This window comes from Diorhabda sublineata, chromosome 10 (genome assembly GCF_026230105.1).
Source record: "Diorhabda sublineata isolate icDioSubl1.1 chromosome 10, icDioSubl1.1, whole genome shotgun sequence".
NCBI classification, from domain to species: domain Eukaryota; kingdom Metazoa; phylum Arthropoda; class Insecta; order Coleoptera; family Chrysomelidae; genus Diorhabda; species Diorhabda sublineata.
Genome location: NC_079483.1, coordinates 15,451,485 through 15,554,958, shown reverse-complemented (window position 1 = coordinate 15,554,958; position 103,474 = coordinate 15,451,485). Strand labels below are relative to the sequence as shown.

General features: G+C 32.6%; 3 protein-coding genes across 4 annotated transcripts; 1 reads left to right on the top strand and 2 right to left on the bottom strand.

Moving 5' to 3' along the window:
- The first annotated feature begins 4,225 nt into the window (after nt 1–4,225).
- Nucleotides 4,226–25,320, top strand: LOC130449997 (girdin). Of its 2 annotated transcripts, XM_056788158.1 has the most exons (16): nt 4,232–4,461; nt 4,517–4,933; nt 5,269–5,510; nt 5,575–5,656; nt 5,713–6,018; nt 7,098–7,532; nt 7,840–8,154; nt 9,636–9,966; nt 10,084–10,334; nt 11,922–11,948; nt 12,333–12,620; nt 12,699–12,899; nt 14,053–14,291; nt 15,377–15,452; nt 15,808–16,063; nt 16,944–25,320. In XM_056788158.1, exons 1-16 carry the CDS (start codon nt 4,405–4,407, stop codon nt 17,249–17,251), a joined length of 3,831 nt encoding a protein of 1,276 aa, XP_056644136.1. In that variant the 5' UTR covers nt 4,232–4,404; the 3' UTR covers nt 17,252–25,320. The 2 variants fall into 2 exon arrangements, with proteins under 2 accessions (XP_056644137.1, XP_056644136.1); XM_056788159.1 differs by lacking the exon at nt 11,922–11,948 and having other exon boundaries at nt 4,226–4,461.
- Nucleotides 25,321–25,469: 149 nt separating this feature from the next.
- On the bottom strand, nt 25,470–30,025 carry LOC130449998 (transaldolase). Its single transcript, XM_056788160.1, has 5 exons — nt 29,714–30,025; nt 27,682–27,913; nt 26,582–26,713; nt 26,053–26,315; nt 25,470–25,814 (listed from the first exon to the last, which is right to left on the bottom strand). The coding sequence occupies exons 1-5, from the start codon at nt 29,778–29,780 to the stop codon at nt 25,525–25,527; spliced, it is 984 nt and encodes a 327-aa protein (XP_056644138.1). The 5' UTR covers nt 29,781–30,025; the 3' UTR covers nt 25,470–25,524.
- Nucleotides 30,026–38,443: 8,418 nt separating this feature from the next.
- Nucleotides 38,444–102,356, bottom strand: LOC130449623 (ras-related and estrogen-regulated growth inhibitor). The gene is made up of 6 exons (XM_056787566.1): nt 102,337–102,356; nt 74,880–75,000; nt 67,188–67,324; nt 52,106–52,417; nt 39,924–40,107; nt 38,444–39,246 (listed from the first exon to the last, which is right to left on the bottom strand). Exons 2-6 carry the CDS (start codon nt 74,998–75,000, stop codon nt 39,002–39,004), a joined length of 999 nt encoding a protein of 332 aa, XP_056643544.1. The 5' UTR covers nt 102,337–102,356; the 3' UTR covers nt 38,444–39,001.
- Nucleotides 102,357–103,474: the final 1,118 nt, after the last annotated feature.

Genomic DNA, 103,474 nt, shown 5'->3' with positions numbered 1-103,474 from the left:
TATTGGAGAAAAAAAATGACTTCTTGTCCCTTTCTTCCATTACTCAACAAACTTCAATGCAATTTGAGATGCTTAATGCCTTTACCAAGTGTTAACTCTGTTAATTGAGTAATTAAACTTATATTTTTCGTGTTTGTTGTAGCCCTGTAACAACTAAACTTCTACAGACTAATATGACAACATATTTTTTGCTGTGTTTTTTATTTAGGTCTGTTAGCGGTTCTTGTCACAAATTGGAAAAGTGTCCCGATCAAATTGTGTACGAAATTGGGCGATTTGGCAACTGAAATTGAAACATTTGATCATGATGCGATGAGCCTTATACTAGTGTTTATTTCGGATAAAATATTCAAGGAAGATGTCATTGCGCATTGCGTCTTGAGACTGATGCATTTTTCCAGAAAGATTCTAGTATTGCCAAATCCACCCCTTTCGCCCCATATATCCTCAAAATAGACACGTCCTAAAAGAAAAGCATTTTGAGTCAATTGGGAACATCCAAATAACTGAGATAATGGTGATGTCGTAGGTTCAAGATATAGAAATGCTGCAAAGCCTCAAGCCGAATTTTGTCTAAATGGGAATGGAATTACTTTGAAGGGGATCGTAATATTATGGTATGTTTTTATAACAACTAATTTTTTCAGTATCAATCTTATTAAAGAGTGTGTTATAAATAAATATCCAAAGAAAATGTAGGAAACAATTTTTTGTATTTTGACTAAAAATATAAAAATATCCGAATAATCTGGATTAAATCGTCATTACTTAAGCTATTTTCTGTGTAAAATATTTACACATAATTGGGGATGACACTGTGAATTATTAAAAATATAAAATCAAACCTACATGAAATATTTTTTCATTAAAATACTCGACAAAAGCCGCACAAGAACCACACGTTAACGGATACTCTTTGTTTTTATACAACTTAAGTTAAACGACATAATTCAGTTCCAAAGTCCTTACAGAACAAAATTGGACCACGAATAAAATTACACTGACTGGAGAAATCATCATTCAGTATACCAACTATCGAAATTAATATTTACACAACATTCAAAACATGTTTGTTGTAAGAAATAACTTCATATATTGGTTTAGAAAAAGAGAGACGAGTTAAAAACAATTATCTAAGTACGTGCGATACGTCGATTTGGTGATAAGATAATATTCATTCAGTCGACAGAAACATAATCACTTTATCACACTTGTTGCATTACAGTGACTTGCAAAAAAATTGGAGAAATTGTGCCATAAATAACTAATATTCAAATTAATGTAGTACTACTTATATATATAAATTATACGATAGCTATTGAAAGTATCTGATGTTGCCAAACACGAGTGTGATAAAAAAATACGATTAATAAATTATTTACATCCGCAATTAAGGATATAGGGACAAAAATCCGTAAGAACTGTTTGTTTCAATCTAATTATTTGCACTTTATTCTCTAAAACAATGGTTACTTCAATATAATTTCACACATTTCACGAATATGTTTTGGAAGCTGATACATCCAATGAATTTGTTTTTATGCCTTACTCTCATAGAGGGCGCTAGTTACACGGTTCGTACCCGGTAGAATTGACCATAACTTCTTCAATATTAGATTTATTAAGCAAAATTTCAAGTGAACTTAAACATCATTTAATTTTACACAAAAAAGGTACTATTGTAGACCTGTAGACCTTTTTTCGAAACACTTTGTATTTTCTTCACAATTAAATGCAGTTAAGATTAAAGAAGGCATTTTTATTGGACCTCATATCCGAAAAGTGAATGAATGAAAGCTTACTTGAAATAAATTAGAAGCTTGAAAAATATTTATAAAAGTGATAAAATATTTTTAAGAAAATAAGAAGAAAAAATCATACAATTCTATTAGAGGATTTTCATTTATATTTGGATTTATCTAGGAGACATTGAGACTCTAGAAACTTGACATTGAAGTTATTGGAAAGCAGCAACGATGGGAAACTATTGACGGTTTGGTTTCTAAAGACAGAAGATTTTACGCCATAAAAGAATAGTGTGACTTCTTTTCATCGTATTTCATTAATATTTAATGATTAGATTCTCTACTAGTTGTAAAATATGTATATCATCTCAATTAAAATAACATTGCACGATAAATTGATAAAAGTGTCTTTAAAATTTTTTGCTACATCCTTTCAATATTAGAAAGTGACTTCTTGTCATCGTTTTTCATTAATATTTAATGGTTTGATCATGTACTAGCTGTAAAAAATGTACGTAGTGCGTCCACGAAATCTTAGCCTAACATAGAAAGAATAAACATAAATAAAATACTAATTATTTTTCAGTATATTATCATTTTTCAAAACGTCCAACCAAAGTTTCTATTCGTACATCGTCGCTGTTAAATCTTTTACCACTCAACTCGGCCTTCAGCTTTACGAAGAAAAAATAGTCAGACGGGGTCAAATCAGGGCTGTACGGTGGGTTTTAAATCTCTGAAAAGCCACGTGCGGGTACAGTAGCCTTAGAAATTAAAGCACTGAGGAATGGATAATTAATGAAGCAAATGCTCACTTCGGTTAATTTTTCTGCGCTTTTTTTTGCTTATTTTTTCGATGTAATTGTCAGTGAGTCAGAGTAATTACCCACGTTCACGGTTGTATTTGATTCCTTAAAGTCAATCAAAAGGCTACTCTCGTAGTCCCAAAATATTGTAGCCATCACTTTTTTGGTGTTTCTCGTGACCTTTGCTTGTTTGGTACCGGCTCTACTGTCCAATGCCATTCCACGGAATCTCATTTGGATGTTGGATCATCATCACTCGTTACAATTCGCACCAATAGTGTCATAACTCAAAAAATTAGAAAATATCTTTTATTATACTATTGGTCGCTCAAATTATGTCACGTAAATAGTTGCCATTGCCCTGTTAGTTTTTGAGTTATAATTCGAAAAGTGAAAAATAAAATTAGAATTAATTGCAACTGCTTTTAACTGTGCTACCATTGCTTTTGTTTTTAGAGGTTGGTCAATTACAACAATTTCTTCCACTAATTTAATATTTTCGGGAGTAGTCAACGTCACATGGCCTTCCGCGGGTAGTCATTTTCTAATTATTCTAGTCCCCAGCGAAACAAGTTGGATCGTTTTTGATTTGTGTTGTTGTTAATGCTTCTTCAGTCAAAAATGTTATAACATCGCGAAACTCAATTGACATTTGTCGTTCGACCTCTACTATAATAAAGTGGATTGAAGCAGCTAATTAAAACTTTGTGTAAAGCTTCTTGAGACTTGCCACTGACACGTGTATAAAGATTTCTGGAAACACACTCTATTTATTAAAATTGAGGCCAAGAACTCATAGAGCGCACTACATATATCATTTCAATTGAAATAACATTGCATGATAAATTAATAATATGAAAATTAAAAAACTTAGTACAGATTTATTACTTTCGGTGTTAAATTTTATAAGCAAAATTAGTTGGACAGCTAATTCCATTTTTGTTGGGCAGAAAAGTGAATTTTTGTCGATTATTTTAATCAGTTATGAACTACTCAAATCATAGCTAATTGCAATTTTTTTCTACACACTTATTTCCATTCAATAGGAGATATAAAAGAGAATTCGCAAGTAATACAATTCTTAATTATGCGTTGAAAGAATGTATCGTGAAATTAATCATTTATATGAGTAAATTATTTTAAAAAATACAAAAATAGAACAATGTAATGTAATTTGGATGACTAAAATATAATTTGTATTTCAATTAATTATTTCCTGAACTGGGTTATATGATTTTAGATTGCGAACATATCAATTAAAAAATATTACATATAAGTATATACAAACCTGGGATACTTCTTAAAATAGAAAATAATATTCGCACTAAATTGCAAAATGATGAATATTTGATAAACACTAGTTATTACAATTTGAGAGAAATCTAAATAGCTGTAGTGTACTAGTTCCAAAATAGTTTCCGTAGAGCTTAATTCATTGGATTTTCAGATTGTTTTTGTTCATTTACAATTATTTGTTGTATACATAGACATCTATCGAATAGAAGCTAAAACTAATAATAGTTCTAAGCTCATAGCTTTATTGAAAAATCAAAATTTATTAACATTTAACATTTAAAAAAGAAATCTTTAAAAAAGGGGAAAGGAAACTATAGAAATTATATACTACCACCATCTGTTAAACATAAAAGTAAGATGTGAAATCGTTCGAAAATAGATGTCACCACATAATAACGTATGACGAATGACAAGCATTGTTAAAAATCATTTAAGTTTTGTTGTTTAGTAATTTACATGAATTCCCTTTTATTTTATAAATCATGCGTAACAATGCTCAAAGCCGCAAACAATTTCTATAACCATCTAATCTCTAGATCTAGACTAGATTTCAAACTATGGCAGCAGCGGCATGTGATATAGAAGAGTTCCTGACTGGTCCTCTCGTAAAATGGGTACGAAATTGTTTTTGTAAATGAAATATTTAAGTAATCATTCATTTATTTGAAGATATCTACATGTGTAAAGAAACCTGAAAGCCTTCAAGTTTATGAAACTTTTTTTGACGGCTCACCAGTAAATGAAGTGCTTCTTCAAATCGACCCCGAACCATCTCAACCAGTGCCTTCAATATCGAATTTACAAGGACTTAGTATAACAGCAGCTAGGACGAAAATCTTCCACTGTATAATCAAAAATATAAGAGCAGTCTATGAAGATGAATTGGGACAAATCATTATCAAAGTACCTGATTGTGTGGTACTGGGTAGAGCCCCTGCATCACAAACCGCCCTAGAACAGTTAAAGTTACTAATATTACTGCTCTTAGGATGTGCAGTACAGGGACCAACAAAGGAACTTTTTATTTCTAAAATAAAAGAATTGTCTGTAGATGATCAGCATGATATTGTCGAATGTATTAAAAGAGTAAGTATGTTTGATTCCTATATTTTGATGTTTCCATTATACACTACTGGTCCAAAGTTTTTGCTCACACCATAATCCATTCATTAAATTTCAAAATAAAATATATTGAAAAATGGGTCATTTCATATGAAATCAACATGGGATGTAAACATGACCCTCTCAAAATTTAACGAAATTTGGTATAAATATCTCAAATGGTTTAAAAATATTTGGGATATCTGAAATTGTTTTTATTTGTTATGTATCAATCAAACTATAGGGTGGGCAAAAACTTTTGATCGGTAGTGTGAGTTAAAATAAATATTCTTGTATCTAAAATTTGACAATAATTTCAGGTTACTGAAGATCAAAGTATAGTTCTTACTCAAGATTGGATGGATCAGGAACCGCAGAAGCTGTATTTTCACATTAGAACCCTCACTGGTGAAAGGGATAAAATGGTTCAACAATGGGTTATTGATTTAGGACAGGAGACCAATCCCATACAAAGCTTGAGTGATCAAGGAGTTGAATCAAATCATTTGGCAGTTGAACTTGCAGATTGGAAAGCTCGTATGAGGAAACAAAGACAAGAGTTGTATGTTGATTAGAATACTTTTTTCCATTAAAATAATTTCTTCTCATTTTAATTTTATTCGCAGAGAGGAAAAGACTGAAATTTTAGCAGAATGTAGAGAAGAGTTAGAGCACGTGAAGAGTTTACTGGTAAAACTCAGGTTAGAAGTAAGTTAACACACAGTTATTCTTTCAATCATATAATAATCTTTATATAATTATAGAATACTGAATTACTAACAGAAGCTAGAAGAGTTAAGGCATATAGAGACGAAGTGGATTCTATGAGGGAAAAAATTGAAAGGGCGGACAGACTGGAAATTGAGGTACAAAGATATAGAGAAAGACTTGCAGACTCGGAATTTTATAAAGTTAGGGTAGATGAGTTAAGAGAAGATAATAAAGTACTCTTAGAAACTAGGGAAATGCTAGAAACACAATTAGCTCGAGCAAGACAAAGAAGTGATCATGTACTAGAATTGGAAGCTGAATTGTTGTCAGCTAAGCAAGCAATCAATGACGTTGTACTCGTAAGTAAAGAAATATTGTCAAACCTTTTATGACATGTATATGATGGTGTATGGTGGTTAACACTTATACCGCTATGTGTATTATTTTTTTTATGTAATTTTATACAATTAGGACCTCAAAACAGTTTTTTATAATATATAAAATATTTCTATTTCTAGTTCTAGCATAATGAGACTTAAAGCGTCGTTTGAAAATCAATGTATGTGTTTTTGTACTGCTATTCCCTTTTAATTTTCTTCTCTATATGTTTCTCCTATCGGAAATGTTTTGGTCAAAACAGTTTTTCTATTCTTTCTACACGTTCCCATGCAATGTGTATATCAGTTTAGTAAAGTTAGCGTTAAAGTTACACTTTTATAAAATACATATAAAAAGGTCCGACCATTACCTAGAAGCCCTTAATAAAGATTCATGACAACACTTTTTTCTAAACCAACTTGTTTCCTTCCTGCAATTCCCTGTGTATGCCTTTGAATATATTCCAAATTTTGCAACAGACCCATCCAAATTGATATGCCAGAAAACCTCTTTATCTGTTCTAAATTTTTGCTTCTACAATGATCAATTGAAAACTGCCTCGTTTACAAATAGCCGAAAAGCATCTCAAGGAGTCATTTAAGGATTTAAATTCATTTATGGACCATCATTTCCAATGAACTGCAGATGTTTTTGTTCACCAACATATGGTCTCCATAGATGTTTTTCTTTACTTTTGTCATCATTTTTTTTTCTTCGCTCTTCTTTGACTCCAATGTTGTTTATACAGAACACAAATGGCACGATGTCTAATCGTTCATTTAGGTACCAATAACGACTATGTTTTATGTAAAATACAGGATCTGTAAAATTGGCGCTAGCCTTAGCCTGCCACCAATAACGTTACTGGCAAAGTCAAGATGCTGGTGTCATGACAATGTGATAGTTAAAGATTGAATGTAAAAATAGGAATAAAAGTGTCTGATCTATAACCTAATTAATAATAAAAAAAACTTTAAGAATATCCAAATTTATGTCAAATGTTTTATATCTAAAATAATCTCTGATGTTATATTAAATTCCCACGTTTTCATCTTCCTAGGAAAGAGATGCAGCCAAAGATAAAATTCAAGAACTCCTGGACGAAAATATTCAACTACAGCAATTTCAGAAATCTGCTCTCCAAGATTCCGCATGTTTGAATGCTTCCTTAGATTCGGATTTGGAGGAAAGTAATTCTGGAGATAACAGTTTATCAGAACAATTAACAAGCAATGCGCAGGCGCGTGCTTTGAAATTGGAACTGGAAAATAAACGTTTATTAACATCTATTGAAGCGTTGAAAGAAAACAGTTTCTTAGAAAGTGCTAGTAAAATTTTAGAACTTGAAAAAGAGAAGAAAAAATTATCTGTACGATGTGAGCAATTGGAAGAAAATTGTGAACGGTTGACCCAACAAAAAGCAGAACTGGAAAATTTGTTCAAAAATGCTATTCAAGAGACTAGAAAGCTCCAGGATTCTTTGGATACACAAAAAGTAAGTAAACTACAATTATTTGTGATACAATTTGGTATTTATATCTACTTTTGAAAAATTCCTTAAAATGTGGTTATCGAATCCAAGTTGCATTCACTTAAAATGTATTGCAAACTTTAGAATGAAAATATTTCAATAATAATATTTCAAATAGTTTTCAAATACTCAGAGGCAAGATCTACTAGAAAGCTTTTTGAGCTGCAGGTCCGGGCCCCCAGCTCCGATTAAAAACAATTAAATGAAAGTTTAGGAAGGATGTAATGAAATTTATGTAGCTTTCTACTCGATATTTTTGTATATTATTCAGGTGATATCAGACAGACAAAATCAAGAACTCAACAACGAAAGGTTACGCATTGGTGAAATGGAAAACAACATTGACAATGTAACAAAAGAAAAACAAAGGATACAATTATTATGTGATACAATCAAAAAAAGGGCAGACGATGCTGAAAAATCCCTTACCGAAGTAACAGGACAACTGCTAACTTTACAAGCAGAATCTGAGAAATGGAAAGAATTTGAGAGAGCTACTAGTCAGATGAAAGAAAAAGTAGAAACCTTAGAAAAAGAGAATATGAATATGAATAAAGATATTGGAAAACTTAAGGAGGCTTTAGAGGTTAGTTTATACAGTTTATACAGTTTTCATATTATGATGTTCTTCTTATTTATTTAAACAGTTTTTAAACGATGGGGTGAATTTATACACATGATGTATCTTACTTATGGAATTTATCTACAAACTTACACTAAATACACTAAACTATCCATTAACACTTATTAATAAACATTTATATAATTTATTGGTTTAATTATTACTATCCTAATGTGTTCACAAAGACACTCAATTATTCACTGACTTTGGCTGCTAAACTCTCGTTTGTTTATATCTAATAGTTTTCTAGTTAATTCAGGCTCAGATCTCTAGAGTGTCCTAATAAAAAGGTATTCTTAGAAATTATCTCCATAAAAACAGTCATAACATAATGTAAACAGGTAACAAAGGTGAACAAATCTAACAAAAAGTACCCAGCACTTCCGTCAAACTTTCGCATATATCAACATATTAGAACAGGACCTGCCCCACGGTCTATATCATTGAGCGAGTTCGTAATAATATATTCCGTTTATTTTTGTATAAGTATTTCTGTAGTTGATCTGAATGTATCTTTCAGCTTGAAAGTATATAATACAAAACAATATACAAGTACAAGATACAGTCGATTGCTTGTTAGAAACGTATCTGAAATTTCATGCTTCAACTTTGAGTAGTTGAGTAGAGTAAATATGTATTTTTAGGCTTTCTTAAATTTTTATTTCAGTTTAACGTGCCTCAACAGCACTGGTCATTGACACATAAAAACAATCATATGATACATAAGTCGAATTAAGGACTGTTACAAAATCTATTATAATGCATAAATTAATTATATTTTCTTATATAGTTTGATAGCTTTAAAAAAACTCTAGGATTTTTTTATTTCTGTTAAGTGTCTCTTTTAGTATCAAACTAATGATATACGGTGGAGGTGTCTGCAGTCAGTGAGGATGTGCTTAACAGACACAGGAATGTGACAACTTTGGCAGACAGGAGGACTTTCTGACGATATCAAATAGCTGTGGTGTGTGTTCTATGTGGTTGATGCGGAAACTTCTTATTGTCACATCTTCTCTTCTATTCAAAATTTTTGAAGTTGGTCGGTGATTATAGTTATAATTGAGAGTTAGTACATATGGTAATATGTTTATGGGGAGAAAAGATGTGTTTGAAAGCTTGAAGGATACTGTATAATTCACCAGTGTAAACACTAGACGTCAAAGGTAACCAACACCCACCCAATTACACCATTTGGTTTTTCCAGCCTTTTATGGATCACTAGTTCATATTAAGTTAGAAAGACCAGTGTAATTTTGTAAATGTGATTGTTAGTGTAGGGGTAGAAGGCAGTATAACTATACATGTAATTAATTTCTCTCTGAAGAAATATTAAATCTTGTTTGAATAATAACCTTATGCTACTATTAATTTGTCCCATTTACCTCAAACTTCTCTTAATAAATTAATTTTATTCATTTTTTTCCATAATTTGAATTTTGTAGGTGAAAGATGTCATCGTTGATCAACACATGGAAAAAATAGAGAAACAAGAAAAAGACATCGAACGACTAACGAAAGATAATGAAGAATTAATTGCGCAAATAGATAAATTTTTAGAATTGGAAAAGAAAGCTCAAGAATTGCTATCCCAAGTGTCGGTGAATACAGAAACTATTTCGACATTGCAAAAAGATCTGATCAATGAAAAAGTTACTAGTGAAAAATTGAAAAATAATTTGGATAAACTAGGTCTCAATGCGGATATTTTGGATAATGATGTGTCTTTTGTAATCGAAAAGATGTTGAATAACAACGAATTATTGAAAATTATAGGTGAGGGATTCATACCATAATCAAAAATACTTATTTCATTAATAAATGAAAATATTTCAACTATTGAATCATCGAATAGAATCAATAATATCATTTTACTCATTTTTTCTTTAATAGGACCTATGGTCAAGGACATTTTGGGCGAAACTGAAATAGTTAGACAAACTGCTACAGAAGAACGAGATAATCAATGCGAAAAACTCTTAGCTGAAATATCAAATCTCCAGATATCTAACGATGTACTCCAAAATGAAAACGCTAAGTTGAAAGTTGATATCTCAACTCTAAAATCTCAGATTAATTCATTGCAAACTCAACAAACAGCTTTACAACTTGCCAATAGCCAGTTAGTAGCAGAAAAGGATGAAGTTAGTATTATTTATCAAATAGAACTAATTGTATTAATAAGAATAATTTGATACGTATTATTTGAAATACCAGATGGGAGGAAGCAACTGATAATATTTTTCTGAAAATTTGTTTACAGGTGTTGTGTACCAAGACTGTAACGTCATTATCTACAACAGGACAAATTTTTTTGCTTTTCAATAAATTTCCATATACATTGCAATTTGAATGAGTTAAGTAATGGTGTTATGAATAGATCTGGGTCTATCTGTAGTGTATGGTCAATAAAATCCATCACTCATTGAACTCTGTAAACTTGTGTATTTTTAATTGTTATTTTCATAATTCTCACTATCCCCTGACGACGTTCAACTAGTGTTAATAAAGCTTTAGTACTTGAAGTTAAAAGCTTGTTGAAGATCCTTTTAGGTAGACAGGCCATACACCCCGCTTTTAATGGGGTAGTCCCGTTATTTTAGGCTTTTGGGGTTGTCTCGTTGGTTTACGAAAAGTCCCGGTTTTTTGATAGTAATACGAAACTTTGAATTACCTATTTAAGTTTTATTAAGTAAGTAAAAACTGTTACTTGGTAATTTCTTTTTACACATTCGGTAAATATTTGGGTAATTTCCATGTTGATGGTTCGAGCGAATTTCGATCATTCTTGTGATTATTTTTACAAAATGCTCATAAAAAACAAAAGTGTATTGAAAAAAAATAGCAGTTCCCACAAGTATTTTTGAAACAAAGAAAAAGAAACACAAATCAATCAGGACATTCAAGTGAAACTGTTGATTGAACTGTCATTGGTATACATGTTGATAGAACATTTATACTAGTATTTAATTGTGAATTTGTTTTATTTTAGGGAAAAAAGTTTGTAAGAGGATATTTTAAAGTTATGTAAATAACTTGTTTTGTTGTTAGTGTTGTTAATTTCATAAACATAATGAGTGTTTTGTGTAGTGAATTAAACATCCCAAAAATATTTTACACATTTTGATGTTTTAAAGGGTTTGAAATTTAAATGCAAAATAAATGTTGAAATTTCCGGCAGATTTGAGCTCTTTCCTGTACCCTATACCTCAACCGCAAAAATAATCTGTCTGTCCCATTTTTGAACAAAGTTTTTATTTATGGCCAGCCTTCTTATAGGTTTTCTCTTCAAATAAGATAATTAATTTTCCCCCGAGTAAGCATGATTTATATCTTTTAAACGTTGAGCTAACCTGTATTGGAAGAGTTTTCTTTCTTAATTTTTTTTAAAATATGGAAAATTTATGTGACAATGGCATTGTCATTTTTTTGAATACCTGCAGTCATAAAATTAATTTTGATGCAACAAATTAGCATCAAATTTTGAAATATTCTAAGTTTGATTCCGCTATGTTGATGAATCATTGTAACCAGTGCTATAATTTTGTTTATCAAGACATTAGAGATTGATTTAAATTTTCTTTTATTCACATTTTTTTGTCATAAAGATTATTTCTAGTAATTATATACTATAATAAATTGAAGTATTTGCTTTTTCACATTTTCATCAAAATGTGAGAAATTTAGTGACATTTTTGATATACAACATCTTTGAGATACATTTTTTACAGAAAGTAAAGCAACTGCGCAAAATTTTAGTAAGTAATGAGTGCTATTATAATTTGTGTAATTGTACTGTGGACACATTGCATGGCTAACAACGTCTTGGTTTGTTTAACAATCGTTTTAAAGTTTTAAAATACTCATGTACAGTTAAGGTTCACGCCAGCATGGCGACATGCGACAATTGTCGCCAAATCATCATGATTTTCATAACATTTTCGGAAACCTAAAGTTTTTTTATATGTTTAAGATGTCTTAGAAGAGTTTTAAATGCCTTAGTTACATCAATGAAGCAGTCAGCAGCAATGTCAATTAATTTAACTTAATTATTTTGTTTTCGAACAGTAACAAACTAACTGATTGATTTGTACCATTTCAATATTTAATTAAACAATTTTATTTAAATTCTTGTCTTTTAGTTATGTAAGAAACAACAAATCCAAAGCAAACAGCACGACACTTTATTGTTAGATCAAGTCACTCTGAGAACCATACATGAACAACTCAGTTTAGAATATGAAGAAGCCAAAACCGAGCAAGAAAATCTTAAGAAGATTGGTAGAGATTTGAGGTCGGAAATGAGGACAGTAAAAGAGAAAAATAGTAACCTTGAAAGTAAAATTATTGATTTAGAAGCTGAAAAAGAAATATTGAAGAACGATGCAAAAAGTTTGGCAAATTTGAGAGCAGAACATTCTAAATTGAAGGTAAAGAATTTTTTAATTTTCACTTTGTTATATATTTTTGGGCTACAACTAATTCCTAATTTCATCTTCTTCTTTTAGGACGATTTTAGAAATCTCTTCACTGCAAGCGAACGTCTAAAACAAGAGTACAGGGCAGTACAAGAGGAATTGAAGAATCTTCGAACGGAATCGCGAAATTTGAGACTTGGTCGAACGGAAATGCAGGGAGAGCTCAACCTAAGATCGGACAGAATGGCCAGTCAGCAATTGGAAAATGCCAAACTTCAACAAAAATGTGATGTATGTTTTTTATAGGGTAGCACATTAAGTTTTTATTATTTATTAACATAAATCAAAAATTTTCTCTCAAACGTTTCTAAAATTTTCGTCTAGCCATTTCCCTTCCATCATGTGCTGCTCGTGTAGCCATTCTTATTATCTCTCGACTATTATATATTATAAACATAGAACACTTTTTCACAGAAGAAAGATAAGTAACTAGTAAACTATTCCTCATAAGATATACCACTTGTTGAACTCATCCATGTCGATCTGATCTTCTTTTCAACTGCTGATCGATTCCATCAGCATCTTCATTAAGCTGTCTTGCTTCCAAACAGCAAGTCATTTGGCACTACACAACAGCTGTCCGACTTAAAACCTCTTTGACTGCAGCTTTATTGGATTTCCGCAAAATAAAATCAAAGCTTCCTTTGTATGTCAAAGAAATGTAGTGATTATCACTCCTCTAGAATTTTTGTCACTATTGTAATTTACTAAATCGTTATTATGATATCTATACTTATACCTGGTACTCTTCTTGGAAACGTCATGACTATTCACGCATTCCTTACACTTTCTGCGTCTGAAGTCACTGTTGCCGACTGTTGAATCATCGATTCCATTACCATTATTGCCAAATCGCCTCTAAATTGATCTGAAGTAGTTACACTGTCTAAAAACAAGTTACATAGAGACATCCCACATTTTAAAACCAGCCCTTATCAATATGGGAGCCATCTCCCTATCTCCGTTGATACCTTTGGATTTCAATTCTGTGTTCCAGCTCTCTTCAGAGCTCTGCTATGAATACCAATTCATAATATACAAGAGTTTCAATATACTCATATCCCCCATCCCCTTAATATCCACCACCCAATCTGACAGGCTTGTCTAACCTTTGAGGGTTATGGCATGTCTCCAACCATATTACTCCACTTGAAATATTATTCTTCTTAATCCGTGAGTGAGGGATTTCCATTGTATGCTAGGATCTTATCAGCAGCTGTGTGTGTCTCCAAAATTGTCAGGTCAACGGTTAGTTCATTGTCCCTAAGTCCAGCGATCCAGCGCATTTCTATCGCCGTTTCGCCAGCCAGCTTATAAAGTGCCTTGTACCTTTCCACATATTTTGGTCTAACATAATATAAAAATTTACAATACAAATTTTTAGATGTTATTTGAAATGAACCAATCTTTGGATTCCGATAGACGGGCACTGATGGATCATGTATCTCAACTCCTTTCTCAATATCATTCTCTGTTGACACATTCTTTGGAAGACAAACAACATTACCACATAGAAGAGAAGTTGTATACGGATAAAGTTAACAATTTATGTAGACAAAAAGAGAAACTTGAAGAGAAAATAATGGAGCATTACAGGAAACTGGATAATGCTTCTTCAAAAAAGTAAGATGGCTTCTTTTCAATTTATTTTAGAATATTGTTGTAGTTGAACTTTGAAACATTACTTTCTATTTAACCCTAATATTTTTAAATACAGTTTGTACATACTTTTGCCTTGCGTAACACTGAAACCGTGTCATTCTGCTTTCTTTTTAAGGGTAGATTTTTTGTTTTTGATCGTCTTAGACCTATATTTCCACAACTGGCTCATCTTTCCCTAAAATATCTTCAATTTTCCTCTTCAGGTTGAGTTGCAAAGTTTGGATGCTTAGTCTCTGACCATACCAAAGTGTCATTAGATCCTCACATACTTTAATTGTGAAATCTCGCCTTGTAACTGCTTTTTCATTTACCCTTACGGTATTATGTACATATATGACATATGCATTCACAAGGCAAGCTCATACCTTACGGCTTTTAACTTAGGAACGCGGGGCACGACCTTTACCAACCTAATCCACGTTCATAATTAGTTAAGGGCTCAATATTTTACAATGCAAAAATATACCATTATACTCTGTAAACGGCTTCTATTCTAATAATAATATTTAATTTAGGGCATGATGCGTACTGGTTTAATTTTGCTATGGACTTATATACTAATTATTACCTATTACTATTACCAATAATTTTGTTACTCATTGTGGTTTTCTTCTGTTTATTGAAGTTTTATTTTATTTGTATCTTTATTTGGTTATTTTTATGTTTTTTAGTTTTTACAAGCTTTTGTCTACAAATTGTAACAATTTTTTAACAATAAAGTATTTATCTCTCTCTCTCTCTCTCTCTCTTAGTAAGTAGCAGGTTATACAATCCAGAAAAGTATTCACGTAACTTCGATGTTCATGGAAATCTTTTATTAATTTGTATGGAAAATTATACATAAAGGCTCCAATAAATCATTTATTTGAAAAAACTGACAATATTACTTTGTATTTGACAATAAAAAAACTTAATATTTTTTTCTAACAAGAGAATACAAAGTTCACTATAGTAGTGCTCTTCAAGAATTATTCAGCATTATACATAATCCTAAGCGCTCCAAATACCAAAAGAACTACACAAAATCTAATTATTTATTATTTCAGAAAAGGTTTTGGTGCTACCCTAGTCCGAAGAGTTAGAAAAGCTGGTTCAGACATTATTAATAAAGTCCCTAGTAGGGTGAGTAGAACTATTCAAGTTTAATTAACTATAGTTCATTTTGACATTAAATTAGTACGTTTCAATTATATAATAATAATTTATCCACAGTATAGAGTATATGTTCAGTTTATGGTTTACAAACATTTCGAATATTTTTACCACTTTTCTATATTGCTGTAGTTTTGAGACTAATAAAGACAGTGACATGCATCAATCATGGTATGATTACTATTTTGAACAAGTTTCTAGCTCAAGAAATACTAGAGAAGATGCATTTAAGTATAATTAATATATAGATATTTTTTTCAAAACTCTACTTCCAATAAAAAATTATTTTGTCAAACTAGTCAAAATAAAAATCAATTTTTTCTAGAATCGCCGGTCTTGGCACGAGGATACTGCAGCTAGATTGACTCAATCTCAATTGACATTATTAAATGATGGTTCGGGTGAATCGAATGGAAATAATTCCGACAATAGTAACGAAGAATCAACTGTTCAACGATCAGAACCATTTAAACGAAGTGTATCTGGAGGAGGAAGCCTACACGGACACAAACCAAGAGATGAAGTAGCTTTAAGAAGATCTTCCTATAGAGATTTGGCCTCCCATAGAAATAGTGTTGCTGGTAAGTTTATTCCTTCATTTTCTGTGTTAAATCTGTTGGTTATAGTGGGTTCAGAGGGAAAGAACCATTTTGTTAATAAATATATGGGTTATATTCTAATGAAGTTAAAGGAGGAATATGATAAAGTAGGATTTGAAATAAATTTTGAAAAACAGAATATATTGCACTATCGGATGAAACAGTTAATAACCTAGAAGTAGATGAAAACTTGATATTGGAAAAGGTAGTTAAACTCAAACATCTAGGATTTGTCATCGCAAAGGATCCAAGAACGAAAGAAAAAATAATCATGTGATAAATCTCAACCGATTTGACAATTTTAAGCTATAAATAAACCACTACAAGTGAACCCCTTATCCTTTAAAAAAAATCCCCGCTCCAGGACCCTGGGCAAAGATCGACAAAGAAAAGGCGGACATGCAAAACACCTAGCGGAAATTTTCACACCTAATGATAATATAGATGACCAAAAAATAATGAAATCCCTAGTTCACAACTTCGACACTATAGAGCTGACAGAGATGTTTACTCTTAAGCAAATTAAAAAAGAAATATTCCGTTCAAATAACAAAAAATCGCCAGGATCTGACTAAATAAGCAAAAAAATACAGAAAGAACTTTCCCAAAAAGGTATAATAATGCTAACCATAATAACCAAACCCCCCATAAAATATAATTTCATATCCATTTCCCATATAAATCTAATCTAGACTCTAATGTCTTTCATACTATTTTAGTTTTTTTCGTAATAATTTCTGAAAGTGATCCTTTCTATTTGGGTATGTATTTGTAGTTTATTTTCACCATTCTGATTACCTGAATATCTTTTTTAGTTTGCTGCGATATTTCTATTTAAATACGAATTCCAATTTTTTTTCAGGCGATCAGGTGTTTGTGCAGGATCCTAACTTAAGTTTGGGTTCGGTAGGTACTCGCCGTACCGTTTATCTTTCAGAAGAAGACAGTACCCCAGTACCACCTCTATCTCAAAATAATCGTACTTCCAATACTCCTCCTTTATTAGTGTACAATAGAATATCAACAGTGATTGGAGAACCTCAACGTGTATCCACGCCTCAACCTCAACTCTCCGATGATGTTAATAAAGAAACAACTAACGGTGAAAAAGAAAAAATCCCGAAAAATGCAAAGGAAACGGCTATCTGGTATGAGTACGGTTGTGTCTAAGGATAGTTAATTTATTTCGAAAAAATAACGTAAAACTGACTAATAAGCATAACTAGAAATTTATCTATAGAAAATGGTGATAACCTTTTTTTTTGTTTTGTTGTATAACTATGATGAGTGGTCTGAAGTCTGAAGCCACTACTAGGATAGATCAGGTACATAATGTGGGTGAAAAAATCCAAGTTACCACATTTTGGAAGATAGGAATGTCTGAAATAATACAAAACGCAATATTTTCATGTGTTCATGTTTTTTTAAATCTTGACCTGGTGCCACAAAATTTTCAGTTTAGAATATCCAAATTGTGACCAGATAAAAGAGAAGATAATAGCAAATTATTTGTTCAAGTAATTTGAGATTTTCTTATATCGTTCTATCTTTGTATGAAAGGTAATTAATTGTCATATATTAAGAGAATCATTTACAACGAAATTAATATAAAATTTAATTATACAAAATAACAATTTTTTTTGTTTGAATAACAAAGTTCACAATCATTGTGACAAGAATAGTTTCTAAATTTTTTTAACACTTAACCAAATTTGTGATGTTTTTTAATTAATACTACGATTGTGATATTGGAATTAAAACTGAATTAGTGAAAGGTATGGTTTCATTTTAAGCGACATTCATTGCATCTTTTAAGATATAAAACTGTTTATTTTTTCCATTCAACCTTTTCAGAGCTAGTAATCTATAATTTCTGAAATCCATTAGAATGCGCGTTTACTAGTCTATTTTAGTCAAATGTAGCAGTCAAATATGGAAAAGAGCCGGGACAGCTTCACTGGTCCGACTATAGGAGGATGTCATAGTAAAAAAGGTTTTAAACTGCATAAAGAAAATGTGTTGGTACTTTACTTTTTATTAATTCAGTAAATGGTGTGAATCTCAAGTCTTCCTTTCATTTTTGGATATCGATACTATATTTATGCAAGCAAAAATATACACTTCACTTCAAATATTGTGTATTAGGAGATTAAATTTGCTATTCAAAAGTTAAAGATAACTTAGATATACACTTTACAGACAATTTATTTCATGCATTTGTGTAATATTAACCATTTACATGTATAGGCATATATCAAATGTAGTATTTTATATTAAGACGATTTTTTCTACTTTATTATACAGAAATATGCAAATTAAACTAACATACAAATCATTTCATAATAGTCATTAATTTAATAGCTGCCCCTAAACTCATGCCGCCCTAGGCCCGGACCTCGCAAGCTCAGGCGTAAATCCTTCACTGGTTGCCCTTCGATTTTAAGTTTAAATTTTCTCTTATAAGTTATTCGTTCTTTTGTTGTATATTATTTTAATATCTATTTTTCTTAAAAATCTTATTTCTGTACTTCCTGTGTATTTTGGTCATTGATTCTGTGTCCATATGTTAATATGAGTATGGCTATTTTTTATGTATTTCTGTTTTTATTCGTTTTGGTGTTTTCTTTTTAGCTAGAAAGGGTAACTTGATGCGTTGAATTATCTTCCAGTTGCTCCAATCCTCTAGTTTATCTCTTGTATTCTTGTTTTATTTTCAAACTAAGGTACTTGAAGGTTTTATTCCTTGAAATTTGATCTTATGTGTCTTATCATTCCGGTTTATCATCATCTAAGTCTTGTATTCGTTTATTATCATCATTTATTATATTTTTAAGTGCAATCTATCAGAGGGGTCGATCGACGTTCGATGAAGAATAATTCTTCAATATTTATTACCTTATATGGCCAGAAAGATATTTGTTTCAATTATTATTATCGAAAAAAAAAACTGGCGGAGGTGATGGCATAAATTGAATGCACTTCACATATTCAAGTAGATATCTCCAAAAAGTTACCTAAGTCATATTTTCTGCACAGAATTTTACAATTACATTATTAACGGTCATGAAACACTCTGTGTAATGAAGAGGAAAAGATATTAGAATTGATTAGATTTAAGTGTGGAGAAAAAATATTTTATTAGAAAACTAAACATAGAGGTTTTCTACAAATAGTCATTACAGAGTATATCCAGTGATTATATATTTTTTTTACAGCGTTTCATTTTTGAAAATTGTCTGAAATCGCTAATATATACATAATGTACAACTAACATTTTTATAAAAAAAATATAAAAGAATATACTAAAAAAATTTGGAATGCCATTTTCAGAAAAAGATTAACTAACCTCAATTTGTAATCCACTTTAAACAGTCTCTTAATTAGGTGAATCTATTCAGTGCGACATTTTGTATTTGTCTTAAACTAGTGTCTATTTTCAACCCTATTTAAAAAAAATTAATTATAAATGCCTTTGAAACACTTCTCAGGCTAAAAGCCAGAAAAAATAAAATTTGCAATAATGGCAACTTCTGCATAGAATTAATTAGACTTCTCCTGATCTAGAGGCCAGAACTAAATATAACTTCCACTTTTTGCAGGTAATACAAAACCCTTACCTGGGCGTAGCTGCTAAGATACTTCTGCTATTAAAAATTTGCCAGAAACTAAATGTCAAAGGCAATATACCTTTAGTTTCAGTTTATTTAATAACAGAAAACGAGTCTCCTAGATTTACAACAAAATTTAGGATATCCAGACTCAGGAGGCAGCCCTGCGCACTCCGGATTCAATGTGTGTTGGTGCAAACCTGTTTGTGTTTATTCTCCAATACCAACGCGACGATGTTCCTTACATTCGTTGGCACTTGCAGGTAGTCTAATGATCAATGCATGAGGGAATGTGGTAGCCGAGTATAGCCACTTTACCATCGCGATTGTTATTCTTTTCTTGGATTTCTTGAAACCCGAAATTCTGATAAAAGCTTCCTTATCTTCAGGTGTCCCTCATGGAAATCGACCTCCACTTGTTGATGTCACCCGGTGTTTAGACTAGATATAAATATTTTTCATGAACATATAAGGTTATGAACAAGAGGTGGCAATGTGGTTTTTATTTTGCTAAGCTTTAGTGGTATAATTTTTAGTTATTATTGAAAGAGTAGACGGAGAGTCTACACAAAAATTATTTGGGTTTTATGTCTCCCGTTTGCAGTATTCAAGTATATCAATCTACGGGCAAATAATACTTTTAAACCAACGATTAAAAATCCAGCTTACTAACAAATTATTCAACAATTTTTTTTGCATACTCGTCATTCGCTGTTTCTCTCATCACACCTTTCCATACAAGCGCTTCATACAACATAATTGAGTGGCCTCCCACAGTTGGGGCTCTTACGTGGTCTGTAAACCCCAGCCTCTCATATGCCTAAATATTATATGGATCTGACTGGTACTATTTCGGTGCCGGTGTTATCAAATCTCACACGCTATCGCCTATCTCTGCTCCCATTCACTATGATTGTCTAAATCTTCTGTCTTGCAATCTCTAATCCATTTTTTATATACACCTATATAATATATTGATTACATTATTCATTTCATCCATTAAACCATACGGGTTCTCATTCTCCAGGTATATGAACATATCTTCTACAAATGCTATACACCTGGTTTGTCTTCTCATTCCGACCCTAAGTAATTCCTCTATTATCAAAGCCCATGATGCCGTGAATAAAGCATTCTTCACGTTTATTCCTATCGCAGCACCCACCTTTTTTTCGTTTTCTCAGTCTGTTCTTTCACCCAGCTCACATTTCCTTAACAACTGGATCACCTTATTGAAGAGTGGCGAGAAGGCACATGGATCTGTATTCCGAGGTTGGAATACATGATGCCGTCTGAGTTTCGGAGGTACGAAGAATATTTTTAGTTTCGTTATAATACATACTGTCAAAGATATTTCAATAAAAAACTTAAAATCTATACTTAATATTCGTGATATTTTTTCTTTAAAGAGTGGCATTCAAAATATTTTTTGGTACCCAATATCTTGCCAGAATATTATCTTGACTAACACATTACCCAAAAAAAATTATTTTTTACTAATAAAACATAGTGTTCATATGAAAAGAAATTAGGTTAAAAAATTTAACTTGCTCTTCCGATGTTATGGTTTTATAATTTTCCCTAAAACGCGAACAGTACAAAACATAATTGTAAGAGAATTGTTTCACATCTGCACATTGACTAATTCAAACTTCATTTTTTCCTTCAAATAGCAAATCTGCAAAAAAATATTTTGAACCACTGATATTCCTTATAAGTAACTATACGAAATATTTTCATTTATCTAACCAGAGGTTGTAACAAGTAAACAATGGAAGCATTCCATGTTTGACCATGTAAATTATAACAAAGTTCGAATTTCGGAACCCTTAGTGATATTCATACTGAACACACTGTTTACATTACCACTACACCAACACTCACAATTACACTGTCGGACAACTGAAGTTAAACTCAGTTAACTGAAAGTAAACCTTCAGAGACTGAAGGTGAACTCAGTTTACGGGAAGTAAAACTTCATAGACTGAAGGTAAACTCAGGTTACTGAAAGTAAACCTTCAGATACTGAAGGTGAACTCAGTTTACTGGAAGTAAAACTTCATAGATTCAAGGTAACTCAGTTTACTGAAAGTAAACCTTCAGTGACTGAAGGTAAACTCAAGTTACTGAAAGTAAACCTTCAAAGACTGAAAGTAAACCTTCAGAGACTGTAGGGGAACTCAGTTTACTGAAAGTAAACCTTCAGTGGCTGAAGGTAAATTCAAGTTACTGAAAGTACACCTTCAGAGACTGAAGGTAAACTCAGTTTGCTGAAAGTAAACCTTCAGAAACTGAAGGGATATTAACTGGTGTCTATTAATTTGAAAATTCATATAAATTTACTTCCAAGTAAAAATTTTTTTAATTTGGGAAGAATGTTTCTTAAAAATTATAAAACCTTCATACCAATATTATGTGATTTTATAATCTGCCAAGATTTAACCGACAACTTACTAATTTTAAGAGTGTTTTTATATACATTACTAGAATAGGTACTAATTATATACAATTATTAACTTATGGCCACTTGCACCGTAAGGTTAACAATGATTTAAATTCAAAAACTGGCTTAATTCTTTTTTTTAAATTGTACCGTGTGTTAAACAAAGATTTTAGTTGATTTTATGTAGTCAAAATCTTGTGGTGCAGAACCACAGCCGCAGCAGCAACTCTAGACGTACTACTAGTACTCTCCATAACGTTCCTAAATAATTGAATAAAATGAGCGTGTCGTTACGTGGCGTGTTACAAAAGTCTACTCAACAATGTATTACGTGAACCGAAGTCGCATGGCGTGGGGTGGCGTTTTGCTAGTGGGTTTTGACCTTAAATGTTGCGGAATGAGTACTTCAAAAGTTTTGGCTATACTATTCATCGTTAGCAAAATAATATATTGTTGAAGGGATTCCTAATGACTTGTAAGTGTGTATTACATATATGTATCGTCAAAAATATGTATTAGAAAGGCTTATTTTCGGTTTAGGTAACAAAAAATAGAATTTTTAATTTTTTTTAGTTGGGAGAGCCACTTCTGTGGTGGTATGTAGATATCAAATGTTTAAAAAGTGAAGTCTCCCATACAGAGTTGTTTTCTTGATTTTTATGTTTGTTTATTTCTTTGTTTTCGATAACGTTTTTGAATTTTGCGAATATATTAATTGGTTGTATTTTTTCATTAGAAAAAAACTTTATGATCTCACGCATCGAATTTCACAAGAAACTCATAAAATAGAAAAAACACGAAAAAATTGCTTGCATAACTTAAAATGTGTGATTTGAAGATAAGTGTTTGTGCCAATTCATTCAATTTCCCTAGATCGGTGATATAACTTTAACTTGAACCGCATAAAATACGGTGCAAGCTATTATGATTCAAACCGCTGTTTGAACTTTAACAGCCTGTTATTTTAAACAGTGGAATCAGAGATTACGGTGCAAGTGGGCATTATTCAATCAAATCATTTTCATGCACTATTTAATTATAAGATTTTTTACCACATTTTTATTTATTAACTCATTTATGTAGCATACGATGATTTCCAGTGATAAATGTATGTATTATTTTTTGCTCCTTTTTTTGTAATGCACGATGATAAATTTTTTCACCGTTTATTTTAATAAAAATACTAATTCAAAATTTATTATTTCATAGGGTAGACAAATTTGCAGGGAACAGGCTGTGTTTTAAAGAGAAAAAAAGTAATTGTTTTAATAAGTTTGAGCATTTAACAATTTTAACAATCTTGTGTTTCAAAAAGTTTAATCGTTTTTCCAACGGAATTTCGAATAAGTGTATTAAAATGATATAGTTGTGACAAGTTTCACTACCTCTGACATGGAAATGGATTTACAGTATTGTCAAAAGCTATAGAAGAATTACAGAATATAACAAAGGTCACATACGAATGCGAAACATGAATTATGACGGCGACAAGTGAGCGGATTTTGAACAGCTAGGCTGGGAACGGAAAATCTTACGAAATATTTTTGGCCCTGTTTGCGAGAACGATGCGTGGAAGATCCGAAGGAATGCTCAGCGCTACACGTGTAGAGGAGGCCTTGTGATTGATACCCGTGCAGAGCCATATATGAAGGATGGCAACTGAGGAAGATCGCGGTTGTATGACGTTGAGGATGACCTGATCAAGCTAGAGGTTCAACGTTGGAGGCATCATGTTCAGAACGGAAAGAATTGGCAGTCGATTGAGAAGGCCTTGGTTCTAAAAGAACCATAGCGCCGGTTAAAGAAAGAACAAATAGTTTTTGCACATCTTCAATTGTGTGATTTTTTAAGAAGTTTTCTCATGTATATCTGCAATGCCGGCCAAAAGTTTCAGACCACATTAAAACAATATAATTATCTATCAATTGTAACGAAACCCCTTAGGAGGTAGAAAAGTAGGGCATAATCGCCCACTATTTTTGTCATTTTTGTTGGAGTTTCAACTACACCCAAATGACTCAACCGATTCACCTCAAACAAACAAATTCAACTTAACTCCAACAACTGGGAATTCAGTTGAGGGCTGCAACTCTCTCGAATTCCCATAGACAAGTCCCTGTCTTATCTTTAATATATAGAAATTTAAGTTGTTTTTAATTTATAATAGACGGGGAGCTGGCTACAAAAAACAGGGTCGATAAGGTGCGCGCCATTTCAGCTTGTAAACTGGCGGTTCCCACTTAATACATCACCGAACGCCACTTCTTAAGGTCAGCACAGGTCGGATATGAAAATGCCAGCCGGTTACAATAAATTCGTATCCAGAAAATAACCGAAATTACTTTGGAATTAACAATCAACCAAATGAATGATTATAACAGCTGTCATGCAATGTCTACACCAAAAAATAGTAGAAAGAACATAAATCCAATAAATAGTGTTGTTTCTCGTATCTTGATATATCAGATAACTAAATTAAATGGAAAGAAAACTTTAGGTATCGTTCCTCTTCATGGTCCTTCGAGCCGGGTTGGATTTGTAACCGGTCAATATGCAAATGAACGGAAAACCCCATTATTAGAGCTAGAATATCGATGTCTTCGTGGTTACTTTCCAATTTTCCTAATAATCCTATTACCTATAAATAACTACTTACCTGAGTTAAGTAAAAGTATCATCTATTAGCATATATTTAACTCTTTTTTGGGCTGATCTAGATGTAACTTCTATTTAACTGTTTTTATGTCGACCCAGGCTCACCAACTTAGAGGAAAACTTCATTTGCGAAGTTGTATGGTTGTGACTTTTGTTAAATTCACAAAACAAGAAAAAACAGATGCAGTGGGCCATTGCCCATCGAAAAAGATTTTTAAAAAGTTCTTTGGACCAACGCATCCAAGTTTAAGCCTTTCGGGTTCAAAATGAAGAAAAGATGATGCCAGTCTGTATAGTCCCAACAATCAAGCATGGCTAAAATATGGTCTGGGGTTGCTTTTTTAGAGATTGCACTGGCGATTTGATCAAAATTGACGGAATTATGAAAAAGGAACAGTACAAAAAAAATTAAAATAAATTGTTTTATTGCATGATTTAACAGTTCAATTAAACATTTGATATTTTCTTGGTGTTTTATTTCATTTTCTACTTGAATTAAGGTGATTTTAAAGTTTTGGCCTCCAGTGTATGCTTATAAATATTAATTATTGTTAAATTCAAGGAAATCTGTTAACCAAATTATAAGGTAGAAATCAATCAAGCGAATTTGAAATCAATCCACAGAATCTGAAAGTAATGCCTGAGAAGTTATTTCAAATTAAGAAAGGTGAATAAAAGGGAGTTTTAAACAAATATATATTTTTATATTATCAATAACATATATACTTCTGTTTTTCTTATTTATTTGCAGCACAGTTCCACAACAAAGGTTTGAGCGTTTCTTCTAATTTAATAGAATCTGCTGCGAATTTTCTGATACCATCTGAAAGTTTATCAGTGGCCATTTGATCTTCATTCAACATCCATCTAAAAGTAGGTTCATCGATTTCGATTTTTTCCAAAGAAGATTTTAATGCATTTTCTACACTCAATTTGGTCTGAAGATTTTCGTTGCTGGCTTCCAATTCACCCAGCAATTTAGGACTTATGGTCAGCAAGTCGCAACCGGCTAATGCTTTTATTTCACCTAAAATATTGAGAAAACACTAAATTAGATTGCTCAGAACTATGAAGTACCAAAAAGTTGTAACCAAAATTTGTAATCAATTTTAGGAATTTATATTTCATTTTTGGTTTTAGAACAAAAAATAACATCAAATTTTTCTTGTGTTGAACTAACGTGAATTAATATTAACAAATTTTGAAAAAGCCATTTAATTTGACAAGACTACATAGAATATTGTCAATGATAATGTGATACTCACCTACATTACGAAATGATGCTCCCATAACAACTGTTTTGTATCCGAATTTTTTGTAATAATTATAAATTTTTGTAACAGAAATAACTCCGGGGTCTTCTTCTCCGGGAAAACTCTTAACGCCCGTATTAGCGATATACCAATCCAAAATTCTTCCCACAAAAGGTGATATCAAGGTGACTCCAGCTTCTGCGCATGCTACGGCCTGAGCGAAGTTGAAAAGCAAAGTTAAATTACAATGTATTCCATGATTAGCTTCTAGTTCCCTATAAAATAGAATTTAAACTAAAAGCAGTGACGAAAAATTATTTTCGACATGAAAAGTTGTCAAAATTATTTTTTTAAAAAACCAACAAACCGACTCAAACTTTTTTTTTGAAAATTATACAAAAAAAAATTAAAAATAAACTTCTAAACAGGACTGAGGCCAATTTTACCAAGAATAAAGAAAAGTATTGAAAAAATCTTTTAAATTAGTTTTGCTGATGTTGATTTAATTGTAATTAAATTTCTGATTGAATTAGATACTTACCTTGCTGCTTGTATTCCTTCCCAAGTCGAAGCTAATTTGATTAAAATTCTATCTTTAGAAATACCTTGGTCTTCATAAAGTTGAATTATTTTACGTGCTTTTGCTACACTAGCATTTTTATTAAAAGATAACCTAAAAAACATACAATTCAAGACTCAAAAACATAGGATGTTTCAATTTTTATAGCAGCAGTTTTGCTGTAACTATTTCAATTAGTTCCATTCTGGCTTGTCAGTTTACTTGTATAGTTGTTTTAGTGAGACCCTGTTTGTCAATATAGACCTTTAACAACAGATTGTAAAAGATAATTCTGAAATTTTGCAACCTGTCTATGGTGATTATGTAGTAACTTTCGAGACTGGTTTTAAGTGATATGAGCGAATTAAAAGTGAAATTGAGTGAATTAGGAAACCACCTCAAAAACGTGCAAAAAGTGGATAAACTTAAACTGGTGACTGGTGCATTTGAAATTTCCAAAACGATGTATGAAAAGACCTGAAAAATAAGTCAATGGTTTTCTCTTTCATCATGACAATGCACAGTGCTACAAGTTATTTTTGATTAGCTAGTTTTCGGTTGCTAAAAGTTTCCTTGTTTGTTCATATTCATCTTCATTTCTATTTAGCACCATGTGATAAACAGAACAAAATAAAAGCTGTTTCTATTGCAGAAATGGTTTCAGTCATGAATTAAAGTCATCCATTCATGGGATAATTTGTTTTGAATAAAATAATTCAACATATTTTCTGATCAAACCTAGTATGTAGTTAGTACTAAGTCTTAAGTATAAAGAAGTAAATATGAAAAAGAAACCACAATCTACATTAAAAAATCATTCTGGAATTCAAATGTAGGCCTATAATTTATTTTAAAGTTTTACAATATTCTCATTTTTAAAGTATTTCTGCACACTATATTTAATGTCGCTTTCAAGATTAAATTAACATCTTATGAGGCTCCAATAAAAAAAGGTATCATTCAAATTATGTTGCCAATTTAATTTATAAAATTGTGTGAAAGTTTTAGTGAACAGAAACTTATTCAGTTAATGTATATGAAATGTAACAAACCTTCCAAAATAATATATAAAATTATTTTACCTGGCATCTACTTCAGTCGAAACTCTTCCAGGGACAATTTTCAAAATTTCCACACCAAATAATACACAGAGCATATCCATAGTATTTTCCAGCTTTTCTGAAAGTTCTCCTCCCAATTTGTTTCCATATTGAATAGCTTTTTCAATTAAAGGTTTGTATTGAGGCAGAGAAGCTGCAGCCAGAATTAGTGAAGGATTTGTTGTAGCATCTGTGGGTTTGAAGGCTTTCATTGCTGGAAATAAGTGAAAAACAAACTATAAACCTTTTCAATTATTCTTATAGATGATTACTAGTAATAACTTCCAACCACAACTAGTTTTTCCATTGTTAGTTGTTTCATGTTTCATAAGAGAATAATTATTTTACACTTTATCTTGGTGAATCTATAGAGATAGAATGATTTTTCAAAATTCCAGATAGATACATTTTTGTATACTTTTTTGAAAGGAATTAAGCAGGTATCATTCTACCCCCTAACTGAAATTGAAAAGTTTCAAGGAGCCAATGTCTCAACTCCTTTGAAGTCAAATGTAACCTTTCTTATTCAAATAGTTTTGAATTTATTTTGTGACGTTTGTTTCAATATGAATAATAATCTATATAAATATTACATTACCATTCATAACTTCTTTATTTAAGAAAAGGAAAATAGGAATCCCCAGAAAAATATTAGGGAGAGTCTAGGATGGAAATGGGAGTAGAGTAAGTGCACTTCTATTTATAAGATTCATGGATAGGATGACAGAAATAAGAAAAGATAAACTGGAGACAATAATGACTACAAAATCCTAGAACCTGTGAAAATAGGCGGATTTGTATATGCAGATGAAACTGTATAATAGATAATAGAACATACATTTAGAAATGGAAAACTATGGATCAAGACAATAGTCTACCTGTAAATAAAAGCAAATATAAAAATGGAAAAGGATGGTAATGAACCAATGTTTGTACCTATTCAATATAAAAAAAGGTCGAAAATTATATGTGAGTAATCATTAATTCATACCAAACTGTTTGAATAAAGCAAGTATTAGTTAAAAAAGTCTATTTAATATGCATTGTCAAACAGTAGTTCATAAAGGGCTATAAGTACATCTATTCCAATCATAGGTCATTTAAAAAGCCTATAGTAATGATATTATTTTTTATTTTCGACTTTATGTTCAATAGCATCTCATGTTATAGTTTACATATGTACCAATTACAGATAGGTAGTTGTTTTTCAACAGCATACTAAAATGTTAATATAAAAGTATGTAAAATCAATTTTAATGATCAAATAAGAATTTAGGGAACATTTGTAAATTAATCTAATGTAATAAATATTTCTTTCTTCACGACCTTAAGCAACTTCTGCATAATATGTATAATACATTTAAAACCCTGTTCTCATATTACAAGGTTAATGAATATCATACAGAAAATAAAATTTGTGTGTGCACTCATTTATTTATATGAGTTTTATTAAGGTACTTTGGTTAATGTAAATTATTTGATAATCACGAATAAATCACAAGGTTTTATTGGTTAGATAAGTGAATTTAATACTTAATATACAATTATGATAAGAATAACTTCAAGAATTCAAGTGACTTAGCATATACTGAAGATGAAATAAGAGGCGAACACAAATCAAATGTAGTTTTATATAGTATATTTTCCAAATATATAACACTAATCGAACAATAATTATGTTCTGACCTTGACCAATAACAACTTTTATGTTGACCCAATATTAGAACTTTCACAATATTTTTTTTAATATTTCGCAAATACAATTATAGAATGAGTTTATCTTCATCTTCAAATCAAAATTGTATCCAAAAACTACATTAAAATATAAACGAAAACTTAATATAGAACAGAATGTAATGACAACCTGTTGAATAGCTTACATGTTTGTTATTATTTGGAGCAAATACGTTATATTAACATTCAATTACTATTCGAATAGGACCAACATTTTTTCGAAAGTAGTAATTCAACTTTCAGAAATACAAAATATGTTTTTTCAAATAAGTTTGCTTACCCTCAAAATCTCCAGTGTCTGCAACTACAGTCGTTACAGCCTTAAGTTGTTCTAATGTATTCGGCATTTTTATGAGTGTTGTAACAGATATCACTATAGAATTTTGTGAAAAATATATTTACTAAATCACCACCACTGACACTTACGTTGATTAGTCCGCAACTGAATGATAAGCGGTTTTAAATGAGCTTTTGAAAAATCACGTTAGAGGTTATCGTCGTCAAATCTACCTTATCAACATGAATCAAGGTTCATATGTGAGAGGGACAGCCAACTCTCTGTTTGGTTGTTTGTAGTAAGGCTACTCTTGTTACGTCATTACCGCTGTTTGGCTAATTATTATAATATTTACGTAAACTGTATCCACAATTTTTTTTGGAATAATTTACGCAGCCCTATTAATCGGATTATTTTTTGTCTGCATTGTATATCTTAATGATTCGTATACGGAGAAAGAGTGGAATTTTTTCATAAAAATTAACTTGCGCCAAATAGATTATAAATGAAATATTGACAGTGCAATGTCACCGACTAAAGCAAATAATATTTTTTACCGTTGGAGGTGTTTTATGCAAAACTTTCTTATCAAACTATATACAAAAATACGGTATATCAAAATGTATAATCGTGAAAAAATTAATTATTTTCAACTTTAAGTCATTAATCATATTTGTCAAGCAGTTGGGTATAATTTTATGTCAAAATTTTCGAAATGTATCTAATTATATTGACATGAAAGACTCACCTTAGTTTTAGGATGATATAGGCGGACGACATGGCAAGATCCAGAAAAAAATTTCAAAGTCTATTTAAGCTACTAGAATAGTAGGCATTTGGGCTAGTGCTCAAAGAGAAAGAATCAAAATACATGATAATTAAAAATAATGAGGAAACCGATATTACCTAGGTATTAGTAGCTTTCTCAAACACGGATCCATTCAGTTCGCTATCGATTGACACATCTTGTCAGCTACTCTCTTTCTTCTGTACATCAACGATCTACTCGACAAAACTACAAACCCGATCTATAGCTTTGCCGACGATAACACACTGGTGTCGTCGTTGAAATCAACCGGCTTAATAAAATCGGCTACTAGCCAAATCTGTAGGCAGCAACAGATCATCACCATCAATAACAATCTTGAAAACATTCTGGAATTGCGTGGAAGCAATCCGATTGAGTCTAATACAGCAAAGACCCAGGTTGCTTTTTTTAGAAAGAGGGCTGGTACTTTTGCACAGGATTTGCTCCTGTCTAGTAATAGCCAGAGTTGGCCAGAAACTTGAAGAGCTTAGAGCATAGAAAAAATGTCGCTGACTCTGTTTTAACGATCCTACCACGGCAATGGCTCTTCAGAGCTGTCTAACATAATTCTGCTTAAAGCCATAATTTCTTTGGAGAAATGCAAGCCTGTGGACTCGCCTACCAAGGTACGTCTTTCTCGAGCACTATGACCTACAGAAGTATAAAAGGGTACCCTTTTGTGCTGGCTTTTTACATAAATTGTGATGGAAACAATAGCTACAGAATACAAAAAGTGGAGCAAATCGAATATTTGGGACTAACTAGAGGAAGAAAGTGCTACAAAAAAATAGCAAAAGACGGTAAAGCAGTAGGATTACTATCAAGATAACACTAATAAGACCGTCAGTTACCTAACACATATGAAACCTGAATAATGAACAAAAAAAAATCAAAATAGACAAGAAATATGAGAACAAAATGCTTAGAAAAATTTACGGTGGAATTAAATTCGATCGAGTGTTTAGAAAGAGGCAAAACAGACAAGAATTAGAATTTTATAAGTATCTAATTATAACCCATATATGTAAAGTATAGAAATCGTGAACACACTGTCCACACTACCACTACACCAACACTAACAATTACACTGTCTGACGCGCGCTTCGATAACCAAGTTATCGTCTTCGGGGTCTGAAAGTAAGCTTAGTTTCGTCAGTCCCTGAAGACGATAACTTAGTTATCGAAACGCGCGTCAGACAGTGTAATTGCGAGTGTTGGTGTAGTGGTAGTGTGGACAGTGTGTTCAAACACCAATCACCAACGGTTCCAGAAATCCCAGCTTAGTTAAAGTATATAGAGAGCGAGATATTTTGGATATAGAGGTAGAATCATATAAAGAAGATGTGTGAAACGAGTACTAAAAGGTGGAGAAGTTGGGAACAAAAAAGAAGACGAAGACCAAGGAAAAAATGGTTGGGTGAGATTAGAAGAGATTTGAGCACAGTGGGAGTATAGGATTAGGGAAATGAGGAAAAAAACAAACTAGTCTAGTTCCAGATAGGCCTGTTGGGCTGATATATGTATAATTTAAAAACGTTATAAAAAATATTATTTATTTTAAATACAACAATAACTTGATATAAAATAAAGAAGTATCAAAATAATAACAAAAATCACAATTGATAGATATACAGGGTGTTATAAAGAAGGTGATCCCGTTTCTAGGATACATAGAAAACTGAAAAATATATGGGATTTGATCAGTAAAAAATTGTCGCCATCGTATTCAAGATAAATAGCGTTAAAGAAAAAAAATATACACATTTTTTAAGATTTTGCCGCAACTACTGGCTTTTTGTACTGTGCAAACCCCAAAAATTTTTCAGTTTTCTATCTATACCACCTTTCTTTGAAACGCCCTATATGTCAGATAAAAATTACAAAAATTAAAAATATACACTCGTATGTATGTTTATTTGATTGAATAATTTTACAGTAACCTTTATATATTGTGTGTTTCCGTACTGAACATTCTATTTGCAATGTAAAATTTAAAACAGTTTCGCTTCTAGAAAAACTGATAGAATATAAACAAATCAAACTATTATGTAGCTGGGAACAAAAGGATAATTTAAAAAAATAGCGTAACTGATCTAAAAGAGTTTTAATCAAATGGGAATTGAGTAAGATTGCATTCTGTTACCTTTGTGTTTAAATTTACGTACGGTGACAATAAATCAAGAAGCTTCAGGTGTTATGAGGGAGAAAATTAATAGTATATGACACTACAAGGGACGAAATATGAATTTGGTGCCCTGCGCTTCATGAGGCGCGTCCAGGACGAAGCCAAACCAAAATAAAAATTTAATTTTTCTTTCATTAAAAAGATAATATCAATCAACAAAAATCAATTTAGAAACATCAAAACTTGTGACCTTTAGAAAACAGTACTAGACAAAAATTAAACCAATTTAATCATCACAACAACACAGACTCACTTATGATTTATCTATATTCTATTTGATATGAACAAATAGGGATAAGATTGAATGAATTTGGAATAATTTTATAGCGTTATCAATGTTATTCAATACTGTAACCTGTGTATATACAAGAAATGTCAAAATAGTTATTTACGTTATAAGTCCGGGACGTGATTTAGTATGGTACGAGATAGATGTTTATGGACGAGGAGACGAAGAAGCCGAGGCAAGAGTATCTAATCGAGTACCGTAATAACTTCATGGATAATATGTTTTTTTCATACTGTTCTCGGTTTAAATAAATAGCATAATTATATTAAAATATGAAAAGTTTCGTGTCCAAAAATCTACTGGAAAAGTTCTTGCTTTAAAAGGTCGTAAATTTTCCTCCAACGAGGAGGTTATAAAAGCTGTGGAGGTCTGGTTTGCAGAGCAAGAAGAAACATTTTTTTTTGAAAAGTATAGAGACATTGCAGGTTCGCTGTAATAAATGTATCCAATTAAGAGGAGAATATGTTGAGTAATAAAATATTTTGACATTGAAATTTTGTTTGGTTCTATAGTAGGCTGAGAATTTTTCAATATATCCTTGTAAATGTTCTTGATTTTAGGTCTCTTCTATTTTAAATTTTGTTTTTTCTTATTAATTTGTGAAAGATTGATAAAAAATTTTTTGTTTTGACTTAACTTGAGTCAATTTTTTATCAATCTTTAAACAATTATTGAAAAAAACTACTTTTAAAACAGAAGAGACCTAAAATCACCATTTAGAAGCATTAAAAAAAATTAACAGAAGTCACTAAGGTAACATTGTAATCAAAGGAAGACATATTCAATTTTTAGAAATACAAAAATTATTTTCCGAAAGAATGACTGATAATTGAGATAAAATTGCCGAGGAAAGTGCGGAAGTTGGAAGGCAAATTATTCCAATTAAGTTTACGAAAAGGTATGAAAAAAATATGCGATGTTTTGCGACTGGCGTAAGAACTAAGAGGTATAAAAAAATTGATGATAATGTGATGTTGGCTTATTTTTTGATGTGGTAAGAACAGTTGATTTTTAGAAGCATTCTTTTCAAACCTTAAATTTTCAGTCACAACCATCAAATACCTTTTCATTATGGTCTAAATACTCGATGGTCAAATCAATGATTATGGTCAATGAGAATGTCAATAATTCCCTTTATTTTAAGTTAATAGCTTTTTTGAAACAAAATGTATACTACCATCCAAACCAGTTGAAGGTGCTGACAAAGGAAGAAGTTGAAACATTTACAAGGGACGCCCCAGACAAAGACTATTTACTGGTGAAAGTTAACGCATTAATTGGCATTGCCGGAGATTGTCGAAAGGAAGACATTTATAATTTAGAAGTAGACGATGTAGGGGATACTGGTTCTCAGTTAGATGTTCGTATTAATTACACATGTTCGACGGGTTTTTACTGTTATCAACAGCAATGCCGTACATTGGATGTGTTCAGAAAATATAAAAATTTGCGAAAACACTTTTCATTAAAAGCACTTTTGGTAGGCTACAGACAAGAACAATGCGTAGGTCATAGAGGGGCACCTAAAATAATTGCTGAATTCTTCAATCTTGAGCATCCAGAAAAATACAAGGACTTCGTCAGCGCTGTTGGCCAACGATGGGGCTAATACCAATCTTTTAACACGGCATGGTGAATAGGAGAGTTCTTCAGTGGCTGAAAAATATGTGAAAGAATCCGTCGAGAGCAAAAAGAAAATAGCAAGAAGGATATAAAGGAGTAAAACTTTTGTACAAGTGTTAAACCAAAGCCACAAATCTTTTAGAATTATTGAAAATAAAGAAGTATATCCAGTAATACAATACAATAAAAATTTCTGGTAACAGTAGCTGCACCATTACTATTAACATTCAAAAATTAGAATAAAAGTTTAGTTATTGATGTTAATTGATTTTTCCCGTAAAGTACCTTTTTCCGAACTCAAATTAAAACTGTAAAGTGTAAAGTACAGTATGAAAAAAAAATACATTGATGGGACAAAATGCAATTATATTTAAATTTTTGTCTTGACTACCATGTTCAATTAAAACTTTTATAGTGTGTCATGTGGCACAACATTACTTTCAAGAAAAAATTAATATATAATTAATAATATATACTATTATTATATGTACATGGTATGTCGAAAAAGTTTATTTATTCGTACGAATATCTTTATTAAATACATTTAGATATTCATTTGACATTCAATGCAAGCAATGTGCATATAATGTATAGTATATCTAATGCTGAGACATAAAAAGCAAGGTTGTCAAATGTATTTTCCAAAGTTGCTAAGCTCACTCTACAATTATTCTTCTTTATTCAGTTCGTAACGTTTTTAAAAAAATATATAAAATAAAGGTATAACTCTATTCATTAGCAGTAAGGTATTTAGATATTCCTCCAATGGAAACTCAGTCTAAAGTGATGATTATAAACTTTAAACAACAGGATAAAAATACAAATAAAATAAAACGCAAAGATGGAATACTGGAAGAGAAATATTTTGCATAGACACAAATCAAGTCTGTTAACTGTGTCAGTGGAAAACTTGATGATTTGGTCCATATTCTTACTAACATTCTCGATTTAATTCTTTTCCTGACAGAAACATCGAGGTTTTTGATAGACAGACTATTTTTCGAGATTTTGTGGCTGAATTTACAGAAAATTGTATACCAAAAGTTTCTAGTTTTGTATGCATGCTTATTTCAATTTCTAATATCGATTTGAACGAAAAAATTATTTTTTTGCATCCATAAAAGATGTACCCACGTCATTGGGGGCTTATCGATGATTTTAGAAATATTTCTCTTCTTATTGACATTAGATATACTGTAATAATATTTTACATTTCACATTTATTTAGAGTGAAAAGTACTTTCGAAATTAAATTGCTCATGTTCTTATTCTAGAAAATTATACAAAATGAACCTGGAAAACAAATTTTAAACCGTGTGACTCTAGGAAAGTCAGTATTGTTCATTTTCAGTTAATCATCTTGCATGTTATATTATACGAGGGCCGTTTTTTCTTCAACCTCCAATCGCTCCGTGCAGATACTACGTGGGAAGAAAGCGGGCATGCACTGTAGGCGATTACAAAGCTGCCACACCACATACTTCGCCATTGTTGATATTCACGCGTCAGTCGGCGTTGTACTGCAGCCACGTAAACATGTCCGCTATTATTGATGCTCCCGCCAAGTGTGTATTGCGAAGTGTGATTCGTTTTCTACAGGCTGAAGGCGATAGTGCTGAAGAAATCCATCGGAGAATGAATTGTGAGTATGGGGAAAACTTCACGAGTGATGGTGTTGTGTGTGAATGCTGTCGAAAGATGGCCGTAATGATATGCATGATGAAGGGAGCCAAGGATGCAAATGTGTCGAGTGCCGGATTGACAGGATGGTTTAAGAAAACCGCAGATTCACCATTTCAAGGTCTGTTTTGTACTCTATTGTTACTGAATGGTTAGACTACATTGGCCCACTTTTTTCGAGAAAAGCTTGTCCACAGATATGACAAATGTCTCAATCTCTACGTCGAAAAGTAACCGTAAGTGTACCAATTTTTTGGTATTAAAATTATTGTTTTATAAGAACTTGTCTTTTATTTATAGCCTATCGGTTGAAGAAAAAACGGCCTTCGTAGTTGGTTGAAATCAGTACATTCAATATGTTTTCTATAATTTTCTAAGATAAAGATACAAACTATTTCATTTATTAAGTGGTTTTTACACGTATAATATGTCTAAAAATATATCAACATGCATAAAGTATATATTAAGAACAAAATTTTCAAACATTGAAAGACATATTTATGTTATAACTTATATACATATCCACACGTAATATATTTGTCAAAGGGAAAAAATATTGTTAGCAAAAGTCTTACTGGAACCATATTTGATTGAAAATCAAATCAACGTTTCCTAGTAAGATTTAACTAGGCCTTTTAGGCCGATTCATAAACTTGACTTTCCATTTAACGTTTCCTGTTATTAAAAACATTGAAATGCATAAGACCATCCATATATGCCGTTTTCAGATCGACCTGCCGTTGGTGACTTTAAATTTAAACGAAATTTACCTTTTCCTTTTGCGTTTGTAACGTGATTTTGACGTATGACTTTAGGGCGTGGTTTTAGGGTCATTTCTCTGTTTGTTTGTTTATGGTGTTCTTTGGACTTTGCTTGTTTTCTCTTCGTTATTTTTCATAGTATCGTCCACAAATACCGGATTATAGAAAAAACACAAAAATATCATGAAAACAATAAGCAGTACAGACGTCAAACAGAATAACGAAATCTTAGGTTCACGGCAGCAACGTCAAGTTTATGAATAGGGTGTAGAATTTGCTAGGAACGTCAAATGGAAAACATCACTCGCGAACGGCAACGGAAAACGGAACAATTTTATGAATTATACATCAGTACCCTCGCCAATAGTAATGAGACCATGATTCAACGCTATATTATTAACTTGCTCAGAAATATCTTGCGCTGACGTCGAAAACAATGCTCGATTTCGTCTCCAACGTCCACCTTCCCTACATTGAAATATATCCAAAAAACGCGTGTCTCCCACAGTTATTTTAAATGTACTGAAATGGAAATTGGACTACAATGTTTGTTGCGAAAATTCCAAAAATTCCTAATCTAACCAATTTGTGGATTTTTCTGGAGTAACCACCTCAAATGGACGAACAGAACGTTCACGATCATCGGTGACTGTACGACCTCGTTTAAATTCAGCAAACCAAAAATAAATGGTTCTTTTCGATGAAGTAGAGTGGGGATAAAACTTGTGAAGCCATTTCTGAGCTTGTACAGTATTTTATCAAAAACCGATGATAAATTAACAAACGAAATTATTTTGAAAATAACAAGCTTCACTTAAATGGCTGTCACTTTTTTCTGACTAATCGAAATGTCATGAAATTTTACACATAGTCTTTTGAAAGTTGGTGCTTCATAAACGTCATATGGATTTGACAATGGCAGCGCCATCTGTTTGTCTGTCACACGACTTATTGAGTGATGCAGTATGTGAATGTATCGTGATTAAGTTTCCAACGATCTCTCTTGGCTTCTATTATGAAGCTCATTTCCATTTGAAGAGGTGTATAAATAAGCAGAGCTGCTGGTTTTGGGTAGCTAATATCCTACTGGTAGTTACGGTAAGGTGTTTCGATATTTCGATATCTTTAGGTTGAATTGTGGTTGCTACAATTACCATACTTTCACATTCAAATAGTTATGTTGAAATGTTCAGTATATTTTCACTGCCACATCATAAAGCTTTGGGATTCATGTGTAATGAATCTGTAGACGTCGTTATATATTTCCTGATTGACTTTCAAAGATATCTATTGTCCTGCACGTTCACCAGATCGATCCGCGCGCGATCGTATATAGCCACAACGTTTATTGTCGTAAACCTCGTTCACTCGAATTGGATTGTTTGCTGATTGCTTGGGTGTTAATAACATACGTGTGATTAAAATTAACTCGCTTATAAAATTGATTTATGCTAGAACGACGCCAACAGAAAATTATGAAACCATATTTTTGAAATTTCTCACGCATTTCAATGATTTTAAGTGGAAGGTAAGCGCAAACAGAAACGTTCATGAATCGATCTTTTGGTTTTCCTGCAGAATCTACGTTTCCCGTAACATTCACATGACTGAGCGAGAATGAGCTAAATCGATAAATACAAAACTAATCAGTCGATTTAGTGGGCAATAAAAAGATTTTATGAGGACGGTAAATAGCAAAACCCCAAAGAGGTACAATTGGAAATATTTGAGCATCGGTTTTCCATCTTAATTAAATATCAATAAGTTTTGTTGTTTCCATGGAAATTGATCATGTTAAAAATGATCTTATAGATAATTTAAATACGACATCTTCCTCAAAATGGCTTTTGTGGAATATTTGATTGACTTGACAATATAAAAAAGAGCACAAAGAATCAGGAAAATCTTCAAACAATTTCTTGTATTTCTCCAGTAGACATACTAATTAATAGCTGGCATTATTTCCTTTCATGGATATACTCATTCGCCTATTGGCTCTAGAGGAATAACCGATCGGATCGGTTGAACTCGACGGAGGTGGGTACCTCCACCTCAAAGGTTTCTGTTGCAGGTGGCCATCGGTCGAAGCTCTTTCTCTAAATGGTGTAGATTCAAGCGAACTTGATGTACTGCTGTCTTTTGCTTCCGATTCATCTTCTTCCTCAAGCTCTTCTTCAGTCCAGCGTCTACCTGAAAAGGAAACATTCGTATCTATAAATTGTATTAGAGATTGACCTTTCCTTTTCTCAAATAAAATATTTTTAGCTTATTTGACATATAAAACTGCAACACGGAAGAACTGTTAATGCTATGTGTCAAAAAGTGACCACACATGGTGTGGCTAATGATGAGACTGATGGTATTAAGCGCCTTCCACATCGTTGGCAGCGTATGGTGGCTGTAGCCGTGGACTACTTTGAGGGTTCTTAGATCCATTTTTGTCATGTCAACTTTATCTGTACTGTGTGCACATATTTATTGTGCACACATGTAGTTAACACCTTGTAATTGCGTCTATATATTTTCCAACCAAACTGATATCTTAAAAAAAAGTAATTCTAAGGGCTTTTTCACATACTATTGTAAGTTTTAGTTTCAAATATAATTTACATTCATAACTAAATTTTCGTACTCCATTACAAATGATTTTGACTTTTCTTGACTGCTATGGCAAATTAGCTTCTTAAAGCTATTTGTATTAAGTTCGATTATGGTATGGCTTTTTTGTTCCCTCACATGTTTGGCTACTGATGTTAAGATTAAATTTATCATTATTTCAAGGAATAATTAACTCAGCTTATAATATTGCTGTCAATGGAGAAGACAGGGGAAATCTAATATATCTTCTCTCACGCAATTAAAATTACCTATAGTTCCTGTAGGCCTACAACTGTAAGGAATTAAACTACTCGGGGAGACAGCTGCGGAACACAGTAATCTGATGGTATCAGGTGATATTGGTTCTTTTTCAGTACCGCTACGTCGAAGTTTTGTTGGATTTTTACTATGTACCCTCCAAAAGCGACATACGTCGCGGAAAACGTTCCATACCTGCAAATCATAAGTAACAATCAATTGTTAGGAAACAGAGATCGCAAGAAAAAGTATTTTTTGACAAAGAAATTATATATATTATTCGAGGGTTGCTTCTTAAGTTTGGAGATATTGCAACACTGATGTGAATATGTTAAATCTGACATTACCATCATAAAGTTTGACATTTTTAATGGTGAACGTATTCAGAACATGTTGTCATACAAGTACTATATATACTTGAAACATTCATCTTGATCAAAAAATGGAACTTTGCGTCGATGATTTTCTATGACTTTCGACGTTGATTAAACCAACAGCAGCGTATCGATCAACTTGGTTCGACTTTTGTTGTTGTTGCAGCATCTCGAGGTACCGTGTTTTGCTGCTTTTTAGAATTCAATCCTGGTCCCAATTCGCTACAGGATGAATTTCGTGAAGGTAAAAAACAAATATTCAATATTGCGTGATGGATAGCCCAAATTCTAAAAAGGCTCTTGTCGATTGGTGCTAGGAAATGCTGAAAAAATTCAATCAAAATGCTTCAAAAGACGTCTATAAGATCATGATAGGTGACGTTTAATGAATCTATCCATATCAACCCGGAGCTGAAAATCAATCGACTGTATGGGTCTTACAAGATGAGCAAAATCAAACAAAAGTTGTTCGCATACGAAGCATTCAGAAACGAATGGTCGCTTGGTTTTTTGGAATTCCAGATCCAGGACCAGGACGCTACTGCCACCTTTCCATTAGAGCAACGTAGAACGGTCAATCCTGAATGGTACGCGAGCATTTGTTGCTATAAAAATTCGAAAAAATTAGGGAAACCCGTCGCGAAAGACTCCACCACGACAATACAAGCTCTCATAGATCAGTTCAAGAAAAAAATTTTAACCGTTAAAACATAGATATGATGGGTCATCCGCCGTACAGTCCTTATTTGATTTCTTTTTCCAGCAGATCAGAAATAAATTGATCTTAATGGAGAATATTTTGAAAAACAATAAAGCCATATCCAATTATAGATATTTGTTTTTATTTGTCAATCTCAAAATTTAAGTAGCATCCCTCGTTTACTATACAAATTGACAACTCTAAAAAATATCATTAAAATTATGAATACATATCGTAAAATCACCTACTTCGATTATCCCAAACGTATTAATTTTGTTGCATTTGAAGCTGACAGAATTTTTAAAATTAGAAATAAGCATGTTTTTCAACTTTTACGGAGGCAGATGTGAATTAAAGTATTTATTTTTGCACTATAGTATAACAAAATTATTAATCAACATGTCTCACATTTGTACAAACAGTTTTTGCTATGTTTGTGATTTATACATATCAAAAATCCTAATAATGACAATGATACTATTAATCCGAATCTATTGGAATATATATTTCAACTAAATATTCGTCATCAATATAGATATTGGGTGCCACTGTTTTCCAGCCGATTGTACAAAACTGAGATATTTTTAAAGCTGTTCATTGAAATCAAAACGAAATCCTTTTGAAAGCACTATATTTTAAGCAAGAACTTCCAAATTACATGAAAAATCCTGTCTCTAGTAGCCTATACCATTACTATGAATGGGGAGGTCCCGTCAGGTAATCCCTTTGCATTCACTTCTGTCACCCTCTGCTTAGCCCATAGAAGCTTCCAGGATGGGAAAATCCTACAGGCATTCCTGATCTTGAAGCAATTGTTAGTATAGTTTCCAGCTCGCTCTGGCGTACCTTTCCAGGGTCTTGTATACATTCCATTTAGAGGATGCCACCATCTAAAAGCAAACTGACTTGAACTTGGTTTTATTCCTCTCTGCAAAGAAGATCGATTTGGAATTTCCTGGTGAGTAGGTACTTTAATCCTTTGGCAGTGTCAGTCCACAAATGCGTTAGTCTTAGTTTGAAGATCCTATACCCATATGATGGCCGTGAAACCTCTGCATTTTCTTTCCAAAAATGATTTAAAGCAGCGAGGCAGCAGCTTTTACCTCATCTATAGCGAAAATAGTACACTCTTAGTCTTCTTGGGATTGAATGTTTTTGTGCAGCTGGTCTTGTTGACTTTCTGTAGCACTACACTTGAAAAATCACAATATATAAAATAACTGGGAAAAGTTTTAGCGGTACTTCGTAATTAGAATGGGTCTATGAACCGCACACAAAAAATATCATTTTTTCGCGGTTTTTATGTCAAATAATTTTTTTTCTATTTTTAGTGTAATAATACAACAAAAATAATTTTGCACGACGTGTTAACAACACACAAATTTCATATTTATCGCACCCAATATTATTTATTATAAAAATTCGCGTCGTTAATAAACTAAGAAAGAATGATTGAAGCAATAGATACTAGTGTTAATAAGTTAGGAAATGTTCAAATTAGGAATTGTCATATATGAAAACCGACATTACTTAGAAGAGTCTCTGTATATTGAGTTCTTATATTGAAATTCCCTTTTAGTAGATTGGATGTGAGTTTATTGAACTTTTAAAATGACTTTTTTAATAATGTATTTATAGGTGATTCTACAATTTTTTGTGAATTGTTTCCTCTTAAATGTTCCAAACTTTATTAATAGCATAATCACCTATAAATCCTTAACACTACTTCGGTACGAGACATTTTGTTTTGGCACCAAGATTAACTATTTTTTCCGCTCATAAATAATAATATGAATTAATTCAATGTCACAAATATTTGAGGTTATTTACATCTTTTTCCATTCAGTTAAATCAACAGATGTCAAACGGAGAAGTATGAGCTATTAACATTTACTCATATATTTTATCGTTTCCGATTTGGACGATCGCCAATCGAAATTTAGTTTTAATTCATTAATATGTTCAATTATCTGCCAGAATGAAATTGCATTCAGTAATAGATCGAATCAAACTTTAAATATATTTTATAACGTCCCCGTTATCGATTATTTCGGGCCCCGAAGGCTGTCTCTCTAAATCTGGATGCTGAACTGCAATAAAACTGCAGACAGATTTAATAAAATTTATTGTTATCCGAAATGTGTTTCCCGAACATTAATGTCATTTGGCTTGCGTTCAAATCAATTCTAGAGGGGGTTTTACTACTCGGTGCAGTCAATAATCCATTTTTCCCAACTTTTCAGTATTTAGAACCATTGGATCCTCATGGAGATGATAAGTAATCTAGATTTTTGATGAACATAACTTTGAACATATCTCTATTCATTGACCAACCAGATCGTAACCAATTCAAGATTACTATAATACAAAAGTTAAGCTATGAACCGGCCCAAGATTTTTGATTTTCTTTTTTTCGAGTGTATCCTTACACCTCACAACAGTTATGGTGGCCGTTGTACTGTACGCTGAGACCAGTTGTCTTCTTGATAATTATAATCAATGTAATGGAATACAAAGTTATTCAGGTACTGTTAGAGGTATAATAAGACGATGGTTTGTTGTTATTATTATTATGAAAGAAAACAAAAAACACCTAGGAATTACAGGTAAAGAAGGATCTTCACTATTGGTAGAAAACAATTTTTTGTTTGATGATAATATGTTGAAAACGTACTTTCTGGCTAAATGAAACACAATTTGAGTATATATTAAATTTACTTCAAAAAAACAATGCTAAAAAAGAAACTCCAGAAGAACAATTAGCACTTACATTAATGTCAGTGAATTTTTAAACGATGTTCTTGAAAAATCGTTGAAATTGGTACTTGGAAGAGATGAAATATCTTCATGAGAACATGACGTTGTTGTCGAATGAGAGCGTGTTATTCTTGAAACATCTTAGCATGCTTGGAAAACGATGATATCTCGTCAGTTCACTATGAGCTCTTTGTAGCTGAATTATTCTGCTTTCTTGTCTTTGTTTCAGCAATTTTTTAAGATCTGGACTTTTGACTGGCCAAGAAATAGGTGTTTCGGAGCCCCTTCCAACCTAACGTCCAGGGTAAAGATCGGAAAGACATTTTCTTTGTTATCTAAATGAGCTGGATTTCCATCTTGTAAATACCACATATTTTTCCTTATTCCTAAATTTTCGAAGCGAAAGCATCAGATGATAATGTGAAGCTGATATTAAAGAATGGGTATCACAGCGTAAAAAAACAATGGAATCAATATAAAAGTGGAAATTCAGTCGAAAATAGCAAAGGATAAATCTCCAATTGGAATTTATAGTGGAGGTTAACCTCGAAAGAAGTGGGGTTACAGCATAGACCCAGGATGAGGGGAGGAACCTATTATGGAAGAAGGAAGAACATTTTTCTGTAAATTATTATGTAAAAATTAATGAAAACTGGCCCCAATAAATTATTTACAATGCCTAAACATTTACTTCATAAATCCTTTGGTGGTTGGTTGCATTTTTGCACGGGGACTTTTTTCGGCGCTTTTTTCTCTCAAAAACTATTCGCAAAATCCCATTTTTTTTCAGGATAATCTTCATCTAATGAATTTTTAACGTTTACGTTTGATAAAAGATAAGTATGAAGTTATTCTTTCTTCAGTTTTTTCCAAACCACCATGAGACCAATATATAGCCTAGCGGCTATTACCGTGTTCAGGGTTTTATTCCACTAATTATAAAATCTCCTTATCGTTGCGATTGCGATCTCCTGTAAACGACGATCAATAAAAAGAAATAATCGTCTGTCTGGTATATTCCGATCAGGAATTCCCTTGCCATTCTCCTATAATTACCAGAACTACACTAATTATCTGAAACCTCGTTCAAGCTTGATGAAACTTACCCAGAATTAGATGCGTATCTGCCATTTCTGCAAACGTGTAAATCATTGTAACAGAAATTTCAATTTTCTCTTAATACTCTTGATATGTACAATAATTGAAAGCTTCAATTGACAGTATGTAACTGATAAAGCTACTTATTATATAAGTGATGAATTGCAAACTGCAGAATTTTGGAAGAATAATGATAAATAGTCTAGATAAAAACTTTTCTTTACGAGAGTTTTGAGATATGGCAACACTGATGTGAATTGATGATGTGATTGACATTTTTAATGGTGAACGTATTCAGAAAGTGATGTCATACGCGTGGTGCATATACTTGAAACATTGAGCTTGGTCAAAAAGTGGATTCAAATTACAACATTTTAGTGTGATGATTTCTATCACTTTCGACGTAGATTAAACCAATAGTAGTGTGCCGATCAAATCGCTTCGATTTTTGGTTATGAAGCACCATCTCGAGCCACCAAATTCAATCGTGGTCGCAGTTCGTTACAGGATGAGCTTCGTGAAGGTCGTCCAAAATCGGCTGTTGTGCCAGAAAACATCGATGCTGTGCGTGAACTGATGTTGGAAGGTCATCATGTAATATACCGTAGATGAAACAAATCAATCGCGGTAGTTCAAAAGACGTCTATAAGATCGTGACAGGTGACAAATCATGGATCTATCATCATATGAACCTGAAGCAAAGCAACAATCGACTTTATGAGTCTTTCAAGTCGAACCAAACGTTGTTCGCCTTCGACGCACTTCGAAGCAAATTAGAGCAACGTAGAACGGTCAATTCTGAATAGTACACCAACATTTGTTTGTCAGAAGTGTTTGAGAAAATCAGAGAAACCAATCGCAAAGAGTGAATCATTCTTCACCACTAGAATACGAGTTCTCACACATCAGTTCAAACAGAAACGTTTTTGAACCGTCAAATAATCGAATTGATGAGTCATCCGCCGTACAATCCTTTTTGAGCACCCAATGATTTCTTCTTATTCGCTCATATCAAAAAAATTTGCCAAGTCAACGGTTTTCTACACCTGAAGAAGCGGTTGATGTGTTGAATCACATGTTTTGGAGGTACCTCAAACGGAATGGAAAAAATGTTCCGACAATTGGTTCAAATGCATGTAAAAGTGTATTGATCTTATCGAAGGATATTTTGAAAAGCAAAAAATCCACATCTAATTATAAATATCTGTTTTCATTTATATGTATATGCATGTCGGTATATTCATCTTTAAACTAACGTAGCAACCCTTGTAAGTAAAAAGATTAGAAAATGAAAAGTTTGAGGGGCTTTAGTAGTTCAAAACTCACTTAAAAATTTTATGGGTTGATATTCATTAATAATATTACTGATTACCGACTACAATGAAAATTACTACGTTTGTTGAGGGCAGTTATGTCTTATAGAGGTACTCTACAACCCCTTGTTCTTAATAACAACCGTTTTACTTTTCATTACCTGGAATGGGCAATACATTTTGACGTATTGACATAAAATTATACTCTGCATACAATTAGATCAGTTGCAGTGAAAGATTTTTCTTCCACCGCCTTAATAAACTATTTTTTTTTGTTTGATTTTTACCTACGCCATGTGATACCCACCCCTCTGATTTTCTTGTATCGTGCTACTTCGGTTCTGTGTTTGATTAATAACAAAAACAAAGAATAATATGTTACACTTTTGGTTTAAGCAGAATATTACATTGTTCTACTTCAATAAATGGAAAATTTCAACTCTTTCTACTTTATTTCTTTTTGAATATTATTCGCAAACATATTCAGTGTCTAATGAAATGCCCCATTCATAGGTACCATTCCATTCATGATCTGTATTTATTTTCTATTCAGATTAAAAAAAAATGTTAGAAAAAATACAATAATCTTTCTGTAAACAAAGCCATAAAAAAGTGAGTCCACGAAAAATTAATTTTTAAAATACATCAATGATTATAATGATTACCTTTTAATGTGTAGAGCCACAAAAACGTAACTCCATTTACTAATTACACTCACGGAGTTTCTATCATCGAAAGCTGTGACCATCCTTGACAACCCTAACAATAAAGCGTGTTGTAGACTAAGTGAAGAAAAGGGAATGAAATGGTACCCTGCCTTTACTCATGGGCAGTGTAGGAGTTATTGGGAATTGCAACCAATAAGCTAGGAATATTATCAGACAACAGCAGTGGTCGAATCCGTAACATGATTGTGGTGTTGATTAACATTTTGATTCTAAGCATAATTCCTAATCTCACCGAAATAAATCACGAATATCTCTTGGCTGACCATATACATATGGACGTCGACGAACAACACAGCATTATAAGAAGGGCTAAATAGTTACTCAGTTTATTATATCATTCCATCGTCTGTTGGATCCTCATTCGTTTATGGTAGTTGCAATACTATTAACACTATGTATAATATAGATAATACAATTTTCCTTAAACTTGTTGTTTAAGTCGTCGTCGATGTATTTTTTTTTTGTTTCTCTTTCCCCTAGTTTTTTGACAGCTAAATTTTTGCCAATGGTCGATGAAATGAATAATCGTTGTAGGATATTACACTTTTACGAACATACCATCTTATTTAAACCATTTTCAAAATTATAGTATTTAAAAATAAAAAAGTTTGATCTGGGTAGGTCACAGTGAAAGATATTTTTCCCGAATTCCGTACAATCACTTGCCACGGTTGTTTTGACATAATAATTTCCCTTTTTAAAAAAAATTAAATTTGAAAACATTGCACAAATTTAACCAAGACAGAGATACAATCTCTTATGTAAGTCTGTTAGTCATTTAGGGACACAGAAGCGTTCCTTATTTTTACCCTTTATTAACGTATCCTCTCGAATTACCAAATATTTGTCTTATATTAATGAGAATGTATTGTATTAAGATTTATGGTACACGATGCTAATAGGGACCCACATCATAGATGATTAATTCCGGGGATCCCTTAGACACTAGAGTTCCAAATTACGTACTGTATTTTGTATCGATGACTCTAACGACCATATTTATAGATAATTATAACCTTTCATATAATAGGATTTTTCAGTATTTAAGAGCTGTTTTGTAAACAGATAGATGTCTTAATATTTTGGCGTTCGTTGGAGTATGGTCATCGGATTCTTGAAACCACATCTAACTATTTATTTTATTATTCAGTAAAAAGTTAATTTCAAAGTAGTTTTGATACAACGAATATGGTCAACCATTGGTTAGGTTTTAGTGACAGACTAGATCTTCGTTGTAATCTTCTGTATCCTCAATTTTCATGAAATGTATCCCGTTTATAAAACTCATGATTATTCATACCTGTGTAAAGAACTGGAAAATATTTCAAAATTTCGTTTTTGATCATTAACATTGGTCCGAAGACATGGATGATCTAGTGTTTCTTTAAAAAATTTATTCAGTTGCTCCGGTGTTAAGTTAATGACTTTTTTTGGTCTATGGTATTCGGACTGGTGTTTTAGGAACGCATGTAGTTCCAGATGAATGTTGTGGTGAATATTCAGTGTTTTTAGCAGCGAGGAAAAAGCCTATAGTCAGGACGATATGTAATTGTTGTTTAGTTTAGCACAAGTGGTTTTTGCCTTGCCTGCCAATACATAAAATTCTTGTATGAGGCATTATACTTAGATTTGGTAGTTAGCAGATTGTTTGTTTGTTTTTTGTTATAATTGCTTGTAGATATTTGAAAAATAAAAAAAGGGCACAAATAATGTTTGTAAAAACAAATCTCATCTCTATAGCAACCTCGCACGACCTCTACTTGCGCCAAAATAATGTATTTCGATTCAATATTGTCGTAATTTTTGGCTCAACGATTAAATAATATTATTCCATCGTATTGTCAATATTATTCCATTCACAAAAGTAAGAACTGTCTCAATATTCTCTTAGTAATTCATAGATTATATATTAGTTGTAGATTAAATGTGTTATACAACTGATTTGTTTGTAAACTGCGAAACTAAAGTAATAAAGATAAAATATTTCTGTAGGTTGAGTTTTAAATTTCAAATTACCACTGAAAACGGAACGCGACGTCCGGAAAATCTGATAAAAACTTCGTTCTGGGCTAGGATCCGCAATCTACTCATAGATAAATAACTTTATCTCGGATCAAAGTATCCGAACATCCTTACTTTGTGTTACTCTGATACGCAGATTTATAAATTGATTCCCATTAACATTCCTAATTATTACATTAAGCTAGGAACGCGTTTCAAAATGTAGAAATATTGAGTGCAAAAATCCTTCTCTTTTAAGATATTATACTTTTCATATTTTTAGTTTAATATAATTTTTAGTGAAAGTTTTCTATTTGAAGAACGTTTGGTAAACACATACTGCGCTTTCAATAAAATTCGTGTTCCAATATTAGATTGAGATACAAATAAAGTCACGGTAGAGCTATCTCTGTCAAGTGTTCCTTTCAATTTCTTGTAGGATAGCTCAACCTTAAGCCAGAGGATAAAATTGGCACAACTTTCCAGTATAAACACCTTTTCAGCCTTGTAAAAGAATTTATTTTAGTATTTCCTAAAAATAAAGATTTCCGAGCAACAAGTCATAAAGCCAAGTACAAATTTTAAATATAGAATAGTCTATACAGACCCAAAATATTAAGTTAAGGGAGAACCATAGAAAAATTATTGTAAATACAGTAGAGTCTCAATTATTCGACCTAAACCGGCCGCACCAAGGTCAGATAAGTGAAAAGGTCAAATAACACGGAAAATCATAAAAACGACGTTGAAATATATAGTTAATTTTATTCAAACATTGGAAACTTTTCAAATACATAGCTGAATTAGAATATAACTAAATTATAACATCCAACAGAAAAGTAATAACATATATTTTACAATATGTAGATACTCACATACTGTACAATTCCGTCAACTATGAAACCAAACTTAAGCTTTGGTAAAAAAAGTTCGTTATATTCTTTTGTTTCCCCGCTGTTTGTCGTGTTCTTGTCGTGTTAAGAAGTAAAAGCTCCATAGAAGACATTTCCTGCATACTTTAACGCTATTTCTAGAGCTTTGAGTCCTTCGCTGTGTGAAACTTTCTGAGCACTGTCTTCCAACACCATATCCTCTTCATCGTCTTCTTCTCTTCCGTTTATCATATTCACTATTTCTTCATTTGTCACTTCATACTGTTCATCTTGGGCCAACTACTCATTCATATCCTTTGCTGCGCCCGTTTAGTCGGGGCTGCTTCGTGTACAGCCATCTATGGAAAATCATGTTATTGAACTGTATATGACATTGAACCAGTAGGTCAGATAACTCGGAAGGTCGGATAACCGAAGGTCGAATGACCGAGACTCTACTGTAGTCAGTTCTCTCCGATATCCTTAACATTGTAAAGACATTATTACCTTATCTATAATTCCAACAGAATATAATCTGTTTTCGAATAGATTTTGGGCTCCATTCTGTCTAATGGACAATATTTATACCTAGAGTTACATGGACTGATACTCCTCCTATTTCTCTAGCAAAATATTAATTAAGACCAAATTCTTAATGACTGGAATCGAATTATTCTAAAATCGATTCCAATCCTGCATTTTTATTCCTTCTGCATTTGAATTACGAGGTAGGAACAGGAGGCAGAGCAATCAAAACCAACTGGTCTCCTAATACAAACTTAATATTCTATCGTAGTCCTCAAAAGGGTTCCGCGATCTCAGCACCTCATGTATGGAATTTCGATTGACTAATAATACCAACTGAAAGGTTGACCTTGAAAATCTCTAAGCCTTTTATGGCCAATTTTTGACCTGTCCGATGGTATAATTGGTCAATCGAAATTCCACACAAGGGGGGCTAAGACCTCGGAGCCTCTTACAATACACAATTCACAACGTTATGTTCAGGTCATCATATTACCGAAGCTTTCAACTTTACCTTGGAAATGTTGTAGATTCGATGCTTATTACGTATTACCACCTTTTATCGTTATCTAGGTATTTCTAATTGATAATGTACCAAGTCCTACTTAACATACATTTTCTACGAGGAAAAGAAAAAATATTAACTATTGTAAACTTTTTTTTTCACCTCTCTTTATACAGAGTGAGTTTTATGTATGGAACGCCTCAATTATCTCGGAAACGACTTATAAGTTTTTGTGCGCAAGATTCTTGGGATACGGCCGGTATTATGGTGGTATCTACATTGTTGTCATATTCCTTCCTGACCTTTGTTATTTCAAATGGATCAGCCCATATATTTTTTTTGTTTGATCTGACAACAATATAAATACCGCCATAATACCGGCCGTATCACAAGGGGTCCTTGTACGCAAAAATTTATAAAAATCGTACAAGCCGTTTTAGAGATAATTGAGGCGTTCCATATATAAAACTCACTCTGTATAACTTAATTCTATTCTCATGTATTTCTACTAGATTCTTATTCATATCTACTAACATTTGACTTATCTTCTACTACAACAAATGAACCTTGATACAAAGGAATTTTTTTTTACTTGACTTCCTAATTAAAATCGCAATTTATGTTACTATTTTACTTTGTTTTTAATCAATTTATTCACCTTATAGATAGATAAGTTTTTATACCGCATATATTTATATTTATGTGTTTTTTTTTAGGCATTACAGAAATAGAATGCATTTGACAATGACGCGCTTGCAATGTTTTCTTTTTTGATAAATATTCATTACTTTTATTTAGCGTAATAATTTCTTGCTTTTTCGTATTTAAAAAAGTGATGGAAAGTCTGTTCTACATTTTTGTTTCAAACAAACTGCTTGTTTTGCAATTAACTTCGCTAAAAATATTTTACTGTGATTTAAGATCGTGGCAGTGAAATTTATTATGTCGCTTAATTTATATTATCTTTGAACTTTATATCAACGAACTTAACTACCAGTTTATTCAGCCTAATTTTTCAAAACTAATTGAGTTCGTTTCAAACAATCTTTAGACCATTGTGTCTAGTTACGTTTTCCGAGAAAAATTAGAAATGTTCTCACGAATGTACTATTTATAATAAGTGCAGAATACGTCAGTTTTAAGTGCTTCTTTAAAACTAATTTGGAAGGAATAGATATCGATGCGTGAAACTATCGAAATAACACTAAACGAAAGTTTCCGAATAATAATCTGAAGAGTCATATTGATACAAATATAGATCTTTCAAATTGCAACGCACTGAAAACATCGATACCTACGATAGTAGCAATATTTACTTACCTGTTCAATACTTTCTCTCACGGAAATTTCATGGAAACAAACACAACCGATCTCTTTGCTTCTTCTTTGTCCTTCTTCTAAGGATATCATTCGGTCTTCTACTTGATCTGTCTTATTACCTACTAGCACTACAGGAACGTCACCGCAGCCATCTTTTCCTGCACTTCCCAGTCTTCTTCTTCTTTTGTTATAATTTATTAGGAATTTAAGACGATGGCATTCGTCAAATGAACATTTGTCAGTCACGGAATACATTAAAATGAACGCTTCCGCCCATCGAATATTCGCTTCCAAGCCCATACATTCTGTTTCCTATAAAAGAAGAGAAAAATTCGTGATAAAAGAAGAAACAACAGTAGAAATTGGAAGAGCCGCGTTCAATTTACAAGAAATTATTCAACTCACAAACCATGAAATTTTCTTGTAGAAATTTTTGCAGTTGCACTTATTAGTAAAAATAATTTTCGAGTTGGTTGATAATCCTAAAATCTCGTATTATATGGCAAATGGTTTGACGTGAATTCTATTTGTTTCTCTGTGGTACTCTATTGTTGAGGATTCCTTATTTAACAAACTGCCTTGTTTTTCGAGTTATAGCTTTATCTTACAGAAGTTATTTCTAGAGATATGCTGCAATTCACTTTGAGACAACATTTTATGTATAATATCAATTAATTGCGAGAAAATATTATTTTATCTAGTTGTCTCCCTTTTTCTTCAACTCGTTCCACTGTATTATCCATAATCAAAATAAAAAGTAATGGATTTAAACTGTTTCCAGTTTTATTGCTTTTTCTTCAACCCCCTATCCGAATCTGTTAACACAATCCTTCGTATGTATTTTCTATTACTTCCACTAATTTTGTGGCTATTTCCATCTCTAAGGATTTCAACATTTCTTCTCTATTCCTAGTTTGCAAAGCCGCTTTCAGATCTATGCATGTTGAATATAGTCTTTTTTCTTCCTAGATTTTCCTTTGTTATCCCTTATTTTTCTGCTTGTCGAATAATGGGCATCTTTATGAAAATTGCAGCCTTCTCTCGGATTTTCCTATTACTTTGCCTTTTATTATCACGCAGACTTCTGGTGGGTTGATCTGTCCATTTATGCTGTTCTAAGATATCGTCATACCAGGCAACCCTCTGCCTCCTTTTGCATAAGAATTCTTTCAGTGTAGATACAAATCATTTTCTACCATTCTACCTTGTGTAGCATCACCTAGACGATATTATCAGGACTTATGCTGCCGACAGTCTTTTTTACATCCTCTTTTAAACCTCTCTAGTGATTACACACGAAGAAGGTGTATTCGACATCATCTGAGCCGTGTTCACAATACGTACACTCAGGTGTTTAAATTTCCTTCATTTTGTGGTGATACCGTCGCAAGTAACCTTGTCCCGTTAGATGCTGGGTAATGTAGAAGTTCACCTCTCCAAACTTCCTTTCATTACACACTCTAAGATCTTTTATCAGTTGTCGCGTCCATTCACCTGATTTTTCTCCTGTCCACCGTTTTTGTCACGTCTATATTGCTCTAGTGCGTTCGATGGTTGCCGCATCCAGTCGTATTATATCTGAGCTGCTTCTGTATATCCTCCAGGACCAGGAGGTCCAGGGGGATTACACCCGCCACTACTAGGAGCTTGAGATTTTCAGTGCACCTTGTCTCTGTACCTTCGTCATCGTTTTGAAGTATTTCTTTATTCTCAGTGCGTCTGACCAGATCTCTGCCCCATACTGATGAATTGAATGAGTCATTCATTTCTCCAAGCATGGTCTGTTAATATTTGCAATCAAACTGTCCTCTCGGCCGCCTTTTGATGTGCTTTTGGGGTTCATTTGAGAAAAATTAGTTTTTTTAAGATTACGGAAATGCAGTTTTCAATTTTTCAAGTTAACTGCAAGTGGGTTACGATTAATTTCATGGTGGTAATGGCGAAGGTATAATTTTCTTCAATGAAGAAAAAACCAGAAACCCTATTTTTGTTATAAGTCAGTCAACTCTTATGCAAAAGACTTTTGACAAAGCCCATTTTAAAGGTTTTTCTATGTGCTTTGAAAAAGATCTCTTGAGTTTTTCCTATAATTTCATCAATTTCAATTTATTTGAGGTTAAAGGTTTTCAATTACGGGTTCCCCAAAAATAGGCATTCTTCACTGAGCATTATTGAATTTACAGAGGTCCTTAAAAAAGGAATCTCTTTATTTTTTAATTAGCTACATTTAAGTTATCAACAATTTTGCTCATAAAATGGAAACTTTTTAAGTTATTCATGAATAACTGTAAAAATATGCATTTTTTCAATGACAAATGAGCAGTTTCAATAGTTAATAGCTCTAAAAGTACCAACTTTAGAGAAAACTTGGTGGAGTAAAAGTTGCTTAGTCATTCTATCGACATAAGAGATTATCTTGATGAAATTTATTTTCTTCTCCAAGAAGGGGTGGCCAGAGAAAAAGCACCCTTCGGCACAGTGTAGATTTTGAATATTATAAATACTACCTTCATACCAATTTTCAAGAAAATCAACCTTGATTATCAAAATTCCACGGGAAATCGGCTGATACCTGGTCTATATTAAATCAACAAAAACTTGAAGTAGCGTCAAATAAGTCAAATAAGTAATAAACTTATAATAATAATAAACTATTATGTTAAAGTTCTAGTTCGAGAAGTTCAGTGCTCAATCCAACTATTTTAATTCAGTTGTGCTGATTTGATGAAATTATGACAAAATTTTCTACTTGGTGTGTCATTTTGATTAGTCACCGAATCGGAGTAACAGATTTTTGTTAATTAAACACTTTTTTAAACTCTTGATATTTAATGTTTGTTCGGCTCATTTTCATCATTATCATCACTTAAACAAACTTGTTTCCAATACGATACGAAAATTTTAATTCCAGCGCTACTGATTTAGAAGTTCGTTCACACTCCAGTAACAAAAAATGTAGGGCTTGAACCTGATTTAGTGCTACAAGTTAAAGATTATCACAAAATGTACAACCTTTCTAATACATTTCTCTCAGGCATACTGACATTCACCATAAATCGTAGATAGTCCGGACCCCGTGTCATTGAACACATGCAATGAGGAACATGATTACGTTGAGATTGATTTTAACCGATCTCAAAAATTTATTGCATAAAAAATGCAAAAGTAATGATATGAAGTAACGCCCACATAAACTTCGTTTTAACATTTTACAGAGGGATTACGATGAATTCAAATTTGGTTTACAATCTTGTATTTGGTTATACATCTTATGGATGTAGAACGCTTGAAGAATTGAGTTGTTGTTGGTTTTTGTACAAATTATGTTTCTGATGGTGTCTCATTTCTCTTTGTAAACAGTCCCATCTTTATTTTTGTGTGTGTGTCTTCCTCTTTTTCTTTTCCTGTACTTCTTCAGCTTCAGCTACAATTTTTTCTGTAAGCCCCTTCCTGTATCTATGGGTTTTTCTCATAGACTTTGATATTACAGTTTTCTACAAGTCTGAACAGTAAATATTTCTAGTCATAGAAGCATCGTCATCATCTAAGGCAATCTATGATATCAACAGCTGGAAGTTTTATTTCGTGATCAAGACATATCAAAATCTTATGGTAAACAAAGAGAATATTACCGAATATAAATATTTTGATTCTACTTCTAATACTAGGTTTTTGGCCATTGAGGAAGGGTGATTTTTCTTTGTACTTTTTATTGGTTATCTTAATTTCTTCTGTAGCTGAGAGGCTTTTTAGATTCCTTGATTTTATGGTATTGGGCACATATCATGGAGAATATGTTATCATCCTCAGAAATTTTGACTGAAATCTCTCGATGAAGACGGTGGAGCCCATAGTTGAATTTCATATGTCCAAATATGGTTAAGTATTGTCTCTCATATATAGCTAGAGATAGTTAGGATTCTCTTTCAATTATCCTATAAAGTTTTCTAAGTTTAATCCCAAAATATCTCTCTTTGTGATGAGATATATTGATTTCAGGATATTTAGTTTTTTTCATCTGTGGAATTTCAAGTTCGTTTTGTCACAGAAAGAGTTTCCTCGTCTGTTTGTGAAGGTCATGTGGATATTTTTAAATTCGTTAACTTTCGCCATATTTTCAACCATTTCTGTATCCTGTCGAAATAAATTTGATTGAAGAATCTGTAATAAGTCTTGGTATCAAGTTACTAAACTAGTGACATTAGAATAATAGAATATACTGTATAGATTGTTGAATTTTGACCATGCTACTTAACCATAAAGTATTGATTTCCAAAGTAGGATATAAAAATTAGGAAAAAATTACATCGATGAATATTCCGGAGCAGTACCTCTTATCGCCATAATCTTCTAATTGATTCTAGTTGTTATCTTTTGAACTTGCATTTCTGCAAATCAATTATTAACAGTCTTCTCTGACGGTTCTTCATCAACCAAAGTTGCACGAAACGATTCTATGCTTAGGTGTTGAGTGAGGCCTTTTTTAAAATCATTAAAAATTATCTAGCCTAAGCCTTCATGGATGGTTTCTTTCTCTTTCTCCTTTTAAGAAACTAACTCAGTTAATTTCTAAATTATCTCTGGATTAGCATTAACAAACGTCAATGTTCACAAATATAGTTGTGCCACAACTCATTAATACACCTTTTGGTCGATTGTAAAATCTTGAAACGAGGTAAATTGCTTATCAAAAGTATAAAGTTATGGCAGAAATTATTTGTATAACAATAAAAAGTGTCGATAAACCTCAAATATAAAAATAAACACAATGGAATAAATAAGTGTATAAATTCCGTTGGGGATATTGTCAATAACCAAGAAATAAAAACTTCGATAAAGAAAAAATCAGCGTTATTTTTTTCATACATCTTGTATTGTACCAGCAATGTTTATTAGAATCGATATTATGAAAATAGTGCAAGGAGGACATAGTTCAGTATGCATTAAGGTCTCGTCCTGCATAGATAATGCTGTAAACAAAGCACGTCCATGCGGTCGATAATTTTCTTAAATTCAAATGCAACGTATGAATATGACAGAAAACTGGATATCAAAACATTAAAAGTATTCATTTCAAAGGGAAATATTTTGAAAAAGTGAATATCAGTTAAATACATTAAAAGATCAAAGGCTCTTCCATTGGAGTTAATTTTGAAATGCAGTGGCGTATAATCACATCAACGAAGTGAATAATACTTCTTTGGCGTCTACCTAAAACAAACTGAAATAATTACATTCGTTAGTAAAAAATGTTCCGAATAATTATTAGAACGTTAGAAGTTGTTTTTTTACAAAAAATATCCTTTCATTTCAATTTTACGTAAGCGAAATCATTAAGAGCAACATGTACGAATACGATTAATCTTAATAGCCACTAAATGCGAGTTGCATACACTATTTTTCTTACGACAATCATTATGATGAAAAACAATCCTTTTATTTCCAAAATTCATCATATTTATCATGAAATTTTGAGTTATATTTAAAGAATTATTCATGGGAACTATGCAAATTACAAAATTTTTGGAAAGTCATAATTTTTTTATAACTTTCTGGTCGATTTATTTAAAGATTTTAAATTGTATAGTTATTAAAAGTCCGTTCCGACCTTTGTCGCATTATTTGGTTGATGATATTGTTGATGTTAATGGGTAATGTTTATTGCATTATTAGTTTGACTGTGTCAATCGAATTCGAAGTTTAATTAGTTATGTTGATTTTATTTTGAAATGATTCGTTGATGTAGCTTTCGGTCATTGTTGTGGATTTCCATCCACCGTGACGCATATTATGCAATAATCATTAATAAAACACGATGTATGATTACGAGTGTCTTAATAGCCGCTAAATGCGAGTTGCATACACTATTTTTCTCACGACTAATCATTATGATGAAAAACAATCACTTTATTTCCAAAATTTATCATATTTATCATGAAATTTTGAGTTATAATTAAATAATTATTTATGGGAACTAGGAAAATCAGATAATTTTTTTTGTAATTATTCTGGTTGATTTATATAAGGATTTTGAATTGTGCAGTTATTAAAAGTCAATTGCTGCATTTGTAACATTATTGGTTGATGATATTGTTGATGTTAGGTGAAAAGATGTCACCTCCTACATTAATTAATATTGTGGCAGAACTGCGTCATAAGCTTTGTTCGGTATATAAATTATTTGGGATTTGGGAGGTTCAAGTATACAAGAATGTCTTTTCCTATATTTCAAAATTTGCTTCTTCTTACGTAATTTATAAAAAAAAAAGAAGGTATACAATTTTTTTGGTGAAGATTAATTTAGGTCTTGCAGATTAGATTCCAAATAATTTACACCGCCAAGTTCCAAATTGCACTAGATATCATTTATATCACTTCACATATTTCATTGCAGCCTCCAAATTGGTTGTTCGGTCTTAGATTCATGCGGTGGGCTGGAAGTTATATAAATGAATATTTTAATCCTTCTTGTAAATAAACAAAAACATTTTATCTGCTTTCACCTGCGACTATTGTGATGGGAGTTACATCTAAAAAAATATGGACAATGCAAAATTATTGAAACGCAAAAAGACATATTTGTAAATATGTTTTAAGAAAAAATTTTAATATGAAGAGGAATGTTGTGAAATAAGATTCGGTGTAAAATTCATTGTAAAATTGTAATTTGTTAATATAATAGATAACATTTTTAAAAACGGTTTTCCTTTTTCGAAATATATAATCCGGGAGATGTTTTTATTTGATTTACACTATTTACAAACACCAAGCTGTAAACAATATTCATTCCAGTTGTTTTTTTTTTTTTTGAAGCGGACTAGCTCAATTTATAGTTTCGGCTAACTATATACGAGGATGGTCCCAGAAGTAACTGGCGTGACCTAGATATAGCGGTAGTTGCTTGAAAAACACCACTGTATTAGAAAATACAAATGAGGTGACGAATCCAGAAATGTTGAAGGAAATCCACAAAGTGGTACTGGATGATCGTCGACTGAAAGAGCGCGAGCTAGCAGATATAGTAGGCATTTCAAAAAGTGCGGTACATTGCATATTAACTGAAAATTTGACCATGAAAAAGCTCTCCGCAACAAAAGCATCGTTTTGAAGATGTTTCCATCGAGTGCTTGAATTGATGAATGGGTGAAAGCTGGGTCCATAACTTCACACCCGAAATATAAGAGCAATCAAAACAATGGACTGAAAAGAGAGAACCGGCTCCAAAGAAGGCAAAGACCGTTCCATCCGCAGTCAAGGTCATGGCGTCGGTTTTTTTGGAATGCGCGTGGGCTAATTTTCATTGACTATCCTGAAAAAGGAAAATTATCAACGGCGAGTATTATGCAATTTTTGAGCGAACAAATATAGCAAAAATGGCCGAATTTGGCTAAGAAGAAAGTATTGTTTTATCAAGACAATGCACCAGCAACATCCGTTGATACAAAATTAATGAATGCACCCCATTCGCCAGATTTAACTCCCTCGGATTATTTTATGTTCCCAGACTTAAAAAAATGGCTCGGCGGTCAGAGATTTGGCAACAATGGAGAGGTGATGTCGGTAGTTAATACATCGTTGAAAAATTTGTTTTTTTTTGTTGGGCCAGGTATTTCTGGCAGAGACTACTCGTACTATCGTGTTTTCAAAGATTGGGTAAAAAGATTTAGTTGAAATGTAAAAATTCGTAATTTCATATATCAAATTAGTGGAAATATTGATTTTTAAAAATCGAGAAGTGTATAAAAGTTATTGTTGATCCTATCACAACCTCGAGGTATCTGATCAGTTAATAATAGAGCAACTGCGTCCAATCACTTGCTTAGTTTTACTAAAAAATGGCATCTCTAACGACAGATTTATGGACTAAAATGAAAACGGGCTAAAAGGGCCATTTTCAGTTGAAATCGAATCAAAAGTGACGCCGATCGAATCAGGAACTTCTTCCCATGCTAAATACAAAGAAAATCCTTTTGACCAGTGTGAATCTACAGAAGTTGTTGGGTCGCACCACTACGAGAATTTTTCAAACAAAAAGTGAAGATCAATTAACATCATTGGCACCACAATTAACGTTGTGTTCTAGGCATTTATTAATAAATAAATAATGATTTGAAAATTAGTTCGTCTGTCCTCTTTAAAGATAAATTCATCTATAATTAGTTCACTAAAATTTGGGATCTATTGAACTATTTGTTTCTCAAGGGCAAGGGCAGTCACTCATTGTACTTCTAACTTCAGATTATGTCCATTTTGACGCCTCGTCGCTTCCAAATAATAAGCTGTGAAAATTATAACTCACATCACACCCGTACAATCAGTCAGTTCTTTTTTAAACTACTTGTTTGTGTTTACGTTAATGTATATCCATTCAAGAATCACTTATCGTAATGTCAAGGCTCTTCAATGTTATATACGCCGTAAAAGCGGTCGTGCAAGTTTAGATCAAAGAGTATTCTATAAGCCAATGAGACCACAAATCCAAATTATAACCTTCATAAAGTTCTTGAGGGGATTAGTCCTTTATTATGTCAAATAAAAGCGTTTCTGGTTTAAGCGCAATGTTTACTTCGTATTACCATATAGAAATGTGATAAATACTTACACATTCATTTTAATTAAACATCTAGTTGTATACTCGGGGTTTCTAAGATCAAGAGGGCTGCCTTTTAAGTTTTTACAAGAAATGAAACAAAAACGAACAAGCTCGAAACAAAGTATTTTATTGCTTTTCCCTTAGCGTCTATACATTTTTGCTCAAAGTCTTCAACAGCTTCTTGAGGTGATAAAAAATCGCTATCCGCGTATCTTTCGCTTGATATTGGGGAACAAGAAAAAGTTATTAAGTGATAAATCGGATGAATACGGTCAGTGAAATATTAATTCCATCTTTTTCTCCTTCACGTATTCAGTTGGTTGACGTGCATTATAGGAGCTGATTTGAAAAGATTCTTATGTTTTAATGATCCCGGATTTACATGGCTTTGGCATAAAGGAATTCCACGAGCTTCACTTTCGGCGTTGAAGAAGTTTTACTCAGAAATAGTGGCTTCAACGAAAAAATGAGTGGACACCTATTTTGTAGAAAATTGCTTTAAATTTTTTGTTTGGGCAGTTTTTTCCGAATTCTTGTTAGTTTTCGAGTTATTTTTTTAATTACAAATTTCTAAGACCCGTGCCTGTATATTTCCTACAAAATATTTCTTATTTTGTAATAGTAGAGATGAGAAAAACGAAAATAATGATTATGAAATATTTTATAACTAACTATAACACAAAAAGAACCAATAGAACAATAAATATTTTGTAACTACATTAGATAACTAACAAGAACTAAATAATTTTTAATGATTTTGTTTTACTTTTTTCTGAGACATTATAAAAGTTAAAGTTGTTATAATAACAATTACTAAATTGCAATGGATTTTGTAAATCATATTGTCTACTTCTTCATTCTTCTTAAATTTGGCCTTTTGCCTTTCGGCACCCAGCCGAAAGGCGTATTCCCTCTATCGTTCGAGACCATATATAACATAAGAAAAAGTAGAATTTCAATACAAGTGTGTTTTGTTATTTTTTAGTACATGTGTGAAATAAGCTACTTTCTTAGGTAAAAGTGAGTGTGCAATCTATCTTTTTCATAAAAGGTCGTAGGAAAATATATTTTTCGAAATATTCGAGAATATTGACAGTAAATCACTTCTTCGTACGATGAAAATTCAATTATATATAATTACATGCAATATAATATCATTAGTAACAATTAAAACGTTTCTAATATGTTTGTTTGTAGGAAGGAAGAAATACCTAACAGCGTGCTCAAGAGGAACGCCGAGTGCTTGTATAAAATAGAAAATAAAGCGTAATTTCAGATAAAACGCCTGATCCTGACAATAAATCTTCGTTTCTCGAGTTTCAGAGTTATTTCAACGCGTTTCCTGGTCCCAGTAGCATTCCTTTATTTGTTCGAATTCGAGTGCGAATAAAATGTTACACAGAAACAAGGATACTGCCGGCAACATGATGATATCCTACCGCTATCAGGTGAACGATTGGTAAAAAAATATATTGGATTTGTATTTATTTATGTTTAGCAAAGAAGCAACATCTCAAATATTCTGGTAGGTTATATTTATGACGAATAAGACACAAACTTATACATTGCGTCATATTATAGAATGTATAATAATAATTACAGAGGTTGTTCCGATGCAAATAAATTCTGGAGTGAGTAGATGACGTTAAAATAATGCTAAAATATGAAGAAAAAATTCTTATACGACCCCTCGTTTCTTAGATGTCGGCCTTTAAATTATATATTCGAACATTATGAATTTTTAAAGAATTATTACGTATGTCCATATAGTGTAATTTTTACATGCCAAGAAAATACATTCTGAAGAAAATTATTATGAATTGTGATTATTTATTGAAAATACTTACCGGAGGTATTAAAACACAATCAAAAATTTCTTGGAGAACTAATGAATAAATAAATAAACACTTGATGATATCTATCGAAGATCATATTACTGGTATAAGGAAAAACTTTAAAGAGATTGATAATCAATTGATAAAAATTGACATTTTTCCTAGTCGGGGAGGTCCATTTGCATGGCCACCTCGTTCCCCTGAATTAAATACAATGGATTAATTATTTTGGTGACGTATAAGACTGAATATTGGAACGCTCTTCCAACTTCAAAGAAATATCCTCCGTAGACTCCGGAAGTGTTTAGAAGTGCAAGGTGCCCACTTACACAATTACAATTTATGATAATTTTCTTCAGAATGTCTCTTTATGGCGTACAGTTTGACATGTACATCAATCTAAAAATCATCTACTTATTCCCGAATATTTTGCATCAAGTTCCGGAGCACCCTGTATACATGTGTGTTGGTGGTGCTTGTCACAAAAATGGAGAAGAGAAATCCCGATCAAAGCGTCGTGATCGGGATTCGGCGATTAAAACAAACGGTGAAGTATTAGAAGTATTTGTAAGTGTTTCATAAAAGGAGAAAAATGTTCAAGGAGGGATATCAGAGCGTGGAATATGAAGCACAAAAAGGATTTTAAAAACGGATGTCAAAATCCTAATATTATTCTGAATATGTCTACAATATACATTAAACCTTAATTTGTCATGCGATTTGGAATTTATTATTGGTAACGAAGTCAATTGCTTTGCGGCTAGCTACATTTGATCATCTGCCAAATGCCCCCGCAGCCCCCTCCCTTTGCGACGCCTTTGTCTGACAATTAATTATTTATTTGCAAATCATTCGCTAACTTCTTCAGACTAATCCTCTTATCACTACACCACATTATCATATTATTATGGACGTTGTAGCAATTCTGGAAGTCATTGTCTGGAACCTCCGACAGCACCGTCGTCATAATTGTTTTGATTCCTTTATTGGATTCAAAATGCATTCATTTTACATTTTTGAGGGTACCTGGATTAACACTGGAATCTTTCTGGAAACTAAAAACTGTGTCAAACTCAACTAGCAGCGGCAGGGTGCATTGTCGTGATGCAGCACCCATTTTTGCGCACTTTGTTTACCCATTTTCCAACGTCTATCAAGTACTTGGAGTTAGAATACATAATTCACGGTTTATCCAAGTGAAATGAGTTCATTGGAGATCATACTGCGATTGCTAAAGAAGCATATGAGTATTTTTTCACTTTCAACTTGTTTATGCGAGCTGTTCTTGATCTTGGATCATTTGGTAGTACCCACTGTTTACTCTGGCACTACCTTTCGTGGTCTTAGAGAATAAGCTTATTACAGACAGTATTCTGTCTGAAAAAAATGAAATGTGGAAAAATTTAGTTGGTTACCCTAAATCTTATAGGATAAAAACAAAAAAAAAACTATAATAAATATTCGAAGTGAGCATTCCAAGATTTTACCTTTCAGCGGAACAATGGAAGTTCATTTTATGGATCATTTCGTTCCTTGTGTTGCAGCACGCAATTTTCGCAATAAAAAGCTATACATTGTGTTAGTAGACAATATATAGCTTAACTATGAGTTTACAGTCAAAAGTGACAAACAAATCAACAAATTTCACCATCTTACATCTACCAGTGTTTATAGGCTTCTGTCAATCTGAATGATAAGCAGAAAAATTGCTGCATTACTCCGGTTCTTGTTTTTCATGCGCTCCTGATCCAGTTACAATAAAAAATTGACAAAGACATCATTTTAAACTATACATTGTATTAGTAGACAATAAATAGCCTCAATTTGAGTTTATAGTCAAAAGTGACACACAAACTAACAAATATCTCCAACAAAAACTTCACGATCTTACTTCTACTAATATTTATAGGTTCCTGTTAAGCTGAATGACGAGCAAAAAATTGCTGCATTACTCTGGTTTTCGTTTTTTATCCGCACCTGACCCAGTTGCAATAAAAAATTGGCAAAGATAACATTTTTATCGGTGTTCTAGCATCGCTAATGCGTCTCGTAAGAAATATTGTTGAATTTGAGATATGTCTGTCGAAAGTGGGCAAAAAGTATATTTAGAAAAGATCCCGACAGTACTATGGCATCATAGATCACCATTTAGTCTCGGCAACTATTCAGACGAGTGGCAAAAAGTATAAATTTAGTGCCGCGTTACGTATTATATTTTTTTCGAAATCGAAAGAGATTCAGACAGAGCCGGATTAAGATTTATAAGGCCCGGGGCTAAAATAATGACGGAGCCCCCTTAAGGAATTCGAAAACCCGGAAAAATTCACAAAATAATATCAATACGTTATCAATACACATCAAAAAATACAGAATGATTTCCAAATGATGGGGCCCTCTTGGACCTGGGGCCCAGGGCTATAGCCCTCCCAAGCCCCTAGCTTAATCCGGCCCTGGATTCAGAAATACCTGCGAAAATATTTGGAATTGAAGCGAGGAGAATAGGAGTAGTTACTGAGCTAAGTAATATGACTCCGGAATGTTAATCCTATTTCTTTTCATGTAATTATATTAATAGTAAAAGAAAGTTTGAATTATTCGTAATGTTGAAAGCTTGTGAGTTGGTTTACGTGTAATTGGCTGCTGTCGAACAGAAGCAGACGACAGTTCAGTTACTTTAGTGCCTTGGCACTAGGCCATTCACTGCAGATTCAGTTATTTCAGTGACTAGTCCCTAAAAAGCGATTTCATAGCCAATTTCTATCAACCAATCGGCATCAATGTTTTACTTTACTGCCGATTTCGGAAAAAAGTTTATTTTTTTTTTAGTTAAGTAACTAATTCATGTTCGGAATATGCAGGCATATACTGTGAAACGGAATTCTTTCCTTTTTTAATAAAAAATTCTAATTCTATTCCTAGCTTTTATGGTGTTTACATTGTAAAATTCGCAGTAAGTCATGCGAAATTTGAAATTCATTTTGTGTGCACAAAAGATCTCCGTTAGATGAAATTTTCCAGATTAACAAGAGACATTTTTCGTGTCAAATAGATTGAATCGTTCGCTGATTCTGAGAACTTTCCGTGTAGAATAGGTTATAAATTTTATTCCTTATTTTTATTCCTCTTTGAATAAAGAAATCCCTCAAGGTCGTAATCAGTTAATGTGATGTTTTTTCGGAACGGAATAATTCCCATAGAAAATGCAGACTGAAGTCGTTGAAATAAAATTCATAAATAATGATTATGACATACGAGGGTTGCTGAAAAGTTTCCGACCAATCATCATTTTAAAACCTTTATATCGATTCACTTATATGATTGATAAGATTTGTATATCCACAAAATTATGAATTAATAACAAATTTTTGCATGAAATTACTTTTGCAACCAAAGATGTAACTTTATTGAAGCACAAAATTGAAAACATCAATATACCGTTGTTGTATTCTCGTTATTTTGCTAGAAAGTTAGAAATCTGACTTGTCGACTTTACAATCTAACTCAGTCTTTGAAGATAATAACTTATTCACAATATCAACCAGGAGGAACGCCCATTTTTGCCCAACATTGAAGGTGTGAACCGGACTAAGCTGACCTAATTAGCAGATAGAACATCATTTCACTTGACTATGCGACCTACGACGACTACTGCTGTGTACGTGTATCAATTTGAAAACATACTAATGTCTATTTTCGTCTTCTATTGTATGCAAAGCGAGGTCACATTCTGCAATAATACGTTATTTTAAAATGTCAAAATTGTCAGAACCAGTTGCGTAAACCTACGAGAAACCTTTCTATAAAATCGGAAGGTATAAGGTCCTGTGATCGAACTGGACAATCTGTTGAACTTCATTATCCCATCATCTATCACTGTCATCCTATTGAAATAACATTCACAAATTACCGGATTTGAGTATCTTCAGATACGAGAGTTGTCTAACATCAACCTAAAGAAGGCAGCGCGATTTTTCTTATGCCTTATTGACGCAGTTTAAGCAAAATAAGTCAGATGACTTCCGTTGATCTAAACACTTCTTTAAAATCAGATATAAGACGATGATAAAGACGCGACGATTTGACTAAATGCTTACTATATGATAAATTTAGTCGCTGCTATCAGTTATGATACAGATGCACTTCTTGTGACTTATGGATACACGGTAACTGCACAAGGTGGGATTCGCTAAAAAGTTACGTATGTGACAATTGTTGTCTAGGCCAGACTGACATCCATTGTCCCCATAGTGACTATAATTACCCTCAGATATGGACAATGGTGGTCAAAGATGTTTTTAGAAGTTTTAATGGCAGTTGATATTATATTTCCGAAGGTAATGAAACTCTCTGATACTGTTAGTGTAATAATTAGAATACTTTAAAAGTTGATTAAATTAAAGATACAGTAAAAGTTGTAAGTGTGACTTAGTCTGAAAAGTTTGGGAAACTTTTCAGACAACCTTCGTAGCATGTATGAATAAAGAAGAATTGTAGTTAATTGCCTAACAATTAAAAAAATGTGAGAACCAAACACTATCAGCAGAACCCTCCTAAACCAGAAATCAACTTGTACATGTTGTTGTTTAAATTATATCTTAATAGCCACTAAAGATTTAATTAACTTTATCATCATTTGAAAAATTTTTCTACTTACGTGTGGTTGTCCTGCTGTGTCTAAGATTTCGAAATATACCAATTCATTGTCAATGACTGTATGGAAAGTGTAGACCTTTTCTAATGTTGGATCGTATTCACCAATGTATCTTCTTGTGATAAATCTAACAACCATTGCTGAGTAGTAAAGGAAGAAATACAATTAATGAACAATCAAAACAAAAATACTTGTGGTACACGATTAAATAATCAATATATTTTCTAAAACCAACCATAATTACTTTCCACATTTGCAGCTGGTGTTAATTTATTGTATATAACTAACATGAGTAATTGTTTTTTCTATCAGAGCACGATATTAGAAAATAAAAAAAAATCGTAGTCTTTCAAATTTTGCTTATAAAGGACATTATTCTATTATCAAATAATTAAATAGCTCAAATGAGTTACTGAACCTTAGAGGAGAAGCTTCTAATCGATATTTGTCTATGGCCTAAAAAAGTTTTAAGCATCGAGTATCTTTATACAAAGATCAATACTTCTGTGATCAAAACTCTGATTCATCCCTCGTTTAACCATACATTATTTTCATGTGTTTAAAACAAGCGAAAATTGCTGACAAACCCTTGAGTGATCATCAAATCTATTACTGCACCAATTCCAAATAGAACTCTTTGATTGTCGCGGTACATAGACACATACTGTCTTAGCTGGAGACATCTGGACAATCAAACTGAAAGTAGGAGTGTCACGATATAGCCTCTGCTATATTTTTAATTTCAATCCAATGGTCATCTTGTATTATGTCTTTGGTTCTCGCAGTTTTTGGCCATCTCAAACACTCGTCGTTTATCAACTGCCCAAAATTTTACCGCCAAAAATGATAGTACCGAATCTATGTGCACAGTGTCTAATTCCTCTTTGATTTCCTCTTTAATAGTAGTTATATACTAAATTGTTTCCATTTTTAGAACAACTCACCAACACAGTCGTCAAACAGAAACTAAGCATCCAAAATCACTGATATTTTAGTGGGTATCTCTCAGCGCAAATATATTTCTTAGCTTATATTGATCAGGTTGAGATCGATACCTTTTCAGACAATCCTCGTACTCTTTCTCTCCCTATGACTGATTGTGAAGATTCCAAATGGTGTGAAAACAACAATTGAAGAAAATAAACATAGTGATGCTGATCAATAAATACTCATTAAAGCTTGCCCTTCAAATCTAAGCAAACGAGTGTTTTTATCCTCAGTATACATTCTTGCTTCATATAGACATATTGATCTGGAATTGATTCCTCGGACCAAATAAATCGATTTTCAAATCGATATATTGTAAAAATCGATTCATTGAATAGATATCTCACCCTTGAAAATCGATTTTTTTCTTTTGGTAAAAACCATAACATTATTTATGATTAGTTGAATGTACTGGATGTTTATTTAGTTTCCGTTGCTTGTAAAAAAAGCACTTGCTATGGAAACGATGCGTACTAATTTTGATCTTCTACTTTTCTGCCAAGAACAAAAAAACTCGTGGGATCATCTGTTCCTTGTGGATGAGTGTCCAGCTTATTTGTTATTATCGAATCGAATACTTTTTTGTTTTTCATGAAATGGATTCATATTCACATTGTAGACACAAAACTCGGAAAGAATCGATCTTGTAGACCTCGATTTTTTATGAATCGATTCATCAGGCTGCAATGCAATTCAAATCGATTTGAAAATCGATCTTTTTCGGAGAGAATCGCCATCCCTAAGTAGGGCTGTTTGATTTTACTTTTAACTATTCGTCATATATCTTCTTGCACTTTTAATGTTGATTCAAAGCAAAAATTTCTTAGAATTACCTTCGTTTTTAGTTATACATTATTATCCGTCCTCTATTAGGGCAAAAGGTAATCTGTCTGAACCAATAGAGTTTTTCAGAGTCTTTTCAATTTGCGTTGTTAGTTATTGTCTTTTACTTCATCCAAAATCCTTTGTATACTAAATAATCTGTTTTGTCATTGTAAAATTCGAAGGGTAATGATATGAGAACTTATTCAGTTTTTATTTCTAACTCAATAATCTCAGATATTAGTTAATTGAGTTATTTTCATCAACATAATTCAAATCCCTTCAATATTTGAAGTCTAGTTCAAATTTTTGATAATACAAAGATATTGACTATTAAGATTGTACATGAATTAATATTTGTTTAAAAATTATCAGTCCATCTTTTAGTATAATTATTAATGTTTGCTCCTAGTCCATTAATTAATTATTGTGTATCCTCGTTCAAAATAAAACATCTGATTATGCAGTATATATTTTAAATCTGAAAAAGACTGAATACCACTTCCTGGGGAGAAAGCTCCAGCCGGAAACATTAGATTCAACACAAAAACGGACAGGAGAAATTACAGTAAAATCAATTGTATCTTTCTTTAGAAGGATTCCAGGGTGAAATTTAGTTTTTGCTGAAGGAAATAAATAATGCCTCGAAAATGCGGAGAAACAAAAAACTTTCTAAAAACTTCTGTTGCACGTAGTTCGCAAAAATAAAAGACTTTCTTCATTCTTTATGCATTTATTCCAAAAATAGATGGATCGAGTGAAACTTTTCACTCTACTTATTACAAAACAAAGAATAAGCACATTTTGTTGTTTGCGATGTATATAAGGGTGGCCGGAAGATTGAGGAAGATAAGAAAATGCCAAGCAGGCGTCAAATAGACCGCAAAGCTTAGGAAGAGCTGTCTCTGGCAGGTTTTTCATTGCATTTCTCGAGAGTATGTTCCGACCGGGAGCGGAGTTCTTCTCAGCTCTGCTTCGACGGTGAAGGCAGCTTTTTGAAAGCATTACATTTATAATTGTACGCCTTGGTTAGGCTATCACATTAACAAAATACCAAGTAAGATAAATTATTCCTTCTAATGTCACTGATGAATAAATATCTCATATATTTTTACAATTCATGAAATGACAATTCGAATGAAGGATTAGTAAAGAGAGAAGCGACGTCTCAATTATTCATCATGATGACAGTGGGTAAATGATAAATTGATTTTTTTGTATAATACTATAATATCATAAACATCACGAAACAAAATAGGATATTTATGGTTAGAGGAAAATAATTCAAACAATTCGGATATTGCCGAGCAAAGAAACATGTGGTAACACATGGAAAACACAAGTAGAAAATTTTTAGGAAAAAATTCACGCAAATCATATGCGGTTTTTACAGATATTCGTTTCATGTACTGAAAAATGGAAACCGCTCTGTTTCTAAAACAAGTAGATATTGAAATATGGATAATGGTGGAAACTGAATAAAATATTTATCGCTTTCAATTTCAAATTTCATCTTTTAGCCAAAATATGTGAGGGTTTTAACTGGATTTAAAATAAACAAGGGTTTTCGGAATAAAATAAGGATGATATCCACTGACCACTCTTTACTAGTAATAATCAGGGATACTCCCACATTATGAGCGTACTTCACAGCTCTACAGCCCATAGAGGACCTTGACCTCCTTCATCACATACCTCCACTTAACCTGAGCCCTGACTTTATTTTTCCAATTTTTAACTATCATTATTTTTTGTTTGTTTTACTTCATTTAACGACCATTTTCTGGGACGTCTAATCCATATTTTCCACTCTACTCTTTCTCTATTAGACCAGGCAAACTAGACAAAAAGTTCTCGATCTGCAGATGCGGTTTTTTGCATTGTCTTCAGAAAAAAATTAGAAACAAGTTATAGACATTGTATTTAGGATGTATGAAGTGCATCTTAAAGTACATTATTTTCCCGAAAGATTAAAAAATATATAAGGAACAGTAAAAATCGTTGCTCGGGGGTTTTCAAAGGCGCTTGCTCTGAATCCAGCACCATAAAATCTCGCTGAGGGCCCGGGCAGCCCTTAAGGATAGAGTGGCCAGTCCCAAGGGGCAAAATCACAGAATTACTAGAAAAAATGGTGCTCGGGGATTTTTGAGGGCGCTCGCTCCGATTCCAACACTCGAAAATATAGCCGAGGGCTCGGGCGGCCCCTAAGAGCAGGGTATGCGCCGAAGGGCAAAATCACAAATTTACCGAATGACTAGGCAAAATCAGGGTGCTTGTTTCGCGTCTGGAGTTGGAAATATTTACTAGAGAAAATGGATCATTATATTTAGAATAAATACCTGTGATTTTACAATCGAACTGTCGTAACATCGTCTCTTAAATTAGTTTTTTTATAATTTTTTAAAGACAGATGGAAATTTTCACCTTTGATGTAAGGAAGGGACACCCTCAGTTGATCTTTCAAACCAGTAGAGGAGGATGTTGGAAATGAAAATTTGTAGATGCTCTTAGAAAATTGAGATTTGTTGTAACCATCTCGAATGAATGTTTGTCTCAAAAAATTGATTTCAGATGGTCGACTGGATTCGTCAGTCAACGAGATGGTATTGATACAAATGTATCAATGACAGAGGGCCGGATGATGATGGGATTGAGCGTTGAAGAAATGATTGGTATGAGTTGTTTTGCGATAGGTGGACTGAAAGATACCGTGTGGAGAAAGTTTTCTGATTATGACGTCAAGGAATGGCAGAGATAACTCCTCCATCTCCATCGTGAACTGTATAAAAGGATGTATGCCATTCAGATGGAGCAGGAAGGAATCTAAAGCATCTCTTCCATGGGGCAAAATAACAAAAGTGTCATCAACATATCGTAGCCAACAGCTTGGTCGGAGAGGGGAAGAGGACAGTGCTTTATTTTCAAAATGATCCATTAAGATCACGGAATTGGATCACTTCTTACTAATTTACTAATATCCCCACCCTCCTCTAGGTAATGACTCCAAAGTAGGAGCCGAAACGTCGAGAATTTTCAAAATTCCAACCCGTGAACCTACTTCTTTTATAGCCGCTGAAATATTGAATCCACTGTCATCGTTTTGTTCGTTATCTTCGTTATGTTCGCTACCATCGTTTCATTTGTTACTATAATTCATTTCGCATTCTTCGTCAATGTCTAAGCTCGCAACTGATGGATTCTCGCAGTTAGTGCCCATACAGACTTGTAGATATGATAGGCGCTGAATTCAAAACAAATTTACGGGTGACGATAGTGCATGGACATCCTTTATGTTTGTAATTTTGACATTTTGGACTGGACCCTTTGCTCTAATGGAGGCGCCCGGGTCCTCGGTGACATTTTCGGGTATTGGATTCGAAGCGAGCGACGATTTTTCCCGTCCCTTATATAATTTTAAACTTTTTGGGAAAGTGATGCCCTTTTAGATGCATTTTATATACATTGTCCAACGGAGAACTTTTGTCCTTAAATGGTCTAATTTGCCTGGTCTATATAGATATTTTTCGTAGCTATTTCACCCCATATGTCAGAGCCACTGTATTAGTTTAGTTTTTATATCAGCTTTTTCTCTGCTGCTACTTAATTCTGAAAAATAATAGTGGATCATACATCAGCCTTTTTTAATAAAATGCTGATTCTTAAGTTTCTAGCGAGCGTCCTCTGGGTTTTAACAAGTCTCATTATCATTCCAGGAACATTAAAATCATTTCAAATATAATAAGTTTCCTCTATTAAACACAATCATACGCTTGCTTGAAATTTATTTACTTATTTCATTCAAAGAACTTTTCCAAGTCTTTCCTAACCCTGAAAATTTGGAACCTTCCTATTGTTTTTTCAACATTGGATTGTCGTGTATTCGCTATTATCCTCAAGAGTTGATTCCTACCATTTTTCCATTCATTTGATGTTGTCTTGCCTCAGTTCAGCAGCTTTGGAAGACTCTCTTCTTCGTATTTTGGTAACTTACCTGTTTATTCACCTTTTAATTTCTTTGTCTTTGTTTTTATAAGAATTTATCAGGGATCGGTGTTTCCTTTTGATTCTGAAATACATTCTGCTGATATCCTCTAGCTCTGAGAGGTTTTCCACTTCCTGTATTTTGTTATATTGTAACACTCTTTTTTTTACGAAACAAACACCCACCACAATCAACAAAAAAAGGAAGAAGAGAGTGTATTAGTCTGTTGTGGAAGTCTATAATTATTTCGGCGCTACAACAATTTATTCCCATCAAATATTATACCATTGCAGAGAAAAAAGTAATTTTTATAAAGTGTTCAATATAATTTTAACATTGTATTGTCCCATTAAAAAATAAATGGCACTCATATCTTCCAACAATAAAAATAATGTGTTAGGATAATACAATCGATTAAGAAAAAATTTATGGAAGCATAACTTTTCATAGAGGATATTACGGAATATTTTAACGTATATTTGGATGGATTTTTCGACTCAGGAGGTAAAAAGAGAGTCAGTAAATGATATTTCGTATAATTCTTGTTAATTCATTTTTAGATATTTCATCTTGACTCCAATAAACATCGGGTACTTACTGTATGTAATAATTTCTGAATAAGTAGTTAGTAATCCCAAACAACTGATGAAAATAAGTATTTAGGACGTATAAAAATAGTTATGTATTTTAATGATTGGTAACATAAATTTTGCAATTTACCAAACGCGTCTAGATCTCATAATAGTACCAATACATGCATTTTTAAAAGAGAAATATTTTTACTCTTCCCTCATTTCTCCCTATAACGCGCCAATCGCTGGCTTACGTCACCAGCGCCGATGGAGTTTCGCCCGCCACGATACAGCAGCATCCACACCACATTGTTTTGCTTTACCATCCTATATATAATAACGTATTTTTAAGTATCCGTAAGGGACAAAAATTATGGAATTATGGTGTGATGCAATGAAAAAGAACAGTAAAGGGAATACTGTCCTATCAAGTACAAATAATCGGTTTCGTTGAATATTTTGAGATAAGTTGATACTTTTTAAATTATTCTAAATAGCATATTCAAAACTTGAAATCGAATTTGTTCCAAATTAAACATAATATATTTGTTTAAATTTTAAAACTTGCTAACTCAGAATTAAGAAGTTCCGTGCACAGCAAATCTTCTTGTTTTTGCTCCATGAATATGTCATTTTATCGATATGTCTGTTTATCTGATTCATGCCGCTGATTTTTTAACAGACAACTCTTTGTCTTCAAAATAACGACCCTTTCTCCCAGCCAGTAGCATTTTGTCAAATAGGCTCTCCTGCACAATAGGCGCTGATGACGTAGTACCTAGTTGGAAAGGATATCAGGAGGTATGAAATATATCCAGACATCTAACTTATAAAATTAAGTTGTATTTATATAGACAGTTCAACAGGCCTTATAGGCACAAGGCTTGGAATCGCTGCATTTCAATTTTTCCTATAATTGATAAGCGGATAGATAGTGAAAGTTGCTAGTCGGTTTGGGAAGATTGAAATAGGAAGAAAATTTGCATGCAAGCAATGATTTAATTTTTATTGATAAGGAATGTGGCCGCATATGATATTCATCGTCAATAAGTTTGTGGACAAAAATGTCCTCGGAAAAGCCAAAACCTCTTCCTAAATATCGCTACAATCATAGCTCTGTAGAGGCAATATTTTCCTATATCAGGCCTTTCCCACAGTACACTTTACCTCACAAAAAAATGTCCCTCCTTCGCCCAATGAAACAAACGAGTCTCTCTCAGTGAGCAGATTCGTTAGCGTTGTAATAGCTCTGGACCACGGTATATTGATTTTTGGGAAATAAAAAATAACATCTAGTTTTCATCAGGTTGTAAGGTATATGAAGAAACTTACCAGATTTCCCCACTCCACCTTGACCGAGAATCATAACTTTAAGGGTCTTAGGTCGAGGGTATAGTCCCAATTTCGCCAACGACGATTTTGGTGAAGTTGTATTCATTGCCAGTACAAACATCTGGAAAGATGGAAAACTATATTTCACTTTAAATTGAAAGTCAACTTGATTTAGTATTTAAAAAGCAAATTTTTTCGAACACTTAACAATAATATCAAAAGAATATTTCCAATATAGTTCATATATAATTTCATTGATTTTCATTAGGATTATGAAATATAAATACAATAACGAGACTGGTGATATAAAATAATTTATTTTTATGTTTCTAAATGTTGATTTTAGTCCTCTGTTTTAAAATTAGTTTTTTTTATAATTCTAGAAAGAAAGATAAAAATTGACGTTTCGACTTTCTTCAAATATGATATTGACACTGACAATCAAAATAAAAATAAAATCAACATAGAAATTTATTTTTTCCTTAATCCTTACATCTTAAATATGTAACAGTAATCAATTAAATTGTTTGTAGTTTTATTAGAATTTACAAGATAGAACTATAAATTTTATTTAGGTCGTTTTTATCATTTATAGCTTTTTCGTTCTTATGAATGTGGACCATTTTCAAAAATTCTCTTTTTCGTGTATTAAATTCCGCTCCAAAAACTTTTTGAATCTTTATAATTGAATGATGACGTCTTAGTCTACTTTTTAAATTCTGAGATGTCTGCCCTATGTACACAGCGTCACAATTAGTACAAGGCACTTGATATAAAATATTAATTCTTTTGCTTTTTTGGTGTTTTAGATTTTAATTTAGTGAAATATTTAGATAATGTATTATGTCCTCTATGACTTATACTAATATCATATTTATTGAAATAATTCGATTGTTGTTGGAAAAATCCTTGTACGTATAGTAAGAAAAAATGTTTTATGTCTTGATACATAGATACATAGGGCAGACATCTCAGTATTTAACTAATAGACTAAAAGGTCATCAATACGATAAAAAAATAATAAAACTGCATAAACGAAAAATGAAATATCAAGAAAACATAGATTCCATTATAATGATGCAAAAATTTTTTAGAATGGAATCTAATACACGTAAAACAGAATTTTTAGAAATGGTTCACATTCATAAGAACGAAAGAGCTCTAAATGATAAAAAAGACCTAAATACTTTAAGTAAAATTTATAGTTTTATTTTGTAAATTCTAATAAAACTACAAATAATGTAATTAATTACTGTTACATATTTGATATGAAAAAAATAAATTTCTATGTTGATTTATAAAACAGAAGAGACCTAAAATCAAGAATATTTAGAATCTTGAACAGATTAAAAGGCTTAAAATAAGAAATTAACGAAATTCATGATTTATTTTAATATTATATATATCTATTACCAATATATACCCCTCTTCTATCCCTACATCGCTCCATGCGAATCTTCCATTGTTCGAAACAGAGTAGGAGGTCTTTTTCTGTGAGTTCCTTGAGGACGCGTGCCTTATTTTCATTCACAGCTTCAGTAGACTCAAATCTTGTTCCTTTTTATGTATATTTGACCTTAGTAGTCGCTCGGTGATAGATCCAATTTAATTTAATATATAGAGATCTGACTTTTTTTAATTTAACTGCTTTTATTCGTTGAACGCTCTAAGATACGCAGTTGACACGAATTAATTATTTTTTTTTAATAAATTTATTTGCTGCTGAAACTTTCTTTATTGTTCTTAACAATAAATAATAATTTGGAGAATCGTGTCTGGGCATAGTTTTGGATTGTTTGATTTTTATTTTTAATTCAATTCATAAGGTGTTTCCAGCCTTTTTTTATTAATTTGTTAACGTCGTTCATTAAAAAGCTAGTGGCGTAAAATTTAATATTAATTGTCCACCCCAACTAAGTATCAGTTCTTTGTATACTTTAATTGATGCCAATCACCACTTACTGAGGAAAATTTTCCAGCCGGGGAAGTGAGGTTAAAGCGTAAAATATTATTAAGGCTTGGAATTGGTACCTTATTAATACGATTTTCATTATATTTTGTTCCGTAAATTACCTGCAAGTACCGTTTTAGAAATAAGGCAATAAATTGCTAATGATTTTTAGTGCAACTCTAAGTTTCCTTTTTTTAACAATATTGGTTCGGTAATTGCTTTAGCTTTAGATATTTTACTATTCTATTGATTCAACAAATGCTAAATTAATCCCGCATCCACTTTGCAGAGGTCAAGACAATTTATTGTTTCTTGCATCAAGTATCAGTGGATATGAAAGTCTATCACGAGATTGGCAACTACGAACGCTCGTTTCCTAGGTAGTTTCGTGTGTTGTAAAATAACCGGGAAACTTCGCTTAAAAATATACGGTTTAACGGTTGGGTGACTTTTCAATGAGAAAGTTACTTTAATAAGCGGTTTTCTCTACTATCATATAGACGAAGAGATAAAATCGAGTGGTAAAATAGTTATTTATGATACAAGTGCGCAAAAGTATTTCACGTTCGAGTATCATACAATATTTTATCTACAACCACATTAATAAATACTAAAATCTACTCATATGAATATTTAAATTTATGGTAGTTTTCAACATTGAATATTGAGACCATAACGTTGATGATTTCCATTGGCTTGACTTTTCCAAAAAATAAGCAATAAGAAGATTGCCCATGTAATATTTGATTTTTTTAGTGTGACACCAATCCAAGCAATCCATATGCCTTGTATTATATTTTCTTGATTTTTCAGGAAGCAGGTTCTGAGTTACATCGCATGCAAATTCTGTAATTTCAGTTCAATCAGATTCTTCTTCTATGTTTATTTAGCTTAACAATCAGTGTTTTATCAATAAAAATTTGAAAAATATTTTGCAAAATGACGGTGACTCTTCACAATTCTTTATGACAGCTCAAAATTATTACAATTACAGAACTTTTGACAAAACTCACAATACAAAATTGCAAAAATTTGACATGATGCAATTGAATGCAAGACGCAATATTTTTTGATCAAAAACATTATCGGTTTGGTGCTATTTTTATTACGTGCAAGTGGCAATTCTAAAGTGAAATAAGTTTCTAATCTACTAATATTACGCCTCCTGCCAATTATTACTTAGTTATTTTATGTTTCATTTTCAAAAGGAGTTTTTCAAATCTATCTTCATTCATTCTCGAATAATTTTTGTATGTTTTTCTCATCTAATTCCAAGGCTTGTTATTATTGCGAGTGATGCACTTTTTCTTATTCACTTTACTTTTGAGGTTAGGAAATTGTTTATATTTTCTTATGGAATTTTGATTAGTGGCAATCTAGTCGCGATGGCAAAGGACATGCATAATGTCAAGTGAAGTGCAATACTCGTCAATTGAATTGATTTTGCAAGAAATTCCATGCAATTTCTTGCACATTGTCTTGCATCATTTATAATGTAATAATCAAACTTCCATTTAAAAACATTGTTCTTTTTTGCACGCTTTTAGACTTACCTATGTACAATATATAATTTAACATATTCACAGGAGTTTTTTAATGCTTAATTTTAATTAAGTTGGAAATTCTGCAACCGTTGGTGATATTTTCCACCAATAAACCTTCTCCCACGAAAATTAATTCCAGCGAGAATTTCTCCTTGGCGGAAATCCTCACATTTATTTCTTGACTACTAAATTATAGAGTGGGCTGTAAGGAATTGGCCTTTTGTCCCTATTTAAGCTTTTCTTACATTAACAATTCTACATTTTAGGTCCGTCTATATTTTAAATAAGCTATATGCTCTTTAAACTGCAGATTGACCGATCTCTTGGTCTATCCAATATACTTCCGGTCAGTCACCACAGCTAATTTCACATATACCACCCTTTTCCAAATTTGGTATACCTTCCAAACCCTTTATATAAATACAGCTACATCCTCAATGAAAGTCCTTTCTTTATTGTTTCTCTCGATGGAAAGTAATAGGATAAGTGGAAAGAGAATTAAACGATGTACCAGGACCGGTCATCTTATGTTAGATACAATAGAAAAAATCAGCCGGAGAGTACCTGCACGTATCGCTGAATACTTCAAATATCAGCTTTTCCAGCAGATTTTTGGACACGAAACTTCTTAGGACTTGGAAAACCAGAATGTCGCTATTCCATCGATTGTTGCTTTGTTTCTGGATCGTAGAAGTGTACCCAAGTCTCATCCATACTAACAATTCGGTTTAAGAAGTCTATATTGGCTTCAAATCGAGCACAGATCGAACGCGATGCTTCCACCCTAACACGCTTTTGGTCAAAATTCAAACATTTGAGGATCCATTTTGCAGCAATTTTTCTCGTGTCCAAATTGACGTGAACTATATGATGAACGCGTTCATATGAAATATTCAGAGCCTCAGATGTCCGTTTTAGCCCAATTCGACGGTCTGATAAAATCATGTCATGAACTTCATCGATATTTTCGAGGACTGACACAGAAACTGGCCTTCTCGATCGGTCATCATCTTCAATGGAAAATTTACCTCTTTTGAAGCTTGAAGTCCAATTTTTCACGAAGTACTTTGATCACCAAGGGAATTAAGCATATCTTCGTAAATCTGCTTACCTCTTAACCCTTTTAAATACAAGTACTTGATGATGGCTCGATACACCAATTTTTCGATTTTCACAATTTCGGTGGACATCTTTTTTCTTTTAATCTATTGCGTAGCTCTGGTTTATTTTTTTCACGTCAAACTTTACACTGACACTTCTACTAAGTTATTGTTCGTTGCTATGGTAACGCAATATTTTGTTTATGCATGGAACTGGTCTAGGCTAACTAGATATCAATACATCCTCGTACACGTCCTCTACAACTGTCGAGCTTTTAATAACAAATTATAAAGATCTTAGGATTTGAAGTAGAAGTTAAAGAGCCTTCAATTTAAGACAACGACGTCCTGAAGTTTCTCTAACTCTGAAGAGCCCCTAGGGGCTATAGCCGGGAAGTCAATTGCAGTTAAAAGGGTTCCAGGAAATTACGGCAAGACTTTTTCATTCTTAGTATTAGTATAATGAAATAAAAATTGTTTATCTTGATGAGAGCTTTTTTATACTCTAGTGATCAACTACAAGCAATGGGTAGAAAATACTCTTGAATTTATCAGTAAAATGTGAGAATTAATTCTATAGAGTTGATTTCAAAAACAAAAACACAAAACTCATCAATAAACAATCAAACTTCACGCCCATCCAACTTTAAACATATGAATGATTACCTAATAATCAATAAATGATCGTAGTACACCAGTTTCAATAATTTGAGGCCTTTTTGTCGTAGAGTAGCTCCTCGTAGTTACCCAGCGTATTTGACAATTATTCAGAATGTTTTGTAAAAAAAATCAGTGTCCTACTTAACTTTTAACCTACATTTAAATGTAAACACATGTCTTTCTGTGTTAGATAGTATTCTGCTTTGGTATTTAAATGTCATTGCAAAGAGTAGGTTATACTATATCTTATCATAACATATAATTCAATAATTTGAAAGCATACTCACAAATGCATATGTTTATACATCACGTAATTCTTCAATTCATCATCTTTATCGATTTAAAGCATCTCCTCTTATGAACCAACTTCTCATATTGTTGCCTTGGCCTACGCCAAAGAAATTACGAAAATAGATGGATGAAATAGATTTCCAAGTGTCCGTAATAGGAATTCGCGAATTGAGAGTCATGACAATCATGTAAACTACTTCGAAAGTATGTCAAACGTGATGTTTGAGTTGAGAAGGATGAGCGGTGTTATTTCCTATGAGTATCCCGACAACTTGGATATTTGGGGTCGGAATAAAGAACTGTTTACCGCTTCACCTCTAAAATCTCTGATTTTGGGAACATTTATGTATTAATTTGGTTTCCCAATCGAATTCAGAATAACAATTATAATCTACTTAGATTTAATAGGCGTATGGTAGATCGCTAGTTGAGTTTCTTCCGAATACGAGTAACGCCATTTTGAAACAACAACAAGATCCTATTCTTAAATTTCACATCAAATTTTTGAGTAAATTTGAGAAGAAAGTATTAGAATAATGAAATACACTTCTACATTCGCTTCCACAAATAAAATGGAGGACTGATCAGTTTTCGTAGCAAAAGAAAAGCACTGTCAGATATACATCCTCTCCGTTTCCTAATTTAAGGAGAATACAAGTAGAATTGAATGATGTAATTAAACAGAAACCACAATTTTTTTCGCTGGTTTGATCATAACATCCAAATGGCGAAAATGCTATTTTTTCTGGAACTTCTCGAAATACTGACGTGATCACATTAGATTTGAATTAAGTTAAAACATTATCCGTTTTCGGACTCCGGAGAAATTAGTTTTCTAACAAGTTGCTTTGAGTTCAAGGACATCATTGGATTAAATTCCTTAGCGTGGGATGAGAGCTTGAAACCGGAAAATGTTTGATGTAAATTTAACTTCAGGGTCTTGCCGAAATAAGAAACTTCTCTGGAAAGAATTAACATAGCAATTCGAACTTTTTTATAGCGAATATTGTGTCCTGAAATTGGGTTACTAAATAATAAAAAAAATAAACTGAGACATCTTTGGGCAATTCCAAGAAAATTGTTCATGCGCGAAGCATTTCGAAGCAAATGGTCGCCTGTTTTTTAGGAATAACTGGATATGTCGCCACCGTTCCATTAGAGCTCAGTTCTGAATGGTACCCCAGCATTTTTTCCCAGAAGTGTTCGAAAAAATTGGGACACCAATCACAGAAGACTAATCATTCTCCACCACGACAATGCGACACATTAGTTCAAACAAAAACAGACAAAACATCAAATTGATGAGTCTTCCACCGTACAGTCCTTGTTTGTCACCCAATGATTTTTTCTATCCCAGCAGATCAAAAATGAATTGCGTGCTCAACTCTACACCTGAATATTTCGAAAAATAATGAAGTCACATCCAATTATAAATATTTGTTTTGATTTCTCTATCTCCAAACATAAATAGCAATCCTCGTACCATACATGCTGGCTTCCAATGCTGTGCAAAAAATAAGTAGACATATTAAAATGCAAATCGACAGAACAGCTATTAGACCAACAGTAATTCATGCTGGAAAAACGAAGAACGAAGAACTTAATAATATAGAATCCTTATGAACACTGAAACTAGAGAAATATCAAATGACGAGACTACAAATAAAATGAATGAAAAATAATAGTAAAGTGAACTTAGTAATTTCTAATTTTTTGCTCTTTTCCTTTCACCAAGGCACGTTTGGATTTTTGTGAATTTTTTTTTCTTTAATCCATTCTTTTCATGTGTGATCTTTCCCCAGACTTTTGATTTAAATAATATGGTTTCCTCATATGGTTTTCTATGTCGCTTTTTTACTTATATATCCAACGCTTCGCACGATGCGTCTTTTGAGCATTTTTCATATGGTTATACAGTGGTCCTTCTCGTTGTTAATCTAGTGTTTCTGTATATATGTTTTTGGTGCTTCTGTGTTTTAGATTGTCCAAGTGATAACGTGTTTGCTCTATTTTCCTCAATGTTTCGGTTGTTTGGAATGTATAAATCCAGTTCTAGTGAGAATCCTATTTTAGCCTTCAACAGATCGTGGTCCATTCCACGTGTTGCGCTTTTGTGAACTGTGACATTATAAGTGCGGTTTTTTGACTAATTGAAAGAAGTTTAACTAAAATCTATAGGAAAATTGAATAAGTTCGACTTCAAGTTGGCTACGCATTGGAACTCGAGCGTTTGTGCTTATAAAATTCTACGCTCGCGCTCGCTTTGACGCCCTTATTGCTTTCAACATCAATTCAATAGATCACGCAGTGTGATTTATAAACACAAACGCGCGCGTTCGCGTTCCAACGACTAGCCAACGTGAAGTCGAACGTGACGCCAACGAGAACGTCAACGCACGCGCTAAATCCAACGCGGGTGCGAGCTTAAAAGCTTATAAATTAACCTTATATACTGAAATTTTTCACAGTTCTATATAAATATTTACTATTCGGTGTCAAAGTGAAGATCAATTTGATCAACTGCATATAACTTGAACAAAGTGGGATATTATTTGCCAATTTAAGCATGTTCTTCAAGTGTGGAAGCAACACGAAACCAATTACGGAATGTAATAAGATGCATTGTATGTACATATCACTTTTACTTGAAAGATATTACAGCATAAATACGATGTATTGAATTTTTAGCGGTAGAAGTAGGTCACCATATAAAAAAAAGTCTTTTCTGAGAGCGTAAATATTAATTTTTAAATTTTCTGTTGTCTTCGAGCTATAAATTAATTTCCTTTGGAGCTCGAAAACATGAACTCTGTTAATGGTTTATTGAATTCAAAGTATAAAGTTTTAATAGTATATTTCCCGAGTTTAGCCGCTAATAGGTTTTTATTGCTAATCATTCAAATAACGTTTTCTTAATGAAAAGTTCATACATCATCAGTGTCAGCCACATATCCCTTCATTAATTATTTTCTTGTTAATTAATGATTATAATTTTAATGAATTGGAAATCGCCACTATTTATGAGTTTCTAATATTCAACAGACTCGTTTCTTCCAACATGACGGCTGCTCTGTTTATTCCACACAAATGATTAGAGATTGACTGAATAATTAGTCTGGTAAAAGGTGGTTTTTTGAAAATGGATGAAACATATTGACCTGCTAGATCCTCATAACTTACATAAATGGATTTTTTTGTAAATGAGAGGGTAAAACAAATAGTTTATCAAGAACAAGAACCGAAAGATAATTAAAAATAGCTCGATCAATTACTAAAGATCAAGTTCAGGACAATTCCGAAAACCCTTTGAGAAATGTACAGATATAGACGATTAGTGGAACCTGGTAGTTAAGTTTTTGTCATTTATTTACTTAATCACTAAAGTATATTTATCGAAGAAAAATAGTAAATCAAAACAATGATCAGTGTCTGATAATCACGTGAACATTCCAAGCGAAACGTGGCACAGCATCGTTATTGGTCCAAATAAATCAGTGGGTCCATAATATATCACAAATAAAACGGTACGTGGTACCGCATCGCTAAAGAAGCCATTAGATCAGGTGTAGTACAGGGACGGCATTGTATTATCGCACTGATGCGATTTATATTTGTCTGTTGCATCATTTGTTGACAGTAGTTATTCTTCACATGTGAAGAGAGCTAGAAAGTTTCATAGCATCGCTATCAAAACACAAATGATTGTAAATATTTTTAAAAATGAAATGCAAGAAAATGGTAACAAGACAGTTGATGACGTTATTTCTAAAACAGTAAACTTTTCAGGAGTATCTTTCTATATTTTCTGACGGTAAAAATATTTTTCACGAAGCTATTCAGAGAATTATACCTGATAAGTGGGAGAAGGGTATTCAACATGTCCAGGAAAAGATTGAAACAATGTGGAATATAGACATTGTCATTGATGTGCCAGTTATTATGAATGTTGTCGACAGTGGCAGCTCAATTTTATCTGATGGGGAATGAGAAAATGTGTTTATTAACGTAAAAGATGTTTCAATATACATATTTCCATTTAACGATGAAAACATCGCATCGTAAACATAAATGCTTTTATTTTGGCAGAAGCTGTCGGAAGGCGTATGTACACAATTTCTTCGAAATATTCCTGCCAGACAGTCTGCGATAAGCAGAGGGGTCGTTAGGCAATTAATAAATTTCTTAAAATAAATAGAAATATGGCGTTGTTTAGACCAGGGGTGGTTCAAAACCATTAGACTTACATTGTATCATTCTTTGTGAGGAAAATGTTTGGATATGTCTGAGGTTCTGAAACCAGATATATCAACTGTTAATTTTATCAGATCTTTTGGGCTGAATCACCGACAATTCCGACATCTTATTGAAGAGATTGGAGAAAATGACTTACCTTATCATACTGCCGTACGTTGGCTTAGTTGTGGGAAAGTCCTTTTTTGAACTTCGAGCAGTGATCGAAATTTTTTTGAATGAAAAGCATCGCCCTCTTATTGAATTACAAAACAATGCATGGCTGTGGAAGTTAGCATTCTATGTTGATTTGACAAAACATGTGAACGAACTGAATTTCAGATTGCAAGGAGAAAACCAGCATCTTCCTGGTTTATTTCGGAAGAAATTGATACTGTTTCAATCACAACTACAAAGTAAATGTTTTTCACATTTTAAAACAGCCACACCACTGAGACTGAGTTTCCTATCGATTTTGCAATCGAAACTTTGAGTGCTTTGAAAATAAATTTTGATACTCGTTTCTCGGACTTTGAAGCCATTGCGAATCAAATTAAGATTTTTCGGAATCCTTTTGATACTGACATTGAAACCATAGCCCCGGAACTTCAAATGGAAATGATTGATCTATAGTGCAGTGATATAATTAAGAACAAATATCAAAACTTATCTTTGTTGGAATTTTATAAGAGTCTTCCACTGACACAATTTGATAATTTGCATAAATTTGCTCGTGGGCTGTTTTCTGTTTTTGGTACTACTTATTTGTGTGAGAAGACCTTCTCCAAAATGAAGTACACAAAATATGTTTACAGATCTAAATTAACTGATGAGCATCTTTACTAAATCAAGAACTTCGCGTTCTGATTGAATATGTTCATAGTATATCTTCTTATTGATAAAGTCTGATCATCTTGCTGTTATACTTATTCTTGTTCAATAATAATTGGATTCAATTACTTCTTTTAGCTTATTAATAATTTATCATCAACTCACCGTATACTGTTTATAAATTATACTCAATTTTCCGTCACATCAATAAATTAAGCTGAAAGTATCAATATATTTTTCCATCCACAATTTTCCTATCATTTCGAAGACGACGAAGTACTGTAATATGACACGTAGATTAATCATAACGCTTGTTAAGGGTATCGAAGACGTATCTTATTGAAAATAAGTGGTCAAGATGATTTGCAATAAATTCTCGTTTGTACGATCTATAAATCTCAATTTCATGGATGGACTTTCGAACTATTTGGTTTATAACATAATAAATAAATTGCGTATTGCACATAGTCACATTTAAGTATTTCTCTGTAACTGTGAGGGCCGTTTTTCTTTCAGCCTCCGATAGGCTGTAAATAAAAGTTCATATAAAATAATAATAATTTTATTACAAAAAGATTAGTACCCTTACGGTTATTTTTCAGGTTACCGGTCAGTACTAATAAAGTACAAAACAGACCTTGAAACTTCTGGAAATTCCGTAGACAAGCAGTAATGGTGAATATGCGGTTTTCTTTAACCATTCTGTCAACTCGTTCAACCAGGTCATCTCAAACGATAGAATTGCCTCCTTGGCCCCCTTCGTCATGCAGTTTTTTCCATACACACGACTCATTCTTCAATGGCCTTCAGCCTTCACATTTCGCAATTCACCCTAGGCGGGAGCATCAATAATGGCGGACATGTTTACGTGGCTGTAGCACAACGCCAACTGACGCCTGAATGTCAACAATGGCGAAGTGTGTAGTGCGAGAGCTTCGCAACCACCTACAGCGCATGCCCGCTTTCTTCTTCAGGTTTTATTAATGGTTTATTGTACGCTGAGCATGGTCATAATGAAAATGCAAATGTAGCTCTTGTTTCTCAAAATTCTTCTTTAAAAATAAAAGATGTAACATTTATATATTCTAAGTATGCATTTTCCCTCAGTGGAATGTCACCGATGGCCACAATCGCTTTATATGCCTTCTTTATTCATTTGACGATGATTCTTTGATGATTGTCGAGCAGTAATCCGCTTACATGGAATTACTCTAGTTTCATTAGTTTATTACTTCCATATTTTCATAGTGGCAACGTTCACCATGCCCTTCGCTTCCAGCACCACAGTTTTCGGGGAAGAAATCTGAATGTAAACAGTTGAAGACTGTACAAATCAATCATAAGTTGAAGTAGACATGAGAGGTAGGAATAGATGGGATTGCTTTATACTTCAAATGTTTTCTATAGAAATTTGTAAAATCACTTTCCAGAAAATGATTTCCAAACAAGTCATAATTCGATGCTGAAATTTTACAAAGTTATCTTGACAATTGACAGTAATGATACATTTTATTACACTAGCGCCATGATTGGTAAGTGGCAGAACTAAATTTGTGTTGCCGAAACTTACATGCAAGTTGACTTTCTTATGTTTTGTGGTTTAAGCAATACTTTCAGTCATAGTCGATTCGAAGACGCGACAACACGAAAAATATAAATTTAAATTCACTCAGAATGTTATAGGGATTTTGACATGTCACAGTTCAGTCTATTATAGCACTATAGAAGATAATCCACGAGATCTTTATCGTTTTCTGCCTTAATATATAGAAGGAAGTTTTTGTACACATAATAGATATCCCATGCTAATTTGTTATCGCCATCGAGAATGTTTATGAAATGTTCATTTCTAAATAGTTTTTCTACCTGTGGATAAGTGAAAACTCGCTTCTTTTATATTTGCTGTACTGAGATGTGGAAATTCTGTGAATAAATACATCTTATCCATCACTATTAAAAAGTTTTTCATATGTTTCAGTTTTAGATTAAGAGCAGGGAGTATAATTTTGGTTGAATCAATGATTGGAAAATAATGAATTTAGTCATGCTCTGTATAATAAAACCCTTGAAACATTTACTGAGAATAAATGGAATGAAAATACAAGAAACATTATATAATATTCGAATATTCTAATAAAATTTCTTGGCACTTCCGTTCAGAATATTCTATTTAAAAACAGATAATATATTATCTACAAGTTTCCGTGAATCCCAACAGGTGATCCTCTTCAATATTCATTATTGTTTCCCTGTTACATCGTCATACATCTTCAAATATTGACACGTGTATGAAATCGTATAAAATAATGATTGATTCGATGATAACAACAAAACCAACGAACATGGTATTTCACACGTCACATCGAATATTTCTCCACGTTATTTTGACATTCCAGGGGCTGAGGCACTTTAAAGTAAAGATATATGTTCAGTTAAGTTAGTTATTTATACAATGCGGTCCATATGTATGTAATAAATTCAATTTTAACTTTATTAAGTACAATGTGAAATAGCCTGAAACAGGGCGATTTTTATTCTTAAATTGACAATTTACAGTATGAAAATATTATCCCCCTCTAGCACCCCCTCTGAATTATGAGCACCCTCTCGAAAATTTTATATAAGAAGAAACGTTTTAAGTTTGGTACAATTTTAACTAAGAAAATTGATTGTTAAGATGTAAAATTTTGATATCTCTATCACATAACTTTACGTAAAATGAAGATAATAAAATAAATTAAATGTTCAAATGTTCAAATGTTCAAATGACCACCATTAACTTCTTGACAATAACTGAGGCAATATTGGATTTCTCATACAATTTTGTATGACCTCAGGGGTTATTTTGTCAATTTTTTCCTTTATCCAATATTTTCTGGTCTGGTTCTATACTTCAGATTTTAAATAACCTCATAAGAAGTATTCGAGAGGAATCAAATCGGGGGATATAGCCGGCCATTCGAAAGTTCACGTCTTCCCATCCACCTATTGGGAAATACCTCGTTTAAATTACTAACTGTCACTAAATGTACGAGCGAAATGCAGTGGAGCTCCGTGTTGTTAGTAGTAAATAGATCTATCTATACCATTTGGATCATTCACACCAGGAAAACTAGGTACTAGGAAGTTAATCAAAAAATCTACATAAACCTCACCATTAACTGTGCTCTCAAAAAAAGGTGCCAATAATTTTATTGTTAATGATACCAGAAGAAACGTTTATTTTCTTAGGATATTGATTGTGAGCCTCACACATCCAGTGAGCATTTTCTCTGCTCCAATATCTACAGTTCTGTTCGTTAACCGTTTAAATGAAATGTCGCTTCATTAGAAAAAACTATTTTGTTTATAAACTGCAAATCTGCTTTCATTCTGTCCATCATCAGTTCACAGAATTCTTGCTTTCTATCAGGATCATCTTCATTTAACTCCTGAATCAACTAAACTTTGTAAAGGTGGTATTTCTTTATGCATAACTCTCAAAATAGATGATTTACTTACATTATTGTCGGCGTCAAGTTCTCGATTTGTCTTTGCGGATTTTCCTCAATCTCTAAAAGTACATCTAACTTCTTTCCATTGGTAAATTGAATATTTCTACCCGGTTTTTCAATATTTTTCACATCACCTCGGTTATTTTCAACAAGTGATTGACCTGCTTCAATGGATTTGTTATTTTTAATCTTTGTGTTCGATCACTGTTGTCTCGTTCTAGCTCGTTCGGGAAGTTGTTAAGTGAGGATATGTCTTTTCTAGCACAGTCCTTTGTCTAAATGAATACCCAGGTACTGTCTCTTTGTGAAAGGGTTTGTCCATACAGCGTTACTGTAGGTGTAACTCCTCTACATTTTGTGAAGGTGATTAGGAGTGATTTACTTCATCAACTTTGATTCCATATTCTTGTCAGTGGTTTATATAGATATGCTACTGATAAGATAGGGCTTATGTGGCAGCAAATGATGGGGTAGTTATATTTTTACTTGTCGAAAAATCAGCAGTAAACAGTAAGTATAGAATAGGTCAAGTACGCTACCCTGGTGCACTCCCATTTTTAGTGGAAAAAGTGTAAATATGATTCTAAAATGGGGTATATTGTGTGCGGGAACTGCTTCTTAATTTTAAAAATAAACCTTGATGACAAACCTTATCGAAGGCTTGGCTCACATCTGAAAAGGCTGCTACATAATAGCTTCTTTCTTCAAATGCACGATTTACAGTGTCCATTACCCTATGTACTTGTTCGATGGTACTATATGGTTGTCTAAATTCGAATTGGTGGTTTGGTAACATGCTGTTTGTTTCGATTATTGGTATGATCCTCTTCATTATTGATTTTTCCAGTAATTTGCTGAGGATGAAGAGAAACCTGATAGGTTTTCAGATTCCATATAATTTTGGATTCACTTTTTAGTGATTTTCATAATTTGATTTCGCTGTTGGAGATACACATATACAAATACAAACATTATTTTTCCTTTCTAAAATACTGCTAGTCAATGTCAAGCTAGCAAGAGAGAATTCAATTTAAAATTTTCACGTCAAACAAAGATAATTCGTTCTTTAGGATGCGCCTATTGTACGATGGACATTTTTCAATGAAAATAGAAAACTAATACAAACGAAAAAGAAACGAAAAATTCATGCGGTCTTTTCCATTATCGGACATGTTTCTCAGAACTGAATAATTTATATGAACTTTAACCAATTGGTCCGGGAGCCAGTGACAAATTTCAAGTTACCAGCTGACGAACTTTCCACTGAGATACAACAAGCTGACATTAATTTTCATTCACAGTAACATATAAACTATCACCAGATCAATTTTAAGTTGAGAGGAAATCATTGAAAATATAAATTATTTTTACATATTCGAGCGGCCAGCTGCCGTATAATCCGCCATATTATGGTCAGCTGACTTTATTTTTCCTTCAAGATAAACTATTATTAGAGAAATTTTAGAATGGGAGAAAATGACTAAAAAAACTTTTTTTTTCTTCGTGCGTGGGAGGCTGCCGCTGCCTGCCCCACTACACAAATTCCTATTGTATTTTACGAATTTTCACTTGAGAGGAAATTGGACATGAAAATCTGTCAATGGCTCCGGACTAAATAATTCAAAAACTCAACTTAAATTAGTATCGATCGTGACACCGCTTTATATACTTTCTGCTACTACTGGTTGTCTCATAAGCCTTTATAAGTGAACTAAAAAAAAAATAAAACTCTTCTACGTAAAAGGAACTTTATTTTCTAAGAACCACTTTACCCAAATGGGGATACTTATACACGATAACTATAATTTTATGCCATCAAGTGACCTCTGTAATATGTGACATGTATCTCGTCTGTTATTTTCTCAAATTTCATCAATTTACCTCAGGTTTGTTTCATAGACTTTATTCTTAAGGTAACCATATAGAAAAAATTCATATTTGACTCAGATTCGGACATGGTGACAGCCAGGAGACGTCTCCTATTCGAGGAATTTGTTAGAGAAAAGTTGACGGACGATGGACGGATATATAGATATGAGCAGTTACATCATCTTATTGAAACAAGTCTAGGTATTGAACCCGGAATATTCTGCAACTCTGGTGTCAAATTGCGACGTAACCCCTGTGACATCAGGGACTTTAATATTTGCCTGTTGATATGGCCGTTGATGTGAACCCTATCAGAGAACACATTGTTAAATGAAATTTGCTCTTCTTGTTGCTTTAATAACTGTCTTGTATGGGTGAAATTTATCATATTTGTTAAAACCGTTGAAACGTTGATTAGGGTTGGTTTAATACTTTGGAACGCTTACGAATATACTGGATGGGTTTTTCACGAACTGACCCTTCCACAACGTTGATGATTTATTCAGTTCATGCTGTTCTTTGTCGGCCCGATGGTTATTCATCCATAATTGCACGAGTCTCCTCGAATTCATCAATGCATTTCATAATTTCTGCAAGCTTCTCGAAGTTTACGCCGCTCAACGGTAGCCAAAAGTACGGTTCTTCCCTGTGAAACACTCCGTGGCGAGTTAATTCTGAAAGATCATCGGTGCTCCCCCATATTTCAATATAACCTTCATAACTTTTAGCATCTAACAACTAGATGAAGTTGATGTTGTTTGATATTTAGATTTTTATTGAGTTTTCAGTAATCACCAACCAAGTAATCTCCTACATCGAAATATTTATATATTACTCGCTTTGACGCTTCAAGAAAACTACTGATGCTCGAAGCGCATGTCCATATACTCGTTCAACCTCAGTCCCTCGGAGTCCGAGCACTTAGCAACATAGACGTTCTAGTGGCAGCTGATGTTGCATAATGTATTCAAGGTCTTTATAACTACGCGTATATTTAACATCTAGTTAATATAAAATGGACGAAAAGATTATAGCAATGTACAGGAAGATCCACTATGAATGAAGTATGACAGCAAACTGAAGTGGGATGAGTATTGTACCAACCAACCAAACCAACAATAATACGATGTTTATCGAGCCTAGGTGAGGCTGCACGAAGTGAACTTTATATATACACTATCTTATTCGATTAACCTCGATCGACTTCGTTAAGGTGTATTGGATCCATTAGAAACGAAACTAAACAACTTATAGTCAATAGTATGTTTATCGTTTAAAAAACATATCAGTGTAGCCTGTTTAAAATGACAACAAACAGTTTTTCAACGACTTAAGTGTAAGAAAATGAAAGTGCGTACGTTTTACAACAACTGCCCGCTTTTAAACAAGGAATTTCACACAAAATTGTTCATGTGTTTACAAATAAATCGTAAGTAAGAAGACCTCTCTGCCCTACGTACCAATCTTGCCTACACGTCGCTGTTTGTAATACTGTTTGGCCTCTACAAAAAGAAAGGAGGAAAAACTATTGCAAGCATTAGAGAATATCCACAATTAACAAAAATCAACACAATATAGTCTTTATCAATACAAATGCTTTCAAATCTGATCGAGTGATTGTGTAGTTTCAAAAACAAATTGACTCGCCGTTTATACAATGAATAACGTTATCAGGGATTACTTGAAAATGAACTTATTCTTCGATGAAAAGCAATTTTTTCTTAAAGAGTTGAACATTTTCAATGATGATTGTTCGGTGAATTGGATTGATCGTTTTAAAAGTAGACGGAAAATTGGAAGAATGGCTGGGGACTCGTTGTCGGATAAAAGGAGAGATATGATCGAGTGCCGAATCGAAGTTTGGTCTGATTTGCAAAATCTGTAAATATGTATGGAAGCAAAATATGAATGGAAGCAAAAGAAAAGCAGTGAATTAAGAAATTAGAAGTCATGATAAATTACAAATGAAAAGGTAGATAATTTATAAAAGAAAAAATAGCTAATTCCAACCTTTTATGGATTTATGGATTCTTTAGAAAAAAGATAGACGGATGACATTTTGAACACCTACTCTAATTGAATTCTATTTTATTAGCATTTTCTTAAATTTGCTTGTGATTCTTTGTTTAATGTTGCGAGTAGTTGCTGCAAAATCGTAAAAAATGTGCATATCTAGCGTCCATTTTGTATATTCTATTTAGGAATCTTTACGTTGGCGCACATCTAATCCTCTTGCCGGTCTGGTAGAATTCTACAACTACTAACCCCAACGCACCAATTCAGTCCGTATGAAATGTTTATATCGTCCTGCCGGGAATTTTCCCGTTTTCCCACATGGCATATCCACCCCTGCGAATATCGTTCTACTGACCATGATTGTAATGCAACATTTGTATTCCTTTGTTTTGTATGGAAAACCGTCGATCGAAATCAACAATAATAGAGGAAAAATTAAAAAATCAAACCACGCTTTCCTATTTGTTGGAAATAGTCAACTCTTTTTTGCTTGTTAGTCGTTGCGAAACAGCGCCGTTAACAAAGTGAACCAGAATCATTTCCAAACGTGTATAAAATATTAATAACCGAACATATTTACGATATATTGATTTTTTTTTCTGTGCATGGATGTAGTTGATAAATGCGCTGTACAAGTTATATGTGTGAAAATATTTCAATAATCGCATAAAAAATTACAAAGTTGAAGTTTAATTTTGAATTGAAATTGAAACAATTTTCTGAAGTATATTGAGAAAATTATTTCATACCATTTATAGAAAAAACGTTGAGAAATACCCACTTCGTTTTCAAGCGATTCTAATAATCAGCTGGGTTGTGAGAAAATCTCTTTCAGTTTGTTCTATTTCCATATGTTTTAATATCGTCTGCATTAAAATCGTTATCCGTAAATATTTCCATGTTCAGACAAATATTCCAATACTGTTTTTGTAAGAATTGTTGGAAATTTTGGGCCTTATCATACTAGAGATTACGAGTGCTTTCTAAGCTCATCGAGCGCGTAACGATCACGTCGCGCACGTGCAGCGAATTTGTTGCGAACGCGCAACCAGATCGCTGCGAATAGTTCGGTCCGTAACGAGACACGAACATGAGAGGACGTAGGTGCTCAATCATATCATCATGGCATCATTGGGAGATTCGGATATTGATACAGAGTTATTTATAAGTGAAATTCAAAATCGTTACAGGAATATGATCTTCTGAAATTGAAGTTACTGTTGCAGATGCAACAACAAGAGTTGCCTCAAACGCTGGTAAGATGCATATTAGATCCTCTTAGATCACACATCAAATATTTTTCACATTATAAAATATGAATACCCTCAAAGCAGGTGGAACCCACTTTCAGCTGATTCCACATTTCTTAATCAATACACAATTGAAGTTAATATAAATAATGGGAGCCGAGTCTCTAGTGATTGATTGTGAAAAAATATAACAAAATATACATGCCGCGTTCCAGAAATCATTCACACTCATCGTTAATCCTTCCAAATTACAATACACGTTTAATAAAAACAAATGGAATAGTTTGTTTAAATATAGTTACTGACATTCTATTTTTAAACCCATTCTAAAAATTTCGAACAAAACAGATTCTCTTTTACGTAGACGTTACCTTACCAATAATTCGCTCACTTTGAAACGCCAACTTAATAATGACGCCTGTACATGTAAGCAGAGGAAATCGTTTGTTAAACGTTGTTGTCACAAATAGATTTTGAAAAGATATTTTGTGGAAATTGAAAGAGTCAATTTCCGTTTATAGAGTTGAGTCATATACAATACTTTTTTTAGATTTGAAAATAAAAATTCATTTGATATATTAATCACATAGCTACATATTGTATTCAATAATTGGAAAATAAAAGAGATTTATGTAGGGAAACTCCTATAGAATTTCGTCCCTTGACTTGAAGCGCCATCGAGTAATTCACATAGTTCGGAGATCATCCCTACTATCTCATTATTGGCCTTCCTTTTCTACTCGTAGTGTACACTTCAGAACTTTTTTTGACATTAGGAAGTCTCGGTTTTGTAGGATTTTATCTCATATATTTATCTGATTCTCCATTCATCTCCGATTTTTTCTTTCGAATCTTGTTAATCTTTCTTTGTCGTTCTTTGTTAGCTTCCATGCTTCACCATCGTATGTGACTATTGAGCGAATAAGAATAAGATTCCCAACATACTCGAAAGTTGTTCTTCCCTCCAAGCTCTGTTCTCCATTGCAAGATTTATTCTGTTGGTAGCGATCATATACTGCGTTTTATTTTCGTTGAATGAGTCCGACTTCTCTAGCTTTCTCTTCAATGCCTGCAAACAACACTACCAGTCTAACTTTCCTTCTTGTGCCATCTTAAATATTTTATCCTGTTGGTCAAAATTATTAATGATATTAAAGAGTAATTATAAACAGTGTTACTGATAGTCCATCACCTTGACTCACTCCTTTATTGGTCTTGAATGGATCACTTAGTTGATTGACTATTTTAACTTGCTTCGTCTATAATTTATATTTTATATTTTCATATATGTAACTACTATTATATGTGAGGAGCATACTGCATTTTTTTGAGTTACAGTTTCTACACTTGTACCTAAGCCATCAACTTTTCACACTGTCGATGAAATACTAGGCCTTCCAGTAGGACCATCAAAATGTACAAATTGACCATTGTACAGAAATATTTTTCTTTCTTCAACTTTTTACTTTTTAGACCGTTACCTATATATATTTTTCTTGATAAATTGTCTTGATTTTAGATCGTGCAGATTCTGCAGGGAACGAAACCTCTATCCACATTCTCCCAGACACTCCCGAACTCCAGAGTACTACAGCTGGAAGCATCCCACATTCTGAACTTTCTAATAGAAAAGGGTTTAATTAGCTGCATGTATTTATCTATATGTTTATTTTGATTTTTTTATTTTTTTTTTTTCGTTTATCTCATTTTTTTTGTTTCGTTTCTGAAGCCCCATATTCCCCAGATCAGAGCAGATCGTTTTAATTGCTACAACTTGAATCGTTTCGAAACATAACTGAAAAATTTGAATTTGAAATATGTTTTTATGTACTTTTAGTACTGCTAATGAACCAAGAGATAGCGCTGAAACGAAAACTCAAATTGGCAATCTATAAAATGTGGTTGATCTATGGCCGACACTGCTGTTTCATTGGCCATCGAACAGGCAACAAACAGAGTGATATTGTATCTTCTTTTTTATAAAACTATTATTTTAACACTAGTATTAAAAGTCCTTTCTAACTATTGTTAAAAGTATTTATACGCACGCTTTGTTATAAAATTTAATTTTTAATCATGTCAGCTTTAATTAAAAATGTCACTTTTGATGTGAGTTTTATGGAAACATATTTTTTTTTTGGTGTCTCTATCATTTCAATCATATTATGGATATCTGTAAATTTAAGGTATTGAATAAAACCCCTTTTTTCATTTATAAACACTAGGTATATCAATCGCGTGACAAGACGTGATTGAATTAACTGTGAACATAGTGTGCAGCATGGAATGTACTCGTTTTAATTCTTGTGATATACGACATTTGTTTGTTTTTTATCAGGTGTAAAAACAAATAAATCGGATGTTTTACCGACAGGTAAACATTCCATGTACTAGTGACCATGAGGAAAACATGGATTTTCTATGCTGAAACCATAAACTGTCAAGGATTGGCTTCGTGATTTGTTATTCGTCATGGCCAATTGAGAACAGAATTCGCTAAAACTCAAACGACATATACTTTAGAATCCTCGGAACATTTCTCATCTTTAAATTTCCATTTATGTATCGTTGCTTTTTCTTCTTTAATTCTAGATTTCGAAGCATGATAAATAGATTTGAATGAATGCAGAGAACTATCAATTTAATTTTAAATTATAAGTCATTCATATCTTTATTTTTAGCCGTTAAAATTGCACCCTCGCTTAACCACATGTTATTTTTATGGTGTTATTTTGAAAAATGCAATCTGTCAAATAAATTTATGAGTGACAATTTATTGCTTCTTCTAATTAACAGTCCCATACGAATCTGGAAAATACTAAATAATAAAAATCTTTATGTAACAAAAATTTCTTAAATCAGAGATTATATTAAGAAGAAATTTGAAATGAGCCTGATAAGAAAAAACTAAAAAATCATAACAAATTTAAGGGTCGTAAATACGCCAAATGAGCTCTAAATAGCCCCAGTTACACATCTGTTTATATTAGTTTGAATTAAACATATTTGGGAGAATAATGAAATTAGCTCTATAAATTTCTTCACAAAATTGATAAAACATTCTAAAATATATATATAAAAAACGAGACGGTTCAAAAAATTTAAAAATCCCAAGTTTTCATTTAAGCTCGATCTGTATACAGGTTTTTTTCGATGATTTCTGTTACAATTGATTTGAAAACTAGACGATACTCCTCAACCTACCACGTAAAATAAATAATTAATCATTCGATAATTAAAAACCCTGCAATTTTGAGAAACATTACCGATTTTCATGACCACGTAAATTCAGGTTCTATACACGTTCTGCTTAAAAATCTACCCTGTGTCGAAGCGTGATTTTTATTTTCGAGAGGTGAAAACTACCCCTAATTACAAAAAATTCTGAAATCTTAGATTTTAGCTCAAAATAAAGTTGGTTTCGATTATTTTGTAGATATCTTAACACACCTTATGATTAATTCGACAGATACAATCACTTTCAATTATCCCTGGAGAGCAGCAAATTCATCATAGACCGTGAAGCTGGTCCTGTCCAGTTATGATAAAAAGAGTCTAAAGTTTGGCGAATGCTCCGGTTCTCAGAAAGCGTTTGATAAAATTTTTCTATATGTTTTTATATACAGTGGCAATTTGTTAATATCGTATTCAAAATCCATTTCTAGGCCTTTTTAATTATTTGTTTGTTTGTTTACTTTCTAGATATATTCGGGTAATTCTTTTTTGGTATAAATACGTGTTTGCTTACCAGCAGGAATTCAATGTATATTTCAATGTCATAGTAAACAGATCGAAATAATGAAAAGTAACCGGTAATTATTATAAATATTGAGAGTGTCTAGTGTAAGTGTGTAAATAAATTAAGTAAGTAAGAGATAGGAATAGTTTACATAAATAAAAAAAAACATTACAATTTTTCACCCTTAATAGTGATTGTGAAGTTTGGAAGTTTTTCATCAGAATTCGACACATGTTTGTAGCAGAATCATTTCTACTTATACTTGGGTGGTCTATTGTATCCTTAAAGTAAGTAATACGCTACTATAAGATGTAAAATTACCCTAAACATAACACGATGCATGTATTATAGACAAAATTTATATAAACGTATTCATTAAAGTTGGAAATTTTGATAATAAATAATCAATAAACTTTCATAACGTTGAAACATAAATAGACCATGATATGAATAAGTAATAATGAAGAAGAATATGACACCACATGTTTACTCTTCCCACAAAAGCAGAACACTGGCTACACCTTAAAACGTATTTCATACATAAATACAGAGTTTTATGTATGAAAGGCCTCAATTATCTCGGAAACGGCTTGTTCAATTTATATAAATTTTTGTTGGCAAGGGTCTTGTGATTTGACCGGTATTATGGTGGTATCTACATTCCCCCTATATATTTTGTGTTTTTTGAAATCCTTAAGAAATACTGATTATTTTTCATGTAATATTCTCTATACCTAAATGCCATAATTTCGGAGTTATAGCTACATTTGCGTTATCTCCATCGAAGTTAAAATAATATATTTAGGTATTTAAAAAGAACGAATTGCCATTTTAATAATATTATGATGTAATATCTTTAATAATTTATATCCTAACCGAAATTCCATAACAAGATCTACTGTCAGTAAATTAGTAGAAAAGTTTAACGAAACTGGTTGAGTAAAAGATTTTTGAATAAATCTTTTACTCAGGGCGTAGAAAAACTGCATCAAATGAAAACAAATTTTTCGATATTTTTGTCCTGTTAGAAGACGATCCACACTTCAGTACTAGACAAATATCCAAGGACCTTGATATTTCGCACCATACGTAATGAAAAATTTTACGTAATAATAAATTTCATCCATAATGTTGGTTCAAGAGTTTCCAGATGAAGATTTTTATAGACGTGCAATGTTGCAATCAAAAAGATCCAATTTTTCTAACTAATGTTATGTTTTTGTATTAATGGAAACGTAAATCGGCATTATAGAAACTGATCACGTAACAATCCTCGTTGGATGCGTGAATCCCACACCCAATATCCCGATGAATTGAATGTATGTGGTGAGGCAATACCTAAATAATGTGTTTCCCAGAAGATGGATTGGAAGGCGTGGTTTTATCGAATGGCCCCCGCGATCACCCGACATTAATCCTTTAGATTATTTCCAGTGGAATCACTTAAAAAAATGGTTTATAAAACCTAACCTGCCAATATTCAGGAATTAAAAGATAGATAGGATTACCACAGATATAAGAAGAATTGAGCAGTCAGGGATGTTGCAAAATGTAGTGCAAACTTGCAGAATGCGCATGGCTTGTTATATTGAAGTAAATGGACAACGTTTTGACCATCCGCTGTAATCGCCTTTATTGTATGTTTTCTTAAATTTCATGCTAAAAACTTGTGGGAAAAGTATTTGGTAGGAAATTCTAAGGTTTTTAATACCATACCAAACAAAAAAATCCAGCCCTTATTTTTTAAAAGAGTTCAAATTTAAAGGGCTTGGAAAGGCGTCAATTAATATGCGAATGCGAACTTTGAACCGCTTCACAGGTAAACGTTAAGTACAAGTAAAGTATACGGCAGTCAATTCCAAAAATATGATTTGTTTAGATCGATTATAGATATAATATTTTTTCAAACTCTTACTATAAACAGTAAGAAGTTTTTTACTTCATTCAGAATTCAATCCCAAGACGAGCCTTCCTCTATTATAATACGGTTTGGAAAATTTGATCTAAAATCCAGGTTAAATTTTTAATATTGTATAGCTACCACCTTACGGTAATTAATGATATAAAATATAACCCCACGCTGCTCCACGATTTTTTTTCCATTATCTCTCCAAATCGCGTTTGCACATCAGAAATGAAATTTTATATTACAATTTTCCATAACTCATATGACTGATGATTCTCAGAGGTATTTATAGATGAAAAGTCGAGTTATTCTGCTAAATTTTCTCAAAAGTGAGGTGAAGCATATTATCCGATGAACCTTTTTATTAGTAACAATGAAAATAGGTTAGAGAGCACAGATATTGAATTTAAAATAAATGTGCATCAACACTGTGGCTCCTCATTGCTTGGAAAAAGTTTTTCTCATGGTCGGCCCAAAAAGATTTATCTTTTAAAACGTAGGATAGAACACTTATGCCAAGTTTTACAAGTGCAGTTTAAAAATCAAACCTAACCAAACCCCAAATATCATTTTTATGCGTTTTATACTTGGCGTTTTCCGACAAACTTTAGTTCAACATGAAATTGAGAATCCGAACCAAACTTTTTCAAATTGTTCACATTTTTACAATATTATAAAGGCTTTTGGTAAATTGGTTCAAGATTTGCACTTTATATTTGATGAACCCGACGATTATGATGCAGAAATTATCAATATTGTTAGAGACAATGCACCGATTTACAAGTAGATGGCAACGATAGTGAAATTGAACGAATTAGACTTCGAATTGCTTCCTCATCTATCGTATTGGCCAGATCTAGCCCCTAGTGACTACTCGATATTCACTGATCTCAAAAAATGCTCGTAGGTAAGAGATTAAACTCAAATGCAGAAGCATGTGCTGAAACTGAAGCCTATTTGGAGGTAAAGGACAAATCGTTCTACCATTACGGCATCGAGAAGTTAGAGAAGCGTTGGAATGATTGTATTGCTCTTTAAGGAGATAACATTGATGAATAAAATCGATTTTTGACAAAAAATGTGTTTGTATTAGTCACACGACTTATTGAGTTATGTTGATTCTGAATTATTCACTTCTCGTATTCTCGCTTGTGCCTTCGTGAATACGAGTGCGTTTTTCAAACTTTTTGCGAATAAAAGTATTATTACTGGGACTTTTTTCATTATTTTCAGTAATTGTTATCAATTTGGAGAATCGTTTTCAAGGATAGTTTTATTTGTTCAAGTAAATTAAATTTTTAGATGTTTCCCGCTTTTCGCTCTTTCATTTTAATTTCGTTTCTTTTAAAAGCTAGTGGCGTCCAATTTATTATCAATTGTTCACACCATATGTATCCCAGTTTTATTCACCTCAACTTTCGAGGTGGGGACATTAAGGTTGAAATAGTACTAATATACAAAATATTTCAATGAAGGTAAAAAATCATTTCGCACTCGTGCTTCTTCATATCTGGGACACTCAAAATAAGCATGCTTCACTCTTACTTGCTTATAAGATTCAAGTATCAGTCTTAGAAAAGAAATGATAATGGCTGATGATGGACTTTAGCCATTTCGATATACAGGGTCATCCGGGACTTGAGGCTTAAATTCAAGAGTAAATTCAAGAATATTCAAAAATAAATAGTAAATAGTTATTTTAGATCTTATTCTTTAGTTTTATGTCTTACTCTGTTCTTCTTTAAAAATTCCTCGGAAGCGGAAATCTGGTCTTTCCAAAGGTTCGTCGCGTGCAGCAAGAATCAAGCAGAGCTGAGAAGACAACAGCGAGCAGAGCGACAAAGTGGTTTGAAAGTAGCTGAAACTTATTTCCAGGTACGAGTTCGTTCAGAAAGACAAGCTACCATGCAGGGTGTTAGAAGAGCGATAGAAACGCCAAAACAATAGCAAGCGAGAAGAATTCAAAATGCAGAAATGCAGACCACGCGCCGTTGAAATTTCATGCGTAAGGATTGGTCGGCATTTAATGTTACTGGGTTTTAATATAATCCTTCAATTGTATAACATAATCATCATTTGATTATCATTGGCTCAATGAATAAAAAATGTCACTATTGCGATGCTTTTAAATGGAAAGATGGAACTGATCCAGTGGTAAAGTTTCACAAATTTATATAAATATAAGTTTAGATTTCGCAGCTTGAAGGCGTATAATTTATAGTAAAACTGCATATTGTAAAAACAAGGATTATAGGATTAATGTTAATGTGAAGAAGTATATAGAACCCGCATTCAAAAACAAACGTATATTTGCTATCTCATGCAGATACCTACAAGCTACCATATAAAAAACAGCATATTTTCCAAATATACCCATCAATTTTTATGGATAACTTTTCGAAGAATTTACAGTTGCTATTCTAGAAAAAACACCCTGTAGATACATAGATACAAACCGGCTAATGAAATCGTGTTAAAACACATATAAAATTTCTGTAACTAGTCTATTAGTAAATCCAATTCATTCATAAATAATAAACACAAATTAAATACAAAACTGAGATTGAACGACTTACGAAATTTCAAACATATGTACACGAATTTGTGCTATTCTACCCCTCTTGACACAGACTAGAGTTTTAAACCCACCAACTTTGTAACTGACAAAAACACGTGAATTACGGTCGAGATTAGAAACGCGCAAAGCGTCAGGAAAACTCGCGAACTTTATGAGAAAACTGAATGTTTTCCGCGTGAAAATTCAGTAATATACGTTGGAGCGGAAGCCTAAAATAGAGGTGTACAGCGTTATTTACATACATTATTTTGGAACTGTAAGTGTGAATAACAACTTACATAGGATATAATTGATGTTATATTGCATATCTCTAAATACTAAGTAACCTGGCAAATTTTTTTCAACCTTTTAAGCAATAAATGAGCAGATTTTGAATTCTATCAAGTTCAATTTTTTATTAGAATATTGAATAAATAAAAAAAATCAAGTATTCTAATGATTCTTTTTTGGCCAAGTATTTTGGTGCACAGGTTGCACTTTTCAGGAAAGCTTGTGATAGATGAAATTTTTTTGATTTATTATCAGGCGCAAGAATAAATAACACTGATGGTCTTCCGACCCCTCAGCATACCACATATAATTGACCCTAAGCAAACATAGATTTTCCAGTTTCAAATCACAAACATTCCAAAATTGGTCTTGTGATTTATTAACTATCGCGGAGAATGCAAGACGGATTGGAAATTGGAGTCGTTCAAACTCAAACGATAAATCGGTTGGAATCATCGGGATCCTCGGAATGAGAACTTCCTCACCTTAAAATTTTTCTTTGAATAACGTCGCGTAAATCACATTGTTTTTACTTACCACCAAACACGATCCATGGCACAATTTTGGTTGCTTTATGTTTCAAAGCATGATTAATACGAAGCCGACTTTTAATCCTAAGTTTTGCGCTGGTAAGCCAGGTAAATCCAAATAAATAGGAATGGTCATTTGAAAGCAACCATTGTATTTTCGAGTATTTGTTATAAAATATCTTTATTTTGATGTTTCACCACAAAGCAATGAATGCAATGGCTCATGTTGCTCCTGGTGCTCCTCTGGTGAACTTCAATCAGCAATAATATTCGCAAACAACGTCCATTGGTCCAATGCGAACGCTGTAATCAGTATTTCAATTGTACCGGAACGCT

Bases quoted from the DNA above. Each gene is read 5' to 3' on its own strand.
- LOC130449623 (XM_056787566.1), bottom strand. From the start codon at position 75,000: ATGTTTGTACTGGCAATGAATACAACTTCACCAAAATCGTCGTTGGCG. The intron at 67,325-74,879 runs GTAAGTTTCTTC...TTTACTACTCAG, and splicing joins AGGTGGAGTGGGGAAATCTG to CAATGGTTGTTAGATTTATC. The intron at 52,418-67,187 runs GTAAGTAGAAAA...CTTCTTTTATAG, and splicing joins ACACAGCAGGACAACCACAC to GAAACAGAATGTATGGGCTT.
- LOC130449998 (XM_056788160.1), bottom strand. From the start codon at position 29,780: ATGCCGAATACATTAGAACAACTTAAGGCTGTAACGACTGTAGTTGCA. The intron at 27,914-29,713 runs GTAAGCAAACTT...ACTTATTTCCAG, and splicing joins AGACACTGGAGATTTTGAGG to CAATGAAAGCCTTCAAACCC. The intron at 26,714-27,681 runs GTAAAATAATTT...TATGTTTTTTAG, and splicing joins TCGACTGAAGTAGATGCCAG to GTTATCTTTTAATAAAAATG.
- LOC130449997 (XM_056788158.1), top strand. From the start codon at position 4,405: ATGGCAGCAGCGGCATGTGATATAGAAGAGTTCCTGACTGGTCCTCTC. The intron at 4,462-4,516 runs GTACGAAATTGT...ATTTATTTGAAG, and splicing joins CTGGTCCTCTCGTAAAATGG to ATATCTACATGTGTAAAGAA. The intron at 7,533-7,839 runs GTAAGTAAACTA...TATATTATTCAG, and splicing joins ATTCTTTGGATACACAAAAA to GTGATATCAGACAGACAAAA.